Here is a 144179-nt window from a genome sequence, read left to right on the forward strand (position 1 = left end):
TTTCTCATATAAACTCTTGTGTTTTCTGATGCACATTTAGGGAAAATCTCTTCCATCACTTGTGCTATTACTAGAGTTTCTTTCCAGTGTGTGTTCTCAGATGTTTAGAGAGATGATCACTCCGACTAAAGGCTTTGCCACATGCTGTGCATTTATAAGGTCTCTCTCCAGTATGAATTCGCTGGTGTGTAGAAAGCGTTGAGTAGCGACCAAAGGCTTTGCCACATTCAGTACATTTATAAGGTCTCTCTCCAGTGTGCACTCGCTGATGTTGAGTCAGCAATGAGCGACGATGAAAGGCTTTGTTACAGTCTTTACATTTATGAGGTCTCTCTCCAGTATGAATTCGCCAATGTTCAGTAAGTGTTGAGTTGCAAGCAAAGGCTTTGCCACATTCAACATATGAATATGGTCTCTCCCCAGTATGTATTCGCTGATGTTTAGTAAGCCTAGAACACATAATAAAAGCCTTGCCACATTCTGTACATTGATAACGTCTATCCGCGGTATGAATTCGGTGATGTTGACAGAGGTCCAATCTCATAATAAAGGCTTTTGCCACATTCTTTATACTTGTATGGTTTCTCCCTAGTATGGATTAGATGATGTACAATTAACTTTGAATGACAAATAAAGGTTTGGCCACACTGTGTACAATGATAAGTTTTCTCTCCAGTATGAATTTGCTGATGTTAGGTAAGATGTGAGCTAAGGATAAAGGTTTTGATACGTTCTTTACATTTATAAGGCCTCTCTCCAGTATGAATTCGCTGATGATAGGTTAGATCTGAATTTTGAATAAAGGCTTTGTTACAGTCTTTACATTTATAAGGTCTCTCTCCAGTATGAATTCCCTGATGTTGGGTAAGTTGTGAGCGATTGATAAATGTTTTGTTACATTCTTTACATTTATAAGGCCTCTCTCCAGTATGAATTCGCTGATGATAGGTTAGACTTGAGCGTTGATTAAAGGCTTTGTTACACTCTTTACATTTATAAGGTCTCTCTCCCGTATGAATTCGCTGATGTTTAGTAAGATTTGCGCGCTGAATAAAGGCTTTGTTACACTCTTTACATTTATAAGGTCTCTCTCCAGTATGAATTTTCTGATGTTTAGTAAGATGTGAGCGCTGAATAAAGGCTTTGTTACACTCTTTACATTTATAAGGTCTCTCCCTAGAATGAACTCGCTGATGTTTAGTAAGAAGTGAGCGACTATGAAAGGCTTTGTTACATTCTTTACATTTATAAGGCTTCTCTCCAGTATGAATTCGCTGATGATAGGTTAGATGTGAGGAAGAGACAAAGGCTACACTACATTCTGTACATTTATAAGGTCTCTCTCCAGTATGAATTCGCTGATGTTCAGTAAGACTTGAACTGTAAGGAAAGGCTTTGCCACATTCCGTACATTTATAAGGTTTCTCTCCAGTGTGAATTCGCTGATGTTGAGTAAGATGTGAGCGACGGTTAAACGCTTTGCTACAATCTGTACATTTGAAAGGTTTCCTTCCTGTATGGATTTTCCTATGTTTACTTAGATTGGATGCTTTACTAAAGACATTTCCACATATATTACACTTATTTTCTTTCTGTGGATTCTGAACCGTCTGCTGTTGAATAAGTTCTGAAGACTGATTAGAAACCTTACCATATTCACGAAAAGTCCTCTCTTCACTACAAGTACTCTTATCTAGAGAAAAACGTGCCATTTTATCAAAGGTATTTCTAAATGTCTTACTTTTAGAATCTTTGTTTGAAGATTCAGGTTCCTGATGTTTCATAAGGTTTGAGTCTCCTTCAACCGTATACCCAGTTTCACTGCCTGAATACCTTCTCACTCCACCATAAATACTCTGGTAATTATTGGAGCTGGAGCTCTTCCTTAAGGCCTGACTCATTTTATTATACATGCAAAGCTGCTGTGTATTAACCGTATCACGATATGTACTGAACAATGATGGCTGGATGGCATCTCTTTCATTATCATCAACATTATACACCTTGGAATGGAGAGAAAATATCTCTTGTGGGAACAAAAATGACCCCCTGCTCACAGATCCCTCAAATTGATTAAATTGTGAGTTTGTCCTCTCATTGTTAAATTGTAGGTATTCAGACATGCTTGAATGCATATTTAGTTGAAGCCTACTTTCAGAATTGTCTGAAACAGTATTTGCAGTAGAGACTAGATTACCTTTCAGATTTTCCATATTCCCTTTTAGAGAACTTTTATTTTTCAAAAAACGATGGGCATTTTTTCTTAAACACTTACATTTCTCAGCAGACGTTGAAGACTGAACTTGGTGTTTTTCCAAATTTGACTCACGTTGCTCATTTCTTTTTGCAGTAACATTAGCATTATGTATAACTATCTCCATTTGTTTATGTCCATATAAACATCCTCTCTGTCTTTCATTTACCCTTGTGTATTCCCTGTCTTTCAATAAATTTAAGTTTCCGAGGTGAAATGTCTGACATATTCCTAGGTTTCCTTTGGGGAATACACCTTCTAATGCTGGATTCTTCGGAATCAAATCCTGGGTATCTTGTGGAGACACACCTGAAAGATACCAAATAACAAGTAATTTTCCCTGCTCTTCTCAGTGAATATCTTTAAAGATTTAGAGAAAATTGATGACCATCGCTAGTTTAAAAGTAAAATAGAGATCGAAGGATCAAGATGCCTGAGGCTTAGGCAGATGTGGAGCTCATCTCTCTCTCCACAAATGAATGAGAAATGGAACAATTCTCACAGAGCCCAGCTGAACACTAGCAGAGGCCCTTGGAAATCTGAAAAGACAAGAAAGATTCCTGCTGAGCTCAGTAGGACAAAAGGAAGAGGAGAGCAGGAAGGAAAAGGAAGAGGAGAGGAAGTGGGCTGGGGCCTGCAACCCTGTGGGGAGATGAAAGTGAGGAGAGGTCTCCATATCCCGGGAAGCCCCTCACTGGGGGAGCTCAGTCTGGACAGAAGGAGAGCCTCATTCTCTGTGGGAAGAGAACACAGCAACCAGCGTGTGGCAGCAGGACAGAGTGAGACCTGCACACAGGGTACTGACCCCAGCCTTGCCCATCCAGCCTTAGAGGCTTTTCCACCAATGCAGACAAGTGCTGGGTGCTGAAAGGTGGGGTTTGGAGAACAGATTGAGGCAGACGACTGCTGTTGGCTGTGAGGAAACAGCCTGAAGTGATGGGAGTGAGGGAGGAGCTCTGCAAACGGGATGCTTGTGGTCGAAGCCTGAACCACCAGAGAACAGAGCGCCATTGGTGAGTGATGCCCAACCAGGAAGCCCATTGCATCCCTTGTCCCTTAGACCGGCCCCTGCTCAGCAGGGACTATGAAGAACTCCACCCATGTAGGTCATTTGATCCCCCAGCCATGGGCTCCCCCATCGACCTCCTCCACAATCAACAGGCCCCTGTGCTCTGGGGCAGCCTCAGGAGCAGAACCTGTGAGTTGGCCACACACACGGATGGAGCTGAAAGTACAGCTGAACCCCAGAGATTAAGAAGAAAAGACGAAACCTCTCCTCCCAGCGACACAAGCCATGGTCTTACACTCACAACCGGCTTTGTAACCTTAGCCCCTTAAATACCAGGGCTCTCTCATTCATGGCAGGTGTAGCTTTGGCAGCTGTAAGCTTTGTGGGCTCCCACACAAAGGGGCTGGGCCAGGACAGAGCCTGAGCCGCCCCATAACACCACAGTGGCTCCAGCTCCACGTTGAATGCAATCCCAGGACCTGACTTCACTGAATCTATGCTGGTGAACTTGTGAAAACAACATCTGAGAGACCACAGGGCCACGGGCCATCATGCCCTCGGTTAGGGTGGGGCCAAGAGCAGTGCCAACACTACATAACGTGAGAGCATGCAGAATGCAGGAGAGGGCACAACATGGCAAAGCCTGAGGTGAACATCCCCAGAAGAATAATACGTAGTGACTTCTCTCCCAGTGCGTGTGCTCCAGTCCCAGCAGCCTGGTACCACAGATCAGAATCACAGCTAAGAATCAGATCTGAGGGCTCTATCGCACCACGCAGGGAGTAGGCACCAACAGAAAGAGGGCAGTAACACCCACAGAACAAGGGAACAACAGCCCTGAATATTCCCGGCGGGCTCCGGTCACAGTTACCAGCATCAAAGCACAGGTCAAGAGAGGATAAGGGCACAAACCTCTGGACCAACCTCACCCACCAAGGGACAGATACCAGAAGGAAGACTAACTAGGTTCCTGAACCCGTCAAAACAGAGACCACAAACAGAACGCTGGACAAAATGAGATGGCACAGAAATACGTTATAGGGGAAGAAACAAGATGAAAACCCCCAAGGACCACTGAACTAAGAGGTAATAGGCAATCTAATGATTAATTCTTGCTTTTAGTCATCTTAAGTGGAGACACCAAACACTCACTTTCAGAAATCCTAGGTGCCAGTAATTTTTAATTCCACTTCTTGCCACACATGTTTCTGAGAATGGCCTATTAGATGTTTCAATCTAAAAATCATAAGTGATAGTGACAGAGAACTAACCAGAAACAGAGGACACATAGGGAAATGTCAGAGGAAGCTGAAAACAAATAAGAGAAACTTAATACAGTACTAGTTTTAAGAAATTAAAAAAGAAGAGGGACTTTAAAACTATGACTGAAACAGGGAAGTCTACTCATTGCTCTGTGGGACCTAAATGGGAAGGAGATCAATAGAACAGTAAAGACTAGAGATCTCTTTAAGAAAAATAGAGGTACTCGGAATATTTCATGCAAAGAAGGGAAAAATAAAGGACAGAAACGGGATGGACCTAAAAGAAGCAAAAGATATTAAGAGAAGATGGCAGCAATACATGGAAGAACTATACAAAAAACGAAAGATCTTAATGACTGAGATAACCACGATGGTACAATCACTCACCTAGTAACAGACATCCTGGCGTCCAAAGTCAAGTCGGCCTTGGAAGGCATGACGACCAAAAAAGCTAGTGCACGTGATGGAACTCCAGCTGAGCTATTTGAAGTTAAACGATGATAGTGCTAACGTTCTGCACTCGATAAGCCAGCAAATTTGGAAAACTCAGCGGTGGCCTCAGGACAGGAAAAGGTCAGTTTTCATTCCAATCACAAAGAAAGGCAGTGCCAAAGAACGCTCAAACTACTACACAATTTCCCTCGTTGCAAACAATAGCAAAGGCTCAAAATTCTCCAAGCCAGGCTTTAACAGTACATGAACCGAGAGCTTCCAGCACTTGAAGCTGGATTTAGAAATGGCAGAGGAACCAGAGATCAAATTGCCAGCATCCCTTGGATCGTATAAAAAGCAAGACAGTTCTGGAAAAACAACTACATCTGCTGTATTGACTACACCACAGCCTTTGATTGCGTGGATCACAAGAAACTGTGGAAAATTCTTAAAGAGATGGGAACACCAGACTACGATACCTGCCTCCTGAGAAACCTGTATGCATGTCAAGAAGCAACAGTGAGAACTGGACATGGGGCAATGGACTGATTGCAAATGGGGAAAGATGTACGTCAAGCCTGTATATTGTCAGCCTGCTTATTTAATTTATATGCACAGTACATCATGTGACATACCGGGTTGGATGAAGCACAAATTGGAATCAAGATTTCAGGGAGAAATGTCCATAATCTCAGATATACAGATGACACCACCCTTATAACTGAAAGTGAAGAGGAGTTGAGGAGTCTCTGGATGAAACTGAGAGAGGGTGAAAAAGGTGGCTTGAAACTCAACCTTCAAAAAACGAAGATCATGGCACCAGTCAGATCGTTTCATCGCAATCGGCGGGAGAAACAGTGGAAACAGTGATAGACCTTATTTTTGGGGTCTCCTAAATCATTGTAGATGGAGACTACAGCCATGAAAGTCAAAGAGCCTTCCTCCTTGGAAGAAAAGCTATGACCAACCTAGGCAGCATATTAAGAAGCAGAAACATTACTTTGCTGACAAAGGTCCATCTAGTCAAAGCCATGGTTTTGCCAGTAGTCATGTATGGATGTGAGAGTTAGACCATGAAGAAAGCTGAGCACCGAAGAATTGATGCTTTTCAACTGTGGTGTTGGAGAAGACTCTTGAGAGTCCCTTGGACTGAAAGAAGACCACACCTCTCCATCAGTCCTGAATATTCATTGGAAGGACATGGTGAAGCTGAAGCTCCGATACTCTGGCCACCTGACGTGAAGAACTGACCCACTGAGAAAGACCCTGATGCTAGCAAAGATTGAAGATGAGAGTCAAAGGGGACCACAGAGGATGAGATGATTCGATGCATCGTGGACTCGATGGACATGAGTTTGAGCAGGCTCTGGGAGTTGGTGATGGACAGGGAAGCCTGACTTGCTGCAGATCATCATTGCAGACTCAGAATCGACTGAGTGATGCAACTCAATGGATATGTATAATTGATTCTCTTTGCTGTATAGGAGTACAAAATTGGAAAACAGCTATATTCCAATTAGAACTTTTAAAAAATATTTCTTTATATAATTTAAAAATTGTCATAGTTTGAATCAACCAAAAACAATATAGTGGAAAATGTGCTAAGATTTTATGTTAATTTACTTTAAAATTCTTGACTTAACAGGATAACATATTTAATACATTTGAATCAGTTCTAATGAGGTGGATCAAACAGGAGCCTATTATACAGAGTGAAGTAAGCCAGAAAGAAAAACACCAATACAGTATACTAACGCATATATGTGGAATTTAGAAAGATGGTAACAATAACCCTGTATACCAGACAGCAAAAGAGACACTGATGTATAGAACAGTGTTTTGGACTCTGTGGGAGAGGGAGAGGGTGGGATGATTTGGGAGAATGGCATTGAAATACGTATAATATCATATATGAAACGAGTCGCCAGTCCAGGTTCGATGCACGATACTGGATGCTTGGGGCTGGTGCACTGGGATGACGCAGAGGCATGGTAGGCGGAGGGAGGAGGGAGGAGGATTCAGGATGAGGAACACGTGTATACCTGTGGCGGATTCATTTCAATATTTGGCAAAACTAATACAATATTTGAAAGTTTAAAATAAAACTAAATTAAAACATTTTTTAAAAATTAAAAAAAAAAAAAGAATAACGTATTTTAGCATGTTAGAATTGGGGCAAATCCACTAAAGATATTTAATATGAGATTATACAAGGAAAAGAGAAACTTTGAAGTCAACTTGAGATGTGCATTCTTTCATTGTCCTGAGGTTTTGCTTTCAGCAGTGAAAAATTACTTGAATTTGAAATGTATTTAGAAGGTCCTATGTGTCACTCCAAAATTTATTTTTCTGGGCTCCAAAATCATTGCAGATGGTGATTGCAGCCATGAAATTAAAGATGCTTACTCCTTGGAAGGAAAGTTATGACCAACCTAGATGCTGCTGCTGCTGCTAAGTCTCTTCAGTCGTGTCTGACTCTGTGCGACCCCATAGACGGCAGGCCACTAGACTTCCCCGTCCCTGGGATTCTCCAGGCAAGAACCCTGGAGTGGGTTGCCATTTCCTTCTCCAATGTATGAAAGTGAAAAGTGAAAGTGAAGTCGCTCAGTCGTGTTCGACTCTAGCGACCCCATGGACTGCAGCCTATCAGACTCCTGCGTCCATGAGAATTTCCAGGCAAGAGTACTGGAGTGGGTTGCCATTGCCATCTCCAACCTAGATAGGATACTCAAAAGCAGAGACATTACTTTACCAACAAAGGTTCATCTAGTTAAGGCTATGGTTTCTCCTGTGGTCATGTATGGATGTGAGAGTTGGACTGTGAAGAAGGCTGAGCGCCGAAGAATTGATGCTTTTGAACTGTGGTGTTGGAGAAGACTCTTGAGAATCCCTTGGACTGCGAGCAGATCCAACCAGTCCATTCTGAAGGAGATCAGCCCTGGGATTTCTTTGGAAGGAATGATGCTAAAGCTGAAACTCCAGTACTTTGGCCACCTCATTGGAAGAGTTGACTCATTGGAAAAGACTCTGATGCTGGGAAGGATTGGGGGCCAGAGGAAAAGGGGACGACAGAGGATGAGATGGCTGGATGGCATCACTGAGTCAATGGACATGAGTCAGAGTGAAATCTGGGAGTTGGTGATGGACAGGGAGGCCTGGCATGCTGCGATTCATGGGGTCGCAAAGGGTCGGACAGGACTGAGTGACTGATCTGATCTGATTTGATGTGTCGCTCCCAGTGGAAAGGAAATTATAAACCAGAGAACAAAAACCCATCCCCAGTATTGCGAGAAGTTTGGCAGTTTGTCTACCAATCCACACACATTTCTGTCTAGAGGTAGAAGGAAACTTTAAAAGGACTGTCATGCAGTTACTCAGAAATGGGCAGAGTTTTTCTAGGGCCCCCAAGAAATCGAAGAACAATGAATGAATGCAGTTTGTCACAAGCCAAGAGGAGACTATTAGTTCACACTGTGATGGAAAAAGCAGTCACTGGAGATAATTTCATGAATGATTTAAGAGACAGAATGGGGCAGGTGATACATTTCTATGATAATAGCAGACACAAACTCAGGTTTTTGAAAACCATTTTCACTGAAGCAAATCTTCCAAAACCATGTGATGAAGGATGAGTTCCTCGATGCTCCTTGGACCTCTCCAACCATTCATACCTACCTGGGTAAATGACTGTTGTCCCCATTCTCCTTATATTCCTGGGATCCTTCAATGGTTCCAGAAAAGTGACCAAGTCAAGGTTAGACACAAGCCCTGTTCATCAGAGAAAGGAATATTTGTGTTGTTAGAGATTCATCAGTATCGAATCCAGTATGTATTCAGGTGAGACGAGAATGCATTTTGTTCTAGAAAACGATTTCCTTAAATACTTTATTCAAAGCAGCTATACAATACTAACTGACACCTAACAATCAGATCCTGAGATTCTGGTCAAGTAGTACTAAGACAAAGTAAGTAGTGTCAATGTGAGATTAAGAGAGGGTGCTACTATTTAATACCACAGAACTTACACAATTACGACAAACCTAGACGGAAGGAGGCAGAGTACATCAAGGAAGAAAAACTTCACCAGCATAACGACTCATTATGAATCATCCCCTTTCTTTCTAAACTCACAAATACCCATTTTTGCCCTAGAAAGCAGAGATCTGAAACTTCTGTGGGAAGCAGAACATTTCAGAAGACATTCTTGACATGACGGAACTAAAACCCAGTGGGTAGATAAGGGATTCTGGAAGGCAGTTATCCTCACCCAAGGAGGCCAGGTTCCCATAGTTCTCTAACATCACATCCCTGTACAATTCCCTCTGACTGAGGTCCAGGCATTCCCACTCCTCTTGAGTGAAGTCTATGGCCACATCCTGGAACGTCATCCATCCCTGAAATACAAAATACAGATACCAATAGGCCGTGGGAAGTCTTCCTAATGTGATCCAAGATGAAAATGGCAAGTTCAGAGTCCTGGTCGAGATTTAGTGGCTTCGCTGGTATTACAAAATACATTTTTTACACAGTACTCCTTTCTACCCAATTTCTAAAGTGAACAAAAGAGGATGAGTGATGATCCACAATCCATTAGAGAAACTACTCTCATCTGAAAGAGCAATTATAAAATAATCAGGGCAGTATGAGCATATTTATTCTTCAGTGTTCTCCTCGTGTAACACAGTATAAATTGTTTATCAAAGAAACAGGATTTTTTTTCTTTTCTTAATGTATTCTGAACCAAGAGTTCTGAAGTGGGGCCAAAGTGCCACATTTTTAGCAAGGTTATTTGAGTTAGTAATGTTGAAAATTCTGCTCGATGAATGAGGATTTTGAACCCCAATGAAACAGAATACTAAGGTAAGAATTCATACTTAAGTTGGAACTTTGTTTTACAGACTTCAACAGGTCTAATAAGATAGTAACCTTTCTCGTGGTCTGGGGTCGTGTTGGAAAAGAATTTCCAGACTTGAGACATAATGAGAGGGAAGTAAAGTTTATTAGAATGGGGGACACTGTTAGAAGAGCAGGCCAGCTCAAATGAGAACGGATGTTGAACAGGGGTCCTTAGTCCACTCATAGCCAGGGTACAAGGAGTGGGATAGGGGTCTTGCAGATCATTTGCTGAATGGATGAGGCACCTATACTGGGTGGGAGAAGAGTAAGAAAAACAATTTCTGCTTATGGGGTAGGAGGAGAGACTGTTTATACTGCTCAGGAGGACCTGAAATCCATCAACAGTTACAACATGGGGGAGGGAACGATGCTAAGTGTCTTTTTCATTCGTGCATTCCAAGACCCTTCTTAGTTTTATCTGATCTTTAGTCCCTGGGTCACCATATATCTCCCTCTTTCTTTTTATGGCCAATTCTTTGGCCCTTGTTGATACCCTGTTCACGGCTTACTATCTACCCATTTCCCTTCTCATATTTGGGAATCCAGTTTCAAGGAAAAGAGGGCAAAGACCACTCCGGCTTCTTCAGGCTGAACAGAAGCGCCATGGGGCTCTGGGTTCCCTTTGCCTACTCTGTCACGGAGCATTTATGGAGGGAGATGAGAGTCCATGGAATCATAAGGTGACTTGTTTCAGCATTGTCTAGGTGTTGGTCAGGGAATATCCTTTAGGACCACTTGGAAACTTGTGGTATTTTAGAAGAAACAAACTGTACAAGAAAGTTAAAGGTACATGGGCCAAAGATGAAGAGAAGTACAAAAGCTGCTCAGGGGCTAGCCAGGAAAACCAGGACTGGACATTGGTTCGTGACGTTAGTGTTTCTCTAGGTATGAGAAGAAGCCAGAATTGGAGCTCATAAAATCTTTACCTGAAAACGTCTCACTCTTGGAAGGCCAGTTCTGGGTTTTTCCCAGAGCAGAGTGCCTTATTTCTGATCTCTACTCTGAACTCCTTTTGCAGGGTGTTGAAAATCAGGAGCTTACAGTAATCATGATGTCATCTTTGTAGAGACAGCTGGCCGAGTCCAGTCAGCAGAGTCCCTTCATAGCCACATATTTGGCCATGCTTTGGGGGCATTTCTTGGCCATTCTGTCCTGTGGCACTGGGAAGGCTCATTCCCAGGTCTAGGGAAGGATCCATTGATAGGCCACTCAATGTGCTGTTTCGAGAGCGGGCCTTGTGAGTAGCAAAATCTCTGGACCATACCTGTCTTACTAGTCACTTGGTCCAGGAAAATAATCCCTTTTCTTCCTTCTTCCTTCTTCCCATATCTAGAGTTACATTATTACAATCATTGATAGCATGTGGAGCTGCATATCAGCGTTTTATCACAGGCTCAGCCACACATTAAGTAACATAAGAATCAATCTTCTGAAACAAGCCACATAGAAAATAATATAGCTAGAGCTAGCAGTTATTAGTCAGGACTAAGTAAGAAGGAAAGGTCAAGAACTTTCATTAGGTAGAGCCCAGTATACTCCAAGTCATCTGACTTCACTTGTTAAATGACTAGCCAGATGGTAATCTCCTGCTTGTATATCAGGGGGCATCTATTCTTTATCTGAAGACTGCTTACTGAGATTAGCTTTATAAACAAACTTAGAGTATCCTTTTTAATAACACAATTAAATCTTTTAGAAATATAAGATAAGAAGGAACTATCTCAGAAGTGAGTCTTAGTGAACACTAGACTTTAATTAACAAAACTAGAAACTTACTTTAGCAATGAAAAAAAGTTAATATTCAGTGCAACATAATTTTTTCATTATGAGGGTATTAACCCTGTAGCCAGGGAAGGCTTTACCCGTCAAATAAAAATGAGGTGTGTCGGGGAGCCGGGAAAAGCCAGGCAGCCATGTTGGATTTCCCATAGCCCTGACTCTTTGATTTACAGCTATTGTTCACCCATTTTTAATTCCATGATTGACAAGCAGACCATGGCCATGTTTTAAGGACATCAGGATGGCAAAATCTAAGCATGAGGGGTTATTTTTGTAGAAGAATGAGCTTTGTCTACATGTACCATTATCTTAAGGAATGCTTATTTACCAAAGTAACAAAAGATTTTAAAAATGAATATAAATCACTTAAAGGGAAAGAAATTCATAATCTCTTATTGAAAGCTGCATTCTAAGAAAACTTTGTTCTATTAACATAGGGATTCAACTAAATTCCAGTCTCGTACCAGCTTACCAGATAGCAAACAAGACTTGTTTATTGGTTAACCTTAGAAAAATCTTTTCTATAAATCATGAAGTTGCAGTATTCTTACAAAGGCATCAGAGTGAAACCACAAAAGCCATGTTTAAATCTGATTAAACTGCAGTTGACAGTGTAGCCTGGTCACTGCTGTGACTTGTAACACATTCACAGGATAAGTAGAATTATAGTTGACCACATTTAATTAGGGCATATCAGATCTATGGTGACTTCCCTGGTGGCCCAGCAGCTAAGACTCTGAACTCCCAAGGCAGGGGACCCAGGTTCGAACCCTGGTTGGGCAACAAGACCCTGCGTGCTGCAACTACGATCTGGCGCGGCCAAATAAATAAATATTTGGGCTTCCCTGGTGGCTCAGACGGTAAAGCGTCTGCCTGCAATGAGGGAGACCTGGGTTCGATTCCTGGGTCGGGAAGGCCGCCTGGGGAAGGAAATGGCAATCCACTCTAGCACTCTTGCCTGGAAACTCCCATGCACGGAGGAGCCTGATAGGCTACACCCCATGGGGTCGCAAAGAGTCGGACAGGAGTGGGTGACTTCACTTCACTTCACAGATCTATATGAACTCACGTAATTTTAAGATATCTATATTAGTAACATCCACCATACAGCATAATAAGAGGAGATCTGTCACCCCTTCAACCGCACTTCCCATGTAATGTAACATGTCCAATGAACCCAGGTAGTTTAATAGTTCCCTGGGATGTCTCAGGGGCCTCTGAAGCATTCCAAAGTCAGCTAGAAGTCAAGTTATTTAGGAAGTTTTGTGGACAAATTTCAAAAGGGGTTATAACACTCAGTCAGATACAATCATATAGATCATGGGGAGACTATTCACGTAGCCAAAGTAACGAAGATGGCATAGGTAAACACAACAGATCCCTTCAGAGGTAAAGAAACTTAAAATCCAGTATCAAAGGCAGCTCAACATCTCAAGAAAACTTGTATTTCTGCACAAAACTCTTCCCTTGGGGTCCACTTTCCATAAAATATTCTTACCACTTTCTGTACACATGACTTTGTTCTCCCATCCTGAAACTGCCACCTGTAAGTCAGACCAATTTCCTTTTCCCTTCATAAAATGTAATTTCATCCCTCATACCTTCTTTAGTGAAAATACACATCCTACTTTCCTTAAGCAACCAAGAACTTAAGCATTCTATAGATTGGTGAACATAAGTACCAGTGATAATTTTTATAAAAAAATTTCTAGAGACCATCTCAGGATGGCATCAAGCATTATTCATGAATAGTCCAAAATCTCTACTTTCTCTGTAAGAGGAAGTTAGTCCTCAGTAATGAATGTTTCAGGATCTTATTTTATTTGGAAATGACCTTGCTAGTCAATAAACTTCCATCACTTAGTTTAGCACAGCCCCAGAAATTCAGGTTACCAAAATCTAAAGAATGTTTTAGACGGACATTTCTAAAATATAATTATTCTTAAAAGAGTGTCTCTGAAAGCTCCTATCTCTTTTACATTTTCTTTGAGTTGTTGTTTTTTTTTTTTTCTCTTTTTTCTTTCCTAAAGGTACTTTGTTGCTGAGTCACTTCAGTCCTGTCTGACTCTGTGCGACCCCATAGACGGCAGCCCATCAGGCTCCCCCATCTCTGGGATTCTCCAGGCAAGAACACTCGAGTGGGTTGCCATTTCCTTCTCCAATGCAGGAAAGTGAAAAGTGAAAGTGAAGTCACTCAGTCCTCTCCAACTCTTAGCGACCCCATGGACTGCAGCCTACCAGGCTCCTCCATCCATGGGATTTTCCAGGCAAGTATACTGGAGTGCGGTGACATTGCCTTCTCCAAGAGGTACTTTGCTGGTTGACAAAGTTGTAACAGATATAAAAATATAACAATATTTAACTTATAATAAACCTAGGCACAATGAAAATACTCTAATGACCCTAGACATATCTACATTAGATTAGCAAACAAACATTAATACTGGATATTTAATATTGAATATTTCCCAGTTCACGAGAATATGAAATTCATTTAGTTTAATTTCCCTTGTAGTTAGAATTGTCTGATTTGTAAATGTTTACTTTCCTTTTGGCCAATAGCCAATTAAATTAGAACTCATTTACAACTTCAGCATTAAAAAAAAAAAAAAAGTGCATACTGAGATATACATAAATCCAGACAATAGACAGAGATCTCAGAGTTTCCTGCTTGAGATTTAAAAGGTCATTTTGACCCTCTTTGTTTGTTTCTTTGGGTTGAAGTTCTGATTTGCCCAAGGCTGAGTCAGGTCTAAGGCAAAGTGGACAGTGTATTTCAAGGACACGGAAAGGCCTAACTTCAAGCTTTGCCCTAGGTAGGACTTTTAACAAGCTAGTTGTTTTTAAATGCATATGCAAAAAGAGCCAGCTTTTCAGTTTCCAAGGGAAAGGAAATTTCATTTTAACCAGTTTTCTCCAGAGTCTAAAGAATATCACGGCCATCCTGTGTCAAAAAGTCATCTTTCCTTTCTGTAGTCTTAGTTTTATAGCTAAAATATAGACCAACTAATGCTCAAATTGACTCTGATCTTTCAGCTGATAAAAATTTTGGACTGCCCCTCTGGTGGGAAGTGATGTCTTTGGCCCATTAGAAGAATCTGAAGGGTTAAGGGAATTTGCAGGAGTGGGGGAAGCTTGGTTCTTTCCAGGCCTGAGAAACAGGAGTAGTCAGAAGGGAATTTTTTAGGATGTTCAGGAGTGGGGGAAGCTTGGTTCCCTCTCCACCTGAGAGATCAGCTTCCTTAGAAGGGGATTCTTCAGAATGTTAGGACAGTTTTTGATCCTTCAGGCTTTGGAATATAGAAGAAAGAGCTGGACCAAAGGGAACCTCAGAATGCTTTCCTAGAGATCCTGTGGATATGAAAGGCCGAGTAGGGGTCATCTAGGAAATCTGATGGAGAGACACAGAGAGGGACAGGAGACAGGGAGTCAATAGAACGGAAGGAAATTCTGAGTCTTTCTCATCTTTGGCAAAACCTAGTGTGCCACTCAGAGGCCATTTCTGGGGCTCCCCCATTTGTATTGGAGCCAGGCCTTTTGGAGGGTCAAACTTTTCCAGTTTCTGACAATGTAGCCAAGGGTTGAGAATGAGAGAGCCTCCTGGGATATAACAGAAACCACTCTTAGCCTATCTACCATAGAATGGGAGTACTGAGAGTCACTGGCTGACAGAAAGGCGTCCCTTTTTCCCCAGTGGTCTCTCCGACTGACTAATGGCACAGAACGGCCGATTGACCCAACAGTCGTGTGCCACAGTGTGAGGTGACCGCTGAGAACCCTGAAGCTAAGTCATCAGGTGACAGGGGCAGAGATAGACAGAGATTCCCTGCAGCAACCAGGTGACTCACCATTTGGTGATTCCCTCAAAAGAGAAGGCACTCTTGGGATGGCTCAGAGGCAACACCCAGGCTCCTGTAAATCAGCCCGGGAAAAAGGGAAAGAAGTGAAAGCGACAGGGAAGAAGGCTGAGGAATCCGCTGTACAATATATCCGGGAGGCGGTGGCCAGGTGAAAATGGTCTCTGTTTGGCCTCAACCACTATGTTCCTGACACGGTGGAAGGAAGTTGTCATGCTGGGGGTGGATGCCCTTGAAATAATGCAAAATCAGTAATGGTGTTCTTACACCTTTTGGCACATATTTTATCAAACAGCCATTGAATAGCAGAGCTTAAACTTTACTTCAGTTTATTTACATTAGATTTTAACTAATAAAATTTTAACTAATGACAGATTCACAGAGACAGCTCTAAGAAAAGGTGAGAGAAGTTTTTGTAACTGTAAAGAATACTAAAGACAAGAAAAGTTTCATTCACTCAGTCATGTCCAATTCTTGTGACCCCATAGATTCTAACTTGCCAGGTTCATTTGTCCAAGAAATTCCCAAACAGGAATACTGGACTGGGTAGTCATTGCCTTCCACAGAGTTCTTCAAAAAAAACTAACCAAAAAAAAAAAAAGAAGAAGAAAAGAAAATTGATCAAGTCATGCTAATATTTTCATACATACAGTCCAGTTCAGTTCAGTCGCTCAATCGTGTCCACCTCTTTGGGATCCCATGGATCCCGGGGCTTCCTGTCAGTCACCAACTCCCGGAGCCTAGTCAAACTCATCTCCACTGAGTACAGACATACACTCAAATAGGGCTATATACTCATTAGGAGGAAGAGAGAAAAAGTTTCCTGTCACTAAACTCAGGTAATTATGAATGGATTAAAAATGTGCTGTAGTTTTAATACATTTTAAAATACAGCAATGAGCTGTATTTTAAATTTTAATACAGTTGAGCATAGATTAGGACTAATAAGATTCTTGTGAACATTTTGGAAAATACAAAGCTGTGATGAGACTCTGTGATGTGAGCATGGAGTGTACTGGAAAAGATGAGGCCTGGGCTTGGGATGAAAACCGCCACTCCTCAAACCCAGTATCTCTGCTAAACACAGGTGAGTGTTCAAGTCAACTGGAGAAAAACAAATTCATAGCATGGGAATCTCACAGAAACACCTAAACCATTGAACATGTCATGGAGTAAGAAGTACATGGAGGAATGCATTATCATTGCATGGGTATTTTGGCACTATTATGGAAACTATGATCTCAATCTATCATTAAAAAATATTAGTTTGGGCACTTCGTGATGATCCAGTGACTAAGACTCTGAGATCCCTATGCACAGCGCTCTGGTTCTTTCCTGATCAGGAAACTGGAACCCACATATTGTAGCTGAGTTTACATGTCAGAATCAAAGAAGCTGAAAATTACGATACTGAAGATCCTACCTCCCACAACGAAGACCCAGTGCAGCCATATAAATAAATACATTTAAAATGTGTCATAAGCAGATTTCACTTCATATATGCCTTTCCCGATCTGTGGCTTAATTTTGGAAGGACTGATGCTAAAGCTGAAACTCCAATACTCTGGCCACCGCATGTGAAGAGTTGACTCATTGGAAAAGACTCTGATGCTGGGAGGGATTGGGGGCAGGAGGAGAAAGGGACGACAGAGGATGAGATGGCTGGATGGCATCACCTGCTCCATGGACATGAGTTTGGGTGAATTCTGGGAGTTGGTGATGGACAAGGAGGCCTGGCGTGCTGCGATTCATGGGGTCGCAAAGAGTCGGACACGACTGAGCGACTGAACTGCACTCAAGTGAACTGCACTACATTTAAGTAGCTAGTTTCCCTTATCGATAGAGCGCAGTCTCTGCAACGTTTTTATTTCTGAAACTTTTCTGAAGAACTGTGGACCACTGAGTTCACTCTATAAGGACAATCTGTAACTCCGGTTCTAACGAGCTGAAGCTGCATCCATATGTAAATTCACACAGCATTTCCCCTACTTCACGATGATCCTAACACCAGACCACATCCCAGTGGGGATCTCTGGTACCAGTGCCTCCCCGTGCTGATCTCGCACAAAGGGCATATAGTGAACAACTAACGTCACTAATTCATTTCGAGAATTCATCATGCTCTAGAGAAAGCCGGGATACAGACAATGGATGGAGGCTCTGGGATTTAACGGAGAAGTTAATCTAAAGAGCAGTTCTTCACTATTGTAAGAAAAAAAGGGGGAAATAAGAAGGCGACACCAAATCCCCCAGGGAGAAAACTTAGACTCAGAGAACTAAAGGTTTGCAGGTTCTCAGTCCAGGCATTTCAGGAGGAAAAGCAGACACATTCCCAGACCCGGGATAGGACACTTACCTGAGAAGCTGCCATTTCCTCCTCTTTTTCCTGCTGCCGTGAGTCTTTCCTGGGGATGTTATTTCAAAAACTCACATCCACAGCTTGAGAAAATACCTTCAAAGGCATCCACACAGCTCTTTCACCTGCAACTGATGAAGTGAAACTGAAGAAAGAACCTTCCTGTTTCCCCCGCCGTTTTCTGAGCCTTTTTTTCGCTTCCTCCGTTCCAGATCTGTAGGCGGCAATCAAGACTAATCTGATATGCTAATCACATTTGGTGTTTGGTGCTTACCTTTGGTGCCTCTCCTTGCAGACCACCCCTGAGAGCTCTCCTTTCTTCGTGCATTACAGAGAGCAGGTCACAGTACAATTCACGGGAGACTATGGACCCGACTACTGGGCTAGCTGACACACATTATGAGGGTTTTGAAACACGGCGGGTGAAGACCCCATTTAGGAGCCCTGCGCTGCAGCCTCACACTCCGCACTCCTGAGACCTCTCTGGAGCTGAGGATTAGGGCGGGAACTTCGAGAAAGAAAGGTTGCTGGGCTGCTTGCCTGGGGAGGGGCTCTTTCTCGGATGGGTGTGGCCCTATGTCTCCTCTGCCAGAGCTCTTGGGGGAGGGGTGGTGGGGAATGCGTGCTTGGCGGGAATCACCTGGGGGCCTTGGGTTCCTGCAAAGCTTTGTTCTCAGAACTCTTCCCAAAGACGCCTTCCCTTTATCTGCTATGTCTGACTCTTTGCCACCCCATGAACTGTAGCCCGCCTGGCTCTTTTGCCAATGGGGACTCTCCAGGGAAGAATACAGGAATGGGTTCCATGCCCTCCTCCGGGGGATCTTCCTGACCCAGGAATGGAACTCACCTCTCTGGTGTATCCTGCATTGCCAAGCGGTTCTTGACCGCCTGTGCCACTTTGGAAGGCACAGGACACCCTGAGTACTTAGGGTTTTTTCACTACCCTCTGCAGCCTGAGGAAACATGTTTTCACAAAATGATTTGCACTTTGGCCACCTGTCTGCAGGCAAGGGACCTCCAACTTCAGAGACCAGGAGGCTGAAAGTGTTTCCATTGTTGCAAAAACAAAGCACCGCACTGGGAGAGTTGGAGAACTCGGGTTTATTATGAGGGCGGCCCCAAGAAATTAACACTCCAAGCTCTGAGCCCCAAACAAAGGGGTTACAGAGTTTTTATACTTGGACAGGCATGATTAAGAGAGTTTGGAGATTTGCAGGGGCTAGGGCAATTGCAAAGAACAGGACAAGGGTGAGTGAGATAAATTTCAATTCCTAGTATTTTAAGTCCCCAGTTTGAGACCTATGTGATTAAGATTTTGCAAACAGCAAGCTGAGTTACAGAGGCAGAAGGAGCAGGAAGTTATGTAAATATTTGACATTTTCCTCTTCATTGCCCCCTCTTGATGCTTCTATCACTCACTGCAGAAAGCATCATCTCATGTTCAATATGCTATTCAGAGCTCCAGGTCAGTTAGGAGACTATATTGAGCTATTAACATTTGTAACTTTCTGGATCAATTCAAGAGGTTATGAACTGGGTAATATCTCTGAGAACACAAGGGGCAAACAAAAGCACCTCTAAGAACATGAAGAGAGGACCGGTTAAAGGGAGAAGCCACGATGCCCAGCTCCAGATATTGTTTCAATTACTTCAGGAATTTTCTAGTTCCTTTCTGCTTTTCATGATTCATTCCCTTAGCTGTTAGGCCATGTCTCTTACTATTCCTAATTGGTTTTTATAAAAGCAGCATTCTTCATTCAAGAAGAGGCAGAGGCCTGCCTTTTCAGCTGTCAATAGGTCTAGCCCTCTCCTATTCTATAAAGCCACCTCAGCCAAAGAATCTAGCTGGTCCTATAATGCCACTGAAGATCTGGCTGCTCTCTCAGTGTCGTCTCTGTGTTGTAGCCATGCGTTCTGGGAAACGAACTCACTCAGAAAGACAATGCAGATAGTGTAGTGCAGTTTACTACACCGACGGGCTCAAGGCAGTCTCCTCTTAGCCAAGCACCCCAACCAGTTTTTGTGAAAGACTTACATACCCTACGTGTATAAGGTTCCCTGAAACTAGTCTGAACAAAGGAAAAAGAAAGATACAATCAAAGTTAACCCGCAATCATATGCCTTAAGCCTAGGTAGTTAACAGTCAACAATTATCAATAGGCCTGTGGTCATACCCCAGTAAGCATAATAGAATGTATGATTCTATTCAGTTACACAGATAATTAGGACATTCTTTTAGGCCACAGAGAGCCCTGGGCCTCTTCCTTCCAGGGGGCCTGGTTTTCTAGTGGATATTTCATTTCCATAGATATTGGGCATATAGCTCAAGGTCCACAGTCCAGGCCAAGATGGAGTCCTGCTTTCAAGATAGAGCGTGTTCTGTTTCCTCCTTCATGTGAAGTCCTTGGATAGTATATGGTAGAAGGTGATTGATGAAGCAATCCTCCTGTTCCAATACTTATCCCAGCCAAGAAATTGGAACCAAAGTAGGGGATAAACTGGATGGGTCTTTTTGACCGCATGGGTGCTGTCAGAGGCACCATGAGAGTCTGGTTGTTATGGCCAATATTCATATGGGGAGTGAGGAAAGCTAAGGTGCAGATACCCATCCATTGATTGTAGACATAAGTAAGCATCTATCCCACAAACCAAGAAAAGGCCTTGATAGGGGGGCACCATATTGTGTCTGTGGGAAAATGAGTGGGCTACTCACCTTCTACAGTTTGATTACATTCGTCCCTGGCTACATTGCCTACAACTTGAGGTCTTCCATGATTTGTAAATCATCTGGAGCCTTTTGAGTTAACTCAATTGCCTTTAAGATTAGCCCTTGTAAGGATGGATCTATAAGAGTTCCCATGGCTGTTGCAATATTTCATGGTACTGGTGTAGCTAAATACCGTGGAGCTCCTAAGGATGAGCAAAGCCAGCAATCCCTGGCCAGCAGGGGGTTGGTGTCATTTAGAAGGTGATGAGTTGCATTGAGAACCTGGTACAGATGAAGGTCTAAGGGGGAGTTAACTCTGTAACCTCAGTCATACTGCCAACAGGCAGAGGCTGACTTTTAAGGGCTAAGTTGGTCTGTGATTTCATTAGTCTGCATTATTGTCCCTGTCCAGTAGGTTTTTCCATTTATTTGGCAGACAGACAGCTGTCCTGTCTTGTAACATCTACGTGGCATTTGGGGGTAGACGGAGGCCCAGGAGCATGATGGCAATGCCATGGTGTCGGGACGCCACCTGGGGTTTGGATCCTCTGGTGGGGAAAGGTAGCGGCAGTGGGGGACATAACTGGGAAACATTTTTGGCACCAGGACCCTGGATATACATCACCTGATCAGAAAGACAGTAAGTGATCTGCCTATAGGATAGGCTATCTATGCTATCTATACATTGTTCTAGCTGATGGTTGAATAGGCGATTTTCCAAGGGTTGACCTTAATGTTGACAGGTGCATGATGGAGAAGGAAGGGCTCCATCTGTTACAGCAAGGGACAGCAAAAGGCTCCAAAGCAGCCTGCACATAACAGGTAACTGAGCACAAGCAAAAGGTTTTCTCCCCATCTTTGGGTTGTCACCACTATAGCAACTGAGCCTATCGTGAAGGGGGATCAGCTATACTGTGAGCAATTTAGATAGTAGGGAGAATCGATGATAAGAAACAACTAATTAGAATGAAGCTTGCCACTACAGTGAGATAACAGACAGCTAACCGCAGTTTCTGACCCAAATTCTACACTTGCGCTGTGACTGAAGCTAGTCCTGTAGTGAACAGCACAGCAGTAATACCAATCAGGGATAGAGGCCAGGGTTGACAATAGAAATCCATTAATATCTGGATAGCCAGATCCTCAAGCTTCTGCTGAGCATTGACCAGCGAGCTGCCGCAGTGTGGCTAGAGCAAGGCTGAGGAATCCTCAAGCGTCTGCCGTGTGTGGACTAGTCAGCTTCTGGAGCGACTAGAGCAGGGCTCAGCGTCTTTGGTGGGTGAGCACTTTGTTTTTGGAACAAGACCTTGACGGGATTTCCGGGGTCCTGAACTGTTTTCCAGCTGTCCCCATCAGAGGAAGTTGCTGCCTTCTTGACTCTGCTGTGGTGGATCCAAGGGATGATGCCTGTAACTTTAACAGCAGTAAGGTTGCCCAGACAACCATGTGAGGGCCTGTCCCAACTGGCTGACTTGGTCCTTTTCCCCAATACTCAACTCTTATCTCATCTCCTGGCTGGTAAGCATGAACCGAATTGCCCAAAGGAATGGGTGCCCTTTCTAGGGTTCTCAGGCGATATGGTGGAAGACTTGTCCCAGGATCTGAAGGTGTTGGGACATCTCCAGGTGAGCTAGTTGTTGGGGTCTTCCCTTGAGTTTTCCTGTCACTGGGGGTTTCTCCCATATAAGATCTCAAAGAGAGAATAGCCTAAGTACTTAGGGTGCATCGGGCTTGGAGTAAAGCTTGGGGGTAACATGTCGACCCAAGAAAACTGGTCTGCTGACAGACTTTAGCTAATGTAGGGCTGAGGGTACAATTCATGCCTTCAACTTTTCCTGAGCTCTGAGGCCTGTAAGACGTGTCAAACTTCCATTTGAGTCCCAGTGTGCAGGATAAAGTTTGGATTATCTGAGACACAAAAGCTGGCCCATTGTCAGACCCTATGGAGAGAGGCAGCCTATAACTCAGGATCATGTCTCTTCACAGGGCCTTGGCCAGTTCTCGTACCTCTTTAGTGCACGTGGGGTAGGCTTCAGCCCATCCCGAGTAGGTGTACACTACCACAAGGAAATACTTATAGCCCCTAAAAGGCTTGACATCAGTAAAGTCCACTTCTAGATCTTCAAAGGGCAGTGTCCCAACGGTCAGCATGCCTGGGTTGGGTCTTCATCCTTGGCTGGCATTGTTCTGGGCACAAGTCACACAGCTAGGACTGATCTGAACACACAGGGCTGGGAGCTTAGAAACGAAATAGTAGCGGCCCAGTAAGCTCCCCAGCGCACTTTTTTCTAAACAAGTTTTCTTATTATGTTGTTTTACCAACTAGATTTCTGTATTACTGGAGACAAAGAGTCTTTGGTCTGGGAGCCTCCAGCAGCCCTCCTTTTCTTCTTCTTTCATTTACAGCCCATTGATGTTCTTCCTTGGAAATCCTGGGGGTGGAGGCAATTCTGGTGCCATGAGGACATTAAAGATGGACTCGGGGCCCACTGTGGTGCTCCATTGGGTCGCCACCTCCTTGGCAGCCTGGTCAGCCAACTAATTCCCCTTGATGATTGGATCAGTTCCTTGCTGATGGCCTTTACTATGGATGACTGCGACTTGGGAAGGCTTCCTGAGTGCTTCTAACAGCTGAAGGTTTTCTTTTTTGTTTTTTAATCTCCTTTCCTCCCGCTGTCAATAGTCCCTTTTCTTGATAAATGGCTCCATGTACATGTAAGTAGCAAAGGCATACCTTCCCTGGGTGTAGATGTTGACTTCTTTCCCTTCGTGTGCTCAGTGCCGAGCAGGGTGCACAGAGTTCCGCCCGCTGTGCTGCCCACCCTTGTGGCCAGGCCTCCGCCTTCCTGTCTCGTCAGTTGTTGTTATGCCAGAGCCTGCTTTGTGCTGCCCGTCTTGGATGAAACTGCTTCTGTCAGTGAACAGGTCCAGTTCTGGGTTCTAGAAGGGAATGTCCATCAGGTGCAGCCTGCTCGAGTAAATCCCACCTATGAGCTCCTCACAGTTATGACAGGGGTTCCTATTCCATAGGGAAAAAGTGGTGGGGTTCAGTGTCGGCACAGTCTCGAGTTGGACCCGTGGGTTTTTGCAAAGCAGTTCTTGATAGTGAATCCTCCTGGAGTTGGCCAGACACTTGTGTGCCCTTTTCATCAGGGCAGTAACAGCATGGGGAACTTCTGCATTTACATTTGGTCCTAGTGTAAGCTTACCTGCTTCTCTGGCCAGAATCACAGTGGCAGCTAATGCCCAGAGGCATTGCGGCCGTCCCGTGACCACTGGATCCAGTGCTTTGCACAGGCATGAGACTGGGCGCAGATTGGCCCAACTGCATGTGTGAGGATCCCCAGTACAGTGTGATTTTTTTCATGTACAAAGAGGGTCAAGTCCCATGTCTCATCTGGCAGCCCTAATGATGGAACGCTCCTCAGTTCAGTTGCTCAGTCGTGTCCGACCCTTTGCGACCCCATGAATCGCAGCATGCCAGGCCTCCCTGTCCATCACCATATCCTGGAGTTCACTCAGACTCAGGTCCATCGATTTGGTGATGCCATCCAGCCACCTCATCCTCTGTCGTCCTCTTCTCCTCTTGCCCCCAATCACTCCCAGCATGAGGGTTTTCCAATGAGTGAACGCTTCGCATGAGGTGCCCAAAGTACTGGCGTTTCAGCTTAAGCACCATTCCTTCCAAAGAAAACCCAGCGCTGATCTCCTTGCAGTCTAAGTCAGTCTCAAGAGTCTTCTCCAACACCACAGTTCAAAAGCATCATTTCTTCGGTGCTCAGCCGAAGTCAGAAACCAGAGCCTTGACTAGATGGATATTTGTTGGCAAAGTAATGTCTCTGTTTTTCAATAAGCTATCTAGTTTGGTCAGAACTTTCCTTCCAAGGAGTAAGCATCTTTTAATTTCATAGCAGTAATCACCATCTGCAGTGATTTTGGAGCCCAAAAAATAAAGTCTAACTCTGTTTCCACTGTTTCCCCATCTATTTCCCATTAAGTGATGGGACCAGATGCCATGATCTTCGTTTTCTGAATGTTGAGCTTTAAGCCAACTTTTTCACTCTCCTCTTTCACCTTCATCAAGAGGTTTTTGAGTTCCTCTTCACCTTCTGCCATAAGGATGGTGTCATCAGGATATATGAGGTTATTGATATTTCTCCCAGCAACCTTGATTCCAGCTTGTGCTTGGGTTTTTACTGAGACCAAGGCAATCCTTCCTGGGGTGGTGGTGGGGGGCGGTTCCCTGACTTTCAGTTTGTTCAGTTGGGAGTCCCGGGTATGGGGCCAAAGGAGGAGGACAGGAGGGAGCTGAAGGTTTCACAGTCAAATCTATACTCTTAGGACGTAAGTCCAGCATACCTCGCCGAAGGAAAAAGGCCAACACATATGTTACTTCTACCCATGTCCCCTGTTTTCTACAGAACCGATCTAATTGTGAAACAGTTTTATAATTCAGAGACCCTCCAACCGGTCACCGTTCGCCATCCTCCCACGGATACCGTGGCCATGCAGTATCACATAGGAAGATCAGGGGTGTCTTCTTTAAGCTCTGGGGATCAAATCTATCCCAGCTTCTCAGGGTACAGTTCAAAGGAGTGAGGCTGCGATTGTTAGCTCCCATCTGTAGGAGAGAAAAAAGTAACAAGCGCCATCTTTCTACCGTAGGCATCCCTCCTTGCTCTAGAGAGGGGTGTAGACAGACATTACACCAAAGCTTTCCTTTCCTGGTGGGACTTAGTCTGTCCCTTACCGACAGGGGTCGTACTTGTGCCTATCGATTCTACCACCAAGTCGGGCTGGAGGTGCACCAGGGGTAGACCTGATGGCATCTCAGACTTATGCCCAGCTCCTCACCATTAAAACCTTGCTTGCCTCTGATGCCACCTGGGGTGCAATCAGAGTAACCTTCAGGGATGCCTCCCAAGCTAAGACCGCTTTGGGAAACATTCGTCACCTGAGTGCGTGTGCACAACCCTGAGTATATTCCTGACCACAGTAAGACCAAACGATACGAATATAAAGCTGAGGTGTCCCTTCCAAGCATCACCACACCAGTATAAGAGATAGCAAAAGAGATGGGCAAGGGCTCTCCAGTGAGGAAAAACTGATTTTTGTTCTCGAGTTATTAGGGCCAGTCCTTCCAGTTCATCCTCAAGATTCCACAGAAAGAATAAGGAGTCGGGACAAAAGCTACTGGAAAGCCGCCTCTGGTCCACTAACAGCTAGTGTTGCCAAAGGAAGAAACCCATTGCACCTCCAATCTGAGTAACCTTTAACTTCAGATACTCATGGAGCTAGAGCTCCATCTAGCTTCCTGACTTTCCATACCTAGCGAGGCAAGGTGCTTAGTGACTACCAATCCAAGCTGGGGACCTAAGTAACACTACACAGTAACAGCATAGATCACAAGCCCCTTCAAAGTCTAGGATCCGGCAGATTGGTTAATAGTTCTAATTCCCAAGAAGTCATGAAGTGGTCAGAGACTGGAAAGTTTGACCGAGAAATGAGAGTTCGATCCACACGCTTTGCCCATTTCTAGTCAGTGCCCGAAAGAGACACTGGATGCCTCTTGGCATTGGCACGTTGGTACAGGTTTCTGCCATAGCCATATGAGGTCACCGAGGAACTGCAGAGCAGGGCTCCTCAGTTGATTCACGCAAGGTATCTCATTCATTCCCACAAGCACACTGTAGAGGTAGTGAAGTACAGCAAAAAACATGTTCACTAGCAGTACAAAGAACTACAGCTCCACGCATCCTCACCTTGTCCTGAAGAGTCCCGGAAGAGCCCCCAAGATGAAAGGTTGTTGCTGAACCAAGAAACAAGCCTGGATTCTTGGCCTCCTGAGAGGAAGAACTCTATTCAGAGCCAGAGATGAGGCTTAATAATTCAGAGCTTGGTGTAATAGTTGTATTAAAGTATAAAAAAGAGAAAGCTTTTGATAAGACATCAGAAGGTGGCAGAAAAAGTGCTCCCTCGCCAGTGTTAGCAATGGAGTTATATACTTTTAATTAGTTATTGCAGTGAATCAAAACAATGCCCCAAGGTTGTAAAGACTTCACTAGATCCACTCCAATAATTTACATTGTAAGATAACACGATTGGCCAGAATTTTTTTTTTCCCCAGAGACTGTCCTCAAGCAGGATATATGATTGTTATATAATCCTCAAAAATATAGAGGGGAAAAAAAAAAAAAAAAACTTTTTCCTGTCTTCCTCCTTGAGAATTCCAGATCCTTCTCTCCTGGCGGACCCCCGGACTTAAAAACCTACCTAGAAATTCACTCTCTCGGTGGGATTGAAGGGGGTCTGTGAATAGACCCTGGGGTTCAGCAAGACTGCTGGTCTCAAGTAAGGTGGTCATCTCGTGCAGGTGCTCATAGGACTGCTGGTCTGAGCTCAGGGAACTGCAGGCTGCCTGTTCCCAGACAGATGCTGAGGCAGCAACAGCATGGAGCAGTTTAGGGAACCTGTCAACAATACTCTGTATCATGCTTCTTATTAGAATCGTCACAGTGTCCACGTAGTTACAAAATTGGAGAGCAGATACAACAAAGAAGTGAGGGAATGTATATGAAGTTATGAGAAGTTTAAAGCCAGTGAGTCAAATAATTTCCACATATGACATCTCTCTGTGCTACCAAACAGTTCGTTGTGGTCTCCTCACTACAGCCTTAAATAAGGTGGAAGAGGTTATTGTTGGTGGTGGGTTAACATTTCATCATTACAATCAACTGAAACATGAAAAGCCATTCACTTTTATTAATAACCATGTATTAATTGTACATATAGTTGAAATAAAACCTTTTAGAATCCACGGCATGATCCATGATTAAGCACAGATCAAAAGTACAGAGAAAGATATTCATTTCTCTGTTATAATGATGTGAGACTTGTGATTTTTATGGCTTACCAAACAAAGGCTAGGAAGCACTTAGCAAGCATGGTATACACTAACTCCATGCCTTTTCAAGGAAGAGTTTCAAATAAACTTCGAGGTTATCACAAAAGCTGTGTTTATTTTAACAGTGTCAAGTAGTAATCATGACCTGTGTTGATATTATAAAGATACATCAATATTGCAGTGAACTGTCATTGTGTTCTTCTTAAAATCAAGGATATTACTATTGAAACCTTACAACCGACTTCTGCTTACTTTACAACATGGAAAGATTCAATGATCACTACATCATGGCAACATCCAGATATTCCACATCAATGCCAAACACGTCCATTTAGATGGTCATTGTCCATTTTACACTACGGTATCCTTCATCTTCTAATGGAGGATAGATAGAAATGGTTGCAACACAATATAAAAGGCTAATCTTTAATAAACCATCAAAAATCTGTCTGCAAACACACTAGAAACAAAGCATAGTATGGATGATTTGAGGGCTTAATAACATTCACTTCAAATAATCTCAAATCACGTCATTATTAACAAGCATACATACATTACTAAGAATTGTAACTTTCTCACCATCAACCTTCTTCTCACGATTTATGCTAATATATCCACTTTCTATGTGTTTTAACTATGGAGTACTCCCTACAGTCATTCTCCTTCAGAGAAACTTCAGAAAAGAGGACTGATGAAATGCCTTCTAGTATGCAATCTCTGATATTTATTTCGATTTAACTTTTGATTAAATACCTTTCTACATACTTGTTACATCATCTCCATAGGTTTCTCGTATAAACTCTTGTGTTTTCTGATGCATGTTTAGGACAATTCTCTTCCATCACTTGTTCCATTACTAGGGTATCTCTCCAGTGTGTGTTCTCAGATGTTTACTGAGATGACCACTCTGACAAAAGGCTTTGCCACATGCTGTACATTTATAAGGTCTCTCTCCAGTATGAATTCGCTGATGATAGGTTAGATATGACTTTAGATTAAAGGCTTTGTTACACTCTTTACATTTATAAGGTCTCTCCCCAGAATGAATTCGCTGGTGTCGAGTAAGATTTGAGCAGTGAAAAAAGGCTTTGTTACATTCTTTACATTTATAAGGCCTCTCTCCAGTATGAATTCTTTGATGTTGGGTAACATGTGAGCGAAGGATAAAGGTTTTGTTGCATTCTTCACATTTATAAGGCCTCTCTCCAGTATGAATTTGCTGATGTTTAGTAAGATGTGAGCGCCGAATAAAGGCTTTGTTACACTCTTTACATTTATAAGGTCTCTCTCCAGTATGAATTCGCTCATGTTGAGTACGATTTGAGGGGTGAAAAAAGGCTTTGTTACACTCTTTACATTTATAAGGTCTCACCCCAGAATGAATTCGCTGATGTCGAGCAAGAAGTAAGCGACTATGAAAGGCTTTGTTACATTCTTTACATTTATAAGGCTTCTCTCCAGTATGAATTCGCTGATGATAGGTTAGATGTGAGGAACAGACAAAGGCTACACTACATTCTGTACATTTATAAGGTCTCTCTCCGGTATGAATCCGCTGATGTTCAATAAGACTTGAACTGTAAGGAAAGGCTTTGCCACATACTGTACATTTATAAGGTTTCTCTCCAGTGTGAATTCGCTGATGTTGAGTAAGATGTGAACGACGGTTAAACGCTTTGCTACAATCTGTACATTTGAAAGGTTTCCTTCCTGTATGGATTTTCCTATGTTTACTTAGATTGGATGCTTTACTAAAGACATTCCCACATATATTACCCTTGTTTTCTTTCTGTGGATTCTGAACAGTCTGCTGTTGAATAAGTTCTGAAGACTGATTAGAAACCTTACCATATTCATGACAAGTCCTCTCTTTACTACAAGTACTCTTATCTAAAGAAAAATGTGCCATTTGATCAAAGGTATTTCTAAATGTCTTACTTTTAGAGTCCTTGTTTGAAGATTCAGGTTCCTGATGTTTCATAAGGTTTGAGTCTCCTTCAACCGTAGACCCAGTTTCACTGCCTGAATACCTTCTCACTCCACCATAAATACTCCGGTAATTATTGGAGCTGGAGCTCTTCCTTAAGGCCTGACTCATTTTATTATACATGCAAAGCTCCTGTGTATTAACCATATCACGATATGTACTGAACAATGATGGCTGGATGGCGTCTCTTCCATTATCATCAACATTATACACCTTGAAATGGAAAGAAAATATCTCTTGTGGGAAGAAAAAAGACCCCCTGCTCACGGATCCCTCAAATTGATTAAATTGTGAATTTGACCTCTCATTGTTAAATTGTAGGTATTCAGACATGCTTGAATGCATGTTTAGTCGAAGCCTACGTTCCGAATTATCTGAATGAGTATTTGCAGTAGAGACTAGATTACCTTTCAGGTTTTCCATGTTCCTTTTTAGAGAACATGTATGTTTCAAAAAAGGAGGGACATCTTTTCTTAAACACTTACATTTCTCAGTCGACGTTGAAGACTGAACTTGGTGTTTTTCCCAATTTGACGCACGTTGATCATTTATTTTTCCAGTAACATTAGCATTATGTATAAGTGTCTCCATTTCTTTATGTCCATATAAACATCCTCTCTGTCCTTCATTTACCCTCGTATATTCCCTGTCTTTCATTAAATTTAAGTTTCCAAGGTGAAATGTTTGATATATTCTTACGTTGGCTTTGGGGAATAGACCTTCTAATGCTGGATTCTTCAGCATCAAATCCTGGGTGTCTTGTGGAGACACAGCTGAAAGATACCAAATAACAAGTAATTGTCCCTGCTATTCTCAGTGAATCTCTTTAAAGATTTAGAGAAAATTGATGGCCATCGCTAGTTTAAAAGTAAAATAGAGACCGAAGGATCAAGATGCCAGAGGCTTAGGCAGATGTGGAGCTCATCTCTCTCTCCACAAATGAGTGAGAAATGGAACAATTCTCACAGAGCCCAGCTGAACACTAGCAGAGGCCCTTGGAAATCTGAAAAGACAAGAAAGATTCCTTCTGAGCTCGGTAGGACAAAAGGAAGAGGAGAGCAGGAAGAAGGAAAAGGAAGAGGAGAGGAAGTGCGTTGGGGCTTGCAATCCTGTGGGGAGATGAAAGCGAGGAGAGGTCTCCATATCCCGGGAAGCCCCTCACTGGGGGAGCTCAGTCTGGACAGAAGGAGAGCCTCATTCTCTGTGGGAAGAGAACACAGCAACCAGCATGTGGCAGCAGGACAGAGTGAGACCTGCACACAGGGTACTGACCTCAGCCTTGCCCATCCAGCCCTAGAGGCTTTTCCACCAATGTAGACAAGAGCTGGGTGCTGAAAGGTGGGGTTTGGAGAGCAGATTGAGGCAGACGACTGCTGTTGGCTGTGAGGAAACAGCCTGAAGTGATGGGAGTGAGGGAGGAGCTCTGCAAACGGGATGCTTGTGGTCGAAGCCTGAAACACCAGAGAGCAGAGCGCCATTGGTGAGTGACACCCAACCAGGAAGCCCATTGCATCCCTTGTCCCTTAGACCGGCCCCTGCTCAGCAGGGACTTCGAAGAACTCCACCCATGTAGGTCATCTGATCCCCCAGCCATGGCCTCCCCCATCGACAATCAACAGACCCCTGTGCTCTGGGGCAGCCTCAAGAGCAGAAGCTGTGAGTTGGCCACACACAAAGAAGGAGCTGAAAGTACAGCTGAACCCCAGGGATTAAGAAGAAAAGATGAAACCTCTCCTCCCAGCAACACAATCCATGGTCTTACACTCACAACTGGCTTTGTAACCTTAGCCCCTACGGAGCATCTGAATCAAATACCAGGGCTCTCTCATTCATGGCAGATGTAGCTTTGGCAGCTGTAAGCTTTGTGGGTTCCCACACAAAGGGGCTGGGCCAGGACAGAGCCTGAGCTGCCCCATAGCACCACAGTGGCTTGAGCTCCACGTTGAATGCAATCCCAGGACCTGACTTCACTGAATCTACGCTGGTGACCCTGTGAAAACAACATCTGAGAGACCACAGGGCCACGGGCCATCATGCCCTCGGTTAGGGTGGAGCCAAGAGCAGTGCCAACACTACATAACATGAGAGCTTGCAGAATGCAGAAGAGGGCACAACAGGGCACACCCTGAGGTGAACATCCCCAGAAGAGTAATACTTAGTGACTTCTCTCCCAGTGCGTGTGCTCCAGTCCCAGCAGCCTGGTACCACAGATCAGAATCACAGCTAAGAATCAGATCTGGGGGTCCTATTCCACCATGCAGGGAGCAGGCACCAACAGAAAGAGGGCAGTAACACCCACAAAACAAGGGGACAACAGCTCTGAATATCCCCCGTGGGCTCTGGTCACAGTGACCAGGAATCAAGGAAATGATCAAGAGAGGATAAGGGCACAAACGTCTGGACCAACCTCACCAACCAAGGGACAGATACCAGAAGGAAGACTAACTAGGTTCCTGAACCCGTCAAAACAGAGACCACAAACAGAACGCTGGACAAAATGATATGGCACAGAAATACGTTATAGGGGAAGAAACAAGATGAAAACCCCCAAGGACCACTGAATTAAGAGGTGATAGGCAATCTAATGATTAATTCTTGCTTTTAGTCATCTTAAGTGGAGACACCAAACACTCACTTTCAGAAATTCTAAAAATCCAGTAATTTTTAAATCCACTTCTTCCCACACATGTTTCTGAGAATGGCCTATTAGATGTTTCAATCTACAAATCATAAGTGATAGTGACAGAGAACTAATCAGAAATGGAGGACACATAGAAAATGTATGAGGAAGCTGAAAACAAATAAGATAAACTTAATACAGTACTAGTTTTAAGAAATTAAAAAAGAAGAGAGACTTTAAAACTATGACTGAAACAGGGAAGTCTACTCATTGCTCTGTGGGACCTAAATGGGAAGGAGATCTATAGCACAGTAAAGACTAGAGATCTCTTTACGAAAAATAGAGGTACTGGGACTATTTCATGCAAAGATGGGAAGAATAAAGGACAGAAACGGGATGGACCTAAAAGAAGCAAAAGATATTAAGAGAAGGTGGCTGGAATACATGGAAGAACTATACAAAAAAAAGATCTTAATGACTGAGATCACCACGATGGTATAATCACTCACCTAGTAACAGACATCCTGACGTCCAAAGTCAAGTCGGCCTTGGAAGGCATGACGACCAAAAAGCTAGTGCACGTGATGGAAATCCAGCTGAGCTGTTTGAAGTCCTAAACGATGATAGTGCTAACGTTCTGCACTTGATAAGCCAGCAAATTTGGAAAACTCAGCAGTGGCCTCAGGACAGGAAAAGGTCAGTTTTCATTCCAGTCACAAAGAAAGGCAGTGCCAAAGAACGCTCAAACTACTACACAATTTCCCTCATTTCAAACAGTAGCAAAGGCTCAAAATTCTCCAAGCCAGGCATTAACTATACATGAACCCAGTGCTTCCAGCTCTTGAAGCTGGATTTAGAAACGGCAGAGGAACCAGAGATCAAATTGCCAGCATCCCTTGGATCATGTAAAAAGCAAGAGAGTTCTGGAAAAACAACTACATCTGCTGTATTGACTACACCACAGCCTTTGATTGCGTGGATCACAAGAAACTGTGGAAAATTCTGAAAGAGATGGGAACACCAGACTACATTACCTGCCTCCTGGGAAACCTGTATGCATGTCAAGAAGCAACAGTGAGAACTGGACATGTGACAAAGGACTGATTCCAAATGGGGAAAGGAGTACGTCAAGCCTGTATATTGTCAGCCTGCTTATGTACTGTGTCAGCCTGCACAGTACATCATGTGACATACCGGGTTGGATGAAGCACAAATTGGAATCAAGATTTCAGGGAGAAATGTCCATAATCTCAGACATACAGATGACACCACCCTTATAGCAGAAAGTGAAGAGGAATTGAGGAGTCTCTTGGTGAAACTGAGAGAGGGCGAAAAAGGTGGCTTCAAACTCAACCTTCAAAAAATGAAGATCATGGCACCAGTCAGGTCATTTCATTGCAATCGGCGGGAGAAACAGTGGAAGCACTGATAGACCTTATTTTTGGGGGTTCCTAAATCATTGTAGATGGTGACTACAGCCATGAAAGTAGAAGACTCTTCCTCCTTGGAAGAAAAACTGTGACCAACCTAGGCAGCATGTTAAAAAGCAGAAACATTACTTTGCTGACAAAGGTCCATCTAGTCAAAGCCATGGTTTTTCCAGTAGTCATGTATGGATGTGAGAGCTGGACGATGAAGAAAGCTGAGCACCAAAGAATTGATGCTTTTGAACTGTGGTATTGGAGAAGACTCTTGAGAGTCCCTTGGACTACAAGAAGACCACACCACTCCATCCTAAAGGAAATCAGTCCTGAATATTCATTGGAAGGACATGGTGAAGCTGAAGCTCCGATACTCTGGCCAGCTGATGTGAAGAACTGACCCACTGAGAAAGACCCTGATGCTAGCAAAGATTGAAGATGAGAGAAGGGGACAACAGAGGATGAGATGGTTGGGTGCATCCTGGACTTGATGGACATGAGTCTGAGCAGGCTCTGGGAGTTGGTGATGGACAGGGAAGCCTGCCTTGCTGCAGATCATGATCGCAGACTCAGAGAGCCGTGGAACTGAATGGATATGTATAATTGATTCTCTTTGCTGTATAGGAGTATAAAATTGGAAAACAGCTATATTCCAATTAGAACTCTTAAAAAATATTTCTTTATATAATATAAAAATTATCATAGTTTGCATCAACCATTAACAATATAGTGGAAAATGTGCTAAGATTTTATGTCAATTTATTTTAAAATTCTATGACATAACAGAATAACGTATTTTAGCATGTTAGAATTGGGGCAAATCCACTAAAGATATTTAATATGAGATCATATAAGGAAAAGAGAAACTTTGAAGTCAACTTGAGATGTGTATTCTTTCATTGTCACGAGGTTTTGCTTTCTGAAGTGAAAAATTACTTGAATTTGAAATGTATTTAGAAGGTCCTATGTGTCACTCCCAGTGGATAGGAAATTATGAATCAGAGAACAAAAACCTGTCCCTAGTATTCCTAGAAGTTTGGCAGTTTGTCTACCATTCCACTCCCACATTTCTGTCTAGAGATAGAAGGAAACTTTAAAAGGACTGTCATACAGTTACTCAGAAATGGGCAGAGTTTTCCTAGGGCCCCAAGAAATTGAAGAACAATGAATGAACGCAGTTTGTCACAAGGCACGAGGAGACTTTTAGGTCACACTGTGATGGAGAAAAGTAATCACTAGAGATAAATTCATGAATGATTTAAGAGACAGAATGGGACAGGTGATACATCATTATGATAGTAGCAGACACAAACCCAGATTTCTGAAAACCATTTCAATTGAAGTAAATCTTCCAAAACCATGTGATGAAGGATGAGTTCCTCCCTGCTCCTTGGACCTCTCATCTGAGTCATCATCTCCAACCATTCATACCTACCTGGGTAAATGGCTGTTGTCCCCATTCTCCTTATATTCCTGGGATCCTCTAATTGCTCCAGAAAGGTGACCAGGTCCAGCTTAGAGACAAGCCCTATTTATCAGAGAAAGGAATATTTGTGTTGTTAGAGATTCATCAGTATCGAATCCAATATGTATTCCCGTGAGACAAGAACACATTTTGTTCTAGAAAACGATTTTCTTAAATACTTTATTCACAGTAGCTATACAATACTAACACACACCTAACAATCAGATCCTGAGATTCTGGTCAAGTAGTACTAAGGCAAAAGTAAGTAGTGTCAATGTGAGATTAAGAGAGGGTACAACTATTTAATACCACAGAACTTACACAATTACCACGAACCTAGAAGGAAGGAGGCAGAGTACATCAAGGAAGAAAAACTTCACCAGCATAACGACTCATCATGAATCATCCCCTTTCTTTCTAAACTCACAAATACCCATTTTTGCCCTAGAAAGCAGAGATCTGAAACTACTGTGGGAAGCAGAACATTTCAGAAGACATTCTTGACATGACGGAACTAAAACCCAGTGGGTAGATAAGGGATTCTGGAAGGCAGTTATCCTCACCCAAGGAGGCCAGGTTCCCATAGTTCTCTAACATCACGTCCCTGTACAATTCCCGCTGACTGAGGTCCAGGCATTCCCACTCCTCTTGAGTGAAGTCTATGGCCACATCCTGGAACATCAGCAGTCCCTGAAATACACAGTACAGATGCCAGTAGGCCGTGAGAAGTCTTCCTTATGTGATCCAAGATGAAAAGGGAAAGATCAGAGTCCTGGTCGTGATTTAGTGGCTTGGCTGGTATTGCAAAATATATTTTTGACACAGTACTCCTTTCTACCCAATTTCTAATGTGAACAAAAGAGGATGAGTGATGATCCACAAGCCATTAGAGAAACTACTCTCATCTGAAAGAGCAATTATAAAATAATCAGGGCAGCATGAGCATATTTATTCTTCAGTGTTCTACTCGTGTGACATAGTATAAATTGTTTATCAAAGAAACAGGAATTTTTTTTTTTTTTAATGTATTCTGAACCAAGAGTTCTGAAGTGGGGCCAAAGTGCCACATTTTTAGCAAGGTTATTTGAGTTAGTAATGTTGAAAATTCTGCTTGATGAATGAGGATTTTGAACCCCAATGAAACAGAATACTAAGGTAAGAATTCATACTTAAGTTGGAACTTTGTTTTACAGACTTCAACAGGTCTAATAGGATAGTAACCTTTCTTGGGGTCTGGGATCATGTTGGAAAAGAATTTCCAGACTTGAGACAAAATGAGAGGGAAGTAAAGTTTATTAGAATGGGGGACGCTGTTAGAAGAGCAGGCCAGCACAAATGAGAACAGATGTTGAACAGGGGTCCTTAGTCCACTCATAGCCAGGGTACAAGGAGTGTGATAGAGGTCTTGCGGATCATTTGCTGAATGGATGAGGCACCTATACTGGGTGGGAGAAGAGTAAGAAAAACATTTTCTGCTTATGGGGTAGGAGGGGAGCCCGTTTATACTGCTGAGGAGGACCTGAAATCCACCAACAGTTACAACATGGGGGAGAGAAAGTTGCTAAGGGTCTTGTTTTTTCATTCCTGCATTCCAAGACCCTCCTTGGTTTTATCTGCTCTTTAGTCCCTGGGTCACCACATATCTCCCTCTTTATTTTAGGGCCAATTCTTTAGCCCTTGTTGATACCCTGCTCACGTCTTACTATCTACCCATTTCCCTTCTCATATTTGGGAATCCAGTTTCAAGGAAAAGGGGGCAAAGACCACTCCGGCTTCTTCAGGCTGAACAGAGGCGCCATGGGGCTCTGGGTTCCCTTTGCCTACTCTGTCACGGAGCATTTATGGAGGGAGATGAGAGTCCATGGAATGATAAGGTGACTTGTTTCAGCATTGTCTAGGTGTTGGTCAGGGAATATTCTTGCAGGACCACTTGGAAACTTGTGGTATTTTAGAAGAAACAAACTGTACAAGAAAGTTAAAGGTACATGGCCCAAAGATGAAGAGAAGTACAAAAGCTGCTCAGGGGCTAGCCAGGAAAACCAGGACTGGACATTGGTTCGTGACGTTAGTGTTTCTCTAGGTACGAGAAGAAGCCAGAATTGGGGCTCATAAAATCTTTACCTGAAAACATCTCACTCTTGGAAGGCCAGTTCTGGGTTTTTCCCAGAGCAGAGTGCCTTATTTTTGATCTCTACTCTGAACTCCTTTTGCAGGGTGTTGAAAATCAGGAGCTTACAGTTATCATGATGTCATCTTTGGCAGAGTCCAGTCAGCAAGGTCCCTTCATACCACATATTTGACCATGCTCTGGGGGCATTTTTTGGCCATTGTATCGTGCAGCACTGGGAAGGCTCATTCCCAGGTCTAGGGAAGGATCCATTGATAGGCCACTCAATGTGCTGTTTCTAGAGCAGGCCTTGTGAGTAGCAAAATCTCTGGACCATACCTGTCTAACTAGCCTCTTGGTCCAGGAAAATAGTCCCTTTTCTTCCTTCTTCCCATATCTAGAGTTACATTATTACAATCATTGATAGCATGTGGAGCTGCATATCAGCATTTTATCACAGGCCCAGCCACACATTGAGTAACGTAAGAATCAATCTTCTGAAACAAGAGACATAGAAAATAATATAGCTAGAGCTAGCAGTTATTACTCAGGACTAAGAAGGAAAGGTCAAGAACTTTCATTAGGTAGAGCCCAGTATACTCTAGGTCATCTGACTTGCCTTGTTAAATGACTAGCCAGATGGTAATCTCCTGGTTGTATATCACGGAGCATCTATTCTTTATCTGAAGATTGCTTACTGAGATTAGCTTTAGAAACAAACTTAAGAGTATCCTTTTTAATAACACAATTAAATCTTTTAGAAATATAACATAAGAAGGAACTATCTCAGAAGTGAATCTTAGTGAACACTAGACTTTAATGAACAAAACTAGAAACTTACTTTAGCAATGAAAAAAAGTTAATATTCAGTGAAACATAATTTTTGCATTGTGAGGGCATTAACCCTGTAGCCAGGGAAGGCTTTAACCCATCAAATAAAAATGAGGTTTGTCAGGGAGCCCAGAAAAGCCAGGCAGCCATGTTGCATTTCCCATAGCCCTGACTCTTTGATTTACAGCTATTGTTCACCCATTTTTAATTCCCTGATTGACAAGCAGACCATGGCCATGTTTTAAGGACATCAGGATGGCAAAAGTCTAAGCACGAGGGGTTATATTTGTAGAAGTATGAGCTTTGTCTACATGTACCATAATCTTAAGGAATGCTTATTCACTTTACCAAAGTAACAAAAGATTTTAAAAATGAATATAAATCACTTAAAGGGAAAGAAATTCATAATCTCTTATTGAAAGCTGCATTCTAAGAAAACTTTGTTCTATTAGCATAGAGATTCAACTAAATTCCAGTCTGGTACCAGCTTACCAGATAGCAAACAAAACTTGTTTATTGGTTAACCTTAGATAAATCTTTTCCATAAATCATGAAGTCGCAGTATTCTTACAAAGGCATCAGAGTGAAACCATAGAAGGCATGTTTAAATCTGATTAAACTGCAGTTGACAGTGTAGCCTGGTCACTGCTGTGACTTGTAACACGTTCACAGGATAAGTAGGAATTATAGTTGACCGCATTTAATTAGGGCATATCAGATCTATGGTGACTTCCCTGGTGGCCCAGCAGCTAAGACTCTGAACTCCCAAGGCAGGGGACCCAGGTTCGAACCCTGGTTGGGCAACTAGACCCTGCGTGCTGCAACTACGATCTGGCGCGGCCAAATAAATAAATATTTGGGCTTCCCTGGTGGCTCAGATGGTAAAGAGTCTGCCTGCAATGAGGGAGACCTGGGTGCGATTCCTGGGTCGGGAAGGCCGCCTGGGGAAGGAAACGGCAATCCACTCTAGCACTCTTGCCTGGAAACTCCCATGGACCGAGGAGCCCATAGGCTACACCCCATGGGGTCGCAAAGAGTCGGACAGGAGTGGGTGACTTCACTTCACAGATCTATATGAACTCACGTAATTTTAAGATATCTATATTAGTAACATCCACCATACAGCATAATAAGAGGAGATCTGTCACCCCTTCAACCGCACTTCCCATGTAATGTAACATGTCCAGTGAACCCAGGTAGTTTAATAGTTCCCTGGGATGTCTCAGGGGCCCTCTGAAGCATTCCAAAGTCAGCTAGAAGTCAAGTTATTTAGGAAGTTTTGTGAACAAATTTCAAAAGGGGTTATAACACTCAGTCAGATACAATCATATAGATCACGGGGAAACTATTCACTTAGCCAAAGTAACGAAGATGGCATAGGTAAACAGAACAGATCCCTTCAGAGGTAAAGAAACTTAAAATCCAGTATCAAAGGCAGCTCAACATCTCAAGAAAACTTGTATTTCTGCACAAAACTCTTCCCTTGGGGTCCACTTTCCATAAAATATTCTTACCACTTTCTGTACACATGACTTTGTTCTCCCATCCTGAAACTGCCACCTGTAAGTCAGATCTATTTCCTTTTCCCTTCATAAAATGTAATTTCATCCCTCATACCTTCTTTAGTGAAAATACACATTCTACTTTCCTTAAGCAACCAAGAACTTAAGCGTTCTCTAGATTGGTGAACATAAATACCAGTGATAATTTTTATAAAAAAATTTCTAGAGACCATCTCAGGATGGCATCAAGCATTATTCATGAATAGTCCAAAATCTCTACTTTCTCTGTAAGAGGAAGTTAGTCCTCAGTAATGAATGTTTCAGAATCTTATTTTATTTGGAAATGACCTAGCTAGTCAATAAACTTCTGTCAGTTAGTGTAGCACAGCCCCAGAAATTCAGGTTACCAAAATCTAGAGAATGTTTTAGACAGACATTTCTAAAATATAATTATTCTTAAAAGAGTGTCTCTGAAAACTCCTATCTCTTTTACATTTTCTTTGAGTTTTTTTTTTTTTTTTTCTTTCCTAGAGGTACTTTGCTGCTGAGTCACTTCAGTCCTGTCCGACTCTGTGTGACCCCATAGAAGGCAGTCCACCAGGCTCCCCCATCCCTGGGATTCTCCAGGCAAGAACACTGGAGTGGGTTGCCATTTCCTTCTCCAATGCAGGAAAGTGAAAAGTGAAAGTGAAGGCGCTTAGTCGTATCTAACTCTTAGCGACCCCATGGACTGCAGCCTATCCAGGTTCCTCCATCCATGGGATTTTCCAGGCAAGTATACTGGAGTGGGGTGCCATTGCCTTCTCCGAGAGGTACTTTGCTGGTTGACAAACTTGTAACAGATATAAAAATATAAAAATATTTAACTTATAATAAACCTAGGCACAATGAAAATACTCTGCCTAATGACCCTCGACATATCTACATTAGATTAGCAAACAAACATTAATACTGGATTTTTAATATTGAATATTTCCCAGTTCACGAGAATATGAAATTCATTTAGTTTAATTTCACTTGTACTTAGAATTGTCTGATTTGCAAGTGTTTACTTTCCTTTAGGCCAATTAAATTAGAACTCATTTAGAACTTCAGCATTAAAAAAAAAAAAAAAAGAGTGCACACTGAGATATACATATATCCAGACAATAGACAGAGACCTCATAGTTTCCTGCCTGAGACTTAAAACATCTCTTTGACCCTCTTTGTTTGTTTGTTTGGCTTGAAGTTCTGATTTGCCCAAGGCTGAGTCAGGTCTAAGGCAAAGTGGACAGTGTATTTCAAGGACACGGAAAGGCCTAACTTCAAGCTTTGCTCTAGGCAGGACTTTTAACAAGAGAGTTGTTTTTAAATGCAAATGAAAAAACAGCCAGTTTTGCAGTTTCCAAGGGAAAGAAAATTTCATTTTAACCAGTTTTCTCCAGAGTCTAAAGAATATCACGGCCATCCTGTGTCAAAAGTCATCTTTCCTTTGTGTAGTCTTAGTTTTATAGCTAAAATATAGACCAACTAATGTTCAAATTGACTCAGATTTTTCAGCTGATAAAAATTTTGGACTGCCACTCTGGTGGGAGGTGATGTCTTTGGAACATCAGAAGAATCTGAAGGGTTAAGGGAATTTGCAGGAGTGGGGGAAGCTTGGTCCTTCCCAGACCTGAGAAACAGGAGTAGTCAGAAGGGAATTTTTTAGGATGTTCAGGAGTGGGGGAAGCTTGGTTCCCTCTCCACCTGGGAGATCAGCTTCCTTAGAAGGGGACTCTTCAGAATGTTAGGACAGTTTTTGATCCTTCAGGCTTTTGAATATAGAAGAAAGAGCTGGACCAAAGGGAACCTCAGAATCCTTTCCTAGAGATCATATGGATATGAACGGCCGAGTAGGGGTCATCTAGGAAATCTGATGGAGAGACACAGAGAGGGACAGGAGACAGGGAGGCAACAGAACAGAAGGAAATTTGGAGTCCTTTCCCGTCTTTTGGCAAAACCTAGTGTGCCACTCAGAGGCCATTTCTGGGGCTCCCCCATTTGTATTGGAGCCAGGCCTTTTGGAGGGTCAAACTTTTCCAGTTTCTGACAATGTAGCCAAGGGTTGAGAATGAGAGAGCCTCCTGGGATATAACAGAAACCACTCTTAGCCTACCTACCATAGAATGGGAGTACTGAGAGTCACTGGCTGACAGAAAGGCGTCCCTTTTCCCCCAGTGGTCTCTCCGAGTGACTAATGGCACAGAACGGCCGATTGACCCAACAGTCGTGTCCCACAGTGTGAGGTGACCGCTGAGAACCCTGCAGCTAAGTCATCACGTGACACGGGCAGAGATAGACAGAGATTCCCTGCAGCAACCTGGTGACTCACCATTTGGTGATTCCCTCAAAAGAGAAGGCACTCTTGGGATGGCTCAGAGGCAACACCCAGGCTCCTGTAAATCAGCCCGGGAAAAAGGGAAAGAAGTGAAAGCGACAGGGAAGAAGGCTGAGGAATCCGCTGTACAATATATCCGGGAGGCGGTGGCCAGGTGAAAATGGTCTCTGTTTGGCCTCAACCACTATGTTCCTGACACGGTGGAAGGAAGTTGTCGTGCTGGGGGTGGATGCCCTTGAAATAACGCAAAATCAGTAATGGTGCTCTTATACCTTTTGGCACATATTTTATCAAACAGCCATTAAATAGCAGAGCTTAAACTTTACTTCAGTTTATTTAGATTTTAACTAATGAAATTTTAACTAATGACAGATTCACAGGGACAGCTCTAAGAAAAGGTGAGAGAAGTTTTTGTAACTGTAAAGAATACTAAAGACAAGAAAAGTTTCATTCACTCAGTCATGTCCAATTCTTGTGACCCCATAGATTCTAACTTGCCAGGTTCCTTTGTCCAAGAAATTCCCAAACAGGAATACTGGACTGGGTAGTCATTGCCTTCCACAGAGTTCTTCAAAAAAAACTAAGCAAAAAAAAAAAAAAAAAGAAGAAGAAAAGAAAATTGATCAAGTCATGCTAATATTTTCATACATACAGTCCAGTTCAGTTCAGTCGCTCAATCATGTCCACCTCTTTGGGATCCCATGGATCCCAGGGCTTCCTGTCAGTCACCAACTCCCGGAGCCTAGTCAAACTCATCTCCACTGAGTACAGACATACACTCAAATAGGGCTATATACTCATTAGGAGGAAGAGAGAAAAAGTTTCCTGTCACTAAACTCAGGTAATTATGAATGGATTAAAAATGTGCTGTAGTTTTAATACATTTTAAAATGCAGCAATGAGCTGTATTTTAAATTTTAATACAGTTGAGCATAGATTAGGACTAATAAGATTCTTGTGAACATTTTGGAAAATACAAAGCTGTGATGAGACTCTGTGATGTGAGCATGGAGTGTACTGGAAAAGATCAGGCCTGGGCTTGGGATGAAAACCGCCACTCCTCAAACCCAGTATCTCTGCTAAACACAGGTGAGTGTTCAAGTCAACTGGAGAAAAACAAATTCATAGCATGGGAATCTCACAGAAACACCTAAACCGGTGAACATGAGTCATGGAGTAAGAAGTACATGGAGGAATGCATTATCATTGCATGGGTATTTTGGCACTATTATGGAAACTATGATCTCAATCTATCATTAAAACATATTAGTTTGGGCAGTTTGTGATGCTCCAGTGACTAAGACTCTGAGATCCCAATGCACAGAGCTCTGGTTCTTTCCCTGATCAGGAAACTGGATCCCACATGTTGTAGCTAAGAGTTTACATGTCACAATCAAAGAAGCTGAAAATTACGAGGATGACTGAAGATCCTACCTACCACAACGAAGAACCAGGGCAGCCGAATAAGTAAATACTTTTAGAATGTGTCATAAGCAAATTTCACTTTATATATGCCTTTCCTGATCTGTGGCCTAATTTTGGAAGGACTGATGCTAAAGCTGAAACTCCAATACTTTGGCCACCGCATGTGAAGAGTTGACTCATTGGAAAAGACTCTGATGCTGGGAGGGATTGGGGGCAGGAGGAGAAGGGGACGACAGAGGATGAGATGGCTGGATGGCATCACCTGCTCCATGGACATGAGTTTGGGTGAATTCCGGGAGCTGGTGATGGACAGGGACTCCTGGCGTGCTGCGATTCATGGCGTCGCAAAGAGTCGGACACGAAGGAGCGACTGAACTGCACTCAAGTGAACTGAACTACATTTAAGTAGCTAGTTTCACTTATCGATAGAGCGCAGTCTCTGCAACGTTTTTATTTCTGAAACTTTTCTGAAGAACTGTGGACCACTGAGTTCACTCTGTAAGGACAATCTGTAACTCCGGTTCTAACGAGCTGAAGCTGCATCCGTATGTAAATTCATACAGCATTTCCCCTACTTCACGATGATCCTAACACCAGACCACATCCCAGTGGGGATCTCTGGTACCAGTGCCTCCCCGTGTTGATCTCGCACAAAGGGCATATAGTGAACAACTCAACGTCACTAATTCATTTCGAGAATTCATCATGCTCTAGAGAAAGCCGAGATACAGAACAATGGATGGAGGCTCTGGGATTTAACGGAGAAGTTAATCTAAAGAGCAGTTCTTCACTATTATAAGAAAAAAAGGGGGAAATAAGAAGGCAACACCAAATCCCCCAGGGAGAAAACTTAGACTCAGAGAACTAAAGGTTTGCAGGTTCTCAGTCCAGGCATTTCCGGAGGAAAAGCAGACACATTCCCAGACCCGGGACAGGACACTTACCTGAGAAGCTGCCATTTCCTCCTCTTCTTCCTGCTGCCGTGAGTCTTTCCTGGGGATGTTATTTCAAAAACTCACATCCACAGCTTGAGAAAATACCTTCGAAGGCATCCACATAGCTCTTTCACCTGCAACTGATGAAGTGAAACTGAAGAAAGAACCTTCCTGTTTCCCCCGCCGTTTTCTGAGCCTTTTTTTCGCTTTCCTTCCAGAACTGTAGGCGGCAATCAAGACTAATCTGATATGCTAATCACATTTGGTGTTTGGTGCTTACCTTTGGTGCACTCTCTTTGCAGACCACCCCTGAGAGCTCTCCTTTCTTTTTGCATTACTGAGAACAGGTCACAGTACAATTCACGGGAGACTATGCACCCGACCACTGGGCTAGCTGACACACATTATGAGGGTTTTGAAACACGGCGGGTGAAGACCCCATTTAGGAGCCCTGCGCTGCAGCCTCACACTCCGCACTCCTGAGACCTCTCTGGAGCTGAGGATTAGGGCGGGAACTTCGAGAAAGAAAGGTTGCTGGGCTGCTTGCCTGGGGAGGGGCTCTTTCTCGGATGGGTGTGGCCCTATGTCTCCTCTGCCTGAGCCCTTGGGGGAGGGGTGGTGGGGAATGCGTGCTTGGCGGGAATCACCTGGGGGCCTTGGGTTCCTGCAAAGCTTTGTTCTCAGAACTCTTCCCAAAGATGCCTTCCCTTTATCTGCTATGTCTGACTCTTTGCCACCCCATGAACTGTAGACCGCCTGGCTCTTTTGCCAATGGGGACTCTCCAGGGAAGAATACAGGAATGGGTTCCATGCCGTCCTCCAGGGGATCTTCCTGACCCAGGAATGGAACTCACCTCTCTGGTGTATCCTGCATTACCAAGCGGTTCTTGACCGCTAATGCCACTTTGGAAGGCACAGGAGACCCTGAGTACTTAGGGCTTTTTCACTGCCCTCTGCAGCCTGAGGAAACATGTTTCACAAAATGATTTGCACTGTGACCACCTGTCTGCAGGCAAGGGACCTCCAACTTCAGAGACGCTGAGGCTGAAAGTGTTTCCATTGTTGCAGAAACGAAGCACCGCACTCGGAGAGTTGGATTACTCGGGTTTATTATCCGGGCGGGCCCTAAGAACATAACACTCAGAGCTCTGAGCCCCAAACAAAGGGATTACAGAGTTTTTATACTTGGGCAGGCATGATTAAGAGTGTTTGCAGATTTGCAGGGGCTAGGGCAATTGCAAGGAACACAACAAGGGGGAGTGAGATAAATTCCAGTTCCTAGTATTTTGAGTCCCCACTTTTTGAGACCTATGTGATTAAGGCTTGCAAAGAGCAAACTGAGTTATGGAGGCAGAAGGAGCAGGAAGTTATGTAAAAATTTGACATTTTCCTCTTCATTGGCCCCTCTTGATGCTTCTATCACTCATTGCAGAAAGCATCATCTCATGTTCGATAGGATATTCAGAGCTCCAGGTCAGTTAGGAGACTATACTGAGCTATTAACATTTGCAACTTTCTGGATTCGAGAGGTTATGAACTGGGTAATATCTCTGAGAACACAAGGGGCAAACAAAAGCACCTCTAAGAACATGAACAGAGGACCGGTTAAAGGGAGAAGCCATGATGCCCAGCTCCAGATATTGTTCCAATTACTTCAGGAATTTTCTAGTTCCTCGCTGCTTTTCATGATTCATTCCCTTAGCTGTTAGGCCATGTCTCTTACTATTCCTAATTGGTTTATATAAAAGCAGCATTCTTCATTCAAGAAGAGGCAGAGGCCTGCCTTTTCAGCTGTCAATAGGTCTAGCCCTCTCCTATTCTGTAAAGCCACCTCAGCCAAAGAATCCAGCTGGTCCTGTAAGGCCACTAAAGATGTGGCTACTCTCTCAATGTCGTCTCTGTGTTGTAGCTACGTGTTCTGGGAAACGAACTCACTCAGAAAGACAATGCAGATAGTGTAGTGCAGTTTATTACACAGGTGGGCTCAAGGCAGAGTCTCCTCTTACCCAAGCACCCCAACCAGTTTTTGTGAAAGACTTACATACCCTATGTGTATAAGGTTCCCTGAAACTAGTCTGAACAAAGGAAAAAGAAAGATACAATCAAAGTTAACCCGCAATCATATGCCTTAAGCCTAGGTCGTTAACAGTCGACAATTATCAATAGGCCTGTGGTCATACCCCAGTAATCATAATAGAACATATGATTCTATTCAGTTACACAGATAATTAGGACATTCTTTTAGGTCACAGAGAGCCCTGGGCCTCTTCCTTCCAGAGGGCCTGGTTTTCTAGTGGATATTTCATTTCCATAGATATTGGGCATATAGCTCAAGGTCCACAGTCCAGGCCAAGATGGAGTCCTGCTTTCAAGATAGAGCGTGTTCTGTTTCCTCCTTCATGTGAAGTCCTTGGATAGTATATGGTAGAAGGTGATTGATGAAGCAATCCTCCTGTTCCAATACTTATCCCAGCCAAAATTTTGGAGCCAAAGTAGGGGATAAACTGGATGGGTCTTTTTGACCGCAAGTGTGCTGTCAGAGGCACCGTGAGAGTCTGGTTGTTAGGGCCAATATTCATCTGGGGAGTGAGGAAAGCTAAGGTGCAGATACCCATCCACTGATTGGGAGACATAAGTAAGCATCTGTCCCACAAACCAAGAAAAGGCCTTGATGGAGGGGCACCATATTATGTCTGTGTGAAGAAGAGTGGGCAACTCACCTTTTATAGTTTGATTATATTTGTCCCAGGCTAAATTGACTACAGCTTCAGTTCTTCCATCATTTTTAAATCATCTGGAGCCTTTTGAGTTAACTCAATTGCCCTTAAGACTTGCCCTTGTAAGGGTGGATCTTTACGAGTTCCCAAGGCTGCTGCAATATTTCATGTTACTGGTGAAGCTAAATACCGTGGAGTTCCTAAGGATGAGCAAAGCCAGCAATCCCTGGCCAGCTGGGGGATGGTGTCCTTTAGAACGTGAAGAGTTGCACTGAGAACCTGGTACAGATGAAGGTCTAAGGGGGAGTTAACTCTGTAACCTCGGTCGTACTGCCAACAGGCAGAGGCTGATTTTTAAGGGCAAAGTTGGTCCGTGATTTCATTTGTCTGCATTATTGTCCCTGTCCAGTAGGTTTTTCCATTTATTTGGCAGACAGACAGCTGTTCTGTATTGTAACATCTACGTGGCATTTGGGGGTAGACGGAGGCCCAGGAGCATGATGGCAATGCCATGGTGTCGGGATGCCCCTGGGGTTTGGTTCCTCTGGTTGGGAAAAGGTAGCGGCAGTGGGAGACATAACTGGGAAACATTTTTGGCACCAGGACCCTGGATATACATCACCTGATCAGAAAGACAGTAAGTGATCTGCCTATAGGATAGGCTATCTATACATTGTTCTAGCTGATGGTTGAATAGGCGATTTTCCAAGGGTTGACCTTAATGTTGACAGGTGCGTGATGGAGAAGGAAGGGCTCCATCTGTTACGGCAAGGGACAGCAAAAGGCTCCAAAGCAGCCTGCACATAACAGGTAACTGAGCACAAGCAAAGGGTTTTCTCCCCATCTTTGGGTGGTCACCACTATAGCAACTGAGCCTATCGTGAAGGGGGGTCAGCTATACTGTGAGCAATTTAGATAGTAGGGAGAGTCGATCATAAGAAACATCTAATTAGAATGAAGCTTGCCACTACAGTGAGATAACAGACAGCTAACCGCAGCTTCTGACCCAAATCCTACACTTGCGCTGTGACTGAAGCTAGTCCTGTAGTGAACAGCACAGCAGTAATACCAATCAGGGATAGAGGCCAGGGTTGACAATAGAAATCCATTAATATCTGGATAGCCAGATCCTCAAGCTTCTGCTGAGCGTTGATCAGCGAGCTGCCGCAGTGTGGCTGGAGCACGGCTGAGGAATCCTCAAGCGTCTGCCGTGCGTGGACTAGTCAGCTTCTGGAGCGACTAGAGCAGGGCTCAGCGTCTCTGGTGAGTGAGGGCTCTTGTTTTTGGAACCAGACCTTGACGGGAAATCTGGGGTCCTGAACTGTTTTCTAGCTGTCCTCATCACAGGAAGTTGCTGCCTTCTTGACTCTGGTGAGGTGGATCCAAGAGATGATGCCTGTAACTTTAACAGCAATATGATTGCCCAGACAACCATGTGAGGGCCTGTCCCAACTAGCTGACTTGGTCATTTTCTTCCAATACTCAACCCTTACCTCATCTCCTGGCTGGTAAGCATGAACCGAATTGCCCAAAGGAATGGGTGCCCTTTCTAGGGTTCTCAGGCGATATGGTGGAAGATTTGTCCCAGGATCGGAAGGTGTTGGGGCACCTCCAGGTGAGCTAGTTGTTGGGGGCTTCCCTTGAGTTTTCCTGTCACTGGGGGTTTCTCCCATATAAGATCTCAAAGGGAGAATAGCCTAAGGACTTAGGGTGCATCGGGCTTGGAGTAGATTGGGGGTAACATGTCGACCCAAGAAAACTGGTCTCCTGACAGACTTTAGCTAATGTAGGGCTGAGGGTACAGTTCATGCCTTCAACTTTTCAAAGCCGCCTCTGGTCCACTAACAGCTACTGTTGCCAAAGGAAGAAACCTATTGCACTTCCAATCTGAGTAACCTTTAACTTCAGATACTCATGGAGCTAGAGCTCCATCTAGCTTCCTGACTTTCCATACCTAGCGAGGCTAGGCACTTCCTGACTACCAATCCAAGCTGGAGAACTAAGTAACACTACACAGTAATGGCATAGATCACAAGCCCCTTGAAAGTCTAGGATCTGGCAGATTGGTTAATAGTTCTAGTTCCCAAGAAATCATGAAATGATCAGAGACTGGAAAGTTTGACCAAGAAATGAGAGTTCGATCCACACGCTTTGCCCATTTCTAGTCATTGCCCGAAGGAGACACTGGGTGCCTCTTGGCATGGCATGTTGGTACAGGTTTCTGCCATAGCCATATGAGGTCACCGAGGAACTGCAGAGCAAGGCTCCTCAGTTGATTCACGCAAGGTATCTCATTCATTCACACAAGCACACTGTAGAGCTAGTGAAGTATAGCAAAAGACATGTTCCCTAGCAGTACAAAGAACTACAGCTCCATGCATCCTCACCTTGTCCTGAAGAGTCCCGGAAGAGCCCCCAAGATGAAAGGTTGTTGCTGAACCAAGAAACAAGCCTGGATTCTTGGCCTCCTGAGGAGAAGAATTCTATTCGGAGCCAGAGACGAGGCTTAATAGTTTAGAGTTTTTGCATAATAGTTTTATTAAAGTATAAGAAAGAGAAAGTTTTTGACATAGACATCAGAAGGTGGCAGAAAGAATGCCCCCTCGCCAGTGTTAGCAATGGGGTTATATACTTTTAATTAGTTATTACAGTGAATCAAAACAATATCCAAAGGTTGTAAAAACCTCACTAGATCCACTGCAATATTTTACATTGTAAGATAGCACGATTGGCCAGAATATTTTTTTCCCAGAGACTGTCCTCAAGCAGGATATACGATTGTTATATAATCCTCAGAAATGTAGAGGGGAAAAAAACAAAACAAAGCTTTTTTCCTTTTTTCCTCCTTGAGAATTCCAGATCCTTCTCTCCTGGCAGACCCCCGGACTTAAAAACCTACCTAGAAATTGACTCTCTCGGTGGGATTGAAGGGGGTCTGTGAATAGACCCTGGGGTTCAGCAAGACTGCTGGTCTCAAGTAAGGTGGTCATCTCATGCAGGTGCTCATAGGACTGCTGGTCTGAGTTCAGGGAAGTGCAGGCTGCCTGCTCCCAGACAGATGCTGAGGCAGCAACAGCATGGAGCAGTTTAGGGAAACTGTCAACAATACTCTGTATCATCCTTCTTATTAGAATCGTCAGTGTCCAAGTAGTTACAAAATGGGAGAGGAGATACAACAAAGAAGTGAGGGAATGTATATGAAGTTATGAGAAGTTTAAAGCCAGTGAGTCAAGTAATTCCACACATGACATCTCTCTGCTACCAAACAGTTCGTTGTGGTCTCCTCACTACAGCCTTAAATAAGGTGGGAGAGGTTACTGTTGGTGGTGGGTTAACATTTCCATCATTACAATCAACCGAAACACGAAAAGCCATTCACTTTTATTAATTACCATGTATTAATTGCACACATAGTTGAAATAAAACCTTTTACAATCCACGGCATGATCCATGATTAAGCACAGATCAAAAGTACAGAGAAAGATATTCATTTCTCTGTTATAATGATGTGAGACTTGTGATTTTTATGGCTTACCAAACAAAGGCTAGGAAGCACTTAGCAAGCATGGTATACACTAATTCCATGCCTTTTCCAGGAAGAGTTTCTAATACATTTCGAGGTTATCACAAAAGCTGTGTTTATTTCAACAGTGTCAAGGAATAATCATGACCTGTGTTGAAATTATAAAGATACATCAATATTGCAGTGAACTGTCATTGTGTTCTTCTTAAAATCAAGGATATTACTATTGAAACCTTACAACCGACTTCTGCTTACTTTACAACATGGAAAGATTCAATGATCACTACATCATGGCAACATCCAGACATTTCACATCAATGCCAAACACGTCCATTTAGATGGTCATTGTCCATTTTACAGTACGGTATCCTTCATCTTCTAATGGAGGATAGATAGAAATGGTTGCAACACAATATAAAAGGCTAATCTTTAATAAACCATCAAAAATCTGTCTACAAACACACTAGAAACAAAGCATAGTATGGATGATTTGAGGGCTTAATAACATTCACTTCAAATTATCTCAAATCACGTCATTATTAACAAGCATACATACATTACTAAGAATTGTAACTTTCTCACCATCAACCTTCTTCTCATGATTTATGCTAATATATCCACTTTCTATGTGTTTTAACTATGGAGTACTCACTACAGTCATTCTCCTTCAGAGAAACTTCAGAAAAGAGGACTGATGAAATGACTTCTATTAGGCAATCTCTGATATTTACTTCGATTTAACTTTTGATTAAATGCCTTTCTACATATTCGCTACATCATCTCCATAGGCTTCTCGTATAAACTCTTGTGTTTTCTGATGCACATTTAGGGAAAATCTCTTCCATCACTTGTGCCATTACTAGCGTTTCTGTCTAGTGTGTGTTCTCAGATGTTTAGAGAGATGATCACTCCGACTAAAAGCTTTGCCACATGCTGTGCATTTATAAGGTCTCTCTCCAGTATGAATTCGCTGGTGTGTAGAAAGCGTTGAGTAGCGACCAAAGGCTTTGCCACATTCAGTACATTTATAAGGTCTCTCTCCAGTGTGCACTCGCTGATGTTGAGTCAGCAATGAGCGACGATGAAAGGCTTTGTTACAGTCTTTACATTTATGAGGTCTCTCTCCAGTATGAATTCGCCAATGTTCAGTAAGTGTTGAGTTGCAAGTAAAGGCTTTGCCACATTCAACACATGAATATGGTTTCTCCCCAGTATGTATTCGCTGATGTTTAGTAAGCCTAGAACGCATAATAAAAGCCTTGCCACATTCTGTACATTGATAACGTCTATCCGCCCTATGAATTCGCTGATGATGACAAAGGTCCGAACTCGTAAAAAAGGCTTTGCCACATTCTTTATATTTGTATGGTTTCTCCCTAGTATGGATTCGATGATGTACAATTAACTTTGAATGACAAATAAAGGTTTGGCCACCCTGTGTACAATGGTAAGTTTTCTCTCCAGTATGAATTTGCTGATGTTGGGTAAGATGTGAGCTAAGGATAAAGGTTTTGATACGTTCTTTACATTCATAAGGCCTCTCTCCAGTATGAATTCGCTGATGTTTCATAAGATGTGAGGGCAGAAAAAAGGCTTTGTTACACTCTTTACATTTATAAGGTCTCTCCCCAGAATGAATTCGCTGATGTCGATTAAGAAGTGAGAGTCTATGAAAGGCTCTGTTACATTCTTTGCATTTATAAGGCTTCTCTCCAGTATGAATTCGCTGATGATAGGTTAGATGTGAGGAACAGACAAAGGCTACACTACATTCTGTACATTTATAAGGTCTCTCTCCAGTATGAATTCGCTGATGTTCAGTAAGACTTGAACTGTAAGGAAAGACTTTGCCACATTCTGTACATTTATAAGGTTTCTCTCCAGTGTGAATTCGCTGGTGTTGAGTAAGATGTGAACGACGGTTAAATGCTTTGCTACAATGTGTACATTTGAAAGGTTTCCTTCCTGTATGGATTTTCCTATGTTTACTTAGATTGGATGCTTTACTGAAGACATTCCCACATATATTACCCTTGTTTTCTTTCTGTGGATTCTGAACAGTCTGCTGTTGAATAAGTTCTGAAGACTGATTAGAAACCTTACCATATTCACGACAAGTCCTCTCGTCACTACAAGTACTCTTATCTAGAGAAAAACCTGCCATTTGATCAAAGGTATTTCTAAATGTCTTACTTTTAGAATCCTTGTTTGAAGACTCAGGTCCCCAATGTTTCATAAGGGTTGAGTCTCCTTCAACCGTAGACCCAGTTTCACTGCCTGAATACCTTCTCACTCCACCATAAATACTCCGGTAATTATTGGAGCTGGAGCTCTTCCTTAAGGCCTGACTCATTTTATTATACATGGAAAGCTCCTGTGTATTAACCATATCATGGTATGTACTGAACAATGATGGCTGGATGGCATCTCTTCCATTATCATCAACATTATACATCTTGGAATGGAGAGAAAATATCTTTTGTGGGAAGAAAAATGACCCCCTCCTCATGTTTCCCTCAAATTGATTAAATTGTGAGTTTGTCCTCTCATTGTTAAATTGTAGGTATTCAGACATGCTTGAATGCATGTTTAGTCGAAGACTACCTTCAGAATTGTCTGAATGAGTATTTGCAGTAGAGACTAGATTACCTTTCAGATTTTCCATGTTCCCTTTTAGAGAACAAGTATGTTTCAAAAAAGGAGGGACATCTTTTCTTAAACACCTACATTTCTCAGTCGACGTTGAAGACTGAACTTGGTGTTTTTCCCATTTTGGCACACGTTGATCATTTATTTTTCCAGTAACATTAGCATTACGTATAACTGTCTCCATTTCTTTATGTCCATATAAACATCCTCTCTGTCTTTCATTTACCCTCGTATATTCCCAGTCTTTCAATAAATTTAGGTTTCGGAGGTGAAATGTTTGACATATTCTTAGGTTGGCTTTGGGGAATACACCTTCTAATGCTGGATTCTTCGGCATCAAATCCTGGGTATCTTGTGGAGACACACCTGAAAGATACCAAATAACAAGTAATTGTCCCTGCTCTTCTCAGTGAATCTCTTTAAAGATTAGAGAAAATTGATGACCATCGCTAGTTTAAAAGTAAAATAGAGACCGAAGGATCAAGATGCCAGAGGCTTAGGCAGATGTGGAGCTCATCTCTCTCTCCACAAATGAATGAGAAATGGAACAATTCTCACAGAGCCCAGCTGAACACTAGCAGAGGCCCTTGGAAATCTGAAAAGACAAGAAAGATTCCTGCTGAGCTACGTAGGACAAACGAAAGAGGAGAGCAGGAAGAAGGAAAAGGAAGAGGAGAGAAATTGGGTTGGGGCCTGCAACCCTGTGGGGAGATGAAAGTGAGGAGAGATCTCCATATCCCGGGAAGCCCCTCACTGGGGGAGCTCAGTCTGGACAGAAGGAGAGCCTCATTCTCTGTGGGAAGAGAACACAGCAACCAGCGTGTGGCAGCAGGACAGAGTGAGACCTGCACACAGGGTACTGACCTCAGCCTTGCCCATCCAGCCTTAGAGGCTTTTCCACCAATGTAGACAAGAGCTGGGTGCTGAAAGGTGGGGTTTGGAGAGCAGATTGAGGCAGATGACTGCTGTTGGCTGTGAGGAAATAGCATGAAGTGATGGGAGTGAGGGAGGAGCTCTGAAAAGGTGATGATTGTGGTTGAAGCCTGAACCACCAGAGAGCAGAGCGCCATTGGTGAGTGATGCCCAATCAGGAAGCCCATTGCATCCCTTGTCCCTTAGACCGGCCCGTGCTCAGCAGGGACTATGAAGAACTCCACCCATGTAGGTCATTTGATCCCCCAGCCATGGCCTCCCCCGTGGACTTCCTCCACAATCAACAGACCCCTGTGCTCCGGGGCAGCATCAAGAGCAGAACCTGTGAGTTGGCCACACGCACAGATGGAGGTGAAAGTACAGCTGAACCTCAGGGATTAAGAAGAAAAGATGAAACCTCTCCTCCCAGCAACACAAGCCATGGTCTTACACTCACAACCGGCTTTGTAACCTTAGCCCCTACGGAGCATCTGAATCAAATACCAGGGCTCTCTCATTCATGGCAGGTGTAGCTTTGGCAGCTGTAAGCTTTGTGGGCTCCCACACAAAGGGGCTGGGCCAGGACAGAGCCTGAGCTGCCCCATAACACCACAGTGGCTCCAGCTCCACGTTGAATGCAATCCCAGGACCTGACTTCACTGAATCTATGCTGGTGAACTTGTGAAAACAACATCTGAGAGATAACAGGGCCACGGGCCATCATGCCCTCGGTTAGGGTGGGGCCAAGAACAGTGCCAACACTACATAACATGAGAGCTTGCAGAATGCAGGAGAGGGCACAACAGGGCACACCCTGAGGTGAACATCCCCACAAGAGTAATACTTAGTGACTTCTCTCCCAGTGCGTGTGCTCCAGTCCCAGCAGCGTGGTACCACAGATCAGAATCACAGCTAAGAATCAGATCTGGGGGCTCTATACCACCACGCAGGGAGCAGGCACCACCAAAAAGAGGGCAGTAACACCCACAGAACAAGGGAACAACAGCCCTGAATATGCCTGGCGGGCTCTGGTCACAGTGACCACCATCAAAGCACAGATCAAGAGAGGATAAGGGCACAAACGTCTGGACCAACCTCACCCACCAAGGGACAGATACCAGAAGGAAGACTAACTAGGTTCCTGAACCCGTCAAAACAGAGACCACAAACAGGACGCTGGACAAAATGAGATGGCACAGAAATACGTTATAGGGGAAGAAACAAGATGAAAACCCCCAAGGACCACTGAATTAAGAGGTGATAGGCAATCTAATGATTAATTCTTGCTTTTAGTCATCTTAAGTGGAGACACCAAACACTCACTTTCAGAAATCCTAGGTGCCATGAATTTTTAATTCCACTTCTTCCCACACATGTTTCTGAGAATGGCCTATTAGATGTTTCAATCTACAAATCATAAGTGATAGTGACAGAGAACTAACCAGAAACAGAGGACACATAGGGAAATGTCCGAGGAAGCTGAAAACAAATAAGAGAAACTTAATACAGTACTAGTTTTAAGAAATTAAAAAAGAAGAGGGACTTTAAAACTATGATTGAAACAGGGAAGTCTACTCATTGCTCTGTGGGACCTAAATGGGAAGGAGATCAATAGAACAGTAAAGACTAGAGATCTCTTTAAGAAAAATAGATATACTGGGAATATTTCATGCAAAGATGGGAAGAATAAAGGACAGAAACGGGATGGACCTAAAAGAAGCAAACGATATTAAGAGAAGGTGGCAGGAATACATTGAAAAACTATACAAAAAAAAGATCTTAATGACTGAGATCACCACGATGGTACAATCACTCACCTAGTAACGGACATCCTGGCATCCAAAGTCAAGTCGGCCTTAGAAGGCATGACGACCAAAAAGCTAGTGCACGTGATGGAACTCCAGCTGAGCTATTTGAAGTTAAACGATGATAGTGCTAACGTTCTGCACTCGATAAGCCAGCAAATTTGGAAAACTCAGCAGTGGCCTCAGGACGGGAAAAGGTCAGTTTTCATTCCAATCACAAAGAAAGGCAATGCCAAAGAACGCTCAAACTACTACACAATTTCCCTCATTTCAAACAGTAGCAAAGGCTCAAAATTCTCCAAGCCAGGCTTTAACAGTACATGAACCCAGAGCTTCCAGCTCTTGAAGCTGGATTTAGAAATGGCAGAGGAACCAGAGATCAAATTGCCAGCATCCCTTGGATCATATATAAAGCAAGAGAGTTCTGGAAAAACAACTACATCTGCTGTATTGACTACACCACAGCCTTTGATTGTGTCGATCACAAGAAACTGGAAAATTCTTTAAGGGATGGGAACACCAGACTACATTACCTGCCTCCTGAGAAACCTGTATGGATGTCAAGAAGCAACAGTGAGAACTGGACATGTGACGACGGACTGATTGCAAATGGGGAAAGGAGTACGTCAAGGCTGTATATTGTCAGCCTGCTTATTTAATTTATATGCACAGTACATCATGTGACATACCGGGTTGGATGAAGCACAAATTGGAATCAAGATTTCAGGGAGAAATATCCATAATCTCAGATATACAGATGACACCACCCTTATAGCAGAAAGCGAAGAGGAATTGAGGAGTCTCTTCATGAAACTGAAAGTGGGTGGAAAAGGTGGCTTCAAACTCAACCTTCAAAAAACGAAGATCACGGCACCGGTCAGGTCATTTCATCGCAATCGGTGGGAGAAACAGTGGAAACAGGGAGAGACTTTATTTTTGGGGGTTCCTAAATCATTGTAGATGGTGACCAAAGCAATAAAGTCAAAGAGCCTTCCTCCTTGGAAGAAAAGCTATGACCAACCTAGGCAGCATGTTAAAAAGCAGAAACATTACTTTGCTGACAAAGGTCCATCTAGTCAAAGCCATGGTTTTTCCAGTAGTCATGTATGGATGTGAGAGCTGGACCATGAAGAAAGCTGAGCACCAAAGAATTGATGCTTTTGAACTGTGGTGTTGGAGAAGACTCTTGAGAGTCCCTTGGACTGCAAGAAGATCACACCACTCCATCCTAAAGGAAATCAGTCCTGAATATTCATTGGAAGGACATGGTGAAGCTGAAGCTCCGATACTCTGGCCACCTGATGTGAAGAACTGACCCACTGAGAAAGACCCTGATGCTAGCAAAGATTGAAGATGAGAGAAGGGGACAACAGAGGATGAGATGGTTGGATGCATCGTGGACTCAATGGACATGAGTTTGAGCAGTTTCTGGGAGTTGGTGATGGACAGGGAAGCCTGCCTTGCTGCAGATCATGATCGCAGACTCAGAATTGACTGAGCCGCGGAACTGAATGGACATGTATAATTGATTCTTTGCTGTATAGGAGTACAAAATTGGAAAACAGCTATTTTCCAATTAGAACTTTTAAAAAATATTTCTTTATATAATTTAAAAATTATCATAGTTTCAATCAACCATTAATAATATAGTGGAAAATGTGCTAAGATTTTATGTCAATTTATTTTAAAATTCTATGATGTAACAAAATAACGTATTTTAGCATGTTAGAATTGGGGAAATCCACTAAAGATATTTAATATGAGATCATATAAGGAAAAGAGAAACTTTGAAGTCAACTTGAGATGTGCATTCTTTCATTGTCACGAGGTTTGGCTTTCTGCAGTGAAAAATTACTTGAATTTGAAATGTATTTAGAAGGTCCTATGTGTCGCTCCCAGAGGATAGGAAATTATAAACCAGAGAACAAAAACATATCCCCAGTATTGCTAGAAGTTTGGCAGTTTGTCTACCAATCCACACACATTTCTGTCTAGAGGTAGAAGGAAACTTTAAAAGGACTGTCATGCAGTTACTCAGAAATGGGCAGAGTTTTCCTAGGGCCCCACGAAATTGAAGAGCAATGAATGAATGCAGTTTGTCACAACCCAAGAGGAGAGGTTTAGGTCACACTGTAATGGAGTAAAGTAATCACCGGAGATAAATTCATGAATGATTTAAGATACAGAATGGGGCAGGTGATACATTTCTATGATAGTAGCAGACACACACCCAGGTTTCTGAAAACCATTTCCACTGAAGCATATCTTCCAAAACCATGTGATGAAGGATGAGTTCCTCCCTGCTCCTTGGACCTCTCATCTGAGTCATCATCTCCAACCATTCATACCTACCTGGGTAAATGGCTGTTGTCCCCATTCTCCTTATATTCCTGGGATCGTCTAATTGCTCCAGAAAGGTGACCAGGTCCAGCTTAGAGACAAGCCCTATTTATCAGAGAAAGAAATATTTGTGTTGTTAGAGATTCGAATCCAATATGTATTCAGGTGAGATGAGAACACATTTTGTTCTAGAAAACGATTTCCTTAAATACTTTATTCAAAGCAGCTATACAATACTAACACACACCTAACATCAGATCCTGAGATTCTGGTCAAGTAGTACTAAGGCAAAAGTAAGTAGTGTCAATGTGAAATTAAGAGAGGGTACAACTATTTAATACCACAGAACTTACACAATTACCACGAACCTAGAAGGAAGGAGGCAGAGTACATCAAGGAAGAAAAACGATTCATCATGAATCATCCCCTTTTTTTCTAAACTCACAAATACCCATTTTTGCCCTAGAAAGCAGATATCTGAAACTACTGTGGGAAGCAGAACATTTCAGAAGACATTCTTGACATGACGGAACTAAAACCCAGTGAGTAGATAAGGGATTCTGGAAGGCAGTTATCCTCACCCAAGGAGGCCAGGTTCCCGTAGTTCTCTAACATCACGTCCCTGTACAATTCCCGCTGACCGAGGTCCAGGCATTCCCACTCCTCTTGAGTGAAGTCTATGGCCACATCCTGGAATGTCAGCCGTCCCTGAAATACAAAATACAGATTCCAGTAGGCCGTGGGAAGTCTTCCTTATGTGATCCAAGATGAAAACGGCAAGTTCAGAGTCCTGGTCGTGCTTTAGTGGCTTGGCTGGTATTGCAAAATATATTTTTGACACAGTACTCCTTTCTACCCAATTTCTAATGTGAAAAAAGAGGATGAGTGATGATCCACAAGCCATTAGAGAAACTACTCTCATCTGAAAGAGCAATTATAAAATAATCAGGGCAGCATGAGCATATTTATTCTTCAGTGTTCTGCTCGTGTGACATAGTATAAAATGTTTATCAAAGAAACAGGATTTTTTTTTTTAATGTATTCTTAACCAAGAGTTCTGAAGTGGGGCCAAAGTGCCACATTTTTAGCAAGGTTATTTGAGTTAGTAATGTTGAAAATTCTGCTCGATGAATGAGGATTTTGAACCCCAATGAAACAGAATACTAAGGTAAGAATTCATACTTAAGTTGGAACTTTGTTTTACAGACTTCAACAGGTCTAATAAGATAGTAACCTTTTTGGGGTCTGGGGTCGTGTTGGAAAAGAATTTCCAGACTTGAGACAAAATGAGAGGGAAGTACAGTTTATTAGAATGGGGGATGCTGTTAGAAGAGCAGGACAGCTCAAATGAGAACGGATGTTGAACAGGGGTCCTTAGTCCACTCACAGCCAGGGTACAAGGAGTGGGATAGGGGTCTTGAGGATCATTTGCTGAATGGATGAGGCACATGTACTGGGTGGGAGAAGAGTAAGAAAGACAATTTCTCCTTATGGGGTAGGAGGGGAGACCGTTTATACTGCTCAGGAGGACCTGAAATCCATCAACAGTTACAACATGGGGGAGAGAAAGATGCTAAGGGTGTTGTTTTTTGGTTCCTGCATTCCGAGACCCTCCTTGGTTTTATCTGCTCTTTAGTCCCTGGGTCACCACATATCTCCCTCTTTATTTTAGGACCAATTCTTCGGCCCTTGTTGATACCCTGCTCCCGTCTATCTACCCACTTCCCTTCTCACACATTTGGGAATCCAGTTTCAAGGAAAAGAGGGCAAAGACCACTCCGGCTTCTTCAGGCTGAACAGAGGCGCCATGGGGCTCTGGGTTCCCTTTGCCTACTCTGTCACGGAGCATTTATGGAGGGAGATGAGGGTCCATGGAATGATAAGGTGACTTGTTTCATCATTGTCTAGGTGTTGGTCAGGGAATATTCTTGTAGGACCACTTGGAAACTTGTGGTATTGTAGAAGAAACAAACTGTACAAGAAAGTTAAAGGTACATGGGCCAAAGATGAAGAGAAGTACAAAAGCTGCTCAGGGGCTAGCCAGGAAAACCAGGACTGGACATTGGTTCGTGACGTTAGTGTTTCTCTAGGTACGAGAAGAAGCCAGAATCGGGGCTGATAAAATCTTTACCTGAAAACATCTCACTCTTGGAAGGCCAGTTCTGGGTTTTTCCCAGAGCAGAGTAGCTTATTTCTGATCTCTACTCTGAACTCCTTTTGCAGGGTGTTGAAAATCAGGAGCTTACAGTAATCATGAAATCATCTTTGTAGAGACAGCTGGCAGAGTCCAGTCAGCAGGGTCCCTTCATGGCCACATATTTGACCATGTTCTGGGGGCATTTCTTGGCCATTGTGTCCTGCGGCACTGGGAAGGCTGATTCCCAGGTCTAGGGAAGGATCCATTGATAGGCCACTCAATGTGCTGTTTCTAGAGCAGGCCTTGTGAGTAGCAAAATCTCTGGACCATACCTCTCTAACAAGCCTCTTGAACTAGGAAAATATTCCCTTTTCTTCCTTCTTCCCATATCTAGAGTTACATTATTACAATCATTGATAGCATGTGGAGCTGCATATCAGCATTTTATCACAGGCTCAGCCACACATTGAGTAACATAAGAATCAATGCTCTGAAACAAGCGTCATAGAAAATGATATAGCTAGAGCTAGCAGTTATTAGTCAGAACTAAGTAAGAAGGAAAGGTCAAGAACTTTCATTAGGTAGAGCCCAGTATACTCCAGGTCATCTGACTTGCCTTGTTAAATGACTAGCCAGATGGTAATCTCCTGCTTGTATATCACGGAGCATCTATTCTTTATCTGAAGATTGCTTACTGAGATTAGCTTTAGAAACAAACTTAGAGTATCCTTTTTATTTTTAATTTTTTTGTTGTTGTCAAATGGTCCTTTATTTTTTTTTTTTTTCCTTTGCAGTCCTTAACTAGCGGGGCGCTCCACTGCGCCACTGTTGATATCATCTATGATGTCATGAGGGTGGCGGCCATCAACAGTGCAGCCCACAGACTGGGCGGTCCCCAGGATCTCTTTAATGGTTCTAGAAAGTTCTCTAGCTAGAGACCGATTCCGCATCTGCCGGGCAATGTTGACAATCTCATCAAAAGTAATGTTTCCACTGTGCTTAATGTTTTTCTGCTTCATTCTGTCCCTTGGTGGTTCCTTGAGGGCTTTGATGATCAGGGCAGAAGCAGAAGGTACCACCTCAATCTGGGCTTGTCTGTTCTGGTCAGTTTCATTGTAATCCTCAGACCCTTCCAATCACCAGTTGCCTTGGCGATATCATCACCAACTTTTTTTGTAGACAGACCCAGAGGGCCAATCTTGGGGGCCAGGGCAGATGTGGCACCGACTTCCCCACCGGTGCACCTCAGGTACACGACTGTTATCTCGCTGGGGTCGAACTTAGGCGGCATGGTGGAGGCGGCTGGTGTCAGACGAACCCGGATTCGGGACGACCAAAGCAAGTTGCACCTTTGCCTCCTCCCAGCCGAAAGCCGAAAAAGCTAGCGTATCCTTTTTAATAACACAATTAAATCTTTTAGAAATATAAGATAAGAAGGAACTACCTCAGAAGTGAATCTTAGTGAACACTAGACTTTAATTAACAAAACTAGAAACTTGCTTTAGCAATGAAAAAAAGTTAATATTCAGTGAAACATAATTTTTCCATTATGAGGGCATTAACCCTGTAGCCAGGGAAGGCTTTAACCCATCAAATAAAAATGAGGTTTGTCAGGGAGCCCAGAAAAGCCAGGCAGCCATGTTGGATTTCCCATAGCCCTGACTCTTTGATTTATAGCTATTATTCACCCATTTTTAATTCCCGATTAACAAGCAGACCATGGCCATGTTTTAAGGACATCAGGATGGCAAAAGTCTAAGCATGAGGGGTTATTTTTGTAGAAGAAAAATGAGCTTTGTCTACATGTACCATAATCTTAAGGAATGCTTATTTACTTTACCAAAGTAACAAAAGATTTTAAAAATGAACATAAATCACTTAAAGGGAAAGAAATTCATAATCTCTTATTGAAAGCTGCATTCTAAGAAAACTTTGTTCTATTAACATAGAGATTCGACTAAATTCCAGTCTGAATTGTTTATTGGTTAACCTTAGAAAAATCTTTTCCATAAATCATGAAGTCACAGTATTCTTACAAAGGCATCGGAGTGAAACCATAGAAGGCATGTTTAAATCTGATTAAACTGCAGTTGACAGTGTACCTGGTCATTGCTGTGACTCGTAACACATTCACAGGATAAGTAGAATTATAGTTGACCACATTTAATTAGGGCATATCAGATCTATGGTGACTTCCCTGGTGGCCCAGCAGCTAAGACTCTGAACTCCCAAGGAAGGGGACCCAGGTTCGAACCCTGGTTGGGCAAGTAGATACTGCATGCTGCAACTAAGATCTGGCGCGGCCAAACAAACAAATATCTGGGTTTCCCTGGTGGCTCAGACGGTAAAGCGTCTGCCTGCAATGCGGGATACCTGAGTTCGATTCCTGGGTCGGAAGGCCGCCTGGGGAAGGAAATGGCAATGCATTCTAGCAGTCTTGCCTGGAAACTCCCATGCACGGAGGAGCCTGATAGGCTACACCCCATGGGGTCGCAAAGAGTCGGACACGACTGAGTGACTTCACTTCACTTCACAGATCTATATGAACTCACATAATTTTAAGATATCTATATTAGTAACATCCACCATACAGCATAATATGAGGAGATCTGTCACCCCTTCAACAGTACTTCCCATGTAATGTAACATGTCCAGTGAACCCAGGTAGTTTAATAGCTCCCTGGGATGTCTCAGGGGCCCTCTGAAGCATTCCAAAGTCAGCTAGAAGTCAAGTTATTTAGGAAGTTTTGTGGACAAATTTCAAAAGGGGTTATAACACTCAGTCAGATACAATCATATAGATCACTGGGAGACTATATTCACTTAGCCAAAGTAACAAAGATTTCAAAGGTAAACAGAACTGATCCCTTCAGAGGTAAAGACACTTAAAATCCAGTATCAAAGGCAGCTCAACATCTCAAGAAAACTTGTATTTCTGCACAAAACTCTTCCCTTGGGGTCCACTTTCCATAAAATATTCTTACCACTTTCTGTACACATGACTTTGTTCTCCCATCCTGAAACTGCCACCTGTAAGTCAGATCTATTTCCTTTTCCCTTCATAAAATGTAATTTCATCCCTCATACCTTCTTTAGTGAAAATACACATCCTACTTTCTTAAAGCAATCAAGAACTTAAGCATTCTATAGATTGGTGAACATAAGTACCAGTGATAATTTTTATAAAAAAATTTCTAGAGAACATCTCAGGATCGCATCAAGCATTATTCATGAATAGTCCAAAATCTCTACTATCTCTGTAAAAGGAACTTAGTCCTCAGTAATGAATGATTCAGGATCTTATTTTATTTGAAAATGACCTAGCTAGTCAATAAACTTCCGTCAGTTAGTGTAGCACAGCCCCAGAAATTCAGGTTACCAAAATTTAGAGAATGTTTTAGAGGGACATTTCTAAAATATAATTATTCTTAAAAGAGTTTCTCTGAAAGCTCCTATCTCTTTAACATTTCCCTTGAGGTTTTTTTTTTTTTCTTTCCTAGAGGTACTTTGCTGCTAAGTCACTTCAGTCGTGTCCGACTCTGTGCGACCCCATAGACGGCAGCCCACCAGGCTCCCCTGTCCCTGGGATTCTCCAGGCAAGAACACTGGAGTGGGTTGCCATTTCCTTCTCCAATGCATGAAAGTGAAAAGTGAAAGTGAAGTCGCTCAGTTGTGTCCAACTCTTAGCGACCCCATGGACTGCAGCCTACCCCATGGAGGAACTCCATCCACGGGATTTTCCAGGCAAGTATACTGGAGTGGGGTGCCATTGCCTTCTCCGAGAGGTACTTTGCTGGTTGACAAAGTTGTAACAGATATAAAAATATAAAAATATTTAACTTACAATAAACCTAGGCACAATGAAAATACTCTGACTAATGACTCTTAGACATATCTACATCAGAGTAGCAAACAAACATTAATACTGAATATTTAATATTGAATATTTCCCGGTTCACGAGAATATGATATTCATTTAGTTTAATTTATCTTGTAGGTAGAATTGTCTGATTTGTAAGTGTTTCCTTTCCTTTAGGCCAATTAAATTAGAACACATTTATCACTTCAGCATTAAAAAGAAAAAAAAGAGCACACACTGAGATATACCTAAATCCAGAAAATAGACAGAGATTTCATTGTTTCCTGCCTGAGATTTAAAACGTCTTTGACCTTCTTTTTTGTTTGTTTGTTTGTTTGGCTTGAAGTTCCGATTTGCCCAAGGCTGAGTCAGGTCTAAGGCAAAGTGGACAGTGTATTTCAAGGACATGGAAAGGCCTGACTTCAAGCTTTGCCCTAGGCAGGCCTTTTAACAAGCTAGTTGTTTTTAAATGCATATACAAAAAGAACCAGTTTTGCAGTTTCCAAGGGAAAGAAAATTTTATTTTAACCAGTTTTCTCCAGAGTCTAAAGAATATCAGGGCCACCTTGTGTCAAAAAGTCATTTCACAATCAGTCATTTCGCAGTCAGAATGGCTGTGATCCAAAAGTCTACAAATAATAAATGCTGGAGAGGGTGTGGAGAAAAGGGAACCCTCTTACACTGTTGGTGGGAATGCAAACTAGTACAGCCACTATGGATAACAGTGTGGAGATTCCTTAAAAAACTGGATATAGAACTGCCCTATGATCCAGCAATCCCACTGCTGGGCATACACACTGAGGAAACCAGAAGGGAAAGAGACACGTGTACCCCCGTGTTCATCACAGCACTGTTTATAATAGCCAGGACATGGAAGCAACCTAGATGTCCATCAGCAGATGAATGGATAAGAAAGCTGTGGTACATATACACAATGGAGTATTACTCAGCCATTAAAAAGAATACATTTGAATCAGTTCTAATGAGGTGGATGAAACTGGAGCCTATTATACAGAGTGAAGTAAGCCAGAAGGAAAACCACCAATACAGTATACTAATGCATATATGTGGAATTTAGAAAGAGGGTAACAATAACCTTGTGTACGAGACAGCAAAAGAGACACTGATGTATAGAACAGTCTTATGGACTCTGTGGGAGGGAGAGGGTGGGAAGATCTGGGAGAATGGCATTGAAACATGTAAAATATCATGTATGAGACGAGATGCCAGTCCAGGATACTGGATGCTTGGGGCTAGTGCACTGGGACGACCCAGAGGGATGGTATAGGGAGGGAGGAGGGTTCAGGATGGGGAACACATGTATACCTGTGGTGGATTCATTTTGATATTTGGCAAAACTAATACAATTATGTAAAGTTTAAAAATAAAATAAAATTAAAAAACAAACAAACAAACAAACAAACAAAAACCAAAAAGTCATCTTTCTTTTCTGTAGTCTTAGGTTTATGGCTAAAATATAGACCAACTAATGCTCAAATTGACTCTGATCTTTCAGCTGATAAAAATTTTGGACTGCCCCTCTGGTGGAAAATGATGTCTTTGGCCCATCAGAAGAATCTGAAGGGTTAAGGGGATTTGCAGGAGTGGGAGAAGCTTGGTCCTTCCCAGGCCTGAGAAACAGGAGTAGTCAGAAGGGAATTTTTTAGGATGTTCAGGACTGGGGGAAGCTTGGTTCCGTCTCCACCTGAGAGATCAGCTTCCTTAGAAGGGGATTGACAGTTTTTGATCCTTCAGGCTTTTGAATATAGAAGAAAGAGCTGGACCAAAGGGAACCTCAGAATGCTTTCCTAGAGATCCTGTGGATATGAAAGGCCGAGTAGGGGTCATCTAGGAAATCTGATGGAGAGACACAGAGAGGGACAGGAGACAGGGAGGCAACAGAACGGAAGGAAATTTGGAGTCTTTCCCGTCTTTTGGCAAAACCTAGTGTGCCACTCAGAGGCCATTCCTGGGGGTCCCCCATTTGTATTGGAGCCAGGCCTTTTGGAGGGTCAAACTTTTCCAGTTTCTGACAATGTAGCCAAGGGTTGAGAATGAGAGAGCCTCCTGGGATATAACAGAAACCACTCTTAGCCTACCTACCACAGAATGGGAGTACTGAGAGTCACTGGCTGACAGAAAGGCGTCCCTTTTTCCCCAGTGGTCTCTCCAAGCGACTGATGGCACAAAATGGCCGAGTGACCCAACAGTCGTGTGCCACAGTGAGAGGTGACCGCTGACAACCCTGCAGCTAAGCCACCAGGTGACACGGGCAGAGAAAGACAGAGATTCCCTGCAGCAACCTGGTGACTCACCATTTGGTGATTCCCTGAAACCTGGAAGGCACTCTTGGGATGGCTCAGAGGCAACACTCAGGCTCCTGTAAATCAGTCCAGACCCAAAAGGGAAAGAAGTGAAAGTGACAGGGAAGAAGGCTGAGGAATCCGCTGTACAATATATTGGGGAGGCGGTGGCCAGGTGACAGTGGTCTCTGTTTGGCCTCAACCACTATGTTCCTGACACGGTGGACGGAAGTTGTCATGCTGGGGGTGGATGCCCTTGAAGTAACGCAAAATCAGTAATGGTGTTCTTATACCCTTTGGCATATATTTTATCAAACAGTCATTAAATAGCAGAGCTTAAACTTTAATTCAGTTTAGGTACTTTAGATTTTAGCTAATGAAATTTTAACTAATGACAGATTCACAGAGACAGCTCTAAGAAAAGGTGAGAGAAGTTTTTGTAACTGTAAAGAATACTAAAGACAAGAAAAGTTTCATTCACTCAGTCATGTCCAATTCTTGTGACCCCATAGATTCTAACTTGCCAGGTTCCTTTGTCCAAGAAATTCCCAAACAGGAATACTGGACTGGGTAGTCATTGCCTTCCACAGAGTTCTTCAAAAAAACTAACCAAAAAAAAAAAAAAAAAAAAAAAAGAAGAAGAAGAAGAAGAAAAGAAAATTGATCAAGTCATACTAATATTTTCATACATACAGTCCAGTTCAGTTCAGTTGCTCAATTGTGTCCACCTCTTTGGGATCCCGTGGATCCCAGGGCTTCCTGTCAGTCACCAACTCCCGGAGCCTAGTCAAACTCATCTCCACTGAGTACAGACATACACTCAAATAGGGCTATACACTCATTAGGAGGAAGAGAGAAAAAGTTTCCTGTCACTAAACTCAGGTAATTTTGAATGGATTAAAAATGTGCTGTATTTTTAATACATTTTAAAATACAGCAATGAGCTGTATTTTAAATTTTAATACAGTTGAGCACAGATTAGGACTAATAAAATTCTTGTAAACATTTTGGAAAATACAAAGCTGTGATGAGACTCTGTGATGTGAGCATGGAGTGTACTGGAAAAGATCAGGCCTGGGCTTGGGATGAAAACCGCCACTCCTCAAACCCAGTATCTCTGCTAAACACAGGTGAGTGTTCATTTTCCAAAGCAGAAAGAAAGAAAGAAGGCATGAAGTTACTCCATTAATTGGGACAGTTTAGGTACATCCCTCACTTATTCTTTCCAAGACACTTGTTTAAGTCAAAAGGAGGAAAACAAATTCATAGCATAGGAAACTCACAGAAACACCTAAACCATTGAACATGTCATGGAGTAAGAAGTACATGGAAGAATGCATTATCATTGCATGGGTATTTTGGCACTATTATGGAAACTATGATCTCAATCTATCATTAAAAAATATTAGTTTGGGCACTTCGTGATGATCCAGTGACTAAGACTCTGAGATCCCAATGCACAGCGCTCTGCTTCTTCCCTGATCAGGAAACAGGAACCCACATGTTGTAGCTAAGAGTTTACATGTCACAATCAAAGAAGCTGAAAATTACGAGGATGACTGAAGATCCTACCTCCCACAACGAAGACCCAGTGCAGCCGAATAAATAAAGATTTTTAAAATGTGTCATAAGCAAATTTCACTTCATATATGCCTTTCCCGATCTGTGGCTTAATTTTGGAAGGACTGATGCTAAAGCTGAAACTCCAATACTCTGGCCACCGCATGTGAAGAGTTGACTCATTGGAAAAGACTCTGATGCTAGGAGGGATTGAAGGCAAGAGAAGGGGACGACAGAGGATGAGATGGCAGGATGGCATCACCTGCTACATGGACATGAGTTTGGGTGAATTCTGGGAGTTGGTGATGGACAAGGAGGCCTGGCGTGCTGAGATTCATGGGGTCGCAAAGAGTCGGACACGACTGAGCGACTGAACTGCACTCAAGTGAACTGCACTACTTTTAAGTAGCTAGTTTCACTTATCGATAGAGCGCAGTCTCTGCAACGTTTTTATTTCTGAAACTTTTCTGAAGAACTGTGGACCACTGAGTTCACTCTATAAGGACAATCTGTAACTCCGGTTCTAACGAGCTGAAGCTGCATCCGTATGTAAATTCATCACAGCATTTCCCCTACTTCACGATGATCCTAACACCAGACCACATCCCAGTAGGGATCTCTGGTACCAGTGCCTCCCCGTGTTGATCTCGCACAACGGGCATTATAGTGAACAACTCAACGTCACTAATTCATTTCTAGAATTCATCATGCTCTAGAGAAAGCCGGGATACAGACAATGGATAGGAGGCTCTGGGATTTAACGGAGAAGTTAATCTAAAGAGCAGTTCTTCACTATTATAAGAAAAAAAGGGAAAAATAAGAAGAAGGCAACACCAAATCCCCCAGGGAGAAAACTTAGACTCAGAGAACTAAAGGTTTGCAGGTTCTCAGTCCAGGCATTTCCGGAGGAAAAGCAGACACATTCCCAGACCCGGGACAGGACACTTACCTGAGAAGCTGCCATTTCCTCCTCTTCTTCCTGCTGCCGTGAGTCTTTCCTGGGGATGTTATTTCAAAAACTCACATCCACAGCTTGAGAAAATACCTTCAAAGGCATCCACATAGCTCTTTCACCTGCAACTGATGAAGTGAAACTGAAGAAAGAACCTTCCTGTTTCCCCCGCCGTTTTCTGAGCCTTTTTTTCGCTTCCTCCGTTCCAGATCTGTAGGCGGCAATCAAGACTAATCTGATATGCTAATCACATTTGGTGTTTGGTGCTTACATTTGGTGCCTCTCCTTGCAGACCACCCCTGAGAGCTCTCCTTTCTTCGTGCATTACAGAGAGCAGGTCACAGTACAATTCACGGGAGACTATGCACCCGACCACTGGGCTAGCTGACACACATTATGAGGGTTTTGAAACATGGCGGGTGAAGACCCCATTTAGGAGCCCTGCGCTGCAGCCTCACACTCCGCACTCCTGAGACCTCTCTGGAGCTGAGGATTAGGGCGGGAACTTCGAGAAAGAAAGGTTGCTGGGCTGCTTGCCTGGGGAGGGGCTCTTTCTCGGATGGGTGTGGCCCTTCACCGCCTCTGCCTGAGCCCTTGGGGGAGGGGTGGTGGGGAATGCGTGCTTGGCGGGAATCACCTGGGGGCCTTGGGTTCCTGCAAAGCTTTGTTCTCAGAACTCTTCCCAAAGATGCCTTGCCTTTAGCGTGCTAAGTCTGACTCTTTGGCACCCCATGAACTGTAGCCCGCCTGGCTCTTTTGCCAATGGGGACTCTCCAGGGAAGAATACAGGAATGGGTTCCATGCCGTCCTCCGGGGGATCTTCCTGACCCAGGAATGGAACTCACCTCTCTGGTGTATCCTGCATTGCCAAGCGGTTCTTGACCGCTAATGCCACTTTGGAAGGCACAGGACACCCTGAGTACTTAGGGTTTTTTCACTGCCTTCTGCAGCCTGAGGAAACATGTTTTCACAAAATGATTTGCACTTTGGCCACCTGTCTGCAGGCAAGGGACCTCCAACTTCAGAGACGATGAGGCTGTAAGTGTTTCCATTGTTGCAGAAACCAAGCACAGCACTGGGAGAGTTGGAGAACTCGGGTTTATTATGCTGGCGGGCCCTAAGAACATAACACTACGAGCTCCGAGCCCCAAACAAAGGGGTTACATAGTTTTTATACTTGGGCAGGCATGATTAAGAGAGTTTGCAGATTTGCAGGGGCTAGGGCAATTGGAAAGAACAGAACAAGGGGGAGTGAGATAAATCCCAGTTCCTAGTATTTTGAGTCCCCAGTTTGAGACCTACGTGATTAAGATTTTGCAAAGAGCAAGCTGAGTTACAGAGGCAGAAGGTGTAGGAAGTTATGTAAAAATTTGACATTTTCCTCTTCATTGCCCCCTCTTGATGCTTCTATCACTCATTGCAGAAAGCATCATCTCATGTTCGATAGGATATTCAGAGCTCCAGGTCAGTTAGGAGACTACACTGAGCTATTAACATTTGCAACTTTCTGGATTCGAGAGGTTATGAACTGGGTAATATCTTTGAGAACACAAGGGGCAAACAAAAGCACCTCTAAGAACATGAAGAGAGGACCGGTTAAAGGGAGAAGCCACGATGCCCAGCTCCAGATATTGTTCCAATTACTTCAGGAATTTTCTAGTTCCTCGCTGCTTTTCATGATTCATTCCCTTAGCTGTTAGGCCATGTCTCTTACTATTCCTAATTGGTTTATATAAAAGCAGCATTTTTCATTCAAGAAGAGGCAGAGGCCTGCCTTTTCAGCTGTCAATAGGTCTAGCCCTCTCCTATTCTGTAAAGCCACCTCAGCCAAAGAATCCAGCTGGTTCTGTAAGGCCACTAAAGATGTTGCTACTCTCTCAATGTCGTCTCTGTGTTGTAGCCACGTGTTCTGGGAAACGAACTCACTCAGAAAGACAATGCAGATAGTGTAGTGCAGTTTATTACACAGGCGGGCTCAAGGCAGAGTCTCCTCTTACCCAAGCACCCCAACCAGTTTTTGTGAAAGCCTTACATACCCTATGTGTATAAGGTTCCCTGAAACTAGTCTGAACAAAAGGAAAAAGAAAGATACAATCAAAATTAACCCTCAATCATATGTCTTAAGCCTAGGTAGTTAACAGTAGACAATTATCAATAGGCCTGTGGTCATACCCCAGTAAGCATAATAGAACGTATGGTTCTATTCAATTACACAGATAATTAGGACATTTTTTTAGGCCACAGAGAGCCCTGGGCCTCTTCCTTCCAGAGGGCCTGGTTTTCTAGTGGATATTTCATTTCCATAGATACTGGGCATATAGCTCAAGGTCCACAGTCCAGCCCAAGATGGAGTCCTGCTTTCAAGATAGAGCCTGTTCTGTTTCCTCCTTCATGTGAAGTCCTTGGATAGTATATGGTAGTAGGTGATTGATGAAGCAATCCTGTTCCAATACTTATCCCAGCCAAAATTTTGGAACCAAAGTAGGGGATAAACTGGATGGGTCTTTTTGACCGCAAGTGTGCTGTCAGAGGCACCGTGAGAGTCTGGTTGTTAGGGCCAATATTCATCTGGGGAGTGAGGAAAGCTAAGGTGCAGATACCCATCCACTGATTGGGAGACATAAGTAAGCATCTGGCCCACAAACCAAGAAAAGGCCTTGATGGAGGGGCACCATATTACGTCTGTGTGAAGAAGAGTGGGCAACTCACCTTTTATAGTTTGATTATATTTGTCCCAGGCTAAATTGACTACAGCTTCAGTTCTTCCATCATTTTTAAATCATCTGGAGCCTTCTGAGTTAACTCAATTGCCCTTAAGACTTGCCCTTGTAAGGGTGGATCTTTAAGAGTTCCCAAGGCTGCTGCAATATTTCATGTTACTGGTGAAGCTAAATACCGTGGAGTTCCTAAGGATGAGCAAAGCCAGCAATCCCTGGCCAGCTGGGGGATGGTGTCCTTTAGAACGTGAAGAGTTGCGCTGAGAACCTGGTACAGATGAAGGTCTAAGGGGGAGTTAACTCTGTAACCTCAGTCATACTGCCAACAGGCAGAGGCTGATTTTTAAGGGCAAAGTTGGTCCGTGATTTCATTTGTCTGCATTATTGTCCCTGTCCAGTAGGTTTTTCCATTTATTTGGCAGACAGACAGCTGTTCTGTATTGTAACATCTACGTGGCATTTGGGGGTAGACGGAGGCCCAGGAGCATGATGGCAATGCCATGGTGTCGGGATGCCCCTGGGGTTTGGATCCTCTGGTGGGGAAAAGGTAGCAGCAGTGGGGGACATAACTGGGAAACATTTTTGGCACCAGGACCCTGGATATACATCACCTGATCTAAAAGACCGTAAGTGATCCGCCTATAGGATAGGCTATCTATACATTGTTCTAGCTGATGGTTGAATAGGCGATTTTCCAAGGGTTGACTGTAATGTTGACAGGTGCGTGATGGAGAAGGAACGGCTCCATCTGTTACGGCAAGGGACAGCAAAAGGCTCCAAAGCAGCCTGCACATAACAGGTAACTGAGCACAAGCAAAGGGTTTTCTCCCCATCTTTGGGTGGTCACCACTATAGCAACTGAGCCTATCGTGAAGGGGGGTCAGCTATACTGTGAGCAATTTAGATAGTAGGGAGAATCGATCATAAGAAACATCTAATTAGAATGAAGCTTGCCACTACAGTGAGATAACAGACGGCTAACCGCAGCTTCTGACCCAAATCCTACACTTGCGCTGTGACTGACGCTAGTCCTGTAGTGAACAGCACAGCAGTAATACCAATCAGGGATAGAGGCCAGGGTTGACAATAGAAATCCATTAATATCTGGATAGCCAGATCCTCAAGCTTCTGCTGAGCGTTGACCAGAGAGCTGCCGCAGTGTGGCTGGAGCAAGGCTAAGGAATCCTCAAGCGTCTGCCGTGCGTGGACTAGTCAGCTTCTGGAGCGACTAGAGCAGGGCTCAGCGTCTCTGGTGAGTGAGGGCTCTTGTTTTTGGAACCAGACCTTGACGGGAAATCTGGGGTCCTGAACTGTTTTCTAGCTGTCCTCATCATAGGAAGTTGCTGCCTTCTTGACTCTGGTGAGGTGGATCCAAGAGATGATGCCTGTAACTTTAACAGCAATATGGTTGCCCAGACAACCATGTGAGGGCCTGTCCCAACTAGCTGACTTGGTCATTTTCTTCCAATACTCAACCCTTACCTCATCTCCTGGCTGGTAAGCATGAACCGAATTGCCCAAAGGAATGGGTGCCCTTTCTAGGGTTCTCAGGCGATATGGTGGAAGATTTGTCCCAGGATCTGAAGGTGTTGGGACACCTCCAGGTGAGCTAGTTGTTGGGGGCTTCCCTTGAGTTTTCCTGTCACTGGGGGTTTCTCCCATATAAGATCTCAAAGGGAGAATAGCCTAAGGACTTAGGGTGCATCGGGCTTGGAGTAAAGCTTGGGGGTAACATGTCAACCCAAGAAAACTGGTCTCCTGACAGACTTTAGCTAATGTAGGGCTGAGGGTACAATTCATGCCTTCAACTTTTCCTGAGCTCTGAGGCCTGTAAGACGTGTCAAGCTTCCATTTGAGTCCCAGTGTGCAGGATAAAGTTTGGATTACCTGAGACACAAAAGCTGGCCCATTGTCAGACCCTATGGAGAGAGGCAGCCCATAACTCAGGATCATGTCTCTTTACAGGGCCTTTGCCAGTTCTCGTACCTGTTCAGTGCACGTGGGGTAGGCTTCAGCCCATCCCTAGTAGGTGTACACTACCACCAGGAAATCCTTAGAGCCCCTATAGGGCTTGACATCAGTAAAGTCCACTTCTAGATCTTCAGAGGGCAGTGTCCCAACGGTCAGCACCCCTGGGTTGTGTCTTCATCCTTGGCTGGCATTGTTCTGGGCACAAGTCACACAGTTAGGACTGATCTGAACACACAGGGCTGGGAGCTTAGAAACGAAATAGTAGCGGTCCAGTAAGCTCCCCAGCGCACTTTTTTCTAAACAAGTTTTCTTATTATGTTGTTTTACCAGCTAGATTTCTGTATTGCTGGAGACAAAGAGTCTTTGGTCTGGGAGTCTCCAGCAGCCCTCCTTTTCTTTTATTCTTCCTTCATTTACAGCCCATTGATCTTCTTCCTTGGTATATCTCGGGGATGGAGGCAATTCTGGTGCCATGAGGACTGTAAACATGCACTCGGGGCCCACTGTGGGGCTCCGTTGGGTTGCCACCTCCTTGGCAGCCTGGTCAGCCAACTAATTCCCTTTGGTGATTGGATCAGTTCCTTGCTGATGGCCTTTACTATGGATGACTGCGACTTGGGAAGGCTTCCTGAGTGCTTCTAACAGCTGAAGGATTTCTTTTTTGTTTTTTAATCTCCTTTCCTCCCGCTGTCAATAGTCCCTTTTCTTGATAAAGGGCTCCATGTACATGTAAGTAGCAAAGGCATACCTTCCCTGGGTGTAGATGTTGACTTCTTTCCCTTCGTGTGCTCAGTGCCAAGGAGAGTGCACAGAGTTCCGCCCGCTGTGCTGCCCACCCTTGTGGCCCGGCCTCTGCCTTCCTATCTCGTCAGTTGCTGTTACGCCAGAGCCTGCTTTGTGCTGCCCATCTTGGATGAAACTGCTTCTGTCAGTGAACAGGTCCAGTTCTGGGTTCTAGAAGGGAATGCCCATCAGGTGCAGCCTGCTCGAGTAAATCTCAACTATGTGCTCCTCACAGTTACGATCGGGGTTCCTATTCCGTAGGGAAAAAGTGGTGGGGTTCAGTGTCGGCACAGTCTCGAGTTGGACCCGTGGGTTCTTGCAAAGCAGTTCTTGATAGTGAATCCTCCTGGAGTTGGCCAGCCACTTGTGTGCCCTTTCATCAGGGCAGTAACAGGATGGGGAACCTTTGCATTTACATTTGGTCCTAGTGTAAGCTTACCTGCTTCTCTGGCCAGAATCACAGTGGCAGCTAATGCCCGGAGGCATTGCGGCCGTCCCGTGACCACTGGATCCAGTGCTTTGCACAGGCATGAGACTGGGCGCAGATTGGCCCAACTGCATGTGTGAGGATCCCCAGTTCAGTGTGATTTTTTTCATGTACAAAGAGGGTCAAGTCCCATGTCTCATCTGGCAGCCCTAATGATGGAACGCTCCTCAGTTCAGTTCAGTTCAGTTCAGTTGCTCAGTCATGTCCAACTCTTTGCGACTCCATGAATCGCAGCACGCCCGGCCTCCTTGTCCATCACCAACTCCCAGAGTTCACTCAGACTCACGTCCATTGAGTCGGTGATGCCATCCAGCATTCTCATCCTCTGTCGTCCCCTTTTCCTCTTGCCCCCAATCCCTCCGAGCATCAGAATCTTTTCCAGTGAGTCAACTCTTCGCATGAGGTGCCCAAAGTACTGGCGTTTCAGCTTAAGCATCATTCCTTCCAAAGAAAACCCAGAGCTGATCTCCTTGCAGTCCAAGGGACTCTCAAGAGTCTTCTCCAACACCACAGTTCAAAAGTATCAATTCTTTGGTGCTCAGCCTTCTTCACAGTCCAACTCTCACATCCATACATGACCACTGGAAAAACCAGAGCCTTGACTGGACGGACCTTTGTTGGCAAAGTAATGTCTCTGCTTTTGAATATGTTATCTGCTGCTGCTGCTAAGTCGCTTCAGTCCTGTCCGACTCTGTGCGATCCAATAGATGGCATCCCACCAGGCTCTGCTGTCCCTGGGATTCTCCAGGCAAGAACACTGGAGTGCCTTGCCATTTCTTTCTCCAATGCATGAAAGTGAAAAGTGAAAAGTGAAAGTGAAGTCGCTTAGTTGTGTCCCACTCTTAGCGACCCAGTGGACTAGAGCCTACCAGGCTCCTCCATCCATGGAATTTTCCAGGCAAGAGTACTGGAGTGAGGTGCCATTGCCTTCTTCGGAATATGTTATCTAGGTTGGTCATAACTTTTCTTCCAAGGAGTAAGCGTCTTTTAATTTCATAGCTGTAATCACCATCTGCAGTGATTTTGGGGCCCCAAAAATAAAGTCTGACACTGTTCCCACTGTTTCCCCATCTATTTCCCTTGAAGTGATGGGACCAGATGCCATGATCTTCGTTTTCTGAATGTTGAGCTTTAAGCCAACTTTTTCACTCTCCTCTTTCACCTTCATCAAGAGGCTTTTGAGCTCCTCTTCACTTTCTGCCATAAGGATGGTGTCATCTGGATATCTGAGGTTATTGATATTTTTCACAGTGATCTTGATTCGAGCTTGTGCTTGGGTTTTTATTGAGACCAAGGCAACCCTTCCTGGGGTGGTGGTGGGGGTCGGTTCCCTGACTTTCAGTTTGTTCAGTGGGAGTTCCGGGTATGGGGCCAAAGGAGGAAGACAGGAGGGAGCTGAAGGTTTCACAGTCAAGTCTATACTCTTAGGACATTAGTCCGGCATACCTCGCAGAGAGAAAAAGGCCAACACATATGCTACTTCTACCCATGTCCCCTGTTTTCTACAGAACCGGTCTAATTGTGAAACAGTAGTATAATTCAGAGACCCTCCAACCGGTCACCGTTTGCCATCCTCCCACGGATACCGTGGCCATGCAGTATCACATAGGAAGATCAGGCGTGTCTTCTTTAAGCTCTGGGGATCAAATCTATCCCAATTTTTCAGGATACAGTTCAAAGGAGTGAGGCTTGAATTGTTAGCTCCCATCTATAGGAGAGAAAAAAGGAACAAGCACCATACCAGAGGCATCCCTCCTTGCTCTAGAGAGGGGTGTAGACAGACGTTACACCAAAGCTTTCCTTTCCTGGTGGGACTTAGTCTGTCCCTAACAACGCAGGGGCCGTACTTGTCCCTCCTGGTTCTACCACCAAGATGGGCTGGAGATGCACCAGGGGTAGACCTGATGGCATCTCAGACTTATGCCCAGTTACTCACCATTAAAACCTTGCTTGCCTCTGATGCCACCTGGGGTGCAATCAGAGTAACCTTCAGGAATGCCTCCCAAGCTAAGACCGCTTTGGGAAACATTCGTCACCTGAGTGCGTGTGCACAACCCTGAGTATATTCCTGACCACAGTAAGACCAAACGATACGAACATAAAGCTGAGATGTCCCTTCCGAGCATCACCACACCAGTATGAGCGATAGCAAAAGAGATGGGCAACGGCTCGCCAGTGAGGAAAAACTGATTTTTGTTCTCATTAGGGCCAGTCTTTCCAGTTCATTCTCACAGATTCCACAGAAAGAATAAGGAGTCGGGACAAAAGCTACTGGAAAGCCGCCTCTGGTCCACTAACAGCTAGTGTTGCCAAAGGAAGAAACCCATTGCACCTCCAATCTGAGTAACCTTTAACTTCAGATACTCATGGAGCTAGAGCTCCATCTAGCTTCCTGACTTTCCATACCTAGCGAGGCTAGGCGCTTCCTGACTACCAATCCAAGCTGGAGAGCTAAGTAACACTACACAGTAATGGCATAGATCACAAGCCCCTTGAAAGTCTAGGATCTGGCAGATTGGTTAAGAGTTCTAGTTCCCAAGAAATCATGAAGTGATCAGAGACTGGAAAGTTTGACCAAGAAATGAGAGTTCGATCCACACACTTTGCCCATTTCTAGTCATTGCCCGAAGGAGACACTGGGTGCCTCTTGGCATTGGCATGTTGGTACAGGTTTCTGCCATAGCCATATGAGGTCACCGAGAACTGCAGATCAGGGCTCCTCAGTTGATTCACGCAAGGTATCTCATTCATTCCCACAAGCACACTGTAGAGCTAGTGAAGTATAGCAAAAGACATGTTCCCTAGCAGTAGAAATAACTACAGCTCCACGCATCCTCACCTTGTCCTGAAGAGTCCCGGAAGAGCCCCCAAGATGAAAGTTTGTTGCTGAACCACAAAAGACGCCTGGATTCTTGGCCTCCTGAGGAGAAGGATTCTATTCGGAGCCAGAGACGAGGCTTAATAGTTTAGAGTTTTTGCATAATAGTTTTATTAAAGTATAAAAAAGAGAAAGTTTTTGACATAGACATCAGAAGGTGGCAGAAAGAATGCCCCCTCGCCAGTGTTAGCAATGGGGTTATATACTTTTAATTAGTTATTACAGTGAATCAAAACAATATCCAAAGGTTGTAAAAACCTCACTAGATCCACTGCAATATTTTACATTGTAAGATAACACGATTGGCCAGAATATTTTTTTCCCAGAGACTGTCCTCAAGCAGGATATACGATTGTTATATAATCCTCAGAAATGTAGAGGGGAAAAAAACAAAACAAAGCTTTTTTCCTTTTTTCCTCCTTGAGAATTCCAGATCCTTCTCTCCTGGCGGACCCCCGGACTTAAAAACCTACCTAGAAATTGACTCTCTCGGTGGGATTGAAGGGGGTCTGTGAATAGACCCTGGGGTTCAGCAAGACTGCTGGTCTCAAGTAAGGTGGTCATCTCATGCAGGTGCTCATAGGACTGCTGGTCTGAGTTCAGGGAAGTGCAGGCTGCCTGCTCCCAGACAGATGCTGAGGCAGCAACAGCATGGAGCAGTTTAGGGAAACTGTCAACAATACTCTGTATCATCCTTCTTATTAGAATCGTCAGTGTCCAAGTAGTTACAAAATGGGAGAGGAGATACAACAAAGAAGTGAGGGAATGTATATGAAGTTATGAGAAGTTTAAAGCCAGTGAGTCAAGTAATTCCACATATGACATCTCTCTGTGCTACCAAACAGTTCGTTGTGGTCCCTTCACTACAACCTTAAATAAGGTGGGAGAGGTTACTGTTGGTGGTGGGTTAACATTTCCATCATTACAATCAACCGAAACACGAAAAGGCATTTACTTTTATTAATTACCATGTATTAATTGCACACATAGTTGAAATAAAACCTTTTACAATCCACGGCATGATCCATGATTAAGTACAGATCAAAAGTACAGAGAAAGATATTCATTTCTCTGTTATAATGATGTGACACTTGTGATTTTTATGGCTTACCAAACAAAGGCTAGGAAGCACTTAGCAAGCATGGTATACACTAATTCCATGCCTTTTCAAGGAAGTTTCTAATACATTTCGAGGTTATCACAAAAGCTGTGTTTATTTCAACAGTGTCAAGGAATAATCATGACCTGTGTTGATATTATAAAGATACACCAACATTGCAATGAACTGTCATTGTGTTCTTCTTAAAATCAAGGATATTACTATTGAAACCTTACAACCGACTTCTGCTTACTTTACAACATGGAAAGATTCAATGACCACTACATCATGGCAACATCCAGATATTTCACATCAATGCCAAACACCTCCATTTAGATGGTCATTGTCCATTTTACAGTACGGTATCCTTCATTTTCTAATGGAGGATAGATAGAAATGGTTGCAACACAATATAAAAGACTAATCTTTAATAAACCATCAAAAATCTATGTCTGCAAACACACTAGAAACAAAGCATAGTATGGATGATTTGAGGCTTAATAACATTCACTTCAAATAATCTCAAATCACGTCATTATTAACAAGCATACATACATTACTAAGAATTGTAACTTTCTCACCATCAACCTTCTTCTCATGATTTATGCTAATATATCCACTTTCTATGTGTTTTAACTATGGAGTACTCCCTACAGTCATTCTCCTTCAGAGAAACTTCAGCAAAGAGGACTGATGAAATGCCTTCTATTAGGCAATCTCTGATATTTACTTCGATTTAACTTTTGATTAAATGCCTTTCTACATATTCGCTACATCATCTCCATAGGCTTCTCGTATAAACTCTTGTGTTTTCTGATGCACATTTAGGGAAAATCTCTTCCATCACTTGTGCCATTACTAGCGTTTCTGTCTAGTGTGTGTTCTCAGATGTTTAGAGAGATGATCACTCCGACTAAAAGCTTTGCCACATGCTGTGCATTTATAAGGTCTCTCTCCAGTATGAATTCGCTGGTGTGTAGAAAGCGTTGAGTAGCGACCAAAGGCTTTGCCACATTCAGTACATTTATAAGGTCTCTCTCCAGTGTGCACTCGCTGATGTTGAGTCAGCAATGAGCGACGATGAAAGGCTTTGTTACAGTCTTTACATTTATGAGGTCTCTCTCCAGTATGAATTCGCCAATGTTGAGTAAGTGTTGAGTTGCAAGTAAAGGCTTTGCCACATTCAACACATGAATATGGTTTCTCCCCAGTATGTATTCGCTGATGTTTAGTAAGCCTAGAACGCGTAATAAAAGCCTTGCCACATTCTGTACATTGATAACGTCTATCCGCCCTATGAATTCGCTGATGATGACAAAGGTCCGAACTCGTAAAAAAGGCTTTGCCACATTCTTTATATTTGTATGGTTTCTCCCTAGTATGGATTCGATGATGTACAATTAACTTTGAATGACATATAAAGGTTTGGCCACACTGTGTACAATGATAAGTTTTCTCTCCAGTATGAATTTGCTGATGTTGGGTAAGATGTGAGCTAAGGATAAAAGTTTTGATACGTTCTTTACATTTATAAGGCCTCTCTCCAGTATGAATTCGCTGATGATAGGTTAGATCTGAATTTTGAATAAAGGCTTTGTTACAGTCTTTACATTTATAAGGTCTCTCTCCAGTATGAATGCCCTGATGTTGGGTAAGATGTGAGCGATGGATAAAGGTTTTGTTACATTCTTTACATTTATAAGGCCTCTCTCCAGTATGAATTCGCTGATGATAGGCTAGATTTGAGTACTGACTAAAGGATTTGTTACACTCTTTACATTTATAAGGTCTCTCTCCAGTATGAATTCGCTGATGTTTAGTAAGATGTGAGCGCCGAATAAAGGCTTTATTACACTCTTTACATTTATAAGGTCTCTCCCCAGAATGAACTCGTTGATGTTGAGTAAGAAGTGAGCGACTAAGAAAGGCTTTGTTACATTCTTTACATTTATAAGGCTTCTCTCCAGTATGAATTCGCTGATGATAGGTTAGATGTGAGGAACAGACAAAGGCTACACTACATTCTGTACATTTATAAGGTCTCTCTCCAGTGTGAATTCGCTGATGTTCAGTAAGACTTGAACTGTAAGGAAAGGCTTTGCCACACTCTGTACATTTATAAGGTTTCTCTCCAGTGTGAATTCGCTGATGTTGAGTAAGATGTGAACGACGGTTAAACGCTTTGCTACAATCTGTACATTTGAAAGGTTTCCTTCCTGTATGGATTTTCCTATGTTTACTTAGATTGGATGCTTTACTGAAGACATTCCCACATATATTACCCTTGTTTTCTTTCTGTGGATTCTGAACAGTCTGCTGTCGAATAAGTTCTGAAGACTGATTAGAAACCTTACCATATTCACGACAAGTCCTCTCTTCACTACAAGTACTCTTATCTAGAGAAAAACCTGCCATTTGATCAAAGGTATTTCTAAGTGTCTTACTTTTAGAATCCTTGTTTGAAGACTCAGGTCCCCGATGTTTCATAAGGTTTGAGTCTCCTTCAACCGTAGACCCAGTTTCACTGCCTGAATACCTTCTCACTCCACCATAAATACTCCGGTAATTATTGGAGCTGGAGCTCTTCCTTAAGGCCTGACTCATTTTATTATACATGGAAAGCTCCTGTGTATTAACCATATCATGGTATGTACTGAACAATGATGGCTGGATGGCGTCTCTTCCATTATCATCAACATTATACATCTTGGAATGGAGAGAAAATATCTTTTGTGGGAAGAAAAAAGACCCCCTGCTCACGGATCCCTCAAATTGATTAAATTGTGAGTTTGACCTCTCATTGTTAAATTGTAGGTATTCAGACATGCTTGAATGCATGTTTAGTCGAAGCCTACCTTCAGAATTCTCTGAATGAGTATTTGCAGTAGAGACTAGATTACCTTTCAGATTTTCCATGTTCCCTTTTAGAGAACATGTATCTTTTAAAAAAGGATGGACATCTTTTCTTAAACACTTATACTTCTCAGCAGACGTTGAGGACTGAACTTGGTGTTTTTCCCAATTTGACGCACGTTGCTCATTTCTTTTTGCAGTAACATTAGCATTATGTATACCTGTCTCCATTTCTTTATGTCCATATAAACATCCTCTCTGTCTTTCATTTACCCTTGTATATTGCCTGTCTTTTATTAAATTTAAGTTTCCGAGGCGAAATGTTTGACATATTATTAGGTTGGCTTTGGGGAATACATCTTCTAATGCTGGATTCTTCGGCATCAAATCCTGGGTATCTTGTGGAGACACAGCTGAAAGATACCAAATAACAAGTAATTTTCCCTGCTCTTCTCAGTGAATATCTTTAAAGATTAGAGAAAATTGATGACCATCGCTAGTTTAAAAGTAAAATAGAGATCGAAGGATCAAGATGCCTGAGGCTTAGGCAGATGTGGAGCTCATCTCTCTCTCCACAAATGAATGAGAAATGGAACAATTCTCACAGAGCCCAGCTGAACACTAGCAGAGGCCCTTGGAAATCTGAAAAGACAAGAAAGATTCCTCCTGAGCTACTCAGGACAAAAGGAAGAGGAGAGCAGGAAGAAGGAAAAGGAAGAGGAGAGGAAGTGGGTTGGGGCCTGCAACCCTGTGGGGAGATGAAAGTGAGGAGAGGTCTCCATATCCCGGGAAGCCCCTCACTGGGGGAGCTCAGTCTGGACAGAAGAGAGCCTCATTCTCTGTGGGAAGAGAACACAGCCATCAGCGTGTGGCAGCAGGACAGAGTGAGACCTGCACACAGGGTACTGACCTCAGCCTTGCCCATCCAGCCCTAGAGGCTTTTCCACCAATGCAGACAAGTGCTGGGTGCTGAAAGGTGGGGTTTGGAGAGCAGATTGAGGCAGACGACTGCTGTTGGCTGTGAGGAAACAGCCTGAAGTGATGGGAGTGAGGGAGGAGCTCTGCAAACGGGATGCTTGTGGTCGGAGCCTGAACCACCAGAGAGCAGAGCGCCATTGGTGAGTGACACCCAAACAGGAAGCCCATTGCATCCCTTGTCCCTTAGACCGGCCCCTGCTCAGCAGGGACTACGAAGAACTCCACCCATGTAGGTCATTTGATCCCCCAGCCATGGCCTCCCCCATCGACCTCCTCCACAATCAACAGACCCCTGTGCTCTGGGGCAGCCTCAGGAGCAGAACCTCTGAGTTGGTCACACACACGGATGGAGCTGAAAGTACAGCTGAACCTCAGGGATTAAGAAGAAAAGATGAAACCTCTCCTCCCAGCAACACAATCCATGGTCTTACACTCACAACCGGCTTTGTAACCTTAGCCTCTACGGAGCATCTGAATCAAATACCAGGGCTTTCTCATTCATGGCAGGTGTAGCTTTGGCAGCTGTAAGCTTTGTGGGCTCCCACACAAAGGGGCTGGGCCAGGACAGAGCCTGAGCTGCCCCATAACACCACAGTGGCTCCAGCTCCACGTTGAATGCAATCCCAGGACCTGACTTCACTGAATCTACGCTGGTGACCCTGTGAAAACAACATCTGAGAGACCACAGTGCCACGGGCCATCATGCCCTCGGTTAGGGTGGGGCCAAGAGCAGTGCCAGCACTACATAACATGAGAGCTTGCAGAATGCAGGAGAGGGCACAACAGGGCACACCCTGAGGTGAACATCCCCACAAGAGTAATACTTAGTGACTTCTCTCCCAGTGCGTGTGCTCCAGTCCCAGCAGTGTGGTACCACAGATCAGAATCACAGCTAAGAATCAGATCTGGGGGCTCTATCGCACCACGCAGGGAGCAGGCATCACGAGAAAGAGGGCAGTAACACCCACAGAACAAGGGGACAACAGCCCTGAATATTCCCGGCGGGCTCCAGTCACAGTTACCAGCATCAAAGCACAGATCAAGAGAGGATAAGGGCACAAACCTCTGGACCAACCTCACCCACCAAGGGACAGATACCAGAAGGAAGACTAACTAGGTTCCTGAACCCGTCAAAACAGAGACCACAAACAGAACGCTAGACAAAATGAGATGGCAAAGAATTAGGTTATAGGGGAAGAAACAAGATAAAAACCTCCAAGGACCACTGAATTAAGCGGTGATAGGCAATCTAATGATTAATTCTTGCTTTTAGTCATCTTAAGTGGAGACACCAAACACTCACTTTCAGAAATTCTAGGTGCCAGTGATTTTTAATTCCACTTCTTGCCACACATGTTTCTGAGAATGGTCTATTAGATATTTCAATCTAAAAATCATAAATTATAGGGACAGAGAACTAATCAGAAACTGAAGACACATAGGAAAATGTCTGAGGAAGCTGAAAACAAATAAGATAAACTTAATACAGTACTAGTTTTAAGAAATTAAATAAGAAGAGAGACTTTAAAACTATGATTGAAACAGGGAAGTCTACTTATTACTCTATGGAGACCTAAATGAGAAGGAGATCAATAGAACAGTAAAGACTAGAGATCTCTTTAAGAAAAATAAAGGTACTGGGAATATTTCATGCAAAGATGGGAATAATAAAGGACAGAAACGGGATGGACCTAAAAGAAGCAAAAGATATTAAGAGAAGGTGGCAACAATACATGGAAAAACTATACAAAAAAAAAAAAGATTTTAATGACCAAGATAACCACAATGGTATAATCACTCACCTAGTAACGGACATCCTGGCGTCCACAGTCAAGTCGGCCTTAGAAGGCATGATGACCAACAAAGCTAGTGTGGGTGATGGAACTCCAGCTGAGCTATTTCAAGTCCTAAAAGATGATAACGCTAATGTTCTGCACTCGATAAGCCAGCAAATTTGGAAAACTCACCAGTGGCCTCAGGACAGGAAAAGGTCAGTTTTCGTTCCAATCACAAAGAAAGGCAATGCCAAAGAACGCTCAAACTACTACACAATTTCCCTCGTTTCAAACAATAGCAAAGGCTCAAAATTCTCCAAGCCAGGCTTTAACAGTACATGAACCAAGAGCTTCCAGCTCTTGAAGCTGGATTTAGAAATGGCAGAGGAACCAGAGATCAAATTGCCAGCATCCCTTGGATCATATAAAAAGCAAGAGAGTTCTAGAAAAACAACTACATCTGCTGTATTGACTACACCACAGCCTTTGATTGCGTGGATCACAAGAAACTGTGGAAAATTCTTAAAGAGATGGGAACACCAGACTACGTTACCTGCCTCCTAAGAAACCTGTATGCATGTCAAGAAGCAACAGTGAGAACTGGACATGTGACAACGGACTGATTGCAAATGGGGAAAGGAGTACGTCAAGGCTGTATATTGTCAGCCTGCTTATTTAATTTATATGCACCGTACGTCATGTGACATACCGGGTTGGATGAAGCACAAATTGGAATCAAGATTTCAGGGAGAAATATCCATAATCTCAGATATACAGATGACACCACCCTTATAGCAGAAAGCGAAGAGGAATTGAGGAGTCTCTTTATGAAACTGAAAGAGGGTGAAAAAGGTGGCTTCAAACTCAACCTTCAAAAAACGAAGATCATGGCACAGGTCAGATCGTTTCATCGCAATCGGCAGGAGAAACAGTGGAAACAGTGAGAGATCTTATTTTTGGGGGTTCCTAAATCATTGTAGATGGTGACTACAGCCATGAAAGTAAAAGACCCTTCCTCCTTGGAAGAAAAGCTATGACCAACCTAGGTAGCATATTAAAAAGCAGAAACATTACTTTGCTGACAAAGGTCCATCTAGTCAAAGCTATGGTTTTTCCAATTCTTATGTATGGATGTGAGAGCTGGACCATGAAGAAAGCCGAACGCCGAAGAATTGATGCTTTTGAACTGTGGTGTTGGAGAAGACTCTTGAGAGTCCCTTGGACTGCAAGAAGACCACACCTCTCCATCAGTCCTGAATATTCATTGGAAGGACATGGTGAAGCTGAAGCTCCGATACTCTGGCCACCTGACGTGAAGAACTGACCCACTGAGAAAGACCCTGATGCTAGCAAAGATTGAAGATGACAGGAGAAGGGAACGACAGACGATGAGATGGTTGGATGTATCTTGGACTTGATGGACATGAGTTTGAGCAGGCTCTGGGAGTTGGTGATGGACAGGGAAGCCTGGCCTGCTGCAGATCATGATCGCAGACTCAGAATCGACTAAGCCATGGAACTGAACTGGTATGTATAATTGATTCTCTTTGCTGTATAAGAGTACAAAATTGGAAAACAGCTATATTCCAGTTAGAACTTTAAAAAAAGACTTTTTATATAATTTAAAAATTGCCATAGTTTGAATCAACCATTAACAATATAGTGGAAAATGTGCTAAGATTTTATGCCAATTTATTTTAAAATTCTATGACGTAACAGAATAACATTATTTTAGCATGTTAGAATTGGGGCAAATCCACTAAAGATATTTAATATGAGATCATATAAGGAAAAGAGAAACTTTGAAGTCAACTTGAGATGTGCATTCTTTCATTGTCACGAGGTTTGGCTTTCTGCAGTGAAAAATTACTTGAATTTGAAATGTATTTAGAAGTTCCTATGTGTCGCTCCAAAATTTATTTTTCTGGGCTCCAACATCTCTGCTGATGGTGACTGCAGCCATGAAATTAAAAGATGCTTACTCCTTGGAAGGAAAGTTATGACCAACCTAGATAGCATATTCAAAAGCAGAGACATTACTTTGCCAACAAAGGTTCGTCTAGTTAAGGCTATGGTTTCTCCTGTGGTTATGTATGGATATGAGAGTTGGACTGTGAAAAAGGCTGAGCGCCAAAGAATTGACGCTTTTGAACTGTGGTGTTGGAGAAGACTGTTGAGAGTCCCTTGGAGTGTAACGAGATCCAACCAGTCCATTCTGAGGAGATCAGCCCTGGGATTTCTTTGGAAGGAATGATGCTAAAGCTGAAACTCCACTACTTTGGCCACCTCATTGGAAGAGTTGACTCATTGGAAAAGACTCTGATGCTGGGAGGGATTGGGGGCAGGAGGGGAAGGGGACGACAGAGGATGAGATGGCCGGATGGAATTACTGATGCGATGGACGTGAGTCTGAGTGACCTCCAGGAATTGGTGATGGACAGGGAGGCCTGGCATGCTGCAATTCATGGAGTTGCAAAGGGTTGGACACGACTGAGTGACTGATCTGATCTGATCTGATGTGTCGCTCCCAGTGGATAGGAAATTATAAACCAGAGAACAAAAACCCATCCCCAGTATCGCTAGAAGTTTGGCAGTTTGTCTACCAATCCACACACATTTCTGTCTAGAGGTAGAAGGAACCTTTAAAAGGACTGTCATGCAGTTACTCAGAAATGGGCAGAGTTTTTCTAGGGCCCCCAAGAAATCGAAGAACAATGAATGAATGCAGTTTGTCACAAGCCAAGAGGAGACTTTTAGTTCACACTGTGGTGGAGAAAAGTAATCACTGAAGATAAATTCATGAATGATTTAAGAGACAGAATGGGGCAGGTGATACATTTCTATGATAGTAGCAGACACAAACTCAGGTTTTTGAAAACCATTTTCACTGAAGCAAATCTTCCGAAACCATGTGATGAAGGATGAGTTCCTCCCTGCTATTTGGACCTCTCATCTGAGTCATCATCTCCAACCATTCATACCTACCTGGGTAAATGGCTGTTGTCCCCATTCTCCTTATATTCCTGGGATCGTCTAATTGCTCCAGAAAGGTGACCAGGTCCAGCTTAGAGACAAGCCCTATTTATCAGAGAAAGAAATATTTGTGTTGTTAGAGATTCATCAGTATCGAATCCAATATGTATTCAGGTGAGATGAGAATGCATTTTGTTCTAGAAAACGATTTCCTTAAATACTTTATTCAAAGCAGCTATACAATACTAACACACACCTAACATCAGATCCTGAGATTCTGGTCAAGTAGTACTAAGGCAAAAGTTAAGTAGTGTCAATGTGAAATTAAGAGAGGGTGCAACTATTTAATACCACAGAACTTTCACAATTACCACTAAACTAGAAGGAAGGAGGCAGAGTACATCAAGGAAGAAAAACGTCACCAGCATAACGATTCATCATGAATCATCCCCTTTCTTTCTAAACTCAAATACCCATTTTTGCCCTAGAAAGCAGAGATCTGAAACTACTGTAGGAAGCAGAACATTTCAGAAGACATTCTTGACATGACGCAACTAAAACCCAGTGGGTAGATAAGGGATTCTGGAAGGCAGTTATCCTCACCCAAGGAGGCCAGGTTCCCGTAGTTCTCTAACATCACGTCCCTGTACAATTCCCGCTGACCGAGGTCCAGGCACTCCCACTCCTCTTGAGTGAAGTCTATGGCTACATCCTGGAATGTCAGCCATCCCTGAAATACAAAGAACAGATACCAATAGGCCGTGGGAAGTCTTCCAAATGTGATCCAAGATGAAAACGGCAAGTTCAGAGTCCTAGTCGAGATTTAGTGCCTTGGCTTGTATTACAAAACATATGTTTTACTCAGTACTCCTTTCTACCAATTTCCAATGTGAACAAAAGAGGATAAGTTATGATCCACAAGCATTAGAGAAACTATTCTCATCTGAAAGAGCAATTATAAAATAATCAGGGCAGCATCAGCATATTTATTCTTCAGTGTTCTATTTGTGTGACACAGTATAAATTGTTTATCAAAGAAACAGGAATTTTTTTTTTTTTTTAATGTATTCTGAACCAAGAGTTCTGAATTGGGGCCAAAGTACCACATTTTTAGCAAGGTTATTTGAGTTAGTAATGTTGAAAATTCTGCTCAATGAATGATGATTTTGAACCCCAATGTAACAGAATACTAAGGTAAGAATTCATACTTAAGTTGGAACTTTGTTTTACAGACTTCAACAGGTCTAATAGGATAGTAACCTTTCTTGTGGTCTGGGGTCGTGTTGGAAAAGAATTTCCAGACTTGAGACAAAATGAGAGGGAAGTACAGTTTATTAGAATGGGGGACGCTGTTAGAAGAGCAGGCCAGCACAAATGAGAACGGATGTTGAACAGGGGTCCTTAGTCCACTCATAGCCAGGGTACAAGGAGTGGGATAGGGGTCCTGCGGATCATTTGCTGAATGGATAAGGCACCTATACTGGGTGGGAGAAGAGAAAGAAAAATACTTTCTCCTTATGGGGAAGGAGGGGAGACCATTTATACTGCTCAGGAGGACCAGAAATCCATCAACAGTTACAACATGGGGGAGAGAAAGATGCTAAGGGTCTTGTTTTTTCATTCCTGCATTCCAAGACCCTCCTTGGTTTTATGTGCTCTTTAGTCCCTGGGTCACCACATATCTCCCTCTTTATTTTTAGGGCCAATTCTTTGGCCCTTGTTGATACCCTGCTCATGTCTAACTACCTACCCATTTCCCTTCTCACACATTTGGGAATCCAGTTTCAAGGAAAAGGGGGCGAAGACCACTCCAGCTTCTTCAGGCTTAACAGAGGCGCAATGGGGCTCTGGGTTCCCTTTGCCTACTCTGTCACAGAGTATTATGGAGGAGGGAGATGAGAGTCCATGGAATGATAAGGTGACTTGTTTCAGCATTGTCTAGGTGTTGGTCAGGGAATATTCTTGCAGGACCACTTGGAAACTTGTGCTATTTTAGAAGAAACAAACTGTACAAGAAAGTTAAAGGTACATGGCCCAAAGATGAAGAGAAGTAGAAAAGGTGCTCAGGGGCTAGCCAGGAAAACCAGGACTGGACATTGGTTCGTGACGTTAGTGTTTCTCTAGGTACGAGAAGAAGCCAGAATTGGGGCTCAAAAAATCTTTACCTGAAAACACCTCACTCTTGGAAGGCCAGTTCTGGGATTTTCCCAGAGCACAGTGCCTTATTTCTGATCTCTACTCTGAACTCCTTTTGCAGGGTGTTGAAAGTCAGGAGCTCACAGTTATCATGATGTCATCTTTGTAGAGACAGCTGGCAGAGTCCAGTCAGCAGGGTCCCTTCATAGCCACATATTTGACCATGCTCTGGGGGCATTTCTTGGCCATTGTGTCCTGCAGCACTGGGAAGGCTGATTCCCAGGTCTAGGGAAGGATCCATTGATAGACCACTCAATGTGCTGTTTCTAGAGCGGGCCTTGTGAGTAGCAAAATCTCTGGACCATACCTGTCTTACTAGCCACTTGGTCCAGGAAAATATTCCCTTTTCTTCCTTCTTCCCATATCTAGAGTTACATTACTACAATCATTGATAGCATGTGGAGCTGCATATCAGCATTTTATCACAGGCTCAGCCACACATTGAGTAACATAAGAATCAATCCTCTGAAACAAGCTGCATAGAAAATAATATAGTTATAGCTAGCAGTTATTAGTCAGGACTAAGTAAGAAAGTTATGATCAACCTAGACAGCATATTCAAAAGCAGAGACATTACATTGCCCACAAAGGTCCGTCTAGTCAAGGCTATGGTTTTTCCTGTGGTCATGTATGGATGTGAGAGTTGGATTGTGAAGAAGGCTGAGCGCCAAAGAATTGATGGTTTTGAACTGTGGTGTTGGAGAAGACTCTTGAGAGTCCCTTGGACTGCAAGGATATCCAACCAGTCCATTCTGAAGGAGATCAGCCCTGGGATTTTTTTGGAAGGAATGATGCTAAAGCTGAAACTCCAGTACTTTGGGCACCTCATGCGAAGAGTTGAGTCACTGGAAAAGACTCTGATCCTGGGAGGGATTGGGGGCAGGAGAAGAAGTGAAGACAGAGGATGAGATGGCTGGATGGCATCACTGACTCGATGGATATGAGTCTGAGTGAACTACGGGATTTGGTGATGGACAGGGAGGCCTGGCGTGCTGCGATTCATGGGGTCACAAAGAGTCAGACACGACTGAGAGACTGATCTGATTTGATCTGAAGTAAGAGTGAAAAGTCAAGAACTTTCATTAGGTAGAGCCCAGTATACTCCAGGTCATCTGACTTGCCTTGTTAAATGACTAGCCAGATGGTAATCTCCTGCTTGTATATCACGGAGCATCTATTCTTTATCCGAAGATTGCTTACTGAGATTAGCTTTAGAAACAAACTTAGAGTGTCCTTTTTAATAACTGAATTAAATCTTTTAGAAATATAACATAAGGAACTATCTCAGAAGTGAGTCTTAGTGAACACTGACTTTAATTAACAAAACTAGAAACTTACTTTAGCAGTGAAAAAAAGTTAATATTCAGTTAAACATAATTTTTTCATTATGAGGGCATTAACCCTGTAGCCAGGGAAGGCTTTACCCATCAAATAAAAATGAGGTGTGTCAGGGAGCCGGGAAAAGCCAGGCAGCCATGTTGCATTTCCCATAGCCCTGACTCTTTGATTTACAGCTATTGTTCACCCATTTTTAATTCCCTGATTGACAAGCAGACCATGGCCATGTTTTAAGGACATCAGGATGGCAAAAGTCTAAGCGTGAGGGGTTATTTTTGTAGAAGAAGGATGAGCTTTGTCTACATGTACCATTATCTTAAGGAATGCCTATTCACTTTACCGAAGTAACAAAAGATTTTAAAAATGAATATAAATCACTTAAAGGGAAAGAAATTCATAATCTCTTATTGAAAGCTACATTCTAAGAAAACTTTGTTCCATTAACATAGAGATTCGACTAAATTCCAGTCTGGTACAAGCTTACCAGATAGCAAACAAGACTTGTTTATTGGTTAACCTTAGAAAACACTTTTCCATAAATCATGAAGTCGCAGTATTCTTACAAAGGCATCAGAGTGAAACCATAGAAGGCATGTTTAAATCTGATTAAACTGCAGTTGACAGTGTAGCCTGGTCATTGCTGTGACTTGTACCACGTTCACAGGATAAGTAGAATTATAGTTGACCCCATTTTATTAGGGCATATCAGATCTATGGTGACTTCCCTGGTGGCCCAGCAGCTAAGACTCTGAACTCCCAAGGCAGGGGACCCAGGTTCGAACCCTGGTGGGGCAACTAGATCCTGCATGTTGCAACTAAGATCTGGCGCGGCCAAATAAATAAATATTTGGGCTTCCCTGGTGGCTCAGACGGTAAAGCGTCTGCCCGCAATGCGGGAGACCTGGGTTCGATTCCTGGGTCGGGAAGGTCGCCTGGGGAAGGAAATGGCAATCCACTCTAGCACTCTTGCCTGGAAAATCCCATGGACCGAGGAGCCTATAGGCTACACCCCATGGGGTCACAAAGAGTCGGACACGACTGAGTGACTTCACTTCACAGATCTATATGAACTCACATAATTTTAAGATATCTATATTTGTAACATCCACCATACAGCATAATCTGAGATTTATCAACCCTTCAACCATACTTCCCATGTAACTTTACATGTCCAATGAACCCAGGTAGTTTAGTAGTTCCCTGGGATGTCTCAGGGGCCCTCTGAAGCATTCCAAAGTCAGCTAGAAGTCAAGTCATTTAGGAAGTTTTGTGGACAAATTTCAAAAGGGGTTATAACACTCAGTCAGATACAATCATATAGATCACGGGGAAACTATTCACTTAGCCGAAGTAATGAAGATTTCAAAGGTAAACAGAACAGATCCCTTCAGAGGTAAAGAAACTTAAAATCCAGTATCAAAGGCAGCTCAACATCTCAAGAAAACTTGTATTTACGCACAAAACTCTTCCCTTGGGGTCCACTTTCCATAAAATATTCTTACCACTTTCTGTACACATGACTTTGTTCTCCCATCCTGAAACAACCACCTGTCAGACCTACCTCCTTTTCCCTTCATATAATGTAATTTCATCCCTCATACCTTCTTTAGTGAAAATACACATCCTACTTTCCTTAAGCAACCAGGAACTTAAGCATTCTATAGATTGGAGAATATAAATACCAGTGATAATTTTTATAAAAAAATTTCTAGAGACCATCTCAGGATGGCATCAAGCATTATTCATGAATAGTCCAAAATCTCTACTATCTCTGTAAGAGGAAGTTAGTCCTCATTAGTGAATGTTTCAGAATCTTATTTTATTTGGAAATGACCTAGCTAGTCAATAAACTTCCATCAGTTAGTGTAGCACAGCCCCAGAAATTCAGGTTACCAAAATCTAGAGAATGTTTTAGACAGACATTTCTAAAATATAATTATTCTTAAAAGAGTTTCTCTGAAAGCTCCTACCTCTTTTACATTTTCTTTGAGGTTTTTTTTTTTTTTCTTTCCTAGAGGTACTTTGCTGCTAAGTCACTTCAGTCGTGTCTGACTCTGTGCGACCCCATAGACGGCAGCCCACCAGGCTCCCCCGTCCCTGGGATTCTCCAGGCAAGAACACTGGAGTGGGTTGCCATTTCCTTCTCCAATGCAGGAAAGTGAAAAGTGAAAGTGAAGTCACTCAGTCGTGTCCGACTCTTAGCGACCCCATGGACTGCAGCCTACCAGGTTCCTCCATCCACGGGATTTTCCAGGCAAGTATACTGGAGTGGGGTGCCATTGCCTTCTCCGAGAGGTACTTTGCTGGTTGACAAACTTGTAACAGATACAAAAATATAAAAATATTTAACTTATAATAAACCTAGGCACAATGAAAATACTCTGCCTAATGACTCTTAGACATATCTACATTAGATTAGCAAACAAACATTAATACTGGATATTTAATATTGAATATTTCCCAGTTCACGTGAATCTGAAATTCATTTAATTTAATTTCTCTTGTAGTTAGAATTGTCTGATTTGCAAGTGTTTATTTTCCTTTAAATTAGAACTCATTTATCACTTCAGCATTAAAAAAAAAAAGAAAAAAAAGAGCGCACACTGAGACGTACATAAATCCAGACAATAGACAGAGATTTCCTAGTCTCCTGCCTGAGATTTAAAACATCTTTGACCCGCTTTTTTTGTTTGTTTCTTTGTTTGGCTTGAAGTTCTGAGTTGTCCAAGGCTGAGTCAGGTCTAAGGCAAAGTGGGCAGTGTATGTCAAGGACACGGAAAGGCCTAACTTCAAACTTTGCCCTAGGCAGGCCTTTTAACAAGCTAGTTGTTTTTAAATGCATATACAAAAAGAACCAGTTTTGCAGTTTCCAAGGGAAAGAAAATTTCATTTTAACCAGTTTTCTCCAGAGTCTAAAGAATATCAGGGCCATCCTGTGTCAAAAAGTCATCTTTCCTTTCTGTAGTCCTAGTTTTATAGCTAAAATATAGACCAACTAATGCTCAAATTGACTCGGATCTTTCAGCTGATAAAAATTTTGGACTGCCCCTCTGGTGGGAAGTGATGTCTTTGGCCCATTAGAAGAATCTGAAGGGTTAAGGGAATTTGCAAGAGTGGGAGAAGCTTGGTCCTTCCCAGGCTTGAGAAACAGGAGTAGTCAGAACGGAATTTTTTAGGATGTTCACGAGTGGGGAAGCTTGGTTCCCTCTCCACCTGAGAGATCAGCTTCCTTAGAAGGGGATTCTTCAGAATATTAGGACAGTTTTTGATCCTTCAGGCTTTTGAATATAGAAGAAAGAGCTGGACCAAAGGGAACCTCAGAATCCTTTCCTAGAGATCCTGTGGATATGAAAGGCCGAGTAGGGGTCATCTAGGAAATCTGCTGGAGAGACACAGAGAGGGACAGGAGACGGAGGCAACAGAACGGAAGGAAATTCGGAGTCTTTCCCTAGTGTGCCACTCAGAGGCCATTTTTGGGGGTCCCCCATTTGTATTGGAGCCAGGCCTTTTGGAGGGTCAAAATTTTCCAGTTTCTGACAATGTAGCCAAGGGTTGAGTATGAGAGAGCCTTCTGGGATATAACAGAAACCACTCTTAGCCTACCTACCATAGAATGGGAGTACTGAGAGTCACTGGCTGACCAAAAGGCGTCCCTTTTTCCCCAGTGGTCTCTCCGAGCGACTGATGGCACAGAATGGCCGAGTGACCCAACAGTCGTGTCCCACAGTGAGAGGTGACTGCTGAGAACCCTGAAGCTAAGTCATCACGTGACACCGGCAGAGATAGACAGAGATTCCCTGCAGCAACCAGGTGACTCACCATTTGGTGATTCCCTGAAACCTGGAAGGCACTCTTGGGATGGCTCAGAGGCAACACCCAGGCTCCTGTAAATCAGTCCAGATCAAAAGGGAAAGAAGTGAAAGTGACAGGGAAAAAAGCTGAGGAATCTGCGTTACAATATATACGGGAGGCGGTAGTCCAGGGACAATGGTCTCTGTTTTGCTTCAACCACTATGTGCCTGACATGGTGGACGGAAGTTGTCTTGTCCCAATAAAAACTCAGGACTTCAAAGCTTGAGTGAGCTTCTTTGGCTGGCAATACTGTTTCCTGTCACACTGATATGCCAGGAGGGCAATGGGTCCCTTGGGATGATCATTATGGGTAAGTTCAAACAAACCCGTTCAGAAGTTAAGAAGCTTATCAAGTCTTAGAAGCTTATCAAGTCCAAAGAAGCAGCATTTCAGAAAAGAGAGACAGAACAAACACGGACTGTGCCTCTTACCTTGGAACGAGTCATTTCTGACTCCTTGCTTTCCTCTTCCTCTGGGATTCCTTCTCAGGTAACATCAGTCTTGGGAACCCCTGAATGTTGAAAATAGGCTGTTCAATACTTAGAAAAACGCACCGAGCTCCCTGTAACACAGCCCCACACAGAGGGAGGATCTCAACAGGCACAAAACACAATCCTCTACGGCCACGGACACAGCAGGGATTCTGGAACACAGAATCAAACGAGGTGTTTTTAGTTTTATTCTTTTCTTCAGAACTCGCGGCCCTTCCTGTGAAAACCACACGTTCTAGGCTGACCCTCCCCTTCAAACCTTAAGCGAGACCCTGACCAAACTCCATACAGAGTTGGAGTGGATCAGGGACCTAGGGGTTGGGCAATGCACGACTTTAAGCAGCGGTCTCTACAAGTTAGAAGGCAGAACTGCCAGAGAAGGACATGGACTCTGCTGCTAAGTCACTTCACTCATGTCCGACTCTGTGTGACCCCATAGACGGCAGCCCACCAGGCTCTCCCGTCCCTGGGATTCTCCAGGCAAGAACACTGGAGTGGGTTGCCATTTCCTTCTCCAATGCAGGAAAGTGAAAAGTAAAAGTAAAGTCGCTCAGTCATGTCTGACTCTTAGGGACCCCATGGACTGCAGCCCACCAGGCTCCTCCATCCATGGGATTTTCCAGGCAAGAGTACTGGAGTGGGGTGCCATTGCCTTCACCGACATGGACTCTAGAACGGTATTAACAGGAAGCGGACGTGAGCCCCAGGGACCCGGCAGCTAAGCTAACGGATTTCAGAACTTCTCACGGCTATGCGAGGACACACTGGAGATGGGAAAATGGGGACGGTAGTTTGAACGTCCACAGAAACCCCGGAAACCCACGTGTGAAGGACAGCAGGCTGTGGGACTAGGAAATCCGGATTTTAAACAAACAAACAAACAAACTCACCAGAACTCTCGGTCGCTCATTTAAACTCAATTCCGGGTCTGCAGGATACTGCGCACGCGCGGGCGGAACATCCAGTACAGAGTAAGGTGAGTGCGCTACGCCGCGGCCAACGAGAGGCGACGTTGGGACGAGGCCGGAAGCGCAGGTACGTAGGGGCGGGGCCAGTGGGGACGGAGCCTTGCCTCCCCTCACCCCCGCCCCTGTGAGTTTTGGGTCTGTTGGTCGATCCGTTCGGCTGTGCTTCCTTTCTCTGCCTTTTGATGCCTTTAAATCTCTTCGATTTTCTCTGGAGCAGAGCTGCTTCCTGCCTGTTCTAAGTTAGTGTTTCACACAACTTAAGGCAAAAGAGAAGAATTTTGAGAGCTGCCTCTATGGGAAGCCGAGATGTTTTCAGCAAGTTGAAAAACGAGGAAAATTCAAAAGCCCTTTGTGTAAGTGTGTGAAGATGGGTGTCTCCTCAGTGACGAAAAGTAGAATGTAATCACTCAGATGATCCATTGGGAGGAAGCATCAGTAATTGTAACCAGAGACCTGCTTACAACAGGGCAGCTGGCTTTTCTCTTCGGAACTGATTCGGGAAAGGAAGAGGAAGACCGGAATCCAACATTGTCGTTTATAACGTAACCACAGAAATGACATACCGTTACTCCTAACAGAATCTGTTGATACACAGATTGTCTCTGTTAATTGTTGTTGCTGCTGCTGCTGAAGCAACCAATTGCCCTGCTTCTTCCAGGACTGAACAGGTTTCCAAAAAGCAGGACTTTTTGTGCTAAAAGTGGGCACGAAACGAGGCAAATGGGACGCGTGGATCACATCGACTGCTCTGCACTTAGCTTCCCAAACACCCTCCCCCACTATTGGCTTTCTTTCCTAACCGCCTCCTCTTCGCCCAGTCCTTGAAAGGATAATCTGGAGAAGAACTAACACAAGACAGGAAAAAGTGAGAGGCCCACAGACAATTGTATCCCAAGAGAGTACAGGTTTGTCTTTAAATGTGGTATTAGCAACTTCCCTGGTTGTCCAGTGGTTAAGACGCTGTGCTTCCACTGTAGGTTATGTGGGTTCAATCCCTGGTGGGGGAGCTATGATCTCAGAGTTGACAATTTAATCATTTCGTACACAGAAAGCATTAATCGTTACAATATAAAGGAAAATATATTTCGAGTTAATAAGTTACTTATTAAAGAAAATGTGTTTAGGAGCTTCCCTGGCATTCCAATGGTTAAGACCCCACCTTCCGATGCAGAATTGCGGTTCCTTCCCTAGCCGTGGAACTAAGGTCCCACATGCTTTGGGGTGTGAACAAAAATGAAAAGAAAATATGTTTCTTAAGTATCTGTGAGTGGGGACAAAGTCTAAGTAGAGGATATACTGATTTTCATGATAAAAGTATTAGTAGGTCAAATGTCACAGTTCTCTGCTGGAACCTCTGGTTCTGAATATGACTTTGGTCACGAAGAACTAGGAGAATATTCTCTAGGGAGTTGGCACTAAGGTGTACCTGCTATTGCAGACTACAGTGGAAATTATGCGGGAATTTCTATCTATCATTGAACCCTAACTATAAACAGGTTATTTGCCTCAAGATACTTTTTGAGAAGTCCTAAGACATTTCAGACAATGAGGTATGAAAATTTCACCTTTGTAAAATGACAGATGGAGAAATTCTTGAAAATCCCTCGCAGGTGCTTTGGCTCCATTTCTCTACTCATGAAAATAACTCATTTTTGGTAGAAACACGTCTCATGGATACAAACTATACAAGCCGACACATGAATTCCCTTCCTTTGTCAGACCTCAGTATTTACTACTGCTTCCATGTGAGTCCCTGTCTGTCTCTAGGGACCAAAGGGACTAGAACCTTCCTCAAGCATTTCAAGAGTCCCTTTGGAGATGATCGGTACAAACTTTTAATTGTTGTTTTTTCATTAGCAACTGAGCAATAAAGGTTTTCACAAACAATCTCAGTTCCCCAAGCCTGTCTCACATCGCAGCTACAGGTGTAAAGATAATTGCAGTTCTGAGGGGACGTGAGGTACACAATCACAAACCCATATCTAGGGGTCTGGCTGCCTCCCTCCTTGTCACAGGAGCAGCTTGCCATGACCAGCACCCTGAATCTAGTGTCTGGGCAATGCGAGGACATCAAGTGAGTGTTTTCTGTTCCAGCCTGAGAGCGAGAATCTGCAAAAAACAGGTGCTTCAGGGAGTCTGGGTTGATGACCATACAGGAAAAAGGAAGTCTTTTGGGTCAAAATAATCTAGTGCCAAAGCAGCACTGGAAGGAGGAATAATTCAAAAATTAAATGGAGCTATTAAAGAGAGATTAGGTGCTACCAGATGTCAGCTGCCAATGCTTCCTAGTGTATCTTAGTGTAATTCTTTTTGAAAAATATTTATTTGGCTGTACTGGATCTTACTTGTGGCATATGGGATCTAGTTCCCTGATCAGGGATCAAACCTAGGCACCTCCCCCCAATCCCAACAACGCCCCCCCGCCCCCCCCCCCCCTCCCCGCACCCTCGCCCTCTCTGCAGCTAGCATTGAGAGTGAGCTGCCTTAGTCGCTGGACCACCAAGGAAATCACAGTATAATTTTTGTGACAGTGGTTGTTATTGTAGAATCCAAGCGATATGAAACCTGGTGTTTAATGTAACTAATGACAGGAGTTGCAGAGATATATGTGAAATCATAGAGTACCTTACAGAAATCATACATTTCTAGGGTTACTATATGTGTGCCAAGAGCACCTCCATGATTAATAAAAATAAATCTATAGGAATGATCTTTTATAGAAACAGTGTATACAGTTGACAATTGTGTGCTTAGTCCATCAGTCGTGTCTGACTCTTTGCAGTGCCATGGACTGTAGCCAGCCAGGCTCATCTATCCATGAAAGTCTCCAGGCAAGAATAGTAGAGTGGGTAGCCATTTCCTTCTCCAGAGGATCTTTCCGACCAAGGGATCAAACCCTGGTCTCCTGTATTGTAGGCAGGTTCTCTACCATCTGAGCTACCAGGAAGTGGTAGAAATACCTTCTCTAACTGTGGAATTTATAAAGTGCTTAACAGAGACATTGTTTCCTATTGAAAACATCTGATTTGGGTCAGACCATTTTCCAAAAGAAACTTCAGAAATGGGTTTCAGATGGAGGCTATCAGGCATAAAAGCATAGTGTGTCCTATTCTCTGATTTGAAAATATTCTCAAAATTTATAGTTGTATAACTATATTTTACAAAGTAAAAATCACTTTTTCGATATGTCATTTTCTTTAAATGTGATATATTAATGTTTCAGAAACCTTGACTTCCACTTAATACTTTTAATGTCACATTAATTAACAGATCAGTTTATGATTGGGAATTAGTCATGTTTATTTTTTATGTCACATCAGTTTACCACACATTGTTATTTCTAAGTATCATAGTTTAGGTTATAATCTTCCATGACTGGTAGATGTTTATGCAATTCCTGTCAAAAAACCAATTAGTATTTCTGTCACCAAGCAAGTAAAAAGCTTAGAATGCATTTGAAAAACAAAATTTGTCAAAAAATTTTTTTAATATTTTAAATTTTTATTTTTTAATTGAAGGGTAATTGATTTACAGAATTTTATTCTGTCAAACCTCAACATGAATCAGCCATAGGTATACATATATCCCCTCCCTCTTGAACATTCCTCCCATCTCCCTCCCCCACTGCATCCCTGTAAGTTGGTACAGAGCCCCTATTTGAGTTTCCTGAGACATTCAGCAAATTCTCACTGGCTACCTATTTTACATGTGGTAATGTAAGTTTCCATGTTACTCTCTCTATACATCTCACCCTCTCCTCCCCTTTCCCCATGTCCATAAGTGTATTCTCTATGTCTGTTTCTCCATTGCTGCCCTGCAAATAAATTCTTTCATACCATCTTCCTAGATTCATGAAGTGGGGAGGTGTCAGGTATACTGTGAGCGATTTACATAGTAGGGAGAATTGATCATAAGAAACATCTAATTAGAATGAGGCTTCCCAGTACAGTGAGATACCAGACAGCTAACCGCAGCTTCTGACCCAAATCCCAGTCCTGGGGTGCGACTGATGCTAGCCTTGTAGTGAAGAGCACTGCAATAATACCAATCAGGGATAGAGGCCAGGGTTGACAATAAAAATCCATTGATATCTTGATAGCCAGATCATCAAGCTTCCACCGTGCTTTGACCAGCCAGCTGCCAGAGTGTGGCTGGAGCAAGGCTGAAGAATCCTCAAGTTTCTGGAGTGACTAGAGCAGAGCTCAGCGTCTTTTGTGGGTGAGGGCCATTGTTTATGGAACCAGACCTTGATGGGATTTCCGGGGTCGCTAACTGTTTTTCAGGTGTCCTCATTACAGGAAGCCACTGCCTTCTTGACTCTAGTGTGGTGAATCCAAGGGATGACGCCTGTAACTTTAAGAGCAGTAGGGGTTGCCAGGACAACCGTGTGAGGGCCTGTCCCAACTGGCTAACATGGTTCCTTTTCCCAATCTTTAACCCATACCTCATCTGCTGGCTGATTGGGATGAACCCAATTACCCAAAGGAATGGATGTCCTTTCTAAGGTTTCTCAGGTGATATGATGGAAGACTTTTCCCTGGATCTGGAGGTGTCGGGACATCTCCAGTTCAGCTAATTGTTGGGGGTTTCCCTTGAGTTTTCCTATCACTGGGGGTTTTCTCCCATATAAGATCTAAAAGGGAGAATAGCCTGAGGACACAGGGTGCATCAGGCTTGGAGTAAGCCTTGGGGGTAACATGTCGACCCAAGATAACTGGTCTCCTGACAGAGTTTAGCTAATGTAGTCCTAAGGGTACAATTCATACATTCAACTTTCCCTGAGCTCTGAGGCCTGTAAGCAGTGTGAAGCTTCCATTTTAGTCCCAGTGTCCAGGATAAAGTTTGGATTATTTGAGACACAAAGCTGACCCATTGTCAGACCTTATGCAGAGAGGCAGCCCATATCTCTGGATAATGTCTCTTCACAGGGCCTTGGCCAGTTCTCGTACCTGTTCAGTGCACATGGGGTAGGCTTCAGCCCATCCCGAGTAGGTGTACACTACCACCAGGAAATACTTATAGCCCCTGTAGGGCTTGACTTCAGTAAAGTCCACTTCTAGATCTTCAAAGGGCAGTGTCCCAACTGTCAGTACCTCTGGGTTGGGTCTTGGTCCTTGGCTGGCGTTGTTCTGAGCACAAGTCACACAGCTAGGACTGATCTGAACACACAGGGCTGGGAGCTTAGAAACGAAATAGTAGCAGCTCAGTAAGCTCTCCAGCAGTTTTTCCTAAACAAGTTTTCTCCTGATGTTGTTGTGCCAGCTGGATTTCTATATTGCTGGAGACAAAGAGTCGTTGGTCTGTGAGTTTCCACCAGCCCTCCTTTTCTCTTATTCCTCCCTCGTTGAGAGCCCTTTGATCTTCTTCCTTGGTATACCTAGTGGACAGAGGAGTAAGGCTTGCTGTCCAAGGGACTCTTGCTGTGCCAAGAGGACCTTAAAGATGGACTCAGGGCCCACTGTGGGGCTCGGTGCAGAAACAGTGACAGACTTAATTTTGGGGGGCTCTGAAATCACAGCAGATGGTGACTGCAGCCATGAAATTAAAAGAGGCTTGCTCCTTGGAAGAAAAGTTATGACCAACCTAGACAGCTTGTTAAAAAGCACAGACACTACTTTGCCAACAAAGGTCCATCTAGTCAAAGCTATGGTTTTCCAGTACTCGTGTATGGATGTGAGAGTTGGACTATAAAGAAAGCTGAGTGCTGAAGAACTGATGCTTTTGAACTGTGGTGTTGGAGAAGACTCTTGAGAGTCCCTTGGACAGCAAGGAGATTCAACTGGTCCATCCTAAAGGAAATCAGTCCTGAATATACATTGGAAGTAATGATGCTGAAGCTGAAGCTTCAATATTTTGGCCACCTGATGCGAAGAACTAACTCATCAGAAAAGATCCTGATGCTGGGAAAGATTGAAGGCAGGAGAAGGGGACAACAGAGGATGAGATGGTTGGATGGCATCACCCACTCAATGGACATGAGCGTGAGTAAACTCTGGGAGTTGGTGATGGACAGGGAGGCCTGGTATGCTGCAGTCCATGGGGTTGCAAAGAGTCAGACATGACTGAGCGACTGAACTGAACTCTGTTCTAAGGATTCGAATTGCATCCAAATGTTAAGTCATCACTGCATTTCCCAACTTCCCTAAAATCCCAACACAAAACTATATACCAATTAGGAGTTAGGATAGGAATGACTCCCCTTGTTGGCTGTCACAGAGTATTTTCAACAGTTGAAAGTCACTAATTCATGTTAAGAATTCATCATGCTCCACAGAAAGTCAGGATACAGACAATGGAGCAAAGGCTCTGGGACACAAGAAGTAGTCTAAAGGGCAGGTCTTCACTATTATAAGAAGAAAAGGAAGAAAATAAGATGATAACAAACACCCCAGGCAGAAAAATTAGGAGCAGAGAACTAAAGGCTTGCAGATTCTCATTCGGGCATTTCAGGAGGAAAAGCAGACACAGCCCCAGACCCGGGACAGGATATTTACCTGAGAAGCTGCCATTTCCTCCTCTTCTTCCTCCTGCTCTGCATCATCTCTGGGGATGTTATGCTGCAAATGCACATCTGAGTTTTGAGAAAATACCGTTGAGAGCATCAACACAGCTCTTTAACCTGCAACCATTGCACCTACAGACAGAAGGACCTTGAAAAGCTGAGAAGACCGACCTCTCCTGTCCTCTGTCTCAGGAGAGATTCAGGAGCAATCACGTCCTACTTGGAGACCAGCCTGTGAACTTATTTCTTGATTGTTCTTTTATTAGAGAGCTCCTAAACCTCTGCTCACACAGATGACATGAGCTGACTGACTTCCCTGGTCCAAATCCAGCTAGATCAACCCTGCGGCTTCTCCTTGGACTGAAGCCAGGCCTCAGCTCTCACAAATTGACCAGAAGCCACACCCTGAACCCGGGCCTCCCCTTAGAATCCCCTGGAGCACTTCCTACAAAGCACACTGATGCTCCACAGGACCAAGAGAGAACTCTGTGGGGAGGGCACTGGTGGCTTACCATTGGCCACATGATCCTGATGGACACCACTTGGCTAAAGATTCTTTCTGAACCATTTCAGTGAATAGAAATCCCTGGAGTTCAGGTCCCCACTCTAAGAGGATATGACTCTGCAGGTCTACAGTGGGGCCATGAAATGAGTCTTTAGCAAGTTCCCTGTTTTTTCTGATGTTTCTTCCCCCAAACCCACATTCAGGAGCCCTGAGGTCAAGTCCTCACACTCACCACACCTGAGACCTCTCTGTAGGGGAGGATTTAAGGGGGAATTTCTGAGAGAGGTCAAAGCTAGAATCAGGCAGAGAAAGTACTTGGGGTTCAGCCTTTATACATGACCCTGGGTGAAGTGCTCTGGGTTCCCCAGGCTGAGTGTGGATTTCTCCATTCAAACCAAGACAAGCAGGATTCTGGTGAGCTTTGTCAGGGTGTCATTGAAGGGGGCCTGTGAAGTAGAACCTGAGGTTCCACAAAACCGCTGATCTCAAGGAAGGGGTCACCTAGTGCAGGTGCTCACAGGACTGACTGGTGTGAGTTCAAGGACCTGCAGGCTGCCTGCTCCCCAGTCAGATGCTGAGGCAGCAAAATCAAGGAGCAGCTCAGGGAAACTGTCAACAAAGCTCTGTATTGTATACAACAATACTCTGTATAATCCTTTTAGAATCATCACTGTCTGAGTAGCTACAAAATGGGAGAGGAGATACAACATAGAAATGATGGAAACTATATGAAGGTACGAAAGGTTTAAAGCCAGCAAGTAAACTAATTTCCACATATCCCATCTCTCTGTGCTACCAAATACTTTATGGTCTCTTCACTACAACCTTAAATAAGGTGGGAGAGGTTAATGGTGGTGGTAGATTAAACACTTCATTCATTACAATCAACTGAAACCCTAAAAACCATTCACTTTTATTAATAACCATGTATTAATTTCACACATAGTTGAAATAAAACCTTTTACAAATTACATACAGATGAGAAGTACAAAGAAAGATATTCATTTTCTCATATAATGATATAAAGATTGTGATTTTTACTGCTTACAAAACAAAGCCTAGGAAACACTTAGTAAACATGATATACACTAGTTACATGCCTTTTCCAGGAAGGGTTTCTAATACATTTCTAGGTTATCACAGAAGCTGTCCTAACATTGTCAAGTAATATTCATGACTTGTGTTGATATTATAAACATATATCAATATTGCAGTGAACTGTCATTGTGTTCTGCTTACAAATCAAGTGATATAACTATTGAAAATTTAGAACCACCTTCTGTCTTACTTTAATACATGGAAAGATTCCATGATCACTTACATCATGGCAACTCCAGGGATATTTCACATCAATGACAAACACCCCCATTTAGATGGTCATTGTCCATTTTACATTACAGTATCCTTCATCTTCTAATGGAGAATAGAGAGAAATGGTTTCAACACAATATAAAAAGGCTAATTTTTGAAGCATAAACCATCAAAAACCTATGTTTTCATTCACACTAGAAATGAAAAACATTATGCATTATTTGAGCATTGAATTACATTCATTTTGGTTTTCAAATAATCCAAATCATGTGATTATAAACAAGGATACATTGCTAATAATTGTAACTTTTGAATCATCAACCTTCATCTCATGATACACGCTAATATATCCATTTTCTATGTGTTTTAACTATGGATTGCTCTCTACAGTAATTCTTCTTCATAGAAACTTCAGAAAAGAGGATTGATGAAAAGCTTTCTAGTATGTAGTCTCTGATATTTATTTAATTTTGATTTTTTATTAAATACCTTTCTACATATTTGTGACATCATTTCCACAGGTTTCTTGTATAAACTCTTGTGTTTTCTGATGCATGTTTAGGGGGCATCACTTGTTCCATTACTAGGGTTTCTCTCCAGTGTGTGTTTTCAGATGTTTAGTGAGATGACCATTATGACTAAAGGCTTTGCCACATTGTGTACATTTATAAGGTTTCTCTCCAGTATGAACTTACAAATGTGTAGTAAGAATTGAGTTCTGATTAAAGGCTTTGCCACATTCTGTACATTTATATGGTCTCTCCCCAGGATGGATTTGCTGATGTTTAGTAAGACTAGAACTGTTAATAAAGGCCTTGTCACATTCTGTACATTTATAACGTTTGTCCCCCATATGAATTCGGTGATGTTTAGAAAGATCTGAATTCGTATAAAAGGCTTTGCCACATTCTGTACATTTGTATGGTTTCTCCCCAGTATGGATTCGATGATGTGCAGTTAGAGTTGAACTTCGAATAAAGGTTTGGCCACATTCTGTACAATGATAAGGTCTCTCCCCAGTATGAATTCGCTGATGTTGAGTAAGAATTGAGTTGTGATTAAAGGCTTTGCCACATTCTTTACATTTATAAGGTTTCTCTCCAGTATGCATTCGCTGATGTTGAGTAAGACTTGAGTTCTGATTAAAGGCTTTGCCACATTCTGTACATTTATAAGGTTTCTCTCCAGTATGAATTCGCTGATGTTGAGTAAGATTTGAGTTCCGATTAAAGGCTTTGCCACATTCTGTACATTTATACGGTCTCTCCCCAGTATGGATTTGCTGATGTTTAGTAAGATATGAACTTGTAATAAAGGTTTTGCCACATTCTTTACATTTGTATCGTTTCTCCCCAGCATGGATTCGATGATGTTCAGTTAAAGTTGAACTCCGAATAAAGGTTTGGCCACATTCTGTAAAATGATTAGGTCTCTCCCTAGTGTGAATTCGCTGATGTTCAGTAAGACGTGAGCAACGGATAAAGGCTTTGTCACAGTCCTTACATTTATAAGGTTTTTCTCCAGTATGAATTCGCTGATGTTCAGTAAGATATGAACATCGGATAAAAGCTTTGCCACAATCTTTACATTTATAAGGTTTTTCTCCAGTATGAATTCGCTGATGCTGAGAAAGTGTTGAGTTGCGATTAAAGGCTTTGCCACATTCCGTACATTTATAAGGTTTCTCTGCAGTATGCATTCGCTGATGCTGAGTAAGAAATGAGTGACGGATAAACGCTTTGCTACATTCTGTACATTTATAAGGTTTCTCTCCAGTATGAATTCGCTGATGTTGAATAAGACTTGAATTGTAAATAAAGGCTTTGCCACATTCTATACATTTATAAGGTTTCTCTCCAGTGTGAATTCGCTGATGTTGAGTAAGACGTGAACGACAGTTAAACGCTTTGCTACAATCTGTACATTTGAAAGGTTTCCTTCCTGTATGGATTTTCCAATGTTTACTTAGATTGGATGACTTACTAAAGACTTTCCCACATATCCTACACTTGTTTTCTTTCTGTGGATTCTGAATAGTCTGCTTTTGAATAAGTTCTGAAGACAGATTAGAATTTTTACCATATTCACTACAGTTATAAGTCTTCATTCCAGTATGAGTACTCTTACATAGAGGAAGACCTGATATCTGATAAAAGGTATTTCTACATTTATTACTTTTAGAATCCTTCTGTGAAGATTCAGTTCCCTGATATTTCATAAGGTTTGAGTCTCGTTCAACTTTACACCCAGTTTCATTGCCTGAATACCCTCTTACTCCATCATAAATACTCTGGTAATTATTGGGGCTGGAGCACTCACTTAAGGCCTGACTCATTTTATTACACATGGAAAGTTGTTCTGTATTAACCATATCATGATATGTATTGAACAGTGATGGTTGGGTTATATCTCTTCCATTATTATCAACATGATACATCTTGGAATGGAGAAAAAATATCTTTTGGGGGAAGAATAATGACCCCCTGCTCACGGATCCCTCAAATTGATTATATTGTGGGTTTTCCCCCTCATTGTTAAATTTCTGGTGTTCAGACACGCTTGAATGTTTGTTTAATCTAAGCCTATATTGAGAATTTTTTGAACAAGTATTTGCAGTGGAGACTAGATTATCTTCCAAATTTTCCACGTTTCCCTTCAGAGAATATGTATGTTTCAAAAAATGACATAAATCTTTTCTTAAAATCTTATACTTCTTGGCAGATGTTGAAGACTGAAATTGGTGTTTTTCCCAGTTTGACTCATGTTGCTCATATGTTTTTGCAGTAATGTTCGAATTATGTGTAACTGTCTCAATTTCTTTATGTGCATATCCTCTCTGTCTTTCATATGCCCTCATATATTCCCAGTTTTTCATTAAATTTAAGTTTCTGAGGTGAAATCTTTCATATATTTGTAGGTTTGCTTCTGAGGATAAATCTTCTAACCCTGGATTTTTTGGCATCAAATTCTGGGTATCTTGTGGAGACATAGCTGAAAGATACCAAGTAATAAGTAATTTTACCTACTATTCTCAGTGAACATCCTTAAAGATTTAGAGAAAATTGGTGAACTCTTCACTTGTTTAGAAATTAAAAAAATAAAAAAATAAATAAGATAGAACACCACCAACAACATAGGATAGAATAAAAATAAAATAGAGATGGAAGGATCAAGGTGCCAGAAGACTAGGCAGACATGGCTCCACAATCAAATACATCAGAAATGGAACAAAATGCACAGATCGCAGCTGAACACTAGCAGAGGCCCTTGGAAATCTAAAAGAACAAGAATGGGAACAAGAACAATTTCTGCTTTGCCAGGTAGGACAAGAGAAAACAAGGGAAAGGAACAGGAAAGAAGTGGGATGGGACTTCCAACTCTCGGGGGATCAGGAGAGGAGAGGTCTCCACACCTGGGGAAGCTCCTCACTGAGGGGGAGAGCCCAGCTGGGACAGAAGGGAAGCCTCATTTTCTATGGGAAAAGAACACGGCAAGAGTCAGAGGTAGCAGGACAGAGTGAGACCTCTACACAGGGTACTGACCCCAGCCCTGCCCACAGTCTGAGAGGGTGTCCACTGCTGCAGACAAGGGCTGGGTGCTGGAATGTGGGGTTTGAAGAGCAGACCCAGGCAGAGGACTGCTGTGGGCTGTGAGGAGACATCCTGAGGAGATGGGAGGGAGGGAGTAGGTCTACACATGGGAATGCATGTGGAGGAAGCCTGAACCACCATAGCGCAGAGCGCCATTGGTGAGTGATGCCAAAGAAGAAGCCCATTGCAGTCTCTCTCCCTCTGTGCTGGCCCCTGCTCACCAGGCACTAGGAAGGGCTCCTACTGAGGTGGACTCTACTGAGCCTCCATCCACTATCTTCTACCATGTATTTCCTCCACATATCATAGACTCCTGTGCTCTGGGACAGCCTTAGGAACAGCCACGTGTGGGTGGGCCAATTGTACAGGTGGAGGGAAAGCACAGCTGAACCCGAATAAGGAAAAAAAGCTGAAATCTCTTGTATCAGCTACACAAACCATGCTTTTATACCCACAACTGGCTTTGTAACTTCACCCCTACAGAGCATCTGAATGGACAACCAGGGCTTCCCCAGTCATGGCAGGTGTAGCTTTAGCAGCTGTAGCCTTTGTACAGATATACAAGAGGGCAGGGCCAGGCCAGAGTCTGAGCTGCCTCTACTGCACCACAGCGGGTCCAGCTCCATGATGAATGCAATTCTGGGACCTGAGTTCAGGGGATCTATGCTGGTGACCTGGTGAAAACAACATCTGAGAGACACCAGGGCCATGTCCCATCATGCCCATGGTTAAGGTGGGGCCAAGGGCAGTGCCAACCAGGGTCACACGAGAGCTCGCACAAGGCATGAAGGTGACACACAGGGCACACCCCGAGGTGAACATCCCCAGAGGAGCAATCCTCAGTGGCTTCTCTCCCAGTGGGTGTGCTCCAATCCCACCTGCCTCGACCACAGATCACAATCACAGAAACAGATCTGGGGGCTCTGTTCCACCAACTAGGGAGCAGACCCCACCATAGACAGGGCAGTGACGGCCACAGAGCAAAGGGGAAGCTCCCCTCGATATCCAGCACAGGCTTGGGTCACAATAACATCAAACAAAATCCCCTTCAAGGGGATAAGGGCACAAGTCTCTGGACCAACCTCACCCCCAGGGGACACACACCAGAGCAAGAGCAACTAAGATCCTTCAGCCTGCAGAACGGAAACCACAAGCACAGAAAATGTGACAAAATGAGAGGACAAAGAAGTATGGTTTAGAGGAAGGAGCACGATTAAAAGCTACAAGAACCACTAAATGAAGAGGAGACAGGCAAGCTAATGATTAGTTTTGCTTTAAGTTGTATTAAATGGAAACACTGAACATTTTCAGACATACTAGAATCCTTTAATTCTTTAGGCCACTTCTTACCACATGTGTTTTTATTTGAGCATGTTTTATTAGATGTTTCAATCTAAAAATAAATGATATTGATGCAGATTTAATCAGAAAGTGATGACATGAAGGAAATGGCAACCTATCCCAGTATTCTTGCCTGGAGAATCCCAAGGACAGAGGAGACTCTTGACCTACAGTCCATGGGGTTGCAAAGACTTGCACATGACTGAGGTCCAAGGAGCGGTGGCTGCATGGGTGCAGAAGGGCGGAGAGGAGCTACTCCACGTTCAAGGTCAAGAGGGGCGGCGGTGAGGAGATACCCCTCATCCAAGGTAAGGAGCAGTGGCTGCGCTTTGCTGGAGCAGCCGTGAAGAGATAGCCCACGTCCAAGGTAAGAGAAACCCAAGTAAGAAGGTAGGTGTTGCAAGAGGGCATCAGAGGGCAGACACACTGAAACCATACTCACAGAAAACTAGTCAATCTAATCACACTAGGACCACATCCTTGTCTAACTCAATGAAACTAAGCTATGCTAGGTGAGGCCACCCAAGACGGGTGGGTCATGGTGGAGAGGTCTGAACAGAAAGTAGTCCACTGGAGAAAGGAATGGCAAACCACTTCAGTATTCTTGCCTTGAGAACCCCATGAACAGTATGAAAAGGCAAAATGATAGGATACTGAAAGAGGAACTCCCCAGATCAGTAGGCACCCAATATGCTACTGGAGATCAGTGGAGAAATAACTCCAGAAATAACTCCAGAAAGGATGGAGCCAAAGCAAAAACAATACCCAGCTGTGGATGTGACTGGTGATAGAAGCAAGGTCCGATGCTGTAAAGAGCAATATTGCACAGGAACCTGGAATGTCAGGTCCACGAATCAAGGCAAACTGAAAGTGGTCAAACAAGAGATGGCAAGAGTGAATGTCGACATTCTAGGAATCAGCAAACTGAAATGGACTGGAATGGGTGAATTTAACTCAGATGACCATTATATCTACTACTGCGGGCAGGAATCCCTCAGAAGAAATGGAGAAGCCATGATGGTCAACAAAAGAGTCCAAAATGCAGTACTTGGATGTAATCTCAAAAACGACAGAATGATCTGTTTGTTTCGAAGGCAAGCCATTCAATATCACAGTAATCCAAGTCTATGCCCCAACCAGTAACACTGAAGAAGCTGAAGTTAAATGGTTCTATGAAGACCTACAAGACTTTTTAGAACTAACACCCAAAAAAGATGTTCTTTTCATTATAGGGGACTAGAATGCAAAAGTGGGAAGTCAAAAAACACCTGGAGTAACAGGCAAATTTGGCCTTGGAATATGGAATGAAGCAGGGCAAAGGCTTCACAGCAAACACCCTCTTCCAACAACACAAGAGAAGACTCTACACATGGACATCACCAGATGGTCAACATCAAAATCAGATTGATTATATTCTTTACAGCCAAAGATGGAGAAGCTCTATACAGTCAGCAAAAACAAGACCAGGAGCTGACTGTGGCTCAGATCATGAACTCCTTATTGCCAAATTCAGACTGAAATTGAAGAAAGTAGGGAAAACCACTACACCATTCAGGTATGACCTAAATCAAATCCCTTATGATTATACAGTGGAAGTGAGAAATAGATTTAAGGGACTAGACCTGATAGATAGAGTGCCTGATGAAGTATGGATGGAGGTTCGTGACATTGTACAGGAGACAGAGATCAAGACCATCCCCATGGACAAGAAATGCAAAAGAGCAAAACAGCTGTCTGAGGAGACCTTACAAATAGCTGTGAAAAGAAGAGAAGCGAAAAGCAAAGGAGAAAAGGAAAGATATAAGCATCTGAATGCTGAGTTCCAAAGAATAGCAAGGAGAGATAAGAAAGCCTTCCTCAGCAATCAATGCAAAGAAATAGAGAAAAACAACAGAATGGGAAAGACTAGAGATCTCTTCAAGAAAATTAGAGATACTAAGGGAACATTTCATGCAAAGATGGGCTCGATACAGGATAGAAATAGTATGGACCTAACAGAAGCAGAAGATATTAAGAAGAGGTGCCAAGAATACACAGAAGAACTGTACAAAAAAGATCTTCACGACCCAGATAATCACGATGGTGTGATCACTGACCTACAGCCAGACATCCTGGAATGTGAAGTCAAGTGGGCCTTAGAAAGCATCACTACTAACAAAGCTAGTGGAGGTGATGGAATTCCAGTGGAGCTATTCCAAATCCTGAAAGATGATGCTGTGAAAGTGCTGCACTCAATATGCCAGCACATTTGGAAAACTCAGCAGTGGCCACAGGACTGGAAAAGGTCAGTTTTCATTCTAATCCCAAAGAAAGGCAATGCCAAAGAATGCTCAAACTACCACACAGTTGCACTCATCTCACACGCTAGTAAAGTAATCTCAAAATTCTCCAAGCCAGGCTTCAGCAATACGTGAACCGTGAACTTCCAGATGTTCAACCTGGTTTTAGGAAAGGCAGAGGAACCAGAGATTAAATTGCCAACATCTACTAGATCATCGAAAAAGCAAGAGAGCTCCATAAAAAAATCTATTTCTGCTTTATTGACTATGCCAAACACTTTGATTGTGTGGATCACAATGAACTGTGGAAAATTCTGAAAGAGATGGGAATACCAGAACACCTGATATGCCTCTTGAGAAACCTATATGCAGGTCAGGAAGCAATAGTTAGAACTGGACATGGAACAACAGAATGGTTCCAAATAGGAAAAGGAGTACTTCAAGGCTGTATACTGTCACCCTGCTTATTCAACTTCTATGCAGAGTACATCATGAGAAACGCTGGGCTGGAAGAAGCACAAGCTGGAATCAAGATTGCTGGGAGAAGTATCAATAACCTCAGATATGCAGATGACACCACACTTACGGCAGAAAGTGAAGAGGAACCAAAAAACCTCTTGATGAAAGTGAAAGAGGAGAGTGAAAAAGTTGGCTTAAAGTTCAACATTCCGAAAACGAAGATCACGGCATCTGGTCCCATCACTTCATGGAAAATAGATGGGGAAACAGTGGAAATAATGTCAGACTTCATCTTTTGGGGCTCCAAAATCACTGCAGATGGTGACTGCAGCCATGAAATTAAAAGACGCTTACTCCTTGAAAGGAAAGTTATGACCAACATAGATAGCATATTCAAAAGCAGAGACATTACTTTGCCAACAAAGGTCCGTCTTTCCCAGTGGCCATGTATGGATGTGAGAGTTGGACTGTGAAGAAAGCTGAGCGCTGAAGAATTGATGCTTTTGAACTGTGGTGTTGGAGAAGACTCTTGAGAGTCCCTTGGACTGCAAGGAGATGCAACCAGTCCATTCTAAAGGAGATCAGCCCTGGGTGTTCTTTGGAAGGACTGATGCTAAAGCTGACACTCCAGTACTCTGGCCACCTCACGCGAAGAGTTGACTCATTGGAAAAGACTCTGATGGTGGGAGGGATTGGGGGCAGGAGGAGAAGGGGAGGACAGAGGATGAGATGGCTGGATGGCATTACCAACTCGATGTACGTGAGTCTGAGTGAACTCCGGGAGTTGGTGATGGACAGGGAGGCCTGGCGTGCTGCGATTCATGGGGTCACAAAGAGTTGGACGTGACTGAGTGACTGAATTGAATTGAATGACTAACACTTTCACTTCTGGTTCTTTGTCCTGGGTTTCTGACATTCTGGACTAATTCTGTTCTCAGTTGTCACCAAATGTAATACATGTACAGTAAATAATCTCTTTGCTGCCTTAGTTGAAGAAAAAAAAAAAGTGAGGGCATATAAGACAAAGTTTGGAGACACTGATAAGAAACAGGGTAAACTTAATAGTAATTAAATAAGAAATGAATCTTTAAAAATATGGTTGGAACTCTATTCAGTGGTCTGTGGAGATCTAACTGGGAAAGACATCTAAAAAAGAGTAGAGCGTCTTTGCTGTATAGCAGCACAACATTGTAGAACAGCTATACCCCAATAAGACCGTTTTTAAAAAAATTCTTTATATAATCTACAAATCATAATTCTTTGCAACAACCATTAAAAATATGGTGGAAAATGTGTAAGTTCTTATGCCAATTTATTTGAAAATTCTTTCAATTAATTGAATATATTAAATTATTTTAGCATTGAGGAATTGTGGCAAATACACTTAACATATTTAACATGAGTTCATATAAAGAAAAGAGAGACTTTGAAGTAAGCCTGAGATTTGCATTCTTTCATTTTAGGGAGGTTTTCCTTCATGCAGTGAAATTATTTGAGTTTAAATTTTATACGGTCGTATTTGTAGCTTTCAGTGTTTTAGAAATTGTAAGTCAGAAACAAATGTGTCCCCACTATTCCTCGAATTTTGGCAGTGTGTCTACAACTCCACTCACACGCTTTTGTCTCAAAGAGTAGAAGCAAACTTTCAAAGGAGTGTCACAGAGTTATTCAGAAATGTGTTTTCCTCTGACCCCTAAGAAATCAAACAGCTGTCAATTCATGCAGGTTGTCACAGATCAAGAAGAGAAGTTCAGTTCTCACTGTGAATGAGGAAACTAATCACTGGAGGTGAATTCAGAAATGATTCAACAGACAGAATGGGGCAGGCAATATCTGTCTATCACAGCAACAGAAATAAATTCAGAATTCTCCAAATCATTTCGACTGAAGCAGATCTTCCCAAACCACATGACAAAGCATGATTTCCTCACTGATCCTTGGACCTCTCACCTGAGTCATCGGCCCCATGTATTCACATGTACCTGTGTATATGGCTGTTGTCTCAACTCTCCTTATATTCCTGGGATACTTCATTTGCTCCAGAAAGGTGACCAGGTCTGGCTTAGAGACCACAAAACCTGCTTATCAGAAAAAGAAATATTATTTTTTGCTAGAAGATTCTTCAGTTTCCAATATAATACATATTGGTGAGAAGAGAAAGTGTGCTTAATACAGCCTAGAGAATGATTTCCCCAAATACTTTACTGAAAGCAGCTTTATAATACTAACAAATACATAAAGAACAGATCCTGAGATTCTGGTCAAGTACCACTAAGGCAAAAGTAAGTAGTGGACATGTGATTTGAAGAGGAGGGTACCGCTATTTAATACTATGAAACTTATACAATTACCACTAAGCTAGACTGAAGGAGGCAGACTACATCAAGGAAGCAAAAGGTTACAATCATATTGAATCATAAAGCCTTTTTTCTAAACTCATAAATTCCCATTTTCCCCTAGAAAGCAGGGATCTGAAATTATTGTGGGAAGGAGAAGATTTCAGAAGACATTTTAGAAATGATGGAACCAAAACCCAGATAAGGGATTTTGGAAGGCAGTTATCCTCACCCAAGGAGGCCAGGTTCCTGTAGTTCTGTAACATCACGTCCCTGTACAATTCGCGCTGACCGAGGTCCAGGCATTCCCACTCCTCTTGGGTGAAGTCTATGGCCACATCCTGGAACGTCAGCCATCCCTGAAATACAAAGTACAGATGCCATGTGGCTGTGGGAAGACTTCCTAATGTGACCCAAGATGAAAAGAGCAAGTTTGGAGCACTGGTTTTGATCGAGGAGAGTGGCTGGTATAACACAATAATGTAATTTTTACACAGTAATATTTTCTACCGTATTTCCAACCCCAAGAAAGGAGAATGAGATATGATCTACAAAACATTCAGAACTATTCTGATCTGGAAGAGAAATCATAAAACAATTAGATCAACACTGGAAGATTTATTTTTGAGTGTTGTACTCACGTGACCCAGGATAAACTGTTTATCAAAGAAACAAGAAATATTTTTAAAAAGCAGATTCTGATCCAAGAATTCTGGAGGGGGGCCTGGGGGGCAATGTGCCAGATTTTAACAAGCTTATTTTCACCAGTTATGTTGAAAATTTTGCTCCACGAATGACCATTTTGAACAGCAATGAAGTAGAATAGTAAGGGAAGAATCCATATTTAACTTTGAACTTTAAGTGTTTTACAGATTTTACAGGTCTAATAGCCTGAGCAGCAACAATTTACTATATACCATATATCTTTCTAACATCTTTTATAGAGTCTTGAAGGTACAATAAAAGTCATTTAAAATCAATAATATTGCTGCTCCACCTTTCTGCAATATCTAACAGACATCTGTTAAATGGCAGAGCTTAAATCTACTTCAGTGTATGTACTCTAGACTTTAACTAATAAAACACAGACAAAAACACAAGGACAACTCTAATAAAAAATTTATAGAAGTTTCTCTAATTGTGAAGAATGTAAAAAACAGGAAAAATAATTGATCAAATCATGTTAACATGTTCATGCCTACAGACATACTCTAAAATGTGACTGTATACTTATTAAGAGCAAGAGAGAAAACTTTTCATTTCAATAAAATCAGGATAATTTTTAACTGGTTAACAATATACCTATCTATGGGGATGATATTCTTTTTATTTTTGTAAATACACGAGAGTACAGATATACACAATGATATAAAATAAAACAGAGCTCTGGTTCTGAATTTTTTAATTTACTGAAAATCTGTATCATTTGCACAGTTTTATTTTAAAATTTAACACAGTTGAACATAGATTAGCACTAATATGATTCTTGTAAACATTTTGGAAAGTACAAAAATGTGATGAGACCATGTTTGTGATGTGAACGTGGAGTGTACTGGAAACGATCAGACCTGGATTTGAGTGACAAAAACCCCTGTTCCCAAAACACTGCATCTCTGCTAAACACAAGAGTGCTCATCTTTCAAAGCCAAGAGAAACTCAGAGCATATGGATTTTCTCCATGGCACATTCCTCACTTCTTTGTTCTAAGGCCCTTGGTTAAAGCCTGGCAAGTACAAATTGGCACTTATCAACAGCATTCACCAGCAACTGAACAACAACACGGAGAAGGCAATGGCACCCCACTCCAGTACTCTTGCCTGGAAAATCCCATGGACAGAGGAGGAGCCTGGGAGGCTACACTCCATAGGACCTCAAAGAGTTGACACAACTGAGCAACTTCACTTTTACTTTCTTTTTGTGCTACTGCAGCTGACAGTCCTGACACTCTGTGCTCCAGGAAACTATTGCAAAAAGTCTTTAGAGAGTTAGATACTTTCAGGAACTGATCTCATGATGCCAATCCTTGCTTCTCCTCTTATCTAGAAAAACAGTAAAAACATTAAATCCCTTCATGCAGACAGCAGCTCCTGGTGCCTAGCAGAAAATCTTATGTAAAATGGGTGCTTGATTGAACTGAACTCCTTCAGCACAATCTTCTATATTGACCTCCCCCCACTGCCTCTTTGGAGTGGTCTCTCAGAGCTATTTCTGAGCGATATCGGCATTCCTCATTTTGTCCCAAATAAAACTTAACTCGCAACTCTCACATTGTGTGTCTTTTTGGTGGACAAGACATTAAAAGATATGAACTTCATAGCATGGGAATCTCATAGCAGAACCTGAACCAGTGAACCTCTGAGGTCACGGGGTAAGAAGTACATGAAGAATGCATTATAATTGCCTGGTATTTTGACAAAATTATGGAAACCATGATCTGAATCTATTATGAAAAAATGTCAGTTTTAAGCAAATTTCACTTCATATATACCTCCCCTGATCTGTAGCCTAATAGTACATTTAATTAGTATGTCTTTCTTGTCAATATACAGGATGGTCTGTCCTACTGTTTTTATTTCTGAAAATTTTCTGAAAAATTCTGGCCCATCGAGTTCCAAGGGTGTTTTCTTACTCCTGTTCTAAAGAGCTGAATGGCATCCACAAGTAAACTCATCACAGCATTTTCCCTACTTCCCTAAGATCCCAACACCAAATCACATCCAGGTGGGAATCTCGGATACCAGTGCCTCCCTGAGTTGATCTCTCACAAAGGGAATATATATTCAACACTGAACATCACTAATTCATGTTGAGAATTCATCATGCTCTATAGAAAGCCAAAATACAAACAATGGAGAGCAAGCTCTGGTCCCTAAGGGAGCAGCAGCCTGAACAGCCCGTCTTCACTATTGTAAGAAAAGGAAAAAAGAAGGTGATAACAAACTGCCCAAGCAGAAAAATTAGAAGCAGAGAATAAAGGTTTGCAGGTTCTCAGTCCAGGCATTGCTGGAGGAAAAGCAGACACAGCCCCAGACCCAGGAACGGGACATTTACCTGTGAAGCTGCCATTTCGTCTTCCTCCTCCTGCTCTGCCTCTTCTCTGGGGATGTTTTGGCCAAAATCTTGGCTCTCTGTGCACCAATGCCAAACAGAAATACAGAGACAGAGTTATGGAGGAGAAATATAGTGGCTGTGTTACTTTGCCAGGCAAAGGGGGAACACAGTAGGCTTGTGGTTTAAGAACTGGACCCCCCTCCCTGGTGAGTAGGAGAGTCATATAGTCAGGCAGGAGTAGGTGATGAGGATCAAGGCAGTAACAGTCTAGTATTCATTCTTGGCAAAGTTTCAAAAGGGTGGGGTTGCTGACTAGATTAGGGTGTGTGAAGGGTCTTAGGAGATCTGGTCTTCAAATCTTGACAAGCCTCCGCTCCTTTGATCTTGCCTCAGGTGGTTTCATTACCTCCTCTGATTAGCAACTCTTTCAAACTGAGAGAAGGTCTTGGGGGCTGGAGTCTAGCCTATAAGAAACTGGAAACAAAAATGCCTCCAGGCCCAGGAGTCTTACAGGGCCCCATTAGGCATCAGTTTTATGTTGCAAACTCCCCATCCATATGTTGAGAAAATAACTTCAAAGGCAGAAACTCAGTTCTGCAACCTGCAGCTGATGCAGTAAAAAAAAAAAAAAAAAAAAAGAAAAGTTTCCTTGTTTCTCTCACCCTTTTCTGGGCTCTTTTTTACTTTTTCTGTTCCTGACCTGTAGTTGATAATCAAGACTAACCGGATATGCTAATCACATCCTGTATTTGATGCTCTCCTTTCAGGCATTCTCTTTGTAGAACACTCCTGCTAGTTCTTTCTTTTTGCATTACAGAGAGGGGTTTTTGTTGTTGTTCAGACTCTCAGTCATATCTCTTTGCAACTCCATGGACTGCAACATTCCAGGCTTCCCTGTCCTTCACTATCTCCAGGATTTTGCTCAAACTCACGTCCATGATGTGATGCCATCCAACCTTGTCATCCTCTGTCGTCCCTTCTCCTCCCGCCTTCAGTCTTCCAGCATCAGGATCTTTTCCAAAGAGTCAGCTCTTCCAATAAATATTCAGGGTTGATTTCCTTTAGGATTGACTGGTTTGATCTCCTTGCAGTCCAAGTGACTCTCAAGAGTCTTCTCCAGCACCACAGTTTGAAAGCATCAATTCTTCAGTGCTCAGGCTTCTTTACACTTCAACTCTCAACATGAATACTGGAAAAATCATAGCTTTGACTAGATGGACCTTTGTCAGGAAAGTGATGTCTGCCCACTTAACTGTGAAAAAGATTTTTGCTGGTGACATTAAAGAAGACACTGAGGACATCACCTAAGAGATGATTTTGAACAGTATGGGAAAGCTGAAGTGATTGAAATCATGACTGACTGAGGCAGTGGCAAAATAAGAGGCTTTGCTTTCATAGCCTTTGATGACCATGACTCCATAGACAAGATAAGACTCCGTAGACAAGGTTCAGAAATACCACATTGTGAATGGCCACAACTGTGCGGTAAGGAGAGCCCTACTTAAGCAAGAGTGGGCTAGTATGTCATCCAGCCAAAGAGGTTGAAGTGGTTCTGGGAACTTCGGTGGTGGCCATGGAGGTGGCTTTGGTGGGAATGACAACTTTGGTTGTGGAGAAACTTCGGCGGTCGAGGTGGCTTTGGTGGCAGCTGTGGTGGTGGTGGGTGCGGTGGCGGTGGAGGTGGCTCTGATGATGGATTTGGTAATGATGGGAGCAATTCTGGAGGCGGCGGAAGCTACAGTGATTTTGGTAATGACAACAATCGATCTTCAAATTTCAGACCCATGGACAGAGGAAATCTTGGAGGCCCTTACGGTGGTGGAGGCCAATACTTTGCCAAACCACGAAGCCAAGGTAGTTATGGGAGTTCCAGCAGCTGCAGTAGATATAGCAGTGGCAGGAGGTTTTAATTACTGTCAGGAGACAACGCTTAGCAGGAAAGGAGATTCAGAGCAGTGACAGGGAAGCTACAGATTACAACAGGTTTGTGAATTCAGCCAAACACAATGGTGGCAGAGCCCGCAAAGAAGACATGCTTTAGAGTATGCCCATGAGCATGGGCAAAAACTCGAGGACCGTGTTTGTGATTCGTTGTATAACTGATTGTTTTAGCTTCTGTTCTGTGGAAGGTGTAAGGCAATTCCAATAAAGGACTGTAAACTCTGATATTTTCTCATCTGTTCAGTGAGGTATGGTGCACAGGTGAGTTTAGACCTGACGCAGCCTCAGGAATGGCAGAGATTTGAGAGTAGAAATTAGGCCCTAACCTTTTCTTTTCCTTTGTTTACACTATCATTTAGAAAAAGATTTCTATTTTTAGAAATATTTTTGAGTCTTAGTTGCAGCACATGAGACCTTTAGCTGTAGCATGTAGGCCCTAGTTGCCTGACCAGGGATTGAACTCGGGTACCCTGCATTCTGAGTGCGGACTCAGCCACTGCACCAGCACAGAGGTCCCTGGGGGTCTTATTTCCTTGCCTCTGAAATACCTCCACATTGGCTTCCATAAGCCTGCCCAGAAAAACTTAACTGGCGGGGTTTTATGATTCTGTTCTATGGAAACAATACCCCTTCTTCGGAGCATAAACTAAAAAGACAGCAAATGTCAATTTTTAAAGTTTTCGGGGCCAATTACATTAGAAATTACTTTTAACAAGTTCAAAGACATTCAGATCATCTTCATCATTGAAGACCCCCTCGTGGAGGGCAAGGCCAGAGGCGGGCAGAGAGAGTGGTGGTACTTGGGGCACACGCCTTTATTAGCAAACACAGGTGAAGTGCTGCGGGTGATCTGGACGAAATGTGAATTGTTCAATTCGAACAAAAATGAGTGAGATCTGGGTGAACTCCATGAGGTCTAGTTGAAAGGGTGCTTGAGAATAACAACCTGGGGTGCAGAAGGACAGCTGACCACAAGTACTGCAGGGGAAGAGCGTCAGGAATTTCTATTTTCTTGCTATTTTGCAAGCTGTTATCAAGTGTATGTGCGTACAGGAACAGTTGGTATCGTTCAAAATACCTGGAGGCTGCCTGGCTCCACAAAACTGATGCCAGTGTGGCAATAACATGGAATAGTTTAAATAAACTCTCAACTATACTATATATAATCCTTATTAGGACCACCACAATGTCCCAGTGGTTACAAAAAGGAGAAAATGACACAATATACAAATGATGGTGAACATGATCTCAAATTATTTGAGATTTAAAGCTAGTTAGAAAAAGGATTACTAGAGATGTCATCTCCGCGTGTCCCCAAATGCTTTAAGGTGGCTGTCTTTTACCTACGACTTTAAATAAGGTGGGACAGGTTAATATTGGTTGCACGGTAACGCTTGACTAATTACACAAGCTGAAGACATTAAAAACTGCTCAGTTTTATTAATTAACATATATTAAGAACACACATACTCTAAATCAAGCCTTTCAAAATCCACAGTATGATTCTATATCAAAAGATTATGAACTTTCAAAAACACTCTTGTTCTTCTGATATAAGGAGCTGAGAATTGGGATCTCCATAGTTTACAAAATTCATGTAATCATTTAGTAAACAAGAATGTAAATTAATTTTATAAGCTTTAGTGAAAAGTTGCCTGTACTTTTCTTGGATATCCATGAAGATGTCTTAATTTCAGTCATATTGAGTAATATTCATGACTTCTGGCTATTGCTATTATTAAATACTTGACATTTTTAATGAACTACAATCTTTTTATCATTTTAAAAGACTAGCACAGCTGTTTAAAATTTAGAATGGCCCCCTGCCTTACTTTAAGAACAAGACTGTCCCTGAACACTTACCTATGGTGACACAGAAGAATGTTTTACTTTAATGACAAACAGCATCTCCATTTAGATTTTCATTGTACATTTTACATTTCAGGGTTCTTAGTCTTCAATGGAAAAGTAGATATAAATGATTCCCATCTAATATGAGGGCTTCTCTTATTTTTGAGGCAGCAATAATCAAAACCATGAGTTCACACTAGAAACTGTCATAGCATGTAATAAATCCAGAGTCAAATTATATTAAATTTAATTTTCATATAATAATAAGGAAAAATGATACTAATTATACTGCCAAACATCTATCACCTTAATCCTGTGATCCATATTAACAAATAGTTTTTCTAAGTGTTTTAACTTTGGATTGCTGCTGCTGCTGCTAAGTCGCTTCAGTCGTGTCCGCCTCTGTGTGACCCCATAGACGGCAGCCCACCAGGCTCCCCTGTCCCTGGGATTCTCCAGGCAAGACTGTCCCTGGGATTCTCCAGGCAAGAACACTGGAGTGGATTGCCATTTCCTTCTCCAATGCATGAAAGTGAAAAGTGAAAGTCAAGTTGCTCAGTCGTGTCCGACTCTTTGGGACCCCATGGACTGCAGCCTACCAGGCTCCTCGGCCCATGGGATTTTCCAGGCAAGAATACTGGAGTGGGGTGCCATTGCCTTCTCCGAACTTTGGATTAGTCTCTATAATATCCTGATTTAAAGTAATACCAGAAAAAGGTTTTTTAATTAATTTTTTTATTGAAGAATAACTCATTTACAGAATTTTGTTGTTTTCTGTCAGACTTCAACATGAGTTAGCCATAGGTATACATACATCCCCTCCCTTTTGAAACTCCCTCCCATCTCCCTCCCCATGCCACCCCTCTAGGTTGATACAGAGTCCCTGCTGGAGTTTTCTGAGCCATACAGCAAATTCCCGTTTATCTATTTTACATACGGTAATGTAAATTTCCACATTACTCTTTCCATACACCTCACCCTCTCCTCCCCTCTCCCCATGTCCATAAATCTATTCTTTATGTCTGTTTCTCCATTGCTGCCCTTTAAATAGATTCTTCAGTACCATTTTTCTAGATTCCATATATATGTGTGTTAGAATATAATATTTATCTTTCTCTTTCTGACTTTCACTCTGTATAATAAGTTCTAGGTTCATCCACCTCATTAGAAATGACTCAAAGGTGTTCTTTTATAATGCTGAGAAATATTCCATTGTGTATACGTACAACTTCTTTATCCATTCATCTGTAGATGGAGATCTAAGGTTACTTCCATGTTCTAGCTATTGTAAATTGTGCTGCAGTGAACAATGGGATACATGTGTAATTTCCAATTTTGGTTTCCTCAGGGTATATGCCTAGGAGTGGGATTGCTGGGTGATATGGTGGTTTTCCTTCCAAGGAGTAAGCGTCTTTTAATTTTATGGCTGCAGTCACCATCTGCAGTGATTTTGGAGCCCAAAAAGATAAAGTCTGACACTATTTCCACTGTTTCCCCATCTATTTCCCATGAAGTGATGGGACCAGATGCCATGATCTTCGTTTTCTGAATGTTCAGTTTTAAGCCAACTTTTTCACTCTCCTCTTTCATTTTCATCAAGAGGCTTTTTAGTTTCTCTTCACTTTCTGCCATAAGGGTGGTGTCATCTGCATATCTGAGGTTATTGATATTTCTCCCGGCAATCTTGATTCCAGCTTGTGCTTCTTCCAGCCCAGCGTTTCTCATGATGTACTCTGCATAGAAGTTAAATAAGCAGGGTGATAGTATATAGCCTTGAGGTACTCCTTTTCCTATTTGGAACCAGTCTGTTGTTCCATGTCCAGGTATGGATGTGAGAGTTGGACTGTGAAGAAAGCTGAGCGCTGAAGAATTGATGCTTTTGAACTGCGGTGTTGGAGAAGACTCTTGAGAGTCCCTTGGACTGCAACGAGATCCAACCAGTCCATTCTGAAGGAGATCAGCCCTGGGTGTTCTTTGGAAGGAATGATGCTAAAGTTGAAACTCCAGTACTTTGGCCACCTCATGCCAAGAGTTGACTCACTGGAAAAGACTCTGATGCTGGGAGGGATTGGGGGCAGGAGGAAAAGGGAACGACGGAGGATGAGATGGCTGGATGGCATCACCGACTCGATGGACGTGAGTTTGAGTGAACTCGGGGAGTTGGTGATGGACAGGGAAGCCTGCATGCTGCGATTCATGGGGTCACAAAGAGTGGGACACAACTGAGTGACTGAACTGAACTGATGGTGGTTTTAGTCCTAGTTTTTTAAATAATCTCCATACCATCTTCCACAGTGGCTGTATCAATTTACATTCCCACCAACAGTGCAAGAGCCTTCTCCACACCCTGTCCAGCATTTATTGATTTTTAGACTTTTTGATGATAGCCATTCTGACTGGTGTGAGGTGATATTTCATTGTAGTTTTGATTTGCATTTCTCTAAGTGGATGGCATCATCGACTCGATGGACATGAGTTTGAGTGAACTCCGGGAGTTGGTGATGGACAGGGAGACCTGGTGTGCTGCGATTCATAGGGTCGCAAAGAGTTGGACACGACTGAGCGACTGAACTGAACTGAACTGAATAATGAGCAATGTTGAGCATCTTTGCATGTGTTTGTTAGCCATCTGTATGTCTTCTTTGGGGAAATGTGTGTTTAGGTCTTTTTCCCACTTTTTGATTGGGTTGTTAGTTTTTCTGGTATTGAGTTTTATGAGTTGCTTGCATTTTTTGGAAATTAATCCTTTTTCAGTTGTTTCATTTACTATTATATTCTTCCATTCTGAGGGTTGTCTTTTCACCTTGCTTATAGTTTACTTTGCTGTGTAAAAGTTTTTAAGTTTAATCGGGTCCCACTTGTTTACTTTGGTTTTTATTTCCATTACTCTAGGAGGTGGGTCATAGAGGATCTTGCTTTGATTTATGTCATTGAGTGTTCTACCTATATTCTCCTCTTAGAGTTTTATAGTTTCTGGTCTTACATTTTGGTCTTTAGTCAATTTTGAGTTTATCTTTGTGTACGGTATTAGAAAGTGTTCTAATTTCATTTTTTTCATGCAGCTGTCCAGTATTCCCAGCACCATTTAGTGAAGAGATTGTCTTTGCCCCATTGTATATTCTTGCCCTTTTTGTCAAAAATAAGGTACCCATAGGTGCATGGGTTTATTTCTGGGCTTTCTATCTTGTTCCATGGGTCTGTATTTCTGTTTTTGTGCCAGTACCATACTGTCTTGATGACTGTACCCTTGTAGTATAAACTGAAGTCAGGAAGGTTGATTCCTTCAGCTCCATTCTTCTTTCTCAAGACTGCTTTGGCTATTCAGGGTCTTTTGTGTTTCCATATGAATTATAATTTTTTTTGTTCTAGTTGTGTGAAAAATACCATTGCTAATTTGATAGGGATCACATTGAATTTGTAGATTGCGTTTGATAGTATAGTCATTTTCACAATATTGATTCTTCCTACCCAGGAACATGTAATATTTCTCCATCTGTTTACATCATCTTTGATTTCTTTCATTAGTGTCTTATGGTTTTCTATGTACAGTTCTTTTGTCTCCTTAGGTAAGTTTATTCCTAGATATTTGTTTTTGTTGCAATGGTGAATGGGATTGATTTCTTAATTTCTCTTTCTGATTTTTCATTGTTAGTATATAGAAATGCAAGTGATTTCTGTGTATTGATTTTGTATCCTGCAACTTTGCCAAATTCACTGATTAGCTCTAGTAATTTTCTGTCTTTAAGGTTTTCCATGTACAGTATCTTGTCATCTGCAAACAGTGAGAGCTTTAATTCTTTTCCAATCTGGATTCATTTCTTTTTCTTCTCTGATTGCTGTAGCTAGGACTTCCAGAACTATGTTGAATAATAGTGGTGAACATAGACACCCTTGCCTTGTTCCTGATCTTAGGGGGAATGCATTCAATTTTCCACCATGGAGAATAATGTTTGCTGTAGGTTTATCATATATGTTGATGTAGATTTCTTCTATGCCCATTTTTTTTATTTTTTTTATTTTTAAACTTTACAATATTGTATTAGTTTTGCCAAATATCAAAATGAATCCGCCACAGGTATACCCGCGTTCCCCATCCTGAACCCACCTCCCTCCTCCCTCCCCTACCCTCCCTCTGGGTCATCCCAGTGCACCAGCCCCAAGCATCCAGTACCGTGCATCGAACCTGGACTGGCGACTCGTTTCATAAATGGATGCTGAATTTTGTCAAAGACCTTTTCTGCATCTATTGAGATCATCATATGGTTTTTATCTTTCAATTTGTTAATATGGTGTATCACATTGATTGATTTGCATATATTGAAGAATCCTTGCATCCCTGGAATAAACCCAACTTGATTGGGTGTATGAGCTTTTTGATGTGTTGCTGAATTCTGTTTGCTAAAATTTTGTTGAGGATTTTTGTGTCTATGTTCATCAGTGATATTGGCCTGTAGTATTCTTTTTTTGTGTGTTGTCCTTTTCTGGTTTTGGTATCAGGGTGATGGTGTCCTTGTAGAATGAGTTTGGAAGTGTTCCTTCCTCTGCAATTTTTGAAAGAGTTTTAGAAGAATAGGCATTAGCTCGTCTTTAAATGTTTGATAGAATTCTCCTGGGAAGTCATCTGGTCCTGGGCTTGTTTTTTGGGAGATTTTTGATCACAGTTTCAATATCAGTGCTTGTAATTGGGTTGTTCATAATTTCTATATTTTCCTGGTTCAGTCTTGGAAGATTGAACTTTTCTAATAATCTGTCCATTTCTTCAAGGTTATCCATTTTATTGCCATATAGTTGTTCATAATAGTCTCTTATAATTCTTTGTATTTCTGTATTGTCCGATGTAATCTCTCCTTTTTCATTTCTAATTTTGTTGATTTGACCCTTCTTTTTTTTTGATGAGTCTGGCCAAAGGTTTGTCAATTTTGTTTATCTTCTCAAGGAACAAGCTTTTAGTTTTATTAATCTTTACTATTGTTTCTTTCATTTCTTTTTCATTTATTTCTGCTCTGATCTTTATGATTTCTTTTCTTCTACTGTTTTTCTGTTCTTTTTCCAGTTGCTTTAGGTTGTTTAAAGTTAGGTTGTCTATTCGATGTTTTTCTTGTTTCTTGAGGTAGGATTGTATTGCTCTAAATTTCCCTCTTAGAACTGCTTTTGCTGCATCCCATAGGTTTTGAGTTGTCATGTTCTCATTGTCGTTTGTTTCTAGAAATTTTTTGATTTCCTTTTTGATTTCTTCAGTAACCTGTTGGTTATTTAGAAACATATTGTTTAATCTCCATGTGTTTGTGTTTCTTACAGCTTTTTCTTGTAATTGATATCTATCCTCATAGTGTTGTAGTCAGAGTAGATGCTTGATACAGTTTCAATTTTCTTAAATTTACTGAGGTTTGACTTGTGACCCAAGATGTGGTCTATCCTGGAGAATATTCTATGTGCACTTGAGAAGAAGGTGTATTCTTCTGCATTTGGATGGAATGTCCTGAAGATAGCAATGAGATTCATCTAATGTATCATTTAAGACTTGTGTTTCCTTATTAATTTTCTGCTTTGATGATCTGTCCGTTGGTGTGAGTGGGGTGTTAAAGTCTCCTATTATTGTGTTACTGTCAATTTCTCCTTTTATGTCTGTTAGTGTTTGTCTTATGTATTGAGGTGCTCCTCTGTTGGGTGCACAGATATTTACAATTGTTGTCTTCCTCTTGGACTGATCCCTTGATCATTATGTAGTGTCCTTCCTTATCTCTTGTAATATTCTGTATTTTAAGGTCTATTTTGTCTGATATGAGGATTGCTACTCCAGCTTTCTTTAGTGCTGGGGTCCAGCCCCGGCTGATCCAGGGTATTCGAAGTGGGGACAGCGCCGGCGAGGATCAGGATACAATAACTTCAATTAGATATTAATTAAATATGTAGAGTAATAGAATGAGGATAGCTCAGTAGGAAAATTCAGTGGAGAAAAGAGGCTGAGTAGCTTGGTTTACGCGGGAGACCAATAAAACTTCAAGACAAGAAGTTTATGCCACTTATGTAGGCCACAGGCGTCCTTCCATTCTCCCGAAGGAGAGGAGACACTGAGGCCTCTCCGGTCGGATCTTAGAAGCCCAGGCATAATTAGTAAGTATGGTGGGTTCTGCGCTCCAGATGGAGACTCAGCCAGAGTGAGAGAGAGAGAGACATGGGGAGACCAGTATTTCGAGAAACTGATCCCAATTCTTTATTTTCCGGAGTCTGTTTTTATACACTGAGATGTTATACAAAAGTCACGTGGGGACAGCAGTCCTGAGTTTTATTAAAGTCAGGTGCTTCACACAAATGTATACAGAGGTCTTAGGGGTGTTACATCATCTTCTGGCCAGGGGGGGCCTGCTGACAATTTACGACCCTCTCCTTGTGACAGCGGTCAGTCAACCAGGACACTTATTTCTCCAGGGGTGATTATTCTTAAAACAGACGCCACCCAAATAAAGTTACATTCCTACAGGGTGAGGGTGTAGTGGGTTTTAGTTAAGGAAAGAATTTACTTAGCCTAACATCTAACATGATTAATATCAAAGGTTAATACTTATTTCTTCTATATATTCATTAATGTGTGTAAGGGCAGGGGAGACTTAGCAACAAACATTGGCTCAACAAATGAAAAACCCTTCACCAATACAATTTCTAATCAGCCCATTATACTTATACTAATAGTTTTCTAACTTTTCTAAGGAACCTGTTTTTAGAAGTTTTAAAGCATCTCGTGCCTCTCACGGTTGGGAGGCTGTGAGCAATCACATGTGGCTGGACAAGGCCATCAGGCAGGCTAGAGAACCTTCAGAGGAGTTTGTAGGTTAAACGCTCTTGTCACGCCCAGGAGTTTTTATTAACTCTAAGTTAATTTTTTATTAGCTCTAAGTTAACTCCTTCTCCGAAAAGAGGTGGTGGGGGACAGACCCCCGTAAAGTCAGAGGTGTAGGTGAGAGCACAAAGTAGTAAAGTAGGCAGGCTCTGTTATGGGGGTAGATGCTCGAGGATTTCCAGGGGGACTCCTGAGGCTCCATCCCGCCTTTGCGTATGTCGAGCCTCCTTCCTCATGACCTTTGCCATGGGCGGAGTACCTCACTCTGGCCCCCAACACTTCAGCTTCCCATTAGCATGGAATATATTTTCCATCCTCTCACTTTCATTCTAAATGTGTCTTCAGGTCTGAAGTGGGTTTCTTGTAGACAGCATATATATGTGTCTTATTTTTTAATCCATTCAACCAGCCTATGTCTTTTGGTTGGAGCATTTAATCCATTTACATTTAAAGTAATTATTGATTATATGTTCCTATACTGATATATATGTTCCTATTTGTTTCTTATAGAAGAAAAAAGATCTACAAAATCAACCCCAAACAATTAAGAAAATGGCAATAGGAACATATATATCAATACCAGAAAAGGGTTATTGACTGAATGCTATCTACTATGATTTTTCTGATATTTATTTAGACCTTATTTTCTTAAATACTTTTCTATATTTTTTAGATCATTAATTGTTCTTCCCCGTATGAACTACCTAGCATTTCCTGATGTGTATGTTTAGGACAAAACTCTTTCATCACTCATTACATTCGTAGGGTCTCTCCCTAGCATACACTGATGCCGAGTGAGGTGATGGCTCACTTCAAGGCTTCGTCACATTATTTACATTTGTATGAATCCACTTAAGGTTTGAGTGGCAATTAAAGGCCTTCTACATTCTGTACATTAGTAAGGCTTCTTTCCAGTGTGAATTCATTGATGAACAAGATACGAATGCCTGTTAAAGGCTTTGCCACATTTTGTACATTTGTAAGGTTTCTCTCTAGTATGAATTCTCTGATGGTTAGTAATATTTGAGTAACAGTTGAAGGCTTTGTCACATTCTTTACATTTGTAAGGCTTCTCTCCAGTATGAATTCACTGTTGCTGAGCAAGAGAGGAATGCCAGTTAAAGGCTTTGCCACATTCTGCACATTTGTAAGGTTTCCCTTCAGTATGAATTTTCCAATGTCTCTGTAGACTTGATGATTTGTTAAAGACTTTCCCACATGTATTACACTTGTAGTGTTCTTTCCTAGTATGACTTTCCTGATGCTATTTTGAAGACAGGTTGAGGACTCCACCACATTCACTGAATGTGCAGTTCTTCTCCCCCATGTGTATGCTCTCCTGTGTAATAAGCTTTGAACTTTGATAAAGTATATTATTACATTAATTCCTTTTACCATGGTTCTCTGAACATTTTCTCTGATACTTCATGAGACCAGAGTCTTGGTCAAAGTGATTCCCAGATTCAAAGCTTGGGTAGATTCTGGTTCCATCGTAAATACTGTTGTAATGATTGAAGATGGAGCTGTTGCTTAAGGCCTCACTCGTTGGATTACACATGGAAGGTTGTTCCATGTTATAATATCCATTGAATGATGGTGGCTGGATAAAGACTTTCTCATTATTATCAACATTATAGATATTGGAATAGGGAGAAAATATTTGTTGGTGGGAAAATAATGAGCCCTCACTAAAGGATCTCTCAAATTGATCATAGCGAGATTTTCTTCCTTCATTTTCAAATCTCTGGCTTCCAGACATGTATGACTGACTGTTTAATTCAAACCTATATTCATACTGGTTTGAGTAATTATTTGTAGCATAGGCTAGATGATTTTCCATGTTTTCCAAAATTCATTCAGAGAATATACATATAATTTTTAATCATGTGGGTCTTACAAAAACTTATTTTTCTACCAAAATTATTGACTTCCAATGAAATTTTTCCCAATTTGATGTATATCCTCAATTTCTTTTGGCAATCATGTTTTCATTATGAGTAATTGTCCCAATTGGTTACATCCAAAATAACATCCTTTTGGCCCTTCACAGGCCCCCTTACATTCCCACTCTTTCATTAAGTGTAAATTTCCAAGCCAAGAGCTCTCAGAATTTCCCAGCACATTACACATGAATTTCCTATGCATGGCTTCTTTGGGAACAAACATTGGATGTCATGCGAAGATATCTCTGAAAGATAACAAATAACCAAGATCCCATTTAGTACTTTGAGTGAATATCCTTTACAATTGTATGCAATATTGACAAACCCTTAGCCAGATTAAGAAGCGATGAGATGCAACTAAAATGAGAAATAAAAGGAGAGACATAATAATTGATACCATAGAGCTAAAAGTAATTATATCATGCTACTCTGAACAATACTACAACAAAAAATTGAAGACCTCAAAAAAAAAAAAAAAAAAAAAAAAGATAGAATTTCTGGAAATAGAACCCCTTAGGTACTAGCATGAATGAATTAAAAATTACAAAATACCTACAACTATTAAATAGACTAAAAGAGTAACCAAAAAAACAAAAAAACCTGGAGTAGATGAATTAACTGGATTACTCCAGCAACACTAAGAAAAATTAGCATCAATTCTCCATAAAGGATCAATATGTGCACATGGCTATTTTTAAATGGATGACCAACAAGGACCTACTGTATAGCACAGGGAACTCTGCTCAACACTGTGTGACAGCCTGGATGGGATGGAAGTTCAGGGGAGAATTCATACCTACATATGTTGGCTGAGTCCCTTTGTTGTTCAGCTTAAACTATCTCATTTTTGTTAGTTGGCTACATTCCAATATAAAATAAAAAGTTAAAGAGAAGTTTAAAAAAATGAATTCTATGAGTCAATAGATATATTAAATGGTTTTACAATTGGGGTATATACACTTAAAATGTCTAATGTTCATTAGTATTATTTTTTTCAATTCCATACATATGCATTAATATACAATATTTGTTTGTCTTTTTCTGAGTTACTTTACTCCATGACAATCTCAAGGAGTGGAATGGGCATGGGAGGGAGGCTCAAGTGGAGTGAAGATATATATATGTGTATATATATATAACACTATGATTGATTTGTGTTGATGTATGGCAGAGATCATCACAACATTGTAAAGCAATTTCCTCCAATCTAAAACAAAGAAGGGAAACGGAATTTTAAAAAATGTCTACTGTTCATTCATATGAAGTAAAACAAAATTGGGAGGTAGAAATTGAGGATAACACTTTATGACTTTAGGGAGGTGCTTTACATTCTGATGAAATGACTGAGTCTGAACTTTGGAGACTTATGTTTGAAATTTCAATCAGAAATTAGAATGCAGGAAGTATATATCTGTTTCCAGTACTTCTGGAATTTTGTCAGCTAATTTCAGTATCTCCAGGACTCTCCTCACACCTGTCTGACATGAGGCTGACACAGAACTTTAAAAGGGTTTAACACAGAGTTTGTCAGAACTGTTAGCAGCATTTCCTAGGTCCTCCAAAGCAGTGGAAGAGCAGCCAGATTATGCAGGTCCTCACAGACCAGTGAATGTGAGGGAAAACCACTGGAGCTGAAGAAGAACACATGTAGGTTTAAGAGCCTAAGGATTAGGCCTGAGAACTCCCTCTATGACAACAACAGAAATAAACTCAAGTTTCTCAAAGATCATTCTAATGAAGCAGATTTTCCCAAACCAAATTTTTAGCCTGGTTTCCTCTGTGATCTTTAGACCTCTCACCTGTGTCATCTGCTTCATTCATTCACACCTAGCCCAGGGATTCTTCCTTTACTCCACAAAGAGGACTGTTCATTAGAAAAATAAACATAATTAGGAGTTGCATGCAAGGTTGCTTCAGTCTTGTCCAACCATAGCCCATGAGGCTCCTCTGTCCATGGGATTCTCCAGGCAAGAATTACTGGAGTGGGTTGCCATGCCCTCCCCCAGGGGATCTTCCCAACTCAGGGATCGAACCTGCCTCTCTTATGTCTACCTGCACTGGCAGGTATGTTCTTTACTGCTAGTGCCGCCTGGGAAGCCCATATATACTGTAGTATATATAAAAGAGATAATCGATGAATGCCAACTGTGTAGCACAGGGAATTATACTCAATATCTTGCAATAACATGTAAGGGAAGAGAATCTGATTTGACTGATAAAAACGTCTGCTTACAAAACTGGGTATCTCAACTGAACACAGTTGCCTGTTCATATTTCAAAGCCAACTAAAAACAAAGAAAACTGGAAGAAATGAGCTTCCACATTAACTGGATTGGCTTAAGCACATTCTTCACTAAATCTTTCCAAGACCTTTATTTAAAGACAAAGGGGAAATTACAGGCTTCCCTGGTGGCTCAGTGGTGAAGAATTCGCCTGCCAACACAAGAGACATAGTTCAATCCCTGGTCCAGGAAGATCCCACATGCCTCGGAGCAACTGAACCCATGTGCCACAACTACTGAGCCTGCAAGCTAGTGCCTAGGCACTGTAACTGCTGAGCCCATGTGCTTCAGCTCCTGAAACCTGCAAGCCCTAGAGCTGCTGCTGCTGCTGCGTCGCTTCAGTCGTGTCCGACTCTGTGCGACCCCATAGACAGCAGCCCACCAGGCTCCCCCGTCCCTGCGATTCTCCAGGCAAGAACACTGGAGTGGGTTGCCATTTCCTTCTCCAAGCCCATGCACCACAACTAGAGTACCCCCCCCACCAACTGCCTCCTCCCCCCACCCCACAATTAGAGGAAAGCCCTAGCAGCAACAAAGAGCCAGCACAGCAATAAATAAATAAATAAAAAGATAAAGGGCAAATTAGGAACTTCATAGTATGTGAATCTGGCATCAAAGTATAACTGGATAAATCAGTGTCTGGTGACTGAAACACTAAGGATGACTCTCATTGGATGGATGTCTTGGGGGAAAATGAGGAAATCTGAATCTTGAAAAAAAAAATCAATTTCCTGCAAATTTCAGTCCATACATACCTCCCATATTCTGTGTCCCTAATAGTGCATTTAAGTAGTAAGACTTTTGTTTTTCAACCAGTGTAGCGAATAGACTGATTTTTTCTCAGATTTTTTAAGGAATTCTGGACCACTAAAGCCATTCTGTTAATATGTGCCTTTTCTTCCTTAATCCTATTCTAAGAGCTGATCTTGTGTCCAGATTTAAGGTTAACTCCTCCACTTTCACTGTATTCACTAAGACCCCAACACCCACATCCAACCTGATGGGAATCCTGCATATCAATGCCTTCCCGTGTTGATCTCTCACAAAGGAAATCTTTTCAATAACTGAAAGTTATTAATTCATGGTGAGAATGCTTCATGCACTATAGGAAGTCTGAATGCAGACAATAGTAAAGAAACTCAGGGAAAGAGAAGAGAGTGGATTGTGACTCATAAGAATAAAAAAATATATAATAATAACGTAAGTAGCTGAAAATAACCTTGCTAGGCAAGAATATCATAAGTAGAGAATTAAATATTTGTATGTTTTCAATTCAGGGCATTTCAGGAGGAAAAGCAGACACAGTCTCTGACCCGGATCAGATCATTTACCTGAGAAGCTGCCATTTGCTCCTCCCTCTTCCTCCTGCCCTGGGTAGTTTTCTCACCAAGGTTACATGGAGGAATCACATCAGCATCATGAGAATATACCTTCAAAGGCATCAGCCAGCTCCTCTGCCTACTCCCAACACCCTCACAGGCAGAAGGACCTTAAAAATCTGAGAAGACCAACCTTTCTTGTCCTTGGTCTCAAAAAATATTCAGGAACAATCAGCTCCTATGTGAATTCCCCTCTGTGAGTTGTTCTTTGTTTACATCTCTCCTCTCCTATAGAGGTCCCCAAGTTCTGCTCCCCCAGGGTAAGGGCTGCCTGACATGCCCTTCAAACCCATGTTGAAACAGAACCTACTGCCTTTCCTTGGACTAAATGGTCTAAACTCCCTCAGGAGCTCAAGGATTTAATGCTGGCCACACCTCAGAATCATCTGGAGCACTTCATCTACAGAACACTGATGCTCCCACAGGACCAACTGATGGACTCTGTAAGGAGGGCATATGTGATATTACTTACTAATATTGGTCATGTGATCCTAATGAGAAACCAATAGGAACCACTTAGCCAAATGTTACTCCCACACCCCCCACCCTTGAGGCTTTACAAAGTCTCCCTCAGTCGTGTCCAACTCTTTGAGACCTCCTGGGCTATAGCCTGTGAGGCTCCTCAGTCCATGGGGATTCTCTAGGCAAAAATACTGGAGTGGGTTGCCATGCCCTAGTCCAGGGGATCTTCCCACCCCAGGGATCAAACCCATGTCTCCCACATTGCAGGCGGATTCTTTACCATCTGAGCCACCAGGGAGACTACAAAGCCCTTTGGGATTAGTTCTTTCCTCTAAGAAGTTAGTCAGCAGGTTGGAGGTGGGGCCATGAAATGGCTCTTTAAAAAGTTCCCTGTTAGTGCTGATGCTCCCTCAAGACCTATCTCCTTTTCAAAACTTCTTGAACCGCCACTGCACTGTATGTTCATTAGCAGTTTCTGGGCCAAATTGTTGTTGATGTTGTCTGTTGTCTTCACTGCTTTAAGACACATGTTGAACTCCAATAAAAATGTTGCTCAAATTTGCTTTTTGTCTAACATCATTTCCATAGTCTAAAATAAACAGCAAGTGATGTCATTAGCAAAAAAAATTAAGTGTGAAATGCACATCAAAATGATGTATAACATAACCACGTTTCAGAATGCATTCCAATATCAAATCCCAAAGTTCAACGATGAAAAACTGCAATTACTTTGCACTTCATCTAGAGAAAGCCCCAATCAGCAATGAAGACCCAGCATAAACAAAAATGAATAAATAAATAAGTAAACTATTAAAAATGAGGATACTATATCTTCTTTATATGTTACTTAGAATTGTTCTCTAAAACAGTCCAGTCATGGGCTTTTTTGTTGTTATCTTTATTACAAACTTAATCTATTAGTGATGGGTCTGTTCAGATTTCCCTTTCTTCCTCAGTCAGTCCTTGCAGGTTGTTTTCTTGCTTTCTCTGAGAGTTTAAAAATTATATGTAGAAATAATTAGGTATCCTGAAAATGTCCTGAAGTCATTGATTAGCTCTCATAGACTCCTGGTGGAGTCTTCAGGGATTTCAATATACAGCATTTTGTCATCTGCAAGTAGTGACAGTTTTACTTCTTCCCTTCTCATAAGGATTCAATTTATTCCATAGGCTGATTGTTATGCTAGGTCTTTTAACACTGTGTTAATAGAAATGGTGAGGGTGGGCATCCTTAGTCTTGTTATTGATCTTAGGGAAAAGTCTCTCAGCGGGTCCTGGATCCATGGAAATGAGGACAGGGTGATGGACTGGATGCTTATGAGGGCACAGATCAGATCAGATCAGTCGCTCAGTCGTGTCCAACTCTTTGTGACCCCATGAATCGCAGCATGCCAGGCCTCCCTGTCTATCACCAACTCCCAGACTTCACTGAGAATCACGTCCATCGAGTCAGTGATGCCATCCAGCCATCTCATCCTCTGTCGTCCCCTTCTCCTTTTGCCCCCATTCCCTCCCAGCATCAGAGTCTTTTCCAATGAGTCAACTCTTCGCATGAGGTGGCCAAAGGACTGGAGTTTCAGCTTTAGCATCATTCCTTCCAAAGAAATCCCAGGGCTGATCTCCTTCAGAATGGACTGGTTGGATCTCCTTGCAGTCCAAGGGACTCTCAAAAGTCTTCTCCAACACCACAGTTCAAAAGCATCAATTCTTCAGCGCTCAGCCTTCTTCACAGTCCAACTCTCACATCCATACATGACCACAGGAAAAACCACAGCCTTGACTAGACGAACCTTTGTTGGCAAAGTAATGTCTCTGCTTTTCAATATGCTATCTAGGTTGGTCATAACTTTCCTTCCAAGGAGTAAGCGACTTTTAATTTCATGGCTGCAGTCATCATCTGCAGTGATTTTGGAGCCCAGAAAAGTAAATTCTGACACTGTTTCCACTGTTTCCCCATCTATTTCCCATGAAGTGATGGGACCGGATGCCATGATCTTCGTTTTCTGAATGTTCAGCTTTAAGACAACTTTTTCACTCTCCACTCTCACTTACATCAAGAGGTTTTTTAGTTCCTCCTGACTTTCTGCCATAAGGGTGGTGTCATCTGCATATCTGAGGTTATTGATATTTCTCCCGGCAATCTTGATTCCAGCTTGTGTTTCTTCCAGTCCAGCGTTTCTCATGATGTACTGTGCATGTAAGTTAAATAAACAGGGTGACAATATACAGCCTTGACATACTCCTTTTCCTATCTGGAACCAGTCTGTTGTTCCATGTCCAGTTCTAACTGTTGTTTCCTGACCTGCATACAAATTTCTCAAGAGGCAGATCAGGTGGTCTTGTATTCCCATCTCTTTCAGAATTTTCTGCAGTTTATTGTGATCCACACAATCAAAGGTTTTGGCATAGTCAATAAAGCAGAAACAGATGTTTTTCTGGAACTCTCTTGCTTTTTCCATGATCCAGCAGATGTTGGCAATTTGATCTCTGGTTCCTCTGCCTTTTCTAAAACCATCTTGAACATCAGGAAGTTCACAGTTCACATATTGCTGAAGCCCAGCTTGGAGAATTTTGAGCATTACTTTACTAGTGTGTGAGATGAGTGCAATTGTGCGGTAGTTTGAGCATTCTTTGGCATTGCCTTTCTTTGGGACTGGAATGAAATATGACCTTTTCCAGTCCTGTGGCCACTGCTGAGTTTTCCAAATGTGCTGGCATATTGAGTGCCGCACTTTCACAGCATCATCTTTCAGGATTTGGAATAGCTCCACTGGAATTCCATCACCTCCACTAGCTTTGTTCATAGTGATGCTTTCTAAGGCCCACTCCACTTCACATTCCAGGATGTCTGGCTCTAGGTCAGTGATCACACCATCGTGATTATCTGGGTCATGAAGATCTTTTTTTGTACAGTTCTTCTGTGTATTCTTGCCGTCTCTTAATATCTTCTGCTTCTGTTAGGTCCATAGCATTTCTGTCCTTTATCAAGCCCATGTTTGCATGAAATATTCCTTTGGTATCTCTGATTTTCTTGAAGAGATCTCTAGTCTTTCCCATTCTGTTGTTTTCTTCTATTTCTTTGCATTGATCGCTGAAGAAGGCTTTCTTATCTCTTCTTGCTATTCTTTGGAACTCTGCATTCAGATGTTTATATCTTTCCTTTTCTCCTTTGTTTTTCGCTTCTCTTCTTTTCACAGCTATTTGTAAGGCCTCCCCAGACAGCCATTTTGCTTTTTTGCATTTCTTTTCCATGGGAATGCTCTTGATCCCTGTCTCCTGTACAATGTCACGAACCTCATTCCATAGTTCATCAGGCACTCTATCTATCAGATCTAGGCCCTTAAATCTATTTCTCACTTCCACTGTATAATCATAAGGGATTTGATTTAGGTCATACCTGAATGGTCTAGTGGTTTTCCCTACTTTCTTCAATTTAAGTCTGAATTTGGCAATAAGGAGTTCATGGTCTGAGCCACTGTCAGCTCCTGGTCTTGTTTTTGCTGACTGTATAGAGCTTCTCCATCTTTGGCTGCAAAGAATATAATCAATCTGATTTCGGTGTTGACCATCTGGTGATGTCCATTTAGAGAGTGTTCTCTTGTGTTTTTCGAAGAAGGTGTTTGTTATGACCAGTGCATTTTCTTGGTGAAACTCTATTACTCTTTGCCCTGCTTCATTCCATATTCCAAGGCCAAATTTGCCTGTTACCCAAGGTGTTTCTTGACTTCCTACTTTTGCATTCCAGTCCCTTATAATGAAAAGGACATCTTTTTTGGGTGTTAGTTCTAAAAGGTCTTGTAGGTCTTCATAGAACCATTCAATTTCAGCTTCTTCAGTGTTACTGGTTGGGGCATAGACTTGGATTACTGTGATATTGAATGGTTTGCCTTGGAAACGAACAGAGATCATTCTGTTGTTTTTGAGATTGCATCCAAGTACTGCATTTTGGACTCTTTTGTTGACCATGATGGCTACTCCATTTCTCCTGAGGGATTCCTGCCCGCAGTAGTAGATATAATGGTCATCTGAGTTATATTTACCCATTCCAGTCCATTTCAGTTCACTGATTCCTAGAATGTCGACATTCACTCTTGCCATCTCTTGTTTGACCACTTCCAGTTTGCCTTGATTCATGGACCTGACATTCCAGGTTCCTATGCAATATTGCTCTTTACAGCATCGGACATTGCTTCTATCACCAGTCACATCCCCCGCTGGGTATTGTTTTTGCTTTGGCTCCATCCCTTCATTCTTTCTGGAGTTATTTCTCCACTGATCTCCAGTAGCATATTGGGCACCTACTGACCTGGGGAGTTTCTCTGAGGGCACAGGTATTAATAAAAAGGCAAGAAATGAAAGCATCAAAACACACCTCCCATTTATCTACTTTTGCATTTGAGGAAATTTTGAACACCAGCTGTGGAGAAGTGCAGAAGGAGCCAAACTAAACCCTGATGTTTTCTCATCTGTTCAGTGAGGTGAGGTCCACAGGTGGGCTTACACCTGACACAGCCTCAGGGGCGGTGGAGATTTGTGTAATGTCTGTTTGTAGGAAGTAAAAGAAAACTGGGAGGTAGAAAGTGGGGATTACATTTTATCATTTTAAGGTGCTTTACCCTCTGATGAAATGCCTGAGTCTGAACTTTGGAGACTTATGTTTTAAGAGTCTATTGAAAATTAGAAAGCAGGAAGCATATATCCTTCCCCAGTATTTCCGGAATCTTGTCAACTAGTCCCAGGATCTCGTCAACTGTCCTCACACTTTTCTGACTTGAGGCAGACACAAACATTTTAAAAGGGTTTAACACAGTTTGTCAGAACTGTTAGCAGCTTTTCCTAGGTCCCTCAAACAGTGGAAGAGCAGCCAGATTATGCAGATCCTCACAGTCCAGAGGGAAGGCTTTGGCTCTCACTGAATGTGAGGGAAAACCACTGGAGCTGAAGAACACATGGCGGATTTAAGAGCACAGAATGGGGTGCCATGTCCCTCTTTGACAGAAATAAACCCAGGCTTCTCAAAAATCCTTCTAGTGAAGCCAATCTCCCCGAACTATCTGAATCAATCTGGCTTCCTCTGTGATCTTTAGACCTCTCACCTGTGTCATCTGCTTCATTCATTCACACCTAGCCCAGGGATTCTCCCTTTCCTCCAAAATGGGGACCGTTCATTAGAAAAATACACATAATTAGGAGTTTGGGATTAACATATACACTCTAGTATATATAAAATAGATAACCAACAAGGATCTGCTGCTAGCACAGGAAATTATACTCAATACCTATAATAATCTATAAGGGGAAAGAACATGACCTGACTCATGAAAAGCTCTGCTTACAAAACTCAGTATCTCTACTAAAACAATTGCCTGTTTATATTTCAAAGCCAACTAGGAGCAAAGAGAAACTAGAAGAAATGGATTTTCCATATTAACCGGGATAGCTTATGCACTGCTGCTGCTGCTAAGTCGCTTCAGTCGTGTCCGACTCTGGGTGACCCCATAGACAGCAGCCCACCAGGCTCCCCCGTCCCTGGGATTCTCCAGGCAAGAGTACTGGAGTGGGGTGCCATTTCCTTCTCCAATGCTTGAAAGTGAAAAGTGAAAGTGAAGTGGCTCAGTCGTGTCCGACTCTTCTCGACTCCATGGACTGTAGCCTACCAGGCTCCTCCACCCATGGGATTTTCCAGACAAGAGTACTGGAGTGGGGTGCCATTGCCTTCTCCATCCCTCACTAAATCTTTACAAGATCTGTTTTAAAGATAATGAGGGAAAACAGGAACTTCATAAGTGTGGGACTCTGACAGAAAACACTTAAATCATGAACTTCAGGTGTAAGGGGAGAAACTGGTGTCAGGTGACTGGAACACTCAAGAGGACTCATTGTCATTGCTCAGGTATTTCTGACAAAAATAAGGAAATATCAATCTATCTTTAAAAAAATGTTTTATGCAAATTTCAATCCATAGATAACTACTCTTTTTCTGTATCCTTAACCACGCACTTAAATAGTTGAGTCTTTATTACCAGTGTATAGCCTCTAATTTTTTTTAGAACTTTCTAAAGAATCCTGGACCACTAAGGTCATCCTGTTTATATGTGTGCTTTCTTATTCCAGCTCTAAAGAGTTGATGTTGTATCCAGATGTAAGGAAATGACTCCACTTTCCCCTTATTCACTAAGATACCAATATCCCACCCCATTCCAGTGGGTATCTTAGATATTGATCCCTTCCTGTGTTGATCTCTCACAAAGGCCGTATTTTCAATACTTGAAATTCACTCATTCATACTGAGAATTCATCATGCTTTACAGGGAGCCTGGGTGCAAACAGTGGAGATGTAAGAAAAAGTAGTCTAAAGGGCTGGGTCTTCATTATCATAATAAATAAAAGTTTAAAAATACACTTTCAAAACAAGCTACCTAGGCAAGAGCACCAAAAGTAGATATAGGTTTGCAGGTTCTCAAACCATGACATTTCAGGAGGAAAAGCAAACCCAGTCTCTAACCACGGGCAGGACATTTACCTGAGAAGCTGCCATTTCTTCCTCTTCTTCCTCCTGCCCTGGATTATTTTCTCATCAAGGTTATGTGGAAGAATCACAATAGATTTGTGAGATTACGCCTTCAAAGGTGTCAGCATAGCTCCTTGCCTGCTCCCAACATACCTACAGGCAGAAGGACATTGAAAAGCTGAAAAGGCCACACTCTCCTGTCCTTTGTCTCAGGAGAGATTTGGGAACAATCAGCTCCTACGTGATCAATCTATGGGCTTTTCCTTGGTGTCAACACTTCTTCTCTCTTCATATAAATACCCCACAAATTCTGCTAACATGGGGTGTGTGGGCTGCACTGACTTGCTCCTTCAGAGCCCATGGAGAGCAGAACTTGTTGCCTGTCCTCAGACTAAAGCATGGTCTAAACTCACAATCATACCCAGAAAGCCATGTGCTTAACCTGGGCCTCCCCTTACAATCCCCTAGAGCCACTTCCTACAAGCCACACTGATGTTCCCACAGGGCCAATTGAGAAGTCTGTGAGGAGGGTACCGGTGAGGTCATGTCTTAACACTGGTCACGTGATCTTCATGGGACACCACCTGGCTGAATTTTTTTTTTTTTCTGAACCTTGAAAATGAAGAAAATCTTTGGGATCATGGCCCCAGTTTAAGAAGTTATGAATCTGGAGGTTTGAGGTGGAACCCGTGAAATGAGTCTTTAACTAAAGTTTCCTGTTGGTGCTGATGCTGCTTTCCCAAGATCCATTTTCAGTAGCCCTGAGCTAGAGATACCACACCCAGCACACCTGAGACCTCTAAGCAGTGTGAGCATTTGGGGTTGGAACTTCTAGAAGCACAAGGTCTGTCAGATTGATATCCCGAGGAGAAGGTTTAAACATGGGAAGTTTGCTTAAATAGTTCAATAAATCTTTTTTTTTTCCCCTATATTTATTGGCTATGGTGGGTCTTTGTTGTTGTGTGTGGGCTTCTCATTGCAGTGGTTTCTTTTCTTGTGGAGCACGGCTTCTAAAGCACCTGGACTTCAGCAGTTGCAGCTCCTAGGTTCTAGAGCACAGACTCAGTAGTTGTGGTGCACGGGCTTAGTTGCCCCAAGGCATGTGGGATCTTCCCAGACCAGGGGCTGAACCAGTGTCCCTTGCACTGCAAGATGTATTTCTTAACCACTGGACCACCAGGGAAGCCACCAATAAACCTTAATTGGTAAACAGGACTCTCAACTTTTCTGTTTCCTACTGGCAGAAATGTGTTCACAGTTTCTCATAGAGAAATTGAGGTTCAAGCCATCCAAATTGCCAACAAAGGCACTCAGGCTACATCGTATCCTATCACGCCCCCTACTGGCAGACAGTGGAGGAGCTCGTCTCACTAACTCTTCTGCACTTTACCTGACAGGGATGTTGTTCAGTCCCTCACTTCTATCCGACCCTTTGCCACCCCATGAAAGACCCTATGCAGCACGCCAGGCTTCCCTGTACTTCACCATCTTCCACAGTTGGCTCAAACTCATGTCCACTGAGTCGGTGAGGCCATCCAACCATCTCATCCTCTATGTCCCCTTCTCCTCCTGCCTTCAATCCTTCCCAGCATCAGGGTCTTTTCCAATGAGTCGGCTCTTCGCATCAGGTGGCCAAAGTATTGGAGCTTCAGCTTCAGTCCTTCCAATGAATATTCATTGATTTCCTTTAGGATTGACTGGTTTGATCTCCGTGCTGTTCAAGGGACTCCCAAGTCTTCTCCAGCACCACAATTTGAAAGCACCAATTCTTTAGCACTCAGCCTTTTTTATGGTCAACACAAAGTCAGGGAAGTAGTCAATACATCATAGAACACATCAATTCCCGCTATAAATTCTGAAGCAGCAAAGGAAAATAATAGGATGTTGAATTCATCCAAAGGGTTCTCTTTTGTTATGGTAACGTCCTTCCCTGGTGTGCGTGCAGACTAAGTCGCTTTCAGTCATGTACGACTCTTTGCAACGCCATGAACTGTAGCCCGCCAGGTTCCTCTGTCCATGGAATTCTCCAGGCAAGAATATTGGAGTGGGTTGCCAGTCCCCTTCTCCAGGGGCTCTTTCCCACCTAGAGATGGAACCCACGGTCTCTTCAAGTGTCCTATTTTGGCAGCCGGGTTCTTTACCACTAGTGCCACCTGGCGTAAACCCTTTCCAAAAACAGTAAGTTGATTTTATATATATTCACTAGGGATTTTAACATCTGAAAATATCAGATGCTCTAGCAATATTACAATCGACAAGTGTTCCAAAGGATTCAAAAGGTAGTTATGAAGGGCTATCATGAACAGCTGTCTGGGTCCCAGGGACATTTCATTTTCCTTTGGCTCTTCACCCTGAGATCTCTGTTGCCTATTTCTCTTTGTAGCTGCCACCATCTAGAGAGTGACCAGGATAAGAGGTTTCCCTCTATCTGCCTGTGAATGCAGCTATGCTTAACCCCACCGTCCTCAGGGCCTCCAGGCTCTCCTGTTCTGAGTCCTCTCCACAAATGACATCACGGAAAATAGGATGGCGATCGTTAGGTAAGTAGGATAGGGGAAAGGAGTCCAAAATGGCGGTGGTTAAAAGACAAAGAAGGGAAAAGCCCGCGAAAATAGAACAAAAGAAGGTCCGAGGACCGGAGTGAGGACCTCAGGTAAAACAAACAACACTCCGGGCTGGCCCAATTTACATAGGACAGGCCCAGGGAGAGATAAACATATAAAAACAGGAGCCAAAGCTAGCTCTCTCTTTCTCTCTCCCCGCCCCCCCAGCCCCCACCGCGAGATGGGGCGCTCTTCTCTTTGGACTGACATGTCCTCATGCCTCAGAGATGGATTTTCCTGCTATCTTCTAAATAAAATAGAGCTGTAACACTGAGCTGTAACACTGATTTGTCTAAGAGCTATAACATGGTCCTTTCAAGACCTGAGAGCTATAACACGGTCTATCCAAGACCCGAGAGTTGCGACACGCCGAGGGTGCTTTAACGTCCGTCACTCCAAATCTTTATTGTGACGGGACAAAGAACTGAGGAACATACACTCGCGTGACCGTGATACGTGTACCTGTGCGGCTTCTCTAGTGGCTCAGGTGGTAAAAAATCCGCCTGCAATACAGGAGAGATGCATTCCACCCTTTGATTGGTCAGGAAGATCCCCTGGAGAAGCGACTGACTTACCCACTCCAGCATTCTTGCCTGGAAAATCCCATGGACAGAGGAGGCTGTCATTCGGTCCATGGGGTCACAAAGAGTTGGACATGACTGAAGCGACATAGCACGCATACACACACACACACACACACACACACACACACACACACACACACACACACACTGACTCACAGCAAACAAACCTAAATTAAACTAATGCATA

At 42.6% G+C, this 144179-nt stretch overlaps 5 protein-coding genes and 1 pseudogene across 11 annotated transcripts in view; all 6 read right to left on the reverse strand.

Annotated features, from left to right (window-relative positions):
* Positions 1 to 18333, reverse strand: part of LOC109572012 (zinc finger protein 724-like) — a 20115-nt gene extending 1782 nt beyond the window's left edge. Inside the window, exons 1-5 of the mRNA XM_070771620.1 lie at positions 18120 to 18333; positions 17846 to 17976; positions 9225 to 9351; positions 8633 to 8725; positions 1 to 2563 (exon numbers count right to left, since the gene is read on the reverse strand). The exon at positions 1 to 2563 is cut by the window's left edge and continues 1782 nt beyond it. Of these exons, the coding sequence (XP_070627721.1) occupies positions 693 to 2563; positions 8633 to 8725; positions 9225 to 9351; positions 17846 to 17860 (2106 nt within the window). The 5' untranslated portion in view covers positions 17861 to 17976; positions 18120 to 18333 and the 3' untranslated portion in view covers positions 1 to 692. The remainder of the gene's footprint in view (positions 2564 to 8632; positions 8726 to 9224; positions 9352 to 17845; positions 17977 to 18119) is intronic.
* Positions 18334 to 27868: 9535 nt separating this feature from the next.
* On the reverse strand, positions 27869 to 44261 carry LOC109572010 (zinc finger protein 724-like). Its single transcript, XM_070771619.1, has 4 exons — positions 44118 to 44261; positions 35513 to 35639; positions 34920 to 35012; positions 27869 to 30216 (listed from the first exon to the last, which is right to left on the reverse strand). The coding sequence occupies exons 1-4, from the start codon at positions 44130 to 44132 to the stop codon at positions 28313 to 28315; spliced, it is 2139 nt and encodes a 712-aa protein (XP_070627720.1). The 5' UTR covers positions 44133 to 44261; the 3' UTR covers positions 27869 to 28312.
* Positions 44262 to 50184: 5923 nt separating this feature from the next.
* Positions 50185 to 69370, reverse strand: LOC139177194 (zinc finger protein 571-like). The gene is made up of 4 exons (XM_070771623.1): positions 68863 to 69370; positions 58636 to 58762; positions 58067 to 58159; positions 50185 to 53363 (listed from the first exon to the last, which is right to left on the reverse strand). The coding sequence occupies exons 1-4, from the start codon at positions 68875 to 68877 to the stop codon at positions 51208 to 51210; spliced, it is 2391 nt and encodes a 796-aa protein (XP_070627724.1). The 5' UTR covers positions 68878 to 69370; the 3' UTR covers positions 50185 to 51207.
* Positions 60950 to 61565, reverse strand: LOC109572031 (large ribosomal subunit protein uL11-like; annotated as a pseudogene).
* An 8418-nt stretch (positions 69371 to 77788) lies between the features above and the next one.
* Positions 77789 to 96260, reverse strand: LOC109572009 (zinc finger protein 665-like). 7 transcript variants are annotated; one of them, XM_070771624.1, is made up of 6 exons: positions 96147 to 96260; positions 95197 to 95408; positions 93139 to 93228; positions 87983 to 88109; positions 87392 to 87484; positions 77789 to 82066 (listed from the first exon to the last, which is right to left on the reverse strand). In XM_070771624.1, exons 2-6 carry the CDS (start codon positions 95209 to 95211, stop codon positions 79659 to 79661), a joined length of 2733 nt encoding a protein of 910 aa, XP_070627725.1. In that variant the 5' UTR covers positions 95212 to 95408; positions 96147 to 96260; the 3' UTR covers positions 77789 to 79658. The 7 variants fall into 7 exon arrangements, with proteins under 7 accessions (XP_070627725.1, XP_019834096.2, XP_070627726.1 ...); XM_019978537.2 differs by lacking the exon at positions 93139 to 93228 and adding an exon at positions 94733 to 94797; XM_070771625.1 differs by having other exon boundaries at positions 95197 to 95276; positions 96147 to 96249.
* Positions 96261 to 104108: 7848 nt separating this feature from the next.
* LOC109572033 (zinc finger protein 665-like) lies at positions 104109 to 109098 on the reverse strand. The gene has a single exon (XM_019978561.2). It carries the CDS (start codon positions 107529 to 107531, stop codon positions 105234 to 105236), a length of 2298 nt encoding a protein of 765 aa, XP_019834120.2. The 5' UTR covers positions 107532 to 109098; the 3' UTR covers positions 104109 to 105233.
* Positions 109099 to 144179: the final 35081 nt, after the last annotated feature.

Source organism: Bos indicus, chromosome 18, assembly GCF_029378745.1.
Source record: "Bos indicus isolate NIAB-ARS_2022 breed Sahiwal x Tharparkar chromosome 18, NIAB-ARS_B.indTharparkar_mat_pri_1.0, whole genome shotgun sequence".
Lineage (NCBI taxonomy): Eukaryota > Metazoa > Chordata > Mammalia > Artiodactyla > Bovidae > Bos > Bos indicus.

Excerpts from the sequence above, each read along its gene's own strand:
- LOC109572010 (XM_070771619.1), bottom strand. Across the intron at positions 35,013-35,512 it reads TGGGAACCTGGCCTCCTTGG|GGCTTGTCTCTAAGCTGGAC; the intron begins GTGAGGATAACT and ends TCTGATAAATAG. Across the intron at positions 30,217-34,919 it reads GACAACAGCCATTTACCCAG|CTGTGTCTCCACAAGACACC; the intron begins GTAGGTATGAAT and ends GGTATCTTTCAG.
- LOC139177194 (XM_070771623.1), bottom strand. Across the intron at positions 58,160-58,635 it reads CGGGAACCTGGCCTCCTTGG|GGCTTGTCTCTAAGCTGGAC; the intron begins GTGAGGATAACT and ends TCTGATAAATAG. Across the intron at positions 53,364-58,066 it reads GACAACAGCCATTTACCCAG|GTGTGTCTCCACAAGATACC; the intron begins GTAGGTATGAAT and ends GGTATCTTTCAG.
- LOC109572009 (XM_070771624.1), bottom strand. Across the intron at positions 88,110-93,138 it reads CCCGTGGATGGAGGAACCTG|GGATGGCTGACATTCCAGGA; the intron begins GTAGGCTGCAGT and ends TTTGTATTTCAG. Across the intron at positions 87,485-87,982 it reads CGGGAACCTGGCCTCCTTGG|GGCTTGTCTCTAAGCTGGAC; the intron begins GTGAGGATAACT and ends TCTGATAAATAG.
- LOC109572033 (XM_019978561.2), bottom strand. The coding sequence starts at position 107,531 with ATGTCTCCACAAGATACCCAGAATTTGATGCCAAAAAATCCAGGGTTA.